The following is a 142014-nucleotide window of genomic DNA, read 5'->3' on the forward strand; positions in this document are numbered from 1 at the left end:
GCACCAATTAAAGGTATTGGTTTTCTAATCCATATTTAGATTTTGTTTAGAAATTGATAAAAGTTTATGCTTCAATCTTATCTCTTGAAATTCAATGATCACTGATGAGTTCGAAGTGTCGACATGAATTGCAACAAGTTTCTTAAGCCTCACAATGTCTTTAGAAGAAGAAGTTATTTTTGTATTGTAATATCTTAGGTGGAGTGTAATTTATAATGGATGGTGTGCAATTAGTCGATGCAAGAGATAAAATGCTCTCTCCGAAAGTATAGAGAGAGAGAGAAGAGAAAGAAATTTTACCTTCCAACTTCGCCCCTCGTCATTTTTAAAAATTTCAAAGAAAATATAATATTGGCACGTTAACTTTTGCTATGTACACCCCAAGTAAAGCAGTATACATGCTTTCAAAAACCCTAATAAGAGGTTTGAGACGAAAGAGCCGAACTTGCGTAGGAGACCTGAGGTATTTTCCTCTCTCTCTCATTCTTCTGGGGTTTTTTTTTCCTCCAAGAAACCCTCTTCATCCCCCCATCTCTTCTTCTTCTTCTTCTTTATCCAAAAACCTATATATTTAACACACTGTTTTTTCTGCAACAGTGGGAGGGTGATAATATTCTTCTTCAAGAAGAAAATCCTTCTGAAAAGCCACCTTGTATACAATTATGTAGAAAAGGCTTGAATATATTGAGAGTAGACACATAAAATCCGTCCATTAGACCAAAAACAAAAGGATTGGTGCAACTGATTTTAAGTAAGTTTCATCTGAAGACAAGAACAGAAAACCCTAATCCCTTGTAATCGAAACGGTGATAATCTAGCAATGAAGGGAGGGAGGAGAGGAGGAGAGAGTTCAGTAATTCCAGAATCAGTAATCGAGGCAACAAAGAGAAGCTTAGCGAACATGGAGGAGTTGAGAGTTCACTTGCTCGACTTCTTGGCTATGGCTGAACCAGAAGTTCTCGCCCAAATGCCACCTTTACATCGCGCCCAAGTGCTTTTTATTATCTCTAAGGCTGCCTCCACTCTTGTTGCATGTAAATTCTTTCTCCTTGTTACCGTTTTATTCTTAGTGTTCTTGATTGTTGGTTTGATTTTGATTATCATTACCATTTTAACTTGAATTTTCGCTTAACAGTGCGGTTGAGATGTAGTGGAGTTCACCCCGATAACCATCCTGTTAAAACAGAGATTGTAAGAGGTTTTTTTTAATGCCAATTTATGGTTGATATATTAAAATTTTGATTTTCATTATTTGGGTCATTTTATTTTGAGGTTTTAGATAATGGGTTTTTCTGTAATCACCTGTAAAGAAAATAATTTGATAGTTTTTGTAAATCTTTTTTAGGATAGATTAAACTTGTACCAAGAGAAACTAGAAAGGAATGTGGCTTTGAGCAAAGGTATTCTCTCTATCTTTATATTTGATTTATCTATTTAAAACATTTGATTTTGATGCTTTAGATTGTGGGGGTCCATTAGCGGCATTTCAACTCATTTTGTGACATTTTCTTGGAATAAAAATTTGTATTTGTTTGTGCAGCACCATTGCGACCTTCTACTATGTTGAATTATCGGGCAGCAACCCGTTTTATCGAGCATTCCCTGCCTGATCTTACTACGGGTACATGACCCGTTTCTTTATTTGAGAATGACATGGCTAAACTTTCTGTTTTAGCTTTTTTTATAGAAGAATTCTGTAATTTTGCAGCTCAGAAGCAAAGTATGAGGGATATAAGTAGAGGGGAGTCGAGGAGTAGGTTTCCCGACAATAGGAGTTCCCACAAGAAGAGGAAATATCCATCTTCCGAGAAAAAATCTGTTCAATCTGCTGCCCAAGAATTCCTTGAAAAAGCAACCCGAGAGCTTCTTGGTGCTAACAAGGGTGATTTGAAGGGGCCTCTACGGATTGAGACCTCAGATGAGGAGGACATGACGGTGGGATGATTCTAGTTTTGGTTATTCAGGTAAAATTGAACATTGTTACTCAATCATAGAAATGGCTAATATTTAATATTGAATCTTTCATTAAAGTTTTCCACTCTTATGTAATATGAACTAGAACTTTTTATCTTATCTTGTCAACTATCCCACCTAAATGGACTACTAAAGATTTGAAAACTATCTATGGGGACCAAATACTTGATCTTTCACTTGCATGAAGTTTGAGAATATTGATAAATCGGCTGGATTGTCAGTGTGAGAGCAATTCTTGACTGAAGTGTTTTGGATTTGAATTCTCAATGAGTGCTTGCAAATATTTGAAGCAAATATAGAATTCAATTGTTAATTGAGTTGTTTAACAAGATTTCGTAGTTAAAGGAAATGCTAGATGAATGGAGTAAGATGTATCTTTTTATTAGAACTAAAGAGATGACAAATTGTACTTATTAGAGAAATATGAAGAATGTTCATGTGTCTTATGGACTTTGAGAGAACATATGATACAGTTCCTAGATAATTAAATTGTTGGGGGTATTGGAAAAAAGAAATCCCATATGGAAATATTGAAATAATCTAGGACATTTATGATGGTTCTATGACTAATGTGAAAACAAATTGTAAGGAGACAAATGTGTTCCTATTCACAATTGGTTTACATTTTGGGTCAATGCTTAGTCCAAATATATTTTCTCCAGTTATAAAAGGTGTAATTGCTCTTATTCGAGAGTTACTCCCTTGATACATGTTATTTATAAATGACCTATTTCTTGTTGATTAGACTTGATAAGGACTCAACTCTAAATTAGAACTTTGGAGTCTAATGACTTTAAAATAGGTAAGACCAAAACAAAGTGTATGTAGTGTAATTTTTGTTGGGATTAACTAAGAGAGGAAGGTCCAACAAGAATTGTTGGCCTTGGAACACTCCAAATCGACCATTTTCATTATTATGGTTCTACTATCTAGAAGGATGGAGTGATTGGTAAGGATCTGGATGGTTAAAATGAGGGTTTCTTTTAGAGTGTTATGTGACTGATACACTCAATCAAAATATAAGGAAAATATTATACGACGACAACAAGATCAACTACCCTTCATGGAGTTGAATATTGAGTAAGCGAAAAACATGTTTATGAATTTAACATTGTAGGGATGAGAATGTGGAGATGGATGAGTGGGAAGACTAAAAATGATATAATTATTACTTATAAATGAACATTTTCTTGAAAATTTACAATAGTTGATAAACGATCGATAGCAACCTTAATTCAGAAGAGCATGTAATTTGAAGGTTCTAAAAGAGCAAGCGGATGACTGAAAACGAAGTGTGTTGAGGTAGTGAGAGTAGATATGGGAACTTTTTTTATTAACAAAAAACATAACATTAGATAGAATTGAATGACGCAGGACTATGAAACTAATTAAGATGTTGGTCATGAGTTATGAGATTATGATGGAATTACCGAGAACAAGAAATATTATAAAATACTAGATTCTACCATAGAAAATGACAAAACTGTAATAAATAACTAACAAATAATTCTGAAGAGTAGGAAAGATCTACTTCCAATTTTTAATGACCTTCAAAAAAAGGAACATGCCTCTTGGATTAAATTTGGTGGGTATTGGAAAAAATGAGTCGTGGGTAGATGTATTAATAATATTAAAGGCATGTATGTTGGAAGAATAATTAATGTATGAATAGTTGGTTGTGAGACAAATGAGTTTCTAATTGTGGTGGTTTCACACTATTGATTGACCTAAGTCCTTACCTTTTTGCAGTTATTATGGATGAATTATCTACTCATTCAAGAAGTGGTCTGGGTGTATGGTAAATTATTGGCTGGTGAAACCAGAGACTAAATTCAAAACTAGATAATAGAAAGATAACTTAGAAACCAAGGTTTTAAGATACATAGGGAAAAAATATGATATATGTAGTGTGGCTTTAGGAAGGGCATATATAACAATGAGATGCTAGTTAAGATTGTAATGCGGGAAGCAAATCAAGCAAATAGTCATGAGCTCCTATGCCAATTTTGTAATTATTTGAATTTCTACTTGTTTAGGTCTAAATTTATTTTTATCACTTTTATTTTTGTTAGGGTTAGTTTTGAATTAGTTAGACGTATTGCATTCTAGTTTTTTTGTCTGTTATTTTAGGAGTCCTATATGAGTCTAAGTATTATCCTTGCCACTTTTCTTTAGGCCTTATTTTGAGGGGTTAAAATTTGTTGTATTAAGTTAATTTTTTGTATCATTTGAATAGTTATTCAGTTACCTATCCAAAGAGCACAAAATTTTGTGATTTCAATACATTTTGAGAAATTATGACCGAAATACTAATATTGTATCAGTTTACACGGGATTTGCATAACAAGGTTAAAAAGGTCAAAGTTTTAAGTCATGATAGGATTAGGGTTTGAGTTACTATGTGGGGGCCTATATATACAATTATTATAATTGATTTCACAAATTTATGGTATATATAAGCTCTTTTCTTGGTGTTTTCTTCAGATTTGTATTACGGTGTGAGACCATTGTTGGTGTGAAACCAAGTTACCATATATGAGCATAGCCAAGATGAGGGTGTTGCAATGGATAACTTGAGGAGATGTGAGTGAAAACCCTAGGAGAGGTAAAATGAAGGAATGTCGATTTAGATGGTGTGTTTTTGTACAATACAGAAAAATGATGACAACAATGATAAGCAGCGCCAAGTTGAATGCATAAATAGACAAAGGGAAAGCTGAAAAACAACGTTTGTTGGGATTATAAAGAAAGATAGAAACACATTCCTAGACTCAACATATAGATATAGGTTGAGGTGAATGCCATGGGAAGATTCATGTTGGCAACCTCAATATTTTGGATGAGGTGTAGATGATATATGATTTGTTATAGTGTAAATATTAAATGTTTTGAATGGTTGCCTATCATGAGATGATACGCAAGTTTTGTAGTTCAGTTGTAAATATATAGTCAATAGGAAAATGAAAATGCGTTGATTTATGTCTTGCAAGTGTCCAGTGATAGATATGAGATCTATGAAGGGCCGTTTTAGGTTGATCCTAGACATATATTGAAGACACTAACCTTTTGATAGTACATGTGAAATTGTGTGGAGGTATGATCTAAAGAATTTACGTCGACCTTCTAGGTATAAATAAATATTTGAGTTGTATGTTGGTGAGAGATACCCTCATATTTGCTGTTGGGAATTGAAAAAAAAAGGTTATGGAGTGAAGAAAAAATTCTCCAACTTATAATGTATTTGAATTCTAATTAAACAACTCATACGCTTGGGGAGGGGATTTGATCCCATCTTTCTTTCCAAAAGAGAAAAAGAGCTTCTTCAAGATCATACAAGTTCTATGTTTCTTGATCAGATGGTTGTTGAAGGCTGTGTGAATGTAAAGCTCACTACTTTTCAATCTGTGCGGATGCCAAACACATTCAATTGAAAACATGAATGATATTACAGTTTTGAGGCTAAATGATGAGGCCCTTAATCAAGGAGGAATGAACAACATGGCATTTAGATGGCTCATCATGGCATCACTAAGACATTATGGCTGTCATTGGCTGGATGCTTTTGATGTATGATTGCATCCTACTTATGAGTAAGGTGGTGAGTTCAGGATATTCTAGCTTTAGTAAACTTTGTTTTTCACACACTTCATACTAGAAGGGACTATTTATTGTATCATCAAGGACAGTAAAGGTGCAAAAAACCATTGTTACCCCCTCTAAAACACAAAAATACTTGATTTGGTGACTAGATAACACAATTTTCATTGCTTGAATAAGAAAAAAAAGATATTGAGCATTCCTTCCCACGCCCATTAGCTATGAATTTGAATAGGACAGGTTTAAAAAGTGGATTGCTGAAGGACCTTAGATGATGTTGATGGCTTTGAGTTCAAACTATGCAAAAGAAATATTGATCTGTTGAGAAACCACTATAACAATTTCATTAGAGGAATGCCAGTGCAAATAGATATGCGAGGCATCTCTACTAGGCATTCTATTGTGGAGAGTCCTTTTGCCTATTCAAGAGGTTTTCACTCCTATCGTACTAGCAGAAACCGCTCTCCACAAATTCAGCTATAGTAAGATGTGTTACAATTGCCATCATTTTTTTACCGCCAATAGGTATAGAGAGAGAAATCCACTCTCTTCATTTGCCTCTCGCACTTTCTCTCTCCAGAAAATTTTGAAGTAGAGAGCCAGAGCCCGAGTGTGTTGGAGCTCTTTCGGAGGGCTCTGGCTCTGTATAACGGTAGTTGGGAGAGGATACAGAGCATGAGCCACCAAGTGCATTGGAGTTGCTCTTAGATAGGCTTTATTCACAAAATGAATACAGAGTAAAAGACAGCCCTTCAAGGTATTTTGATTGGTGATGGTATCTCATCCTCCTAAATGGCTGAGATAGGGAGTTCCACAAAAAAATAAGAGTTACGTCAACACAAACCTTGATATATTGATTTTGGGAGAGCAACAATTGCATTGTGCATTTGGGAATGGTCGGTGTCACACTCTTGATATTGTTTAATTTGCCCCGCATTGGGAAGCAATTTCATTTGTCATTCTTAAAGATTGGTGGACTTTTTATCCTACACCTGCTGAAAATGTTGAAACTGTCACCTGTGGGTGACCTATATGCCTAAAACCCGAGCATGAAGAATGACTGATAGTAAGAGAGGATTTTGAAGATTTAACTTATTGGTCTGAATAGTAGCAGAATTGTTTCATAATTCTATGGAGAACCCCAACATTGTTTTAGATAGGCTGGAGGAATTTAAGGCAGTCATTAGGGAACAAAAGACGAGATATTGGAAGACTGGACCAAGATGCTTTAATTGGGGTAGTTCTTAAACCTTCCGTTTACAAAATGAAGGCTAGGGGGACAGATGATTGCCCTGATGGGTTCCTCCAACGGGTTTTGATTTCTATTGGATTAGCTTTTTTTGAGAATAGCTAGAGATGTGCAGAGAGCACTCATGACAAGGGCAGCTCATAAGCCTTGGAAGGAGAAATCTGGCAGGATTTTCCTTAAATAATACCGTACAATGAGGTTGTAAGAGCAAATCCAATGCACTCTGGTTCGGGCTCTGTATCCTCTCCCAACTGCTATTTTACAGAGCTAGAGCCCTTCGAAAGCACTTCAATGCACTCGCGCTGGGGATCTCTACTTTGAAATATTTTGTAGAGAGAGAAAGTGGGAGAGGCAAAATAAGAGAGTGAATTTCTCTCTCTCTACCTATGGCGGTAGAAAATGATGGAAGTTGTGAAACATTTCTCTATAGCTGAATTTGTAGAGAGTTATTTTGGCTAGTACGGTTGGAATGAAGACCCTTGAATAAGCAAAATGACTTCATAATAAAATGGCCTACCAGATATGTCTATTTGCGTTGGAGTTGCTGTAAGATTTATCCATATCCAAGTTGACTGCCATACCATCCTATAAACTTGTTAATCTTTTTAGCAGGGTTAGCAAAGGTGTGTTGTATCATAATTCATAATAATGTAGAATGCCCATGTCTCACACTTGAATGAGAATGATGGGGTTCGACTTGTGTATTATAATATGTTGCTATTTGGTGGGAATCCCGATCCTGTGTAGTGATCTTGTAACCCTAGTTGTATCAACTCAGGTGATCCAAACAATATAGATGGAATGTATTAATGGACCAATGCTAGTGACAGGGTCCTAAGAATGCAATTTTGCCGGTTAGAGAGATCTGGCCACTTCTTTATTTAATTTATTTTTTCTGGTACCTGTATTATACTTGTAAGACTACTGTCAGATCCCTTTATTCTGTATATCCAAAAAACATAATTTATTGTGGTTGGTGCCTTACTGATATGGTATCGTAGAATGAAGAACACAACCCGTCAGATGGTCATCTCTTCCAGATACAAGCTCCTCTCTTGTGCTCTCTTTTTTAGAGGCTATTGGCACCCCAAATTTTACTTATTACACCCCAATTTTTAATTTTTTTTTATCACCTCCCAATTACAGATTAAGACACACAATTCAAACATTACAAAGATTTGGCTCAAGTTAGTAATCAGCATTACAAAACAATATGGCTTTCATTTAAACAATTTCAGCCCTTACTCGCTAGGTAGGTTAGTTCATGCTGCATCACATGGGTTTCAAGAATAATAGGATGGAAAACACTAGGCCCGCAGAACTAGTCTTTGCTTTTTAGGCGAGGAGTTGGTGGGGGTCATTGTTCTTGATTCGTTCTGTGTTTTTGACTTAATCTTGTGTCCATCTTTTGTGGCAGGAACACAAGAACTATGCATGCAGAAGATTGTTCTGAATGTTCTTCAAGCAAGAGGTGTACTTCCTCTCAGTTTTCTTCTGTTCATTTAAACATTTCCGACTATGACATAAGGTGTGCAAGCATGATTGGATTGGAGCGACATTGTTAGCCATTAAACAACTTAAACAGTGATTTTTGTTCAGGGCTACTGGAACACCTTTTCTCTTAGGTGATTCTAGCCAAACTTTGCTTGACGAAACCATATCAGTTATTGTCAAAAGTCTGTAATTTTACGTTCCAGTTTCTTAAAAAGCTCAGTGTGTTATTTTGGCTTGAAATTATCGTCTTGGTGAGGATCATATTTACATTTATATATTTGAGAATTTGTTTAACGAACTTGGTAGTCACGCAGTCTAGACTTGCAGAGTACCAGATTCTTCCAACTTCAGTGATGTATAATGATCGTTGGCCAAATTAAAAGAAATCCAAGATTTCAAAAATTCTCCATCAATTAAAGTAAATTTCGTCTAAAAGACATTCAATTTTCTTCTCTCTTTGAAGTTGACATTTGAAGAAGCGAGAGTTCAATGGTTTTCTAGGATAATTTCTTTTATTAAACAAAAGTTGTTTCCAAAAAAAAAAATCCCGACACTATCCCCAAATGCTTTTAGGGGTTGTATGATGTGATTGTTGGGAATTTCTTTTCAAGGGAATATGAATTCCTTGGAAAAATGTTCATGATAAAATGAGTTTTATTATTTGATTGCACCAAGGGAAAATATTAAAAAGAGTCGATTTTTGCATAATTTTAAAACTCGTCAAGTACTCGGCCAAGACAACTCGAAATTGCACTGAGTCATGTTAGAGTCTTGATTGAGCTACTCAGCTATTTTATGGACAACAAATTATTTGATGAGTTAACTGTGAATTTTTTATTTTACTCAAATTTTAATTTAATAATTTAAGTTTTTGGAGGGTATCTTGAATAATGTTTACCCATTTCAAGGGGACATATTACTAAACTTCTTATGATATTATTATGTAGTGGAAAAGTATTTTTACCAAAGTGTGGGATGGGGAATTTTTTTTCCCTAAGGAATTGAATTCCAAAAATTATGTAAATTTTTTTTTTCTTAAAATTACATTTTTCGAAGAAAACTATGTTTTGAGTTTTGACCCATCCAATCTCGATGAATATCATACAGATCCTGAGTCCGACTAGTTTTACCAAGTTAGTAAAGATTTCACCCTCTCTAAGGGTCCTCGGCTCATGAAATGGAGATTTACCTTATGATATTAATTAGGGGTGGCAATGGGTCGGGTTGTGGTAAGGGTATAATGAAAATTTGCCGAAACCTAAATTCATCTCATTTAATAATTGTGTCAAATATTTAAATCTAAACTCAACTAATTTATAAATTATAAATAGATATCCCTGACTTATATATATATATATATATAATTTTTTTTTTTTTACTTTCATTGAAAAAAAAAAATTCCATTTCCACTCTCAAAAATAAAATTTCACTACTAAAAATAAAGTCACACACGACCATAAGCCAATATTTATTTACATAATCTAAGTTTTAATACTAAAAATAGATAATTTAAAAAAATCTTAAATAATTATTGATATACTTAAAGTTTAATGGGAGAATAACTTAACGGGTCAAAACGGATTAAATGGGTTGACACCCCACACTTGAATTTGACCTATTTTATAGTCGTGTTAGATAAATTGACACTATTACAACTTAACCCCTCTAATTTCGTATACTTTACGGGTGGTGTTAAGATTGCCACCCACAAAAAATGACCCATCATGTCGCGAAGCTCTTACTAAAAGTGGGAGTAGCAATAAAATCCCACTAAAATAATACTTGATATGGTATGATAATCTCCACGTGTGCATTTTCAGGATTATAACTTTCACTTCCAGCACTGAAACACGCAATCATCTGTCAATTAAAAGAAAATAATGGGTATTTTCGTAAATTTAGAAAAACAGAAGCGAAGTTCGTCTTTGTGACTTTCGACTTCGACTCTTTCGAGATGAAAATTGGAAGGCTTGAGACATTTTATCTTTCGAGGTTCGAACTATATCTTCTTCTCTCTCAAACTGCAAAAACATTCTCAGTTTCAATCTCTCATCAATGGCGTCTACATGTCCTTTATTAGCTCAGAGTCCTAATTCACAGCCATTGAGTTATCGAAAACACCCTAAATTCTCCACCATACCTTGCTGTAAGTTCTCCTCCATGAAAAATAGTTTTTTTTTTTTTTGTGGCTGTTTATTGTATTTTTTTAAAATTATTTATTGTGTTTTATTTTCTATTCGATAATTTTCTAAAATTTCAATATTAAATATATATATATATATTTCTATTAATTCCGCAAAATTTCCATGAAAAATGTATTATTTTTCACATTATTCAAAATATTTGATGATTTTCCAAAATTACATAGTTAGAGACCCTCACTGTTGGGAAAAATAGACATATAACTGTCAAAATTACATTTTTTTTTTTTTTTTTTTGTATTTTAGTTTTTAATTTTTTTAATTTTTTGATAAATATTACTTTTATCCAAACAATATAACTTTTTGTATTTTAGTTTTTAATAAAACCCATGGATTCATCTAAACAAGGTTCTACTGACGCCAGATCATGCTTTCGTGGGTATTTTGTTCTAGTTGTTGTTCCTGTTATTGATTCATAAAGACCTTTGAAGTAAAATTCTGAAAAAGATAGCATTTTGAATCAAAATGTATAAAATGCTTCCTTCCAATTTTTACTAAATTTATAAGATGATGCATAAAAAGAAAGTTGTAATAGAAATTAACAACCGATTTGTGAATTTTTCCATACCATATGTCAAAATGTGTGTTTTGATCATCAATGTCTGTTATTTGCAATTAAATGAATTAATTCCCTAGCCCATTGTCTCAAGTTGATTTAGGGGTGTCAATGGATAGTCGAAAATTCGAATTCGAATTCGAAAATTCGGATATTATCTGAAAATTTCGGATATCGGATTCGAATTCGGATATTTTTATATGTTCGAATCCTTATCGGATATGAATTCGGATATTAACATTTCGAATCCGATAATATCCAATTTGAAATAATATATAATATATATTACTTTATTTGATTATTTTTTATATAAATAATATAATATGTATTATTTTATTTTATTTATTATATAAATATTATATCATATAATAAGTTTTTTTTTATATTGAAAAATCAGTTGGACAAGGAAAAAATATATTTTTTTATATACAAATTATTTGAGTTCTAATCAGATATTATCCGATATCTAATAGGATAATCGGATTCGAATTTGGATGGAGTTTTAGAGCATCCGTCGGATTCAAATTTGAATTCGGATATCGGATAAAAATTTCGGATTCGGATATTGCTGTATCCAAACCGATAAGCATCCGTTGACAGCCCTAAGTTGATTGCACACTTTTGAATCTTATGTTACTAAAGAAAAGAAAAGGAAATGTTAATAGCTCTAGACTTCGTGATCCTATAGCAATGTACGGTGTTTACGTGTCACGATTTGGTTGGAGATTTAATGTATTCGGCTCCGTGCAATGAAGAAAACAGCTTGGTTAGGAGCCCGATGTGTTTTAAACTACAACAAAAAGTGCCATGTAGACACTGTTTCTATTCTATAGGAACAGGACACCTTACGTGATCTGGATTCTTATGAAAATTGAGTTACAATTATTTGATTTATGTGAGGATATCCACTTCTGGATTTTTTATGCATTATATCTTCTAAAAACTTGCTTTTGTGTGCTGCTTTCAGGTATTAAGCTAAACAAAAACACAAATGCATTTAGTGTACCGATTTTATCATGGCCTAGTAGGAGAATTGGGTGTGCTAAGAGATCTCTTCGTGTTTATAGTTTATTTGGAGGAGGAAATAAGGAAAATAATGATAAGACTGATGATGCACCATCCAAGGTGAGCTAAGCTAACCTTCTTCCAGTTTACGTATTCATTTTGTATAACACCAGGCCTAACTTTTAGATTTCTTTGTATACTAAATTATTTTTCTTTGCATATATGTGTTTCCTTGGTTTTTTGGTTTTCTCTTTTTGGACTCTGCTAGCTTCAAGTATGACCTTCTATCTGCATCCATAATAACTGCACAATCTGGTTGTTGGTTCGACCCGAAATTTCTCTTCTTGTTTCTCAAATGGATTTTTTGCAGACTTGAACAATTGGTAATAAATAAAAAAATCCCGATCCTCCATTGAGAATCATTGATACAGCCGATTCTCGTCATCATTTGTGTAGTTGTCTCATCGATCATGTCAATTGGGCAAACACCAGTGCTGCTATGAACATGATTTGTTTAGCCAACCCCAAATCAATTGGATAAGGCTTTTGACGACGTCTAAAAAACTCTGAATATTGTTATCCATCTCTTTCCCTGTCTTTTTGGCCGGCTGAAAAATAGGCAACACAGCTACATATGGACAACACCCTTTATTTTATCAGTTCATATGGACACCCCTTAAATCATCTTTTTTACATTGGATCAGTTTAAGCTGAGCCAACCCAAATTCCAATAGAGCTTTTCATCTCGGCTGAATTTTCCCATAAGCTTAACTGTTGGTGATGCAATATGTATTCTTGAAATATATGATATTTGATAACTAAGGATATGGAGATAATTTAATAGCTAGGGATCTGTTTTTTTTCTTCTTCTGTTAAATAATGAAGTAATCTGAAATTGTGCCCAAATTTGGTGTTTTTGCATTTTGATGCCACTCATAAGATTTTAGATTTTTGAAAAAAGTATTATCAAGCCCGTTTCATTTATTTACCATTTAATCCTGATACATACCGATTTTTGTGAACATTCAATTTTGTTGCACCTGTGTGTCATCTATGTCAGTAAATGAAATGGATGGTAATAACTTTTTTAGTTGGGTAATGTCATCCTTTGGATCCATAGCTTGGTTGGTTGACATATTACAATGCAACTCTAAGGTCATGGGTTCATGTCCAACAGCAGCCCCCACCCACCCACCCAAATATATATATATATATATAATTTTAAAAATAAATAAAATAAAAGAAATACTTGTGTTATTTGCTTGCAGGCTGGAGTTTTTGGAAATATGCAAAATCTATATGAAACCGTTAAGAAGGCACAAACAGTTGTCCAAGTGGAAGCAGTGCGTGTACAGAAAGAACTTGCTGTGTATGTATTATTTTTCATACCCTGTATTCTCTGATTTTACTTCTTTTTATGTGGACACAAGTGTCTTAGTTTGGTCTTTTTCAATTTCTTCTTGTTTTGCAGAGCAGAGTTTGATGGTTACTGTGAGGGTGAGCTGATTAAGGTATGGCTGTACTCATTTTGATCATGTTTTGAAATTGAGCTGAGCAAAGCCTAGTTAGGGACTCATCTTAGCTTGCTGTAGATCATCTGAGACCTGCAAAAACTTAACAAACTCATCTTTTCATTTACTTGATTCACTTATCTATTTCTCAAAACCATCATCTCCAACTATGGCATCCTCGAACTTATGCCGGTCAACATATGTTCACAAATCGGACATGGACCAATTCAAGGTTGGGTACAGGATCCTTTCCCTAAGCTAATTGATCTAATTCTAGTGACTTGACTAAAATACTATAAGAGTTTGAAAGGTCGAAGTCCTTGGTCTTTAGGGGTGAGACTTTGTATGTTGAAAGTTGCAAATTATCTTGCTTCCTGTCTCAGGGCATGTGCCAGATGTTATTATTTATATTCTTACCTGCCAAATTTATCATTTACAATTGCAATAAGGCAGGTATTTCATTAAAAGAACTGTATGGCAGTCATCAGTTGTGGGTTTTGTGTTTTTTGTCAATTTTGGCCTTCATATGTGCTTTCATTTGAAATCTTCTTATTGTTCTAAAAGGATTCCATTTCTAATGATATCGGTTGTAGTTGTAACTTTGTCAATTTTGGCCTCCATATGTGCTTTCATTTGAAATCTTCTTATTGTTCTAAAAGGATTCCCTCTGTAATAATGTCGATTGTAGGTAACCCTTTCTGGAAACCAGCAACCTATACGGACTGAGATCACTGAGGCTGCAATGGAATTAGGACCAGAAGTAAGTGCATTTAGTTTTATCAATCTGTTGAAATTTCTTTTTTCCAATTTCTATGGAACTTTTTTGTATTGGCCCACCTGAGAGTTCTGTGGCATTGCTTAAATGATAACTACTTAAGTGAACTTAAACTATAATCATCTATCAAGTTGTAATTATATATCATTTTACATAATTTTAATCTGTATCAGCCTATGCAGATATGTTCTTTCTACAATTGTATTCTCCTCATGAACTAAGATAATAAAAAAAGCCCTCAACATATAAATAAGCTGTAAGGACCTGTCATCTTATAGGGTTTGTGGGAATCAGTATGTATATGACATTTGCGTTTGTCTTTTTTTTACTTCTTTTGGGGAAACCTAGTGAATTGGATCCATATATAGATGCAAGCCTAGAAATGTCCTAATTGGGTTGAGGCTGAATAATTTTAGTCAAGTTTTGCTGACATTCTATATTGTTGCAGAAGCTATCGCTATTGGTCACAGAGGCATGCAAAGATGCACACCAAAAGAGTGTTCAAGTAAGAATCATCCCATCTTCTGAAGCAGACCATAACTCTTTTGCTTTCTAGCTGACCTTGGGTTTGTTTTGCTGTTGTATCTTCTCAGGCCATGAAGGAGAGAATGGGTAATCTTGCACAGAGCCTAGGAATGCCACAAAGCCTCAGCGAGGGACTAAAGTAATGATTGTAATCTATGAAGCTCATGAAGGAAACGAGTTTCAATTTTGTATGCTAATAGACTGAAGTTGTCATTTTACATTCTGACACACCAATTTTGATTTTAAGCATGTTTTAACAGATGAAATAGCTTTTGTTCTTCGTTTTGTTAAGTTTTTAATTTAGGAACACAAACTGCTTGCAGATCATAAGTTGCTGGTTTCACCCCCAACCTAAAAAAAAAAAAAACCCGTTTTCTTAAAATCCCCATTTGAACTCTATCAAAGAGTCTTTGATATCTTCTTCAATATAATTCATCTGGCTTTTTCCGAAGCTCTCTCTTACCGAATTATTCCTGAATCCCGACTTTGTCACTATGGTGGTGATAATGAAGAAAATGAGTGTAATTTTTTTGGAGATGCAATTATCTGTATGGAGTGTGTTAAGTGATGGAGTGCAATTGGTATTTGGTGATTTGTAATTGCTCGGCCTTATGGCTCTTATTTAAGCTCTCCTATGACATTGTAACAAGAGCTGATAATGTGTAGGTGAAAATGGTTTCAAGGGTAATGCCAAGCTTAGGTGTAACGGCCACATCATCTGTCACCTAGAGTTAGGTGTAAGCTCGCCCTGGAACTACCCGGGAGCACCCATGTAATATCATATAAGGCTCGTTATGAAGCCATGTCAGCCCTCGTACTAGGACATATCTGTTAGCTTAGGGTACATGTCAGCCCTGTGCCAGGGCACACTTGTTAGCTTAGTGGCATTTTCGTAATAAGGGAATATGACCGGCTTCCACTTTTGATGTTTCCTTCTGGAAACCTAAAAAAGGAAAAGTATACACCTTGTAGGAAGGGTGTCAGTGCTATCCCAATCCCCGACCTACACCCACGTTGTTGAAGCCCTTGAAGCCCAGCTCCGTGGAAGTCTTGCGTGTCATAGGATCATCTATTGCTTGTAACGCATCTATTGCTTTTGTAATGCGTTGCACCGTGTAATCAATATTATATCAACAAAGTTGCCTCCGGGTTTTGCTTAGTGTTGCCTCATTTACTTGTTTGCTAGTTACGTGTGTGTGGTGTACGATCATTTTACAGGCTTGCAAGTGGATTTGACCCCCTTGCGCCGTACGACCTCGTTTCGAAAGAATAGGGCCGTGACATTAGGGCCATGTCATTGTTACTTCCCCAAAGCGATACCGGCTTAACCCTCCCAACCGCAACACCTAGGAGCTCTTATTGTTTGGTTGGGTTCCTATCATTTGATATCAGAGCCAGCCCTTCGTCTAACTAAGACACTATAGTTAAAATTATAAAAAAAATAAAAAAGAGTGAAAGTTACCACAAAGTGGGCTGTTAATGAATTTTAGTCGTCTTCATGGTCCTGGTACCTCACAACCACTCCATGGCAACAACCAAGCTTCCTAATCGGCAATTTTTTGGCTCGCTTGTAGAGTGTAGTCATTGATTTTGTCTAGTTGGGGGAACTCTCTTATTCAAAATATGGGAAAAGTTCATCAATTGGATCGTAAAGTGTTCTCTATGTCCAATATCCTAAACGGAGATCTACGTTACTAAATTCATTCCTACTAGATCGAATTGTGAATCAGTATTATACGATCCAATTCATCATTCTGGGTTCATAGAATCAAGCGAACCCCATACTAACCAATACTAACCAATTTGTGAATTCAGTCATTCGAGGTTGTTGAATTCAATGTACCAAGTAGTGGAGATGCAATATGTATTTAAATTTCTTATTATTAAATCTCTGTATCTTTCTTCTTCTTAATGTGTTCCATATAAAAGAGAAATCAATCTATATGTATATATATATTTTCTTTTTCTATTCAACTCTCACAAAATATTTAAAATTATAATTGAAGTTACAACTTCGATGCTTAAATTATTATTTTTACTTTGACGAGTTGAACGTACCATCTATCTGTACGTGTACATCAGTTAAATATATCATACTACGTGGAATGACATAGAAATTTAAAGGTGTGACCTGGAGAGTAAATCCAGTCGGCCTTACCGTCTTAACTAACTCCTAGTGGTTTCCATGCTTAAATTATATGTACAAACAAGAGAATCAAAATAGTGAACCGGGAAACGGATTTTCGTTCTAGAGTGGCAAACCCAAAATCCAAATTCGACCCATAGCAAACGGACGATAAAGATCCAGATCCTATGTGTATCACCATAAGCTGGTGCCCCATTATGTACCCAATTCTTTTTTAAACCACTCAGACACTATAGTCCTTGGACACACCAATTTAATGGAGGAGAAAAAAAGTGCAGGGACCAAAAGAGACTACCTATCCATACCACATGTGGTCCCTAAGAATAAAGCTAAATACATACATGTCCCACCAACACCTCTACATAATGACCAAAATACCCATGTTCAACACTTTCATAATTCACATTTCCCATGGGGATATTTGACATATGGGTCCCCTCCACCTCCACCTCCCCCTCCCCCTCCCCCTCCCCCTTTTGTTTTCAAAATAATTACAAGAAAGATCTCATAAACTTTACTTAAAATCAAATAATAACATAATAAACATTACATAACTAAAACAATAAAAACAAGAGAAAACAAAAGAGAGGTAAAAAAGAGACACTTTTAACCCTCATGATTCTTCCAATCCCCACCTACCTCCTTATTCCATAACCCATGGACCCATCACTTGATTATTCACATTAACATAATCTGAGAATCTAGGTTCAAATTCCAGCTAAGCACTCTCGTGGTGGGACCCGATATCTCGTTTTGTCGGTGCAATAATCGTAGACCATATGATTTAATCTGACCCACCGATATTTTCTAGCCTGAGAAGCGTCAAGTTGTTGGTACGATGGTGTATCCCACCAATTGTTCGAATTGGAGCTGCAACCTGCCCGGGTTGGACCAACTGTACATCCTTCAATGTCGAAATCCTTATAGTAGGCAAAGAAAGGGGCCTTACTCCAATCAATCTTCTCCAATCCTCCACGTGTCGCCCAATTATCGGCTTCCCATAGTGTCGAGTATATTCCCATAGGTTGCGAGTTGGGATATGGTACACCCTTCGCCTCGTTGTTCTTGTACACTCTTATTGGGACATCATCTACTGAAAACCTGTATCAATAAGACTTTCAATAATAGAAGATATGATTCTGGACAAAATTAAATAGAAGAACAAGATTTACATTCCAAAGCTAAGGTATAGAGAAATTGATTTTCAAGATAAGTCAGGACGAAGTAAAATAGGATTAAAATGGCAGAAATTCCTCTAAAACTCAAGAGGAATACCATTTTAATGGAAAACCATTTTCGAATATTTTATCAATTTTCTTGGAAAATCCTAATTTTTTTTAAAATTTGTTACGACTACCCCATCCATAGCTTTTGATGAAATCTAATTCTTGGGCCCATTTATTGGAAAATTAATTTCTAAGTAATCATGCACACACCCTAACGTTATAACCAGTGGTCCACATAAAATAAATTATTTGATTGGTGGAGGTTTGGGGCCCACTAGGAAGTGGAACATTATTGGTGCTTAAAGTCTTAAATCGCTCTGGTGTAATCCACCAGCATTCTTGTGATCATGACAAGTCAAACCACTAAACGACAACGACACCACAAACACATTAAGAGGTGGACCACCTTTGACAGCCCATCAGGATTTTTGGCATTAGATCGGACGGTTAAGATTCTCCAATCAGTATGAATTTGTGATAGCTTTTTACTCAACAAGTACCCATCTGATTGGACGGTTCTGATTGAGTAATCTTGTGATGGATGATCTATTTGAGGTTAGAGTTCATTGAGCATCATTAGGTCTAGAAGATTACACCTTAATATGATCAAAGATCATTCTTCAAATAGACCAGTTTAATAAATTACATTTAAGTCATTTTTTTTAATAAATTATTTTATAATTATTTGATTTGACCGATCTGAATCAATTAATTCGGACAGATAGAATGTAGATATAGGTTTAATAAAAAAAAGAAAAATCAGATATGATTTAAATTAGTAGTTTCTGAGTCGGATTCGAATCCGAATAAAAAAAATCCGGATATGAATATGGGTAAAAACATATCCGGCCCAAACACGACCTGTTTTAAACCCTAACTATGCCTTGATGGCCTCCAACTTCCATCTTGTCTCCACATTTATTAAAAGCAACCTTTACTATATTCCAAAAGTACTCCCATCACCTCAATGTAAGATTAGTCATGGCCCATGGCCCATATTAATCCATTCCATGTTGGTTATGGTTTTCAATTTTGGGCCTACTCTCACTCATCATAATCAAAATCTTATCTCAAAGATTTGATATCCATTAAATGAATTTTTTCTTAACAATCTTGTCTTTTATTTTTTATTGGGTCTATAGTTGATTATTTCCCATGTTTGAAATGATTAGCCATATCATGCATTTTCACAAAATTTTGAAAAAAAAAAAAAAAAAAAACAGAACAATAATATGTGCAAAATTTTTTTTAGTGAAAATAAAAATTAAATAATGCTGAAGTGACCTCAAGATTGTATCTCATATTGCACATTTTGACGTGAAAGTGTGTAAGAATCATAGATGCTTTTCATCGAGAATTAAATTAAAAAATATTTGTGGTTCCTGCACACTTTCATGTTAGGATGTGCGATATGAGATACAATCTTGAGGTCACTCCAGCATGACTCATAAAAATTTAAACTAATTTTGTTAGTAACTTTCGCTTAAGCAATAGAAAATTAGATGACCACCATGAGTCGAAGCTTCCTTCTTGTGTGTCGGTATGAATTACAAAAGGAGGAACCGACATGACGCACCTTGCCATTGGCCTATTTAGTGGTCCAATGGTGTCTAGGTGCCCTAACTTTTTGTATTAAATGGAGACATGGGCGCGTTTTATTTCTTCAAATCAATCAATCAATCAATGATAGTGATGGAATATGACACTTGGTCACATGCAAAAGAATCATATTGGGCCATCTGATCATGAATAGTAAAGTTATGAATCAACCAATAGTAAATCTTTTAAGGGACAAAGACAGATTTTCCTTAGTAAATGATAGTCACAACTTTTCTTCACCCTTTCACTATCACCTTATCTCCAAGGTCATTTTTATTTTTTTTAAATTTTTACATAAAATAAAAATAATTTAAAATAAGAGAAAAATATTTTATCCACCAGCAACAAAAGAAATCATCTACTATGATAAATAGACGTGGCAAAATATACATCGTTTGTACGCATCTGACGTGGTAAGGGCACAGAACCTTGCCACACCAGTCATGTACAAACCACATATCGATTTATCATGAAAATATTTATAATTACACGGATTTATACCTAAGTCTTGGTAGGATAATAATTATCATTTTTTATTTTTTTATTTTCAAGGGGTCATGATCCAACCTTAAAAGAATCTAATGGGTCATAATAAGAATAGAGAGTGCTAACGTCCAATATTTTGATGGGACATCAACAACCTCGTGATCATATTTTTTCATAAGTTCCCTCAATTAATATATCTTTTTTATGTTAAAGCCAAAAAGAAAAGAAAAGAAAAAGTAAGGTTTAAAGTACTCTACCATAGTTAAGTATTTTTTTTTTTATATACAAAGATCTCATTATGCAATGATAATAAAATATTCACTATTTTAATACTAAAAAATAAAATGAAAAATATTTGAGGGACATTTAAAGATAAAGAGATATTATGTTGCCACTCCAACATTTGCTAAGAGCACACCAATTCATATGAAATCACACACATCTTGGGGTACTCTTAGTAAAAGTTGGTGTGGTAATAGAAGCTCTTTCTCCAATGAATTTTGATTGCTAGTGAAGTGATTTTGATTTGCTCCTCTCTCCAAGGAACTTTATCTGTGTGGCACTATAAATATGTGCCTGGCAATATCACTTTAATCGAAAAGACAAAAACATAGAAAAAAGTAATAAAAAAAAATTAAGGAAAGAGAAGAAAGACTCTCTGTGACTTACACAATGTGATGGCGAGTCCAAAGGATGGAATACGTGTGGAATTGGGCTGAAGGGTCAAACCATAGGTTCACTCTCTGCTCTCTGTCACCCTTCCCACCTGCGAATACATTAGTTTGAACTGTGTATGGCTGCCCTGTTCTGTTCCCCAAGAACTCGAAATCTAACTCATCTCTTGTCTCATTTGTATCCGAATTCATCTTTAAAAACACATTCAAAAAAATACCCACATAATCAAAATCATAAAAAATAAAAATCAAAAATAAATTTTTTAAAAAAAATTCTTAAAATACACACATAAAAGGCTGTTACTGTCCCAGCAGAGTCCCCTGGTATCAACTTGATTTTCATACTAACACGTCCAAACATGTATTTGTACTTTGAAGCAAACCCACATCCTTCAAAAAAAATTAAATATTAAAAAAAGAGACAAATGGTGTTAGTGTGTGTGTGTGTGTGAGAGAGAGAGAGAGAGAGAGATGGGTTTTTTTGGTACCAGAGGATTGATCAAGTAGGAGTTGAATTGAAGTTCCATTCCCCAACTGTTTGATGTGGGCTTCAGACCATGTGACATGGAAATCTTGTAAAAATGTTGCAGATTTAGCCATTGAAGGAGTGAAGAAGTATAGTTGAAGAGAAAGAGAGATGAAGAGAAGAAGAAGAAAGAGTGATTTAGCCATCTTTTGGCCTTAGAAGAAGAAGCCTTGATGAGGTGAAGCCATAAGAGGTCTTTTATTTATAGAAGTATAGCACGGATTATATTAAATGGTATTTTAGAGACACCACTCCAGATTTTTGTAAATATTTCAGATTCCCTCCTTACATTTTCAAATTAATAACATTTCTTTTGACTAAATTCTTATATGAAAGATTAACAAAAAATGACTAAAATAGCCCATTTTTACCCTCTTTCCAAAAGCTTCTCTCTCGCTTTTTTTACTACTTAAGGGAGTACGAATTTGCTGTAAAGAAATTTCTGTGTTAAGTTGATCAACTAATGGCATGACGCCACGTGTATTGAAAAAAAAAAAAAAAGATGGGGTGACGGATTGGTGGAGAGAATATTTCTGAACGATTATGAGTTTGGATTTTTAGTGGTTTTTAGATTTTAAGTGTTTTTTCAATACATGTGACAACATCCTATTGATTCATCAGTTTGTATTGTAAATTTTTTAACAATAAATTCGTATTCAACTTAGGGTGACAAGATCGCCTGTAGAAAGAACATAAAATTTTGACTTGAAAGATCTTACCAATTAAATCAAAGAGATGAAGGGCAAGGTTTTTTTTTTTTTTTTTTTTTTTCCGAAAAACAAAGGACTATCAAATAACTATGTATAATTTTTTTTACTTTAACAAGGTTGAAGAAGATAGAATTTTTGAAAAAAGAAAATCAAAGATTTTTTTTACAAGATATCGAAGATATAAGGGCCATATTTTCGTTTTGGTGTTGATTTTGCCAAAATGGGCATCTTCTATACGAATATTGAACTGAAATAACGTTATGCTTTTTCTATTTTTCTATTTTTTTTTTTTTTTTAAATTCTTACAAATGAACAAATCTCCAAAATAGGTATCTATTTAGTTGAATTTACCTTTACATCCCTAATTCGTGAGAAGTAGGGTTGTCTATGGATTAAGTTCGAAATGAATCGAGATCAACCAGGGTCCAATTGGTCGGAGGATCAAATCAAACCTAGAACATTGGATCAAAATTTTATCAGATCTTAACATTAGGTTCCAAATCTGGTATGATAACATTCGAATCGGGTCCATATCGAATAAAATCCAATGTAATATAGTGAATGTAAATAAACTTCATGCATTTAAATAAAATAAAATGTATATTTTCTCACATTTTATCAACTCAAGAACCAGTTGCATCATGACATGATTGATCCTAAATCTGTCCAATGGGCTATCAAATCGGATCCTTACTATAACACAATTACTCGATCCAAATCCAAAGTTATTGGATCAGAATAGATAGGATTTCAGGTATAATCAATCCATGACAACCATAAAAATAAGTTAATAATGAAAATATTGCAAATATCTTCACACAATGGGTATTCTTTTCGATAAAAATAAATAAAGGGTCTTGTTAACGTATGCCCCAAGGCACACGTTGAAGTGCAATAAATACACTTTGAAAATTGGATTTTGCAACGAAAATACTCTTAAAACAATTATATTTTACAAAAATACCCTGTGATTCCAATTTTCAAAGTGTATTTATTGCACTTTAACTAACAAAATCCATAAATAAATACCAAAAACATACATGATTCTTTACATAAATATTTAAAAACAAAGCTGAATAAGTAATTTTAGACTCACTCGTGACCGTTTTGGTACTTTTCCTTGTATATGAATATCAATCACATATTTAACACTTGATTTATGTTATGTAACTTACTATCGTACATCTTAAGTGTACCAGATCTTTTCTCGACCGTAGTGTACGATAGCAGTTATGATTGGTCGGTTCAATACCCTTTATGTATGGAAAAGAAGGCAGTCAGAGCCAAAGGACCACTCGAATCCAGCTCATTTTGAGCTAAAAAAGGGTCCACCCAACTGTTGTGGGTCCCACAAGTAAGAAGTGGTTCAGGTATTTCGCCACGTGGCATGAAAGAATAAGCAGGGCAGGGTACAATTAGATGTCTACATAGAAATGAGGGACGTACTGATATTAAAGGAATAAGCATCAGATGCGTTCCACGTGTTTCTTATTGATGATGGAGTACTCTACTGTGTGACTGATTTATTGGTAAAATAAATTAAAGCTTAAAATATCTCAAAAGTGGGTCCCATTCATAACTAGCGAGTGATGGTAGAAAACGTGAAAAGAGGCTCCCAGCTCAATTTATTGAAGATGGGTTCAATTGCATTAATTTAAGAAATTTGATTTTAAATTAATTAAAAATAAAAGAAAAAATAAGGGTGATTTTGACAAACCTTTCCATTTTCTAAACAAAATTAATGATTTAAATTTCCTCCGTTGTCAATCATATCGGTTAAAACTCTTTGATTTTCTCCAAAATCTATCGATCTTCAAGTTTTTAACATCTATGGTAAATAATTTTTTTTACTTATTCAATCTTGTCTTTGTGAGCAATAGTCCCACATTATCTGGGTATCATGACCTTGGACAATATATAAATCTGAGGCAATTCGTATTTTACAAGTTGATTTCATAACGATGAATAAGTACATGAGCTTTTATGTGATATCAGATAGCAGTCACAAGGATGTAAGAAACACGTTACTTATGACGAGGAGTGTAAAAGTGATAATCTTACATCGTCTAGGTATCATGACTTTGGACAATATATAAATCTGGGATAATCCTCACCTTACAAGTCAATTTTATGAAGATGAATTAGGTTAGTCCATGGACTTCTATAGATTTCAACAACTAGTAGAATATACTTAATTTTTATATTAAAAAATCCTCCTCTTCTAAACTAAAATGGCTTATCTTGTTATTGAAATTTTGAATATTAAACAAGATAAAATCTTAAAATGGAAAATGAATAATTTTGAGGGAATAATCAAAGGATTTTTAACTAAAAAGTTAAAAATGAGGGCATTTAGATAATTTTCTATTAGTCTTTCAAAGAGTATGTAAGTCAAGCCATCAGGGGAGTGTCATGAGTTTGAAAACACAGGGGTATCTCAAATATTAATCAAAACATGGAGGGGCTTGTTGCAAATCAGCTTAAATTCAAAGCTGGCGAGAGACGAGTCGGTGGATGTGGGCAATATACGACGAATTTCATTAAATGCATTTGTAAAGCTAAAGATGGGCCTTTTTCTAAGTCAGAAGAGATGAGTCTTGGAGTCGTGTTATTCTGTAACTCGTTTGCTTTGCTCTTAAAAAAGACTAAAAGTGTGGAGTCCGGATGCCTTGGATTTGTGCACTCGTGAACTTAGTTTTTTCTACATTTGACTATCATGGGAAACTCACCTTACAAAAGTTGAATAAAGCTTTAGGATTATGTGATCTTTGAATGCAAGTGTGCAAATATTCCATAATTTTATTGTTGAATTTGAATAGTATTTTAAAGATTAAATGGATGATAAATAAAGAAATAAATATATTATTACTCTTATGTAAGGTTTTTAAGTAGTTTGGATTCCTGAGAATTAGTTTAAGTGGATTAATGGTTTCATGGCATTTAAGTCATTTACATTAATCTCAAAGAAGAAGAGTCATTAGGTTGAAAATAAATCGATATCTCTAATATTGGTCAAAACGTGGGTTGGTACTATGGTTTTAAATCTCGTCCGATACATCTCAATAGCCGGTATCGTTCACCAACGAGACGGATAGATAAGTCAAATATATGAGATGAAATTTAAAACTAACCATGATTCATTTGTCTCATTGTTGAATGAGAAGACTCAAACTTATTGGAAAACTCATCCGAGATGAGATGGATGAGATGAGACATTAAAACGAATTTTAAAACCATGGTTGATACCCCTATTATTGACCAAAACAGGAGGGTGGAATATGGGTTTGCTCTTTTATGCGAATCCAGTACGAACTTGTTCTGTGAATCAATTTGGGATGGTGGAATGTATCCATAACTATATCTTTGAAATGTTTATCAAAAGGGTCATATACCCATTTTCGTATATATTCATGTTTTTTCCAAAATGGACATTAGTTTGAATTTTAACTTTATAGCTGATACCCTTCATACAAATGAACTTACTCCCCACCTTCCCCCACGCCAACAAAAAAATAAGTTACCTAATTAGTGAATTTACCTTTATATCAACCAGAAATAAACCCTAAATAAATGGTAATCTACTTCTGTGTTTTTCCCCAATAATAACTGTATAAAAACCATGATCATTTATTTAAAGTTCTCTGTTCTCATGGGATAAAAAATGTAAAATAAAAAATTTGTGTGAACAAAAATAACCCATTTTGATAAAAAGAAAAGGGTTGACTTAAGTTAATTGAAAAAAAAAAACACAAAAACACAAGATCTCGACCGAATAAACAAAAAATCCATTCATTGAAAATTATCCTCTAGATAAGTATTATCAGGATATGTATTGTTGAGATATGTATAAAATCTCAACCATTGGATTTTGTTTACACGGTCAAGATTTTATGTCATTTCTTAAGTCAACGGAGCCCCACCCAAAATAAAAATATCAATTATACATGATTTTGCCAATATACATGACTATTTTGGTACTCACCTCTCCCCTCAAGAAAAAAGAAGAAGAAGGAAATTTCGAGTTGGAAGACTTCCATTAGAGAAGTAAAAATGGTATAGTTCATTAATCTATTTTGGCATGAAAGATGAGTACAATATCAATGTAAATCAAAATGAAAATGTTCAAACATGTAAAATTAAAACTTAAAAAGAATAAACTAACTTTGATAACTTTCCCATGGTTTGTATGCGGATCACTTACCCATGTTTCTCTGATCTCTTCTGAATCCTCTTTCAAGTATTGAATCCCTCAATCAATTATGCTCCAAGTTGATCAATCCTTCAATAAATCTAGTGTTACAAGGTACTTTTTAAGTATTTTTCTCTCTCCTTTTAATGATCTCTTAAGATTTTGGTAATTCTTTGCCAGCCAAGAACGCTTGGAAAAGACTAAATGAGCGTCTAGGCTGGAAGAGTGGAACCTCATGGCCAGCTCCTCTCACCGTCGCGAATGTCAGCCCTTTGTAGACCTCTGTCCATCCTGCGACCTACAAATTCAAAATCGTTTTAATAGGAATAATCCCCTAACAATGTGTTCGTGTTAATCTAAGTTGAGAATTATATAGACCTGGCCGCCTGAGTACCAAGGATACCACGGAATCGTTGTGGTGAGATTGAGATGGTTGAGGGAGAATCGAGTGGCAGTAACAGGAACCACCGAATCCGTGTCACCACTGCACACAAGAGATTAATTATTAATGTCAAGAAGCCAAAATTATCATGTCTACATGTTTCTAAAATATTTGGCACATAGGGAATATATATAGACCCCTGTATAAGGTATTGCAATTTTTTTTACCAAATAGGTATTTGTTATTCTTGCATCTACCCAATTTGGTAAAATGTAAATGCTAGTACAATAGGTAATTTGTTTGGCTTAAAAAGGAATTCCATTACTAAACAGGAGATGTCCCCTATATGATATATGTTTTAGAAACGGGCATGACACTATCGGTAAAATACCCGTTAAAAATCATTTATTTTCTTAGAATAATGATGAGCATTTGAGATTAGAATGTGATCACTGATTTACCTGAAAACCCAGATTCTGAGGCCAGCCGCAATCAGCTCCTTGTATGTGGGTAAAATTGAAAACTGCGAATCCTTCCAGTTCTTAATGAGAACATCACTGCCATTTACAAAATATCATATAAAAAAAACAAAAAAACCATTAAACCTTCCATGCTTGTCACATGGTGTGTGTTGTTCTGTAAATATTTTGAATTCTGTTGCGCTACGAATTTTTTAACAGGTACGAAAAGGACAATTGTATAATATTTTCTTTAGGATTTTTTGTTTTTGGGCGGATTTCTGTTTTGGGGAGTTTTACATGTTTTGATAACACTTGGTTATATTAATAGAGATCTCTAGGTTTGTTAAATTTATGAAAAAATAGTGATTATTCTTGCTTTGTTCCATGGATGTAGGCACATTGCCAAATCACGTAAATCCATGTATTTTGTGCGATTGGGTTGTCTTTGCTATTTTGATTCTTTCACACATTGTGTGTGTTTGAGTGCAAAATATCATTTATAAACCATTAAACCTTCCATGCTTGTTACCTTATGTGTGCGTGCGTGTGTGTGAAAAAACATAAGACATAACTTAACCCATGAAATTAACCTTCCATGTTTGTTATATAGGGTGTGTTTATTTGCAAAATATGAGATACAAATTAATGAACCTTCCATGTTCAGCACTGTAAATTTGAAAAATTATCAAAATGGTATATTATTTATTTTAATTCCGAAATCGATAAATTACCATTTTTGAAATTAAAATACTTTATCAAAATGGAAAATTTTCAAATGAATAGTATTTTGATATATATATATATATATGGATGGCGTTATTACGACCCCCATTACGACTCACCGTTTGTCTTATATGGGCAAAAATGTTTGGAATGGACTGATTTTTTGTGAGGATGATCCCCTCATCACAGAAATCATCATCACAAAAAATCAGCCCATTCCAAATATTTTTACCCATATAAGACAAACGGTGTATTGCAATGGGGTCGTAGGAACCCCACCTATATATATATATTTATATATAAAAAGAAGCCTTTTTAACTTCTTCTACAAAATAATATACATATCCCTTGTTTAAGTAAACAAATAGAAATAGAGTTATATTGGAGTGACTTAAAGATTGACAATGATTCTCACTTTGCTGACTTAGAGGTGTGCTAAGAGCCATATATGTTTTACCCTTATATCTTGGTGAAAAACATCTATGGTTCCTTACGCACATCCACATCAACAAAGTGAGAATCGATGTCAATCTTGAGGTCACTTCAGCATAATTCATAGTATGATAATGTTTCTTTTCAAAATTTGGTTTATTTCAGCACTCTGCAACATTGTAGGAAATATTTAGGGTCGACGGAGATATGAAAACCCACAAATTTCATGGTTAAAACAAATGTGCATATTTAGGGTTTAAATCTGTAAGTTTGGTTATTGATTTGCAATATCTTAACTCTAACAAAGATGATGATTTTACTAGTTTTCAGGTCTTCATTGACAGCGGATATTTTCTACAATACCGCAGAGTGTTGAAATAAACTAAATCTTGGAAGTAAACATTATTGTACTAAAATAGTTATATTTCTGCCTGTTTGCTTAAACTAGCCAATGATATGTATATTGTTTTATAAAAAGATGTAAAAGGGCATTTTTGGTATTAAAATATTGATCATTTTAAGATTTACCATTTTAGTAAAATATTTTAATTTTGAAAATGGTAATTTATCGTTATCAAAATTAAAATGAATAGTATACTGTTTTGATAATTTTTCAATTTTTGGGGCATGTTTGGTAAATTACCCTATGTCATAGTGTGTGTGTGTATGTGTATGTGTGTGTGTGTGTGAATTCAAGAAGACAACAAAGAGAGAGAGACCTGCAAGCAGTCCATCTATATGGAATTCCAGTCAAATTGGCGCGCAATGCCTTCTGCACCTCAGGCTTGTTATAGTATTTCTCAGCATAATTCTCAGTACATGGATCATATCCATAAACACGTCGACGTAGAAGTGTGTTCTTAAGCCTGATCGATCGTGTACTCCTATTCGTCGATACACCCGTACATGTTGGCGTATAGATGCTGTATTGATCGATATCCCCAAACTCGTTATTCATCGCATAACTAACTGCACGGTTGCAAGATTCAGAGGTCTTTGAAGACCTGAAATCACAAAGGGAAAGGATCGATCGATAGGTTTTATCCGATATCATTGAGTGGCTCCACCAATATGTCACCGTCCCAATGCTGTCGTAGTAGTTATCCGTTACTGCATTCCCCACCTGTAATTAATTCCAAATTCTTCAATCCAATTTTTTTTTTTTTGCTAGGGTTTCATTTTATCAAAGAATTTTCAGTACAATTTCTTGTTTTTCGCCCCCTCAAAAGTGCTTTTGGCATTGAAATTAACTTATAAATCTTATTTTTAGAACTTACAATGAACCCTTTAAGGTTGATGAAGGGCTTTGAATAAGCTTTATTGTAATCATGGATTTTCTTCGCCAATTGAGGAACATAATGTCCTATAAAAAAACAAGAAAAAATCGAGTTTAATACATTTAGTAGGTCACATTAAGCTATCATATACATGTTAGATAAGTTTTGTGACCCAATTTACCTGCATAGCTCTCTCCAGAAATGTAGAAATCTCTATATTTGTATTGGGGAAACCTTGATATCCATCTTGTCATGAAAATTAGCGCGTCTTTGGCTACATAAAAATGGTAAATCGAATCAGTGAGGAACACTTTGACATTGGTGGTCAACCATTTTCTTCCTTCTGTTCTAGTGCATTTTAAGAGAAATAGAGGAACACGATTCATTTAACCAACCCCAAATTTTTTTGAATAAGTTTTTATTGTTATTGTCGTTGTTGAATTAAAGAGAAACCTGGTCATCTAGCCAAATCATCAATGTTTTACTTGAGAGTCGTGATTTTCTGACACCCCTCTGACATACGCCCTTGGACGTAACATGGACTAAAATCATGGATTTTTTTCTTCGGAATACACAACTACAAATCCCCATAAATATGTACAGTTGTGTATCCCAAGGAAAAAGATCTATGGTTCTTGCACATGCCACTTAAGGGGGTGTATGTTAGAGGGGGGTCGTGGGGGGGGAGGGGGGGGTTCAGAAAATCATTATTCTTTACTTAATAATGACATGAGCACAACATGGCACAATGCTTCAATCACCTCAAATTTTTTCTCTAGATCAAGTATTCAAAATAACTCTTTAATTGCATAATTTCATGGTTACCAACGTTCATAATTGTCGTAGGCAATTATTTGTTTAAAATTGTAATTTGAAACAATATAATTTAATTATAATACATTGTAACATTAAAATTAAACTAAATTTATATAGGAAAATGGAGAATTCTTTTGCATTTTACCCGTGCGTTTGTCCCCAGAATCTTTAAGATCGGAGCTTGTATTTGTATATGAGAAACCAACACCAGCTGGTGATTCGAGAAATAGAATATTTGCTTCTGGAAAAAAAAAATACAGAGAAAAGAAGATAAAATTGAGTTAACTTGAATTGGAATTTCAAAGAAGCTGTACATATAGAATCCTAAAACTAGGGGTCAACTTGGTCCGGTTCAAATCGAGAATCGAACCAAACTAATAGTTTTGGTTTGATTTGGAATAAGTTGTGGTTCGGTTCTGGGTTATGAAAATAGAGAACTGATCAATTTGGTTTGGTTCTCAGATCAAACTTGTATAGAACCGAACTGAACCGAGAATCGAACCCCTATGCAATAAATAAATATATATGTATATAATAATTATTATGAATTATTTTATGTGTTAGGACATAGATTAATGGTTTTTTATGGATAAACTAATGACTTTTTATAAATATATTAGTGATTATTGTATGAAATCTTATGTTTATTACATGTTTGTTTTTTCATTAAAAAATATTACTTATAATTTATAGAATATTGGCAATCCGGAAGCAAACCAACTTTAGTTCAATTTAGGTTGGTTTGATTCTAATGAAATTTGGTTTGGTTCTGATTCTTATTTAGTGGAACTGACCTATGTTGGTTTGGTTCCAATTTGACCCCAAACCGAACCAAATTGCACCCCTACCCAAAACTACTCAGAGGTGCACATAGAGGGTTAGAATTGAAGATGGCCCGGCCCATGAGTATTTATGGGCCTGTGCGTAATTTAAACAAAGCTAGACCAAGCCTATTTTGCAACCCAATTGGTGTACATGCTCATCCATTTGATTGACATACGAGTGTCCACAACCAATCGTACGGCTATGATCACTAGATTTGTATCTTTTTTAACTATGGCTCATCAAGAGTAGGTGTGTTCACAAGTGTCTAGAGATTGTTTCAAATGAAAATCACGGAAAGAGAATATAAAAAAAAAAGGTAAATTAAACTTTGACCCCTAACATTTTGATACTTGCAATTACCACCCCTTTTTGCTAACGGTGTTAAAATTCAGATGTTAGTTTACTATTTTACCCTTTTCTTTTTATTTTTTATTGCAAAAAAATAAATTTTAAAATAATAATTAAAAATGCCAGCATTAACTCTTACATATGAATCCATTTTTTCACAATGATATTTTTGTTTACCAAGAAGAAGAATATTTTTAAAAAGGGTAAAATGGTCTTTATAAAAATAAAAATCATTTTTTAACTGTTTGGTTGACGGAATTGTACATGGAAGGGGAGTAAATGAGCTCCTTAGAGAACAATAAGGGAGGTAAGTGCAATTATCAAAAAAGTTAAGGGGTCAACATAATTGATTACCTCTATTCCAAGAGTATTTGTTGAGATAAAGAGATGAACCAGTTTTGTTGATTAGAAAAGGCCCAATTTCCTCTGATGCTCCGTAAGCAATCGATGAACAACCTGGTCCTGCACCACCGATTTTCATTCTATAAAATATAATCAAATTCACATAATAAATGATGAATTATCTCTAAGGTCTCTGTAATAAACATCCATTATTTCTTGAGTTCGAATCCCGTCGTCTCATTATTGGGCTTTTGATCTCGTTTGTGGGCTTTACAATGCACTCTTCCTAGCCCACTGACAATGGGTTCATTTGGCCCATGTAATCCAATGGTTAGAGATCATCGATCAGTTTATAAGAGTGCAAGATCATTAAGGGTTGCCCAACATCCATGGATTAGGGGGGTCAATTGAGTTCAAGATTTGATCGACTAATCTACAATGGTTCATAAAACCAATAATAAAAAGTACTCAAATCCAATGGCTAGAGATTACCCATCAGTTTACTTGATTGTATTTCGTTGGAGCCTCTTTTATCTTCTATTTATCAAAAAGGAATCCCATAAGCTACCCTACAAGTTTCTTTTTTATTACTTTCCACTCTGGAGAGAATATTCTCTCTAATGTTATTAAGGTTTCAAATATTCACATGGGGTGTGTGTGTGTGTGAGTGTGTGTCAGATCACGGCCATACAAAATTTGACAGCTTCTATTGCCACACCAACTTTTTCTAAGAGCACCTTAAGATGTGTGTTACCAATTCTTTGTTAATATTTTATGAATAGGGGTGTTCTAAGTAAAAGTTGGAATGGCAATATAATCTCTCTAAATATTTAGCATAGAATATGTTGAATGGAGGGTATTTAAGTCTTTAAATGATAAAATTATTTAGAAGACCCACTTCAAGGGAGAATATGTACCAAAATCAATAGAATCAGGTGTAGATTGAGTTTTCTCATCTTCATATACGAATAAGGGTCTTGTTAACGTGTGTCCTAAGGGCAAATGTTAAGTTGCATTAAATACACCTTCAAAACTTATTTTACTATCTAAAATGGCCTTAAAAAATTTATTTCTGACCAAAACTATCCCGAAATGCTTATTTCTTAGGTGTTTTAATGCATTTAAATATTTACCCTAGGGGACACTTGCGTTAACGAAATCCCTAATAAATTAAGGGTCTTGTTAACGTATACCCTTAAGACACATATTAAAGTGCAATAAATACACTTTGAAAATTGGATTTTGTATTAAAAATATCCTTGAAAAAAATTATTTTTTACCAACATACCTTCGTATTCCAATTTCCAAAGTGTATTTATTACATTTTACGTGTGCCCTATGATAACAAAGCCCATTAATTAATTCATTTTTTATATTTTATTATTATATTTAGTTTATTCTATAATTAATAATGATATTATGATATTATCATGCATCATTCGGATACATTAACTACATTTAAAGTTCAATCGTTCTAAAATGACATACTACCTTCAACACTGTGCTGATATGGCAACGTGCAATAACCATAAACCATTTTTCTCGGTAGTTATTCATTTTCAATATCTACTATCAACTTAAAAAGATATTATTTTTTTAAAAAAAAAATTCTTTTAAATTTGAGTTTTTTCATGAAATATATATATGTGAATGTTGCTGGATTGATAATTTAATCATACATGATCCCAATAACTCATAATAAGATTTGAAATCTTACTAAGTTAGTCACGGTAACTTGATTCATAAAATTAGGTTTATTCAAGTAATTTTTAACTCTCGTAAAGAGAGTTTTTGTAAGAATTGTGATAATTTGACTATCGCACGTGATAAACTCAATCAACTACCCTGACATAACAAGCTCGGAATCATAGATATGTGCTCTTTGATATACAGAATTGCACTTCCCCCAAAAAAATGTATCCCAAGGGAATTGTATATATATCGACGAGGCACAGATCAACAATTTTCGAGCTTGTCACATCAAATAGTCGATTGAGATTGCCACGTTAGATAGTTTTGTTCTAAAATTGCAACGGAATCCAACTAACTTTTAACTGTAACTGTTTGAGTAAATTTTGTATTGGGAAGTAGAGTCGTAGATTAGAAGATAGATATGTATAGGTTTTCATAGGTTCAACTCTGGCCTGACTGGCCATCATTAAATGGATGAGTGCATGACCCAATTTTCCACGTGGCAAGCATGCAGGCATGTGGACCCACAACAAAAAAATCTATTTCATTCATTGTCTTTAGTATCCGGTATCTCGTTTCTGCTTGCATGTGGACCGAGTTGACTCGTATGAATTATTTGATCTCCCACAAATCAAAACATCTTGATCGTTTTAAATAAATAAATTTATATATGATAAATTATAACTTTTTTCTTATTAAAACGTCAGTTAATAAACGCTCAATCATAAAATCTTACTTACCAACAAAATAATTATTTGAAGACTAAGATAAATTGACTCAAAATTCACTCGTTTGATGTGGTGACATGTGCATAGAATCATGTATCTTTTTCATTGTGTATCCCGAAGAAAAAGATCTATAATTCTGTGCACATGCCCATTCAACCAAGTGAACTTCGAGTCAATTTATCGTAACTCTTATTTGAAATGTAAAAAAATATTGGGTTTTGTTAACATGTGCCCTAAATACACATTAAAAATAAGAATTTCAAAATCTTTTTGGAAGAAATTTTTTTAAAGGTATTTTATACAATTTATTATTATTTTTTTTTGAGATATATTTAATGCATCTTAACATGTGCCTTCGACATATTAACAACACCCAAAAATAATTATTTTATATCAAACATTCAAAACCTATTTGACTTGGCCGAATCTTCAAATACTCAAGCAATATTTTTAAAAGAGTCGTGGTGGAGTGACCTCAAGATTGTACCTCATATCTCAAGTGTGTAGGAATCATAGATGTGAATGAGTTTTAAAAGTTTTAAATTTATGGTTTCAGTGGATTTTTTTCATACTTAATTAATTTGAGCAAACTATTCTTTTTTTTTTTTCTCATCACCTCAGGATATTTTGCAGTCATTAGAGGAGGGGATAGAAATAATGGTGACACGTGGCCGTTGGTGTGGAGTCATCTAATATATTAAAATTACTAATATATAAAATATAATTTAATATTTAAAAATGAATTCAACAACACTGATTAGTTTTTAGTCAATTAAATATATCCAGCTTTTCCAATTTGCCCATAAGTCAAGTTAACTCTGCCAAAGTATGTTTATGAAAATGTGATCAATTTTTTAAAAATTTATGATTTCGACTCATTGTCTATTTTAATTATCAAAACATGAACGGTAAAATAATTCAGAAGGTTTAAAGTGACAATTCCTGTAAGATAGTCACTTTAAAACCTTTGAATTCGTTATTATTCATATTTTGATAATTAAAATAAACGGTAAGTCAGAATCGTAAATTCATCAAATTCAGCTCACTAAATGGCAATTCACCCTTTATTTTAACGTAATACCCTAAAATGTTTCTAAGATATTAGATTAACGATCAGATAATTTTTTATATAAATAATTATCTAATAATATGATTTCAAAAGGCCCTCAACCTTCCTACCAAACTACCCCATACCAAAACGAGACCTAAATAATTAGAGTTGTGGTGTCATCATTTCAAGTCTTGATTAGTCATGGTAAAATGTCAAGGGAGGCAAGTTTAACTCTTTTGTGTCAAAGTTGGTATGTAAGATTGTTTCATTAAGAAGGGAGTAAAAGTTAAAAAAAAATAAAATGAAAAATACATCTTTCTCTGGATGCGCATGGTTCCGTTATCAATGAAGAAACAGTGGACAGGTGGCTTTTAAGGTCAAAGTCATACGTCAAGGGAGGCAAGTCTAATTTGTTTGAGTCAAAAGGGGTATGTATTTAAGATGCTAATTAAGAGGGGAGTTAAAAGTAAAACAAAACATTTTCTTTCCGTTTCTCTGTTGAAGAGTTGGTGGATGTGTTTAAGGACGTATGGCTGTAAACTTCTTTATTCCTCTTTAGCTATATCTCGAGTCACCAACTTTGTATAACATGAAAGAAAGAAAGAAAAAAATGGAAAAAAAAAAAAAAAGAGAGGAGAAAGAGATGGAGAGAAAGAGAAAGGCATCTTTCTATGAAGACAAATCGTAAAGTTCAGGAAAATAGTCTGTAAAGTAATTTTACTTCATGTGATGTTTCTTCTGTCTATCCATTATTGACAAAATTCAGAAAAACTACAGACAACTTTTCTAACCTTTTTTCATAAAAGAAAAAAAAAAAAGAAGAAGGAAAAAAAGCCTAAAAGGAATCAGAAAGTGAAACATCACGAGGACCCAAGATTGTTTCTTGAGAGTTGCACAGCATCCAGGTTGTTTCCTGGAATGATGTTGATGTTAGCGTATGTTAGCATGGATGAATAGAGTTGAGCTAATGTGCGCTGATGAAGTTGGGGTGGTAAGGGTGTTGTTTATCTTCTTTGTCTCTTGCCCCCACAAATGACAAACCAGGTTTTGTCATTTTTGGAGAGTAGTTAGTACACGTGGCATTATGAGAGGTGGATTGGATGGGAACATGGATGAAGAAAGTGTTGGTTTGGGCATTTATTAAGAACTATAGATAGTTCTGCTCATCATTTTGGAATCAATACAATTCCCCAAAACACTAAACACATTTAAAAGAGAAATTATGGAGCAATAATTCAATGGTTCTTCTTCTTTGATGGGTCCATGCAATTGGGAGTCTTGCCTGGGGCACTCCTTTAGGCAGATGGAGCTCTTAATTAGCCGACATTGTCTCATTAACACCAACATTATCGACTTGTCTTGAAAGATTTTCAAGACAAGTCATCTCTATATTTTATTTACTGAAATTAATATTTAAGCAAATATTATATGAAAAATTAGGTAGAGAAGCTAAAACCCTTTTTATTTAACTATATTTTCTTCTTCTTCTTTTTTTTTTTTTCTTTTTTTTTTACTACTAAAGCTAATGTCCTTGATTCTTCAAGTTCAAATACTATTATAACCAGGGGCGGAGCCAGGATTTTGTATTCGTGGGGGCAAATTACAAATAAATTTTTTTTATGATTTTCTATGGGGGCAAAGCAGTAGAATGTTGAAATTTTGTGGGGGCAAATTACAAATAAAAAAAATTTCAAAACTTCTGTGGGGGCAAAGCAGTAGAATGTTAAAAAAAAATTAAAATTATTAATACCTCCCTATGGATTTTAGAAATTCTTGTGGGGGCAATTGCCCCCACTGTAAATCCGCCCCTGATTATAACTAACTTCCATGTTATGGGCTTTAGAACTCAAGTTCACAGAAGGGTAGAGATTCATTCTAAGTAGTATTTTTCTGAGGACTTACTATCAATTGTAAGTAAGTATGCTAGTGATGTTTGTGCGTTAGGTTGTAAATTCTTATTTCGTCTAGTACTCTAAAATAAAATAAATAAATAAAACAAAAGCCCAAGCCCAAGAAGTAGCAATGATAATAGAAATACAATAGTAAGATATAGGAACTAACCTCCATTGAGCCAAAGCACAAGAGGCTTCTTCTCAGGTTCAATGGTAGCTTCTGTCAACCAATAAAAGAGAGCACGTCCATGTCGTTCATTGACAGTAACATAGCCAGAGAACTGCGAGAATGACACATGTGGTTGTCTAGGGAGAGCGAAGATTCGATCAAGTTTTTGCTGATTGGGTGCATCACCATTGATACAAACCAAAGAGAAGAAGAAGATAAAGTAGAAGAAGAAGAAGGTTTTTCTTTGACTCTCCATTGCACCCTCTAGAAGGGTTCTCTCTCTCTCTCTCTCTCTGTCTTTCTAATTCTAGTGTGTTTGTGTGAGGTAGATTTTAATACCAGAGTGTGTGAAGAATAAGTATAGATAGCCAATAATAGGCATAGGAGGTGCTTTCAACTCTAATGTTGACACATTGAGGGTCGTTGGTCGTTGGGCAGCTATTATGTGGACCGAGAGAGAGAGAGAGAGAGAGAGAGAGAGAGACTACAACTCTAAAGGACATTAAAAACAAGATCAGAGATGGGTTAGCAACCCGAAAGGAGGTCCATAAATGCATCACAAGAGTCTACTTTCTAACTCTATTACTCACTCTGACCTTGTGGTCCAATGTATGGGACATGGATGGATGTGGTTGTGACTACCACAGCCAACGACCACATAAATTTTATTATTATTATTATTATTATTATTCCTTGAATGTGATATAAGACAAAGGGGTGGGCACTTGGCACAAACCAACACTCAAATCCCTATCAACATGAGGTTCGGTTTGTGTGATTATTTTAAATCCCAATTTGGTTAAGAGGTTAAGGGGTTGGTCAACTGTTTAATTCTCATTAGCCCCACATCTCATTTGTTTTCAAACTTAGTTATTGAAGCAGGTAAATCTTAGATCAACAATTTCTTCCATTAATTTACCTAAACACGTTGAATTAAAACCTCATGTACTTTCTCTTATCAAACCATCCATAGACATTAATACATGAATGTATCTATGTATATTTGTGCATGTATACATACTATGATTCCCTCAACCCTATACTCCAAGGGGTTGAGTAGCTTCCCAATTCTAGTCTTCTTTGTGTGCCCCATGGCACTCTTTTTTTGGGCCCATAAACTAATGAATGTATGGCCGACCTCTTTGTCTAGAGAGTTATGCTGGAGTGACCTCTAGATTGGACCTCATATCGCACATCTTGACATGAAAATGGAAAGGAACCGTAAATGTTTTTTTCATTTGTTTCTTGAGAAAAAGCATCTATGATTCCCATACATTTTCACGTCAGGATGTACAACATGAGTTCCTATGCATTATTCTTGTGCATAAAAGATCAGTTTAGTTGGTAATTATTTATTACAAGCTCTACCCACCCAAAGACCATGTTCATAAACCCATTCAAAAGCCCATGAATAAATTGTTAAAAATCATCAATAAGGTTGATTTTTCGTGTGTGTGTGTGTGTGTTTTTTTTTAGGTCCATCAAGAAGATGTACCAAACACTAGCGACTTATTGACTCAAGCTTGTGCCACGTGTTAGCAAAAGAATACATGAAGTTGGTTGGTAATTGAACTAAGAACATAGCAAGATCCCCATTCTAATATAAATATGGATGTATGTGTGCGTGTACGTCACGTTCTCTTTATTTCTTATGTGACGGATTTGCAGAGAGAAGAGAACATCATAATAAAGAGATCACAGATTCCAACACTCTTCAGTCCACAATCCACAATTCACGGTGTTTGAACTTTGAACAAGAATGGATGAATGATGAAAGTAATCTGCTTTTGGGATCACCAAAGCCATGTTGCTTAAGATAGCTCGGCAGTTAATGTTTTCGTTCTGATTTATTTTATGACCAGTGATCCAAAAGTAATGTCTCCATCCAGTTAGACAGTATGACTTTCTTGATTATGAATTTTAAATCATTTTAAGAATAATGTAAAAATAAATAAATAAAGATGTAAGCACATATAAAACATTAAAAATTATATATTTCGCTTATGATTGAATAGTGTCCATGGACTCTCATCGATTCCATTATGAAAAGAAAACTCTTTGTTACATATTACACCTTTTTACCAAATAAAGAAAAATACATACCTGATGAAATGTAGTTAGGATTTTATATAATGGTAGCTTAGGAAATTTTAGTTTGGAGCCCTTGAACCATCGGACTCCACAAATCATAGGTCCATAACAAATATGAATCGTGAAAAAATAGTTCATCGGTTCTTTAAGTCGTTGGAATTTGAAGTTAAAAGTGTTAGAAAACTTATCACATGAGTAGTTGACTTGCTAGTTACAACTAAGTTTCATAACAATGTTTTTTTTTTTTTTTTTTAATTCTTGTATATCATTGTGAAACAAAATTGGATAATTAAAGTGTAGTTCGAGGCTTTTTTGCATTGGTTTGAAGTCCAAAATGGGTTTGGGGGGTTTTTGACACTTGGGGAACCTTTCAACATAAGCTTTTAATGGGAGAAGCTTGAATTAAGCTCGTAATTAGTTGGCTAGCGAACTCATGGGATCTCCTAGGACTCAACATGACTCGCAACACTTGGATTATAATTAAGGATTCATTGCTAGAATTAGAACTAATAAAGAATTAGAACTATCTTATATAATTGATTTCTGTTTTTATATACGATTTCAACGAAAACAAGATGTGAGATGTCAAGCGTTTATCCCTCGTAAGAACATTTTTATTTATTTGAATTTTAGGGAACCGTGATAATTTGACTCATCAAGTGGCATACTCAATTGACTCATGACGAGTCCGGGAACTATAGATCTGCATGTCTCGGGAAACATGATTGCACTCTCCCATAAAAAAATGTATCTTAAGGCATACAAATCTACGGTTCCCAAACTTGTCCATGTCAAGGAGTTGATTAAGTATGCCACCTGGCGAGTCATATTATCAAGACTCTTATCAATATTTGTGTTGATGGCAGAATTATTAAAAATCAAAGTCGTTCTATCTAAGTAGTAAGGAGAGGTTCTTGCCAAGTATAAAAAAGCCTTGACACGAATCAACTCACCGAGTTTCGAGTCAATCTGATGAGTTTTAAAAGTATGATCCTAACCATCAAATTAACAAGTAAAAATAAATAAATAAGTGGGCCCTGGGAACAAAATTAATTCCTTTCTGATCTATTCGAGCTCCACATGTATGATGTAAGTAAATTGGATAGAAATAATACCATCTGTCAGTCTGACTGACCTAACTAATGCTTCTCTTCAATGCTCTCAGATCTACGCCATGATCTCCGTGATGTGCTTCTTCATATTCTCACTATTTTCAAATTTGTCTTGGATACCGACACGTACCATGTGCATGCAAGCGTGGACGTAGTGCATGCTTATTAAGGTTGCTAATGGATCAGATTGAATCGGATCCAAAATCCAATCAAATTCCTTCCAATAATTGATTATTGATTCGATCATGGTTTTAAAACTAGGTTTCATGTCTTGTCTCATCCATGCCAGATACTGAGTCATCTCATATGAGTTTTTCGATACGTTTGAGACGTCTCATTTCAAAATTTGAAAATTTGACATGGGGTATTAAATCTCGTTCGAAAAATGGACTTGTCCGTCCGTCTTGTTCATACCTGATATCGAGATAACTCGGGCGATACGTCTCGATCTCGAACGAGTTTTGAAACCATGGATCCGATAGGATTTGATCTGATAAATTATGAGAAGGTTATGTTACCTAATTTGTGGGTTCGCTTGATTCCAATTTGGGTTCACAGTTAACGGTTCGTCACTCAAAAATGAACCCGGTCCGTAGGGATAGAGAGAGAGATGAGGACATTTGAAAGTTGAGGTGATGAGTAGAGAAAAATGATGGATTGTTTGGTTCGTTGCATTTCCTTAACCAAGAGCAAACCATATCAGGAATTGGTTCATGTTGAATCCGCTACGAAAAGTACATAAATTATATTATATATTTTATTTAAATGTTTGAAGCTTAGTTAGCATTTCTATGTCAAATCATATTGGGTCTGATCCAGATTAGATCGGATTATTATTGAAATTGGATTTGGTTCTAATATTTAGACCCAATAAAAATCCAATCCGATCAGTTCAGGGTCTGATCTTTATTGGATTGGTATGATAACCCTGGTGATTGTCCACATCAACACTAGAGAACAACACTATTACTAAACAAGCTACTAAACCAATCTACACACTGCACAGTCATAACTGTATCTCTTGCTGTCATTAGTGTGTCATAGTTTATGACCACTTATATCCCAATGGCTAGGGCACCTAGCTTTGACTTCTTGACCATTCATACTATAGCTTTGACTGTGGATGCAGTACTTTTTGGGAATATTGGATCCAACACACTCATCCATCAATGTTTTGTCCAACTTCTTGGTGGACAAATACACTGAAAATTTCCTCGATTGATGAGTTTTAGTCTAGAATTGGAGCTCTCCCACATTTAAGACAACTCAATATAAATAAGATTGAGGATCCAATATGATGTCCCGTTCCTATAATAAAGATAAGGTGTCTACATGGCATGTTTTTGTTGGAGTTTGAAACACTTAGGACTCTTAATTACTAAGCCATGCAGCCTGATGAGTTTGAACTCCAACAAAAATGTGCCACATAGACACCTAACACTGTTATAGGAACGGAATACCATTCTGGATCACGAATCTATAAATAAAGGATAGCATCAACTATTTTTTTTATTCAGATAAAAATTAGATCATGTACCATGAAGGTTGTTACATTACTAATTAAAAAGAACGTGCACGTTGAACATTGAAGATTTACAAAAGAATACAAAGAAGACCCATAAAAAAAATCAACAATGAGCCTGATTTATGTGTAAGTCTAACAAGAGAAGAAAAATTAGTTGGTGGCACCTAATTTAGTTGGTAAAGTCTTTGGGTGATGATATCAAGACCTGTGAATTAAAATAGATTGTCATGGATTTTGGGTTTGTTTGGATCCATTGACAACTTTACACCAATGGGCTAGTGAGCCAAAGAATGTGCCACACATGGCATAATCGTGAGTGTGGGAAGAGGGTTGCAACTCAACGCCTCAATAGCCAGTACAGGATCCTCTCACTCTTCCTCAATGTCCCCATTCAAGAAATAGATCTAGCTTTTTATTTTATTTTAATTATTTATTTATTGTTTTTCATGTCTCAAGAAACATTATACTTTGAGTTCTAAAAAATGTAAATTTTGCTTCACGTGTTGCTTAGATATAAACAAAAGGTGGGTATGGCTCTTATGATAACTAGTCAAGAAAATTATAAATAAACACAAGGGGGTTTCCGGATTTGTTGGTCGGTTTTGTTCGATGATTAGGTTATAGTTTTGAACCATGGGCCATTGTAGTTCTTTGAACCAACAACAAGAAACAAATGGTACCTCTGGCTTTGAGTTTTTTCTAAGTTCGATAAGAACAAAATGTATACTCTTTCTAACGTGGACAACCTAGAAATGGCCTACTGACTACTTAATCTAGTAATTAAAACAGGTTTACTTTTGGAATCATGTTGGGTAATGAGTATTTGGGTAAAAATCCAATATCTAGGGTTTGCATTTAAAATTATTTTTTTTCTTTTTTTAATGTTGAAAAGAGATCCCATGAGTAAACTCTTTGAGTTTTAATTAGAGAAATGCTACATTGACTTCCTACAACATTTCCCCCCCAACTCTGTTGACATGGTGGTGAGCATAGAATCATAGATGTTTTCCCTTGAGAACGAGTGTTGTACACTCGAGGAAAATCAATGATTCTCTGTAAAAACAAGGCTGTAGGATGTCGGTGTGGCACGCTATTTTAATAAATATATGTCATATTGATTATATGGATCCTACTCTTTCGGGTGTGGACAGCCTAGATATGGCCTACTAACTGCTTAATCTAGTAATTAAAACAGGTTTAACTTTGGGGATCGTGTTAGATAAAGAATATTTGAGGAAAATCCAAAGTCTAGCGTTTTTGGTTTTAGGGTTTACAATATTTTGTTGTTGTTGTTGTTGAATATGGTTTGCATTTTTAATTAAATATGTAGTATTAGTTATATATTCTACTTTTTTGGGTGTGGACTGTGGACAGCTTAAATGTGACCTACTAACTACTTTAGCAATTAAAACAGGTTAACTGAGAACCCATGAGTGAGCTCTTACAATCATAGTTTTGAAACTCATGGAATCCACTGGAAACTTGACCAAATCGACTTGGCCCAAAACTCAATGGAACCAATGCATTGAGCAATTTGAAAAATTCATCAAGTCTAACTGATAAACTCGACCAAGTCAAATGAAAAATGTATCAAGTCAAGTTTAAAATTTGACCAAGTTATTACTCTTCAAAATAATATTTTTGTTGACAAAAATAAATATTGTTATCTAATATATAATACTAATATATTTTAAATATATATAAATTTGATTCAACTAGATGGACATTCGAGTCAAGTTTCAAAACTATGCTTAGAACTAAGTCACCAAGTTGACCCATTTAACACTAATTAAGATATCAGATTGCGAATATGTTGGCAGGAGAGGAAGTTCAAAATCATTGTGATTTCTTATATGCTAACTAGAAGATCATTTTGTAGAAATCACTCTTATAATACATCTCATTATTTGCTTAGCAAAAATAAATAAATAATTTCCTAAACTTCACTTTTTATCGAATATTCTCTCAATAACAAAGGACTTCGCTTTGGACAATTGTTGGTGTTTCCTAAAACAATTGAACTGTTGTATGTTTAGCAGTGTATATAAGTAATTTGTTTGATAGGGTTTATGTATCTTAGAACTTTGATTGTACCATTTTGTTGTTTTTCTCTTTTGATCCATAAGTCCCATGGTCCATCATCAACTTTAGCTATCTCAGTGTTATATAAGTTGTTTAAAAGTTGGGGGTCTGTGTCTACAAGTAGTAAGTTGGGGTTTAAGTGGTCCAGGGATCATAGTGGTTTGGTATGCGTGTATGGCCTTCCTTTAAGTAGTATCTTATGATGAAACATAAACAAGTTTGCATTTGAATTGAAATTCCTTTCTGCCGCAGCTTTTTGATTCACATTAAGGCTGTGTTTGGATTGAGAGAAATGGATAGAAGAGAAAATAAATGACTTTCTCTTCATTTCTCCTGTTTAGATTGTTAAGTGGGGAGAGAAGAGAAAAGAATTGGAGAGAAAAAATGAGGGTTTTCTTTTTCTCCCAAAGAGGAGGGAAATTGAGAGAAATCATTTTAAAATAGTTTATAATGCCAACTCTACCCTTAGATCTCTTTTAAGATATTTTAAAATTTTAAAGTTATCCCAAGTTTTCTTCTGTCAATTCAAACATGGTGAATAGAAATTGAATTTCTCTCCTCTTCTTTTCCCTTCTCTTCTCTTATCTAAAGCTATGTTTGGATTGAGAGAAGTGGAGATAAGAGAAACTCATTTAGCAAAAAGAAAAGAAGAAAAACTCAATCTCTCTCCACCATGTTTGGATTGAGAGAAGTAGAGAAAAGATAAACTCATTAAGAGAAGAGAATGGAAGATAGGATAAGAAAAACTCAATCTATCTTCACTATGTTTGGATTGATAGGAGAGAACTTGGGACAACTTTGGAATTTTAAAATTTCTTAAAAGTGATATAAGGGCGGAGTTAGAATTATAAAATATTTTTAAAGGATTTTTTTTCATTTCTCTCCTCTTTTCTTCATTTTTTGAGAGCAAGAACACTTACATTTTTTTCCCTCCTCTTCTCTTCAATTTTTTTCTCTTCTCTCCCCACTTAACAATCAAAACAAGAGAAATGGAAAGAAACTGATTTGTTTTATCTTCTCTTTTCTTCTCATCTCTACATTTCTTTTAGTCCAAGCACTTGGGAGAAGTGGAGAGAAGAGAAGAGAAACTCAATTTCTCTCCACCATATTTCCCCCTTTTCAAGCGGGACTTGCGGAGTTGTTTACCAAATGAAGATCTTTTGGATTGATCGTATTAAACTTACAATTATTCTATGACCAGGCTTGCCTTGCTTGGTTGGTCTAGTCTCACTTAAAGCTATGTTGCCCTTTCAGCTAGACTAAGAAGATCTCTGCTTTGATCTACCTTACTTGAAGGGTAGTGCCCATATATCTATCTGTGTTTGGTACCACTTAATTGGCTTGAACACGTGTACAACTTAGGGTAATGCGCAATTATTTCCCTTTACAGTGACTATCCATGTTCAAAGTCTTTGATCAAGTAAAAAAAAATGACATTTTTTGAAATTTTTTCATGCAGTCAACTTAGCAGCCAATATGGCCCAAACAAGTCTTACCATTTTTTTTTTAAATTCGGGAAAATAATTTTTTTTAAAATTTGGGAAAATAATTTTTTTTTAAATGTTTAAGATGATGGCTTTTAGGTCATTTTTCATTACCCCATTAGAGAGGACCATGGTCAAGGAGCATGTCAACAATTTAAAAATATGGGTTAGATCAAATATTCATCAAAATGTAGAGGGCTATGTACAAAAACCTTAAATGTTTTTTTGTAAAATAGGCCCACTTCCACCTCTGTGTAGCCTGTACTCACGGGTCAGGCTCAAACTGCTCGGTCCATTAAAGTGGTAGTTGGCCAGGCCCAGGTTATTTACGGTCTCATTAAGCTCCCCCTCTCTATCTGTCTCAGTCACTCAGATGATGGAAGTGAGGGAAACTTTAGTTACAAACCGTTCTCTCTCTCTCTCTCTCTCTCTCTCTCTTGTTGCAGACTCGAAAGCTCGCCATTAATGGCGGACCTCAAAAAATGCTCACTTCCTCAAAGGTCTTTATCTGCTACAAACCTTAGAGAATCAGTTTCTCGTCCTTCTGGATCCGGACGCCCTCTTTTCCAAGGAACTGACTTTCTAGGGCTACAAAAGCGTGGCCAAGGCCTTCGATCCTGGATTCGAGTCGATTCATCGGGAAATTCTCAGATTCTAGAGGTCGACAAGTTCACCATGATGCGTAGCTGCGACCTCCCAGCCCGAGACCATCGCCTCCTCGATCCCCTCTTCGTATACCCCTCCACAATCCTCGGTAGAGAGAAAGCAATTGTAGTAAATCTAGAGCAGATTCGATGCATAATCAAAGCAGATGAGGTCTTGTTGTTGAATTCTCTCAATAGTTATGTGTTGAAGTATGTGATGGAGTTGCAGAGACGATTGACTTCTTCTGGAGTTGGGGAGGTTTGGCACTCGGACGGTTCTGATTCGATGCGATGGAGAGGAAATAATAGGGGAGGTTTCGATAACATGTTTGGGAGCTCGTCGCCTGATTGTCTTCCATTTGAGTTTAGGGCACTTGAAGTGGCGTTGGAGACTGCTTGTACAATTCAGTTTGGGATCCCCCATGATCAAATCCTGATCTTGTAACCTTCCTTAATCCTACTCCCAAACTGAATCTCGGAGTTTAATAATACGCACGTTAAGGGATCGTGCGAATATATTAACTTGGTCTTCCTCGTCAACGGGGCAAACCGCTATCCATGTTCTGCCCTTTCTACTGGGTTGGACTGGATTATTGGCCTGCCCCGAGTGAGTACCACCTGCTCTTACCAGTTGCTGTTCTGCTCTTCAGCTCATGCGTTCGTCACGACACACGTGTAAGGTCTTGATGAAATACCCATTTTACCCTTTACAAGAACAAAAGTCGTCCACGTTTTCGTTAACATCTTAAGAAAATAAATTTAAGATAATAAATGAATGATTGAAAATAAGTAAAAGTTGGGGTGCCAATAGAAGTTCTCTTTTTTTCTTTTTTTTTTTTAGAGCTACAATTGGCACATTAACTTTTTACTTATTACACCCCATTTTCTTTAATTATTTATCATACCCTAATTAAATTAAAGATTTAAAAACACCATTCAAATATTACAAAAATTTAATTCAAGTTTTTATTTCAGCATAAGCCTTATAACTCTTTGAAACAATTTCAACAGTTGTTTACAATTAGGATTTTAAGCCCATATAAATCAAACCATTGTAATGTTTGAAGGGTGTGTTTTAATCTTTAATTGGAGTGTGATATATAATTTAAGAAATTGGGGTGTAATAAGTAAAAGTTGCAGTGCCAATAATAGTTATCTTTTAATATTCAACCATCAATCTGATAATGGTTTCATTACCATGTCAAAACATATAGTATGTTGTTTCTTCGACTTTTCAAGACCTATACTTATCACTTCTAGTAATGCCTATGCCACTTGACATAAATAAGGACAAGGATGATACCTTTAGGTGATCTTTTAAGAACCAACAAAACATCAACACAGCTATTTTGAAGTCCACTGTCTCTGATTATTCATGTCAAAATTTACTGTTCACTGAATTACATCTCAAAATGAATTTTGTTGACTCACGTGGAAATTGAAATATTTCAGTATATTTCTTGGAAATATGTACGAATTTATTATTATGCTCTTGTTTATCGATGTATGATATATACCATACAATGATACATCACGCCATCGCTATATTTGGCGTTACCAAAACATTAGGGTTTCTAGTCCTTGATGATAATTTCTCAAATCCCATGGTTAGAATAATTAATCAAGATGATTTGTTGTAGTGACTATTTCTTTTCTTTCTTTTTTTTGGGGTATAAGATTTTATTAAGACTAAAAAGGTGGGGAAGAGACTGAGGTGGGCTCTATATAAGCAAAGCAAGCAACAATGAAACAAAAGAAAAGAACAGAGTACACTCCAAAACTGAGCAACAAGCTGCTCAACCCCACAACTGAACTACTCATGACAAAATCTTCGAAAAATGCTCCTTCAAACTCTCTACTCTGCTTACTCCACAAGAAGAGAAGACCCAAAATCTCCAAGGTGACCTCATGAGGAGTCTTTTCCTCTCCCTGGAAAACCCTTACCAAATCCCATACACACCCCAAAAGGGAGGATTGCCCACAAGAACCTTTTCCTTTTGAAGAAAATATCATGGGTCCAGAATAAATGGAAGAAAGAGAAAACCGAATTGTTAGAAAGAACATCCCATGAGGAAATATTTGGTGTGATCAACACATGAGACTAAGTATTTATGAGCATATGAGATTAGGTGTCTAGTTTTCAAGGGCTTAATAAAATAGTTCAGAAAATTAAGGGGCTTCTAAAATGGAGTTGCACTTGTACCATCCTAGAAAATACCAAACGTGGAGTAGGAACATCATAAAGAAGAGTTGCGTCTTGAGCAAAACAAAAGAATTTGGTACAGTATACATCAAACGTGTAGAATCAACGAGTATGTACGCATTCCTGAACCTTCCTAATGGTCTTTGATCACCCGATTCCTAAACTTAGCACGACTAAAGATAAAATTTACAAGGTAAAGAAGTTTTAGAAAATAGATGCATGACTCTTAAAACCAAACTAGTAACACTGTCATAATTTTGCATCTTGTTTGTATTTGACCTTCACTCAAATTATCTTTTTCTGTTTTTTTTTTTTAAAAAAATAGGCAACTCAAATTATGTTTGAATTGCATCATCTTAGTCTTGATTGATAAGCTATGTAAGGTACCAAAATTAAGGCATTTTGGACTTTTTTCTTGACACAGAATACAAACTTGTGAAATGAGATTGAGATTACATCAATATGGGATCTAATAGAGCAGCTACATTTTGCCTAATTGCATTCCATAATTTCCTAAACCTTTCATTTCTATTACTACATTGATGATTTTCAATACACCAGCAAAATTCTTTGATTGTAACCTGAAGACCATGTGGAGTGGATGTTACATTTCCACGATAGTTTCACCTTGATAAGCATCTTTCTATTATTCCAGGGTTCCCTTAAATAGGAAAGGCACTGTTAATGATTAGGACCTGGTGGGAAAAGGTTAGAGCAACTCAGGGCATGGAAGAGAGAAGCTATGCCATTTTTGGGGTTAACGACGATGACCCGATGAATGTTTCATCGTATATTGATTATTACAGAAATGAAGCTGGAAAAGTATATGTGAGGCCCAAAGCACGACCACTTTTTTTGTTTGTTAATCTTCCCACTTCCAACAAAGCTCATTCAGGGAGCTGTACTGGTGTTTAGCTCTGGCAAGAAAGAAATTGCAAGATCAAATTGTTAAAAGATAATACGAAAAATCAAAACAATTCCACCTATGGTGGTTGGATGGGGAACCAATTATGTGATACATATTTTGCTAAATTTGCTTCCATGTGCTTTCTGGGCAAAGTTGAAAACTCTTTTTTATGTACCATGAATGTAATGAATCTGCACCACGAATAATCCAATGAACATCAGATCACATGTATCACTTTAAGAGCCTTACAGATTTTTTTATTTTTAATAGTAATTTACAATTTTAGTCTTTATGGTAAAATCACACTTTTACTATTGTTATGCGCATTTTATTCATGGTTCTCCTGCCCTTTACTACATCTCTCTCTTGGTGGCTCCCAAGTACTTAACTATTCTGAAAGATTGTATAGTTTGTTTGATTATCTACTCACTAATTAAAGCATTTTGCATGAGCAATTCCACTCTCTTAATTAGTGACTCAAGGACTATTTGAAATTCTCCTATGTTAATCAGGCAGAAGATTTAGAAAATGAAGCGTACCCTTTATTGGATGAGCTGACATCAAAGATCAGTACCTTAAATCTGGAACGTGTGCGTCAATTGAAGAGCAGACTTGTTGCCTTAACTCGGAGAGTTCAGAAGGTTTTCCATATTTCATCCTTCTCTTTTTTATTCTAATAGATGCCAACAAGCTTCTTAAATTCTTTTAAAACTTTGTGTGTAGGTTAGGGATGGGATAGAGCAGCTAATGGATGATGATGGAGATATGGCCGAAATGTATCTTACCGAAAAGAAAAGACGGATGGAGTCATCTTTCTATGGCGATCAATCTTTGGTGGGATACAGTTCAACTGGGGGTGCACTATCTATTTCTGCTCCAGTTTCTCCTGTTTCTTCACCTCCAGATGGTCGGAAGCTTAAGAAGTGCTTGAGCATTGCAAGGAGCAGGCATGAGAGCACTAATGAGAGCATTGAAGAGCTGGAGATGTTGCTCGAAGCATACTTTGTGGTCATTGATAGTACACTCAACAAGCTGACATCGGTATTAACTGCACTCTCTGAGTAACTTTTTCTCTTTTCTTTTCATTTTATCTTGGGGAAAAGGAATGATTTAGTTATTAGTCTCACACATTCTCTTTTCTTCTTTCCAGCTGAAGGAGTATGTTGATGACACAGAAGACTTCATCAACATTCAGCTGGTTTGTATCATTTTTTTTAAGGAGCACAGTTATACATCTTTTTTGACATTCCAGAGAAGTTGAGGAAACCCAAATGAGCCATCGAGTGGTGCACATGAAGGAAATCTCTACCAAGAGCATACCACTAGTACACCACACAAGTTGGTGAATGGGTACCCCACTCAAATGGGTTTTTCCTAGGAGATCTAACTTGGAACATTGACTTTATTGGGTGATTGCAACCATCTGAATTATTGGATTGTCAGTCTCTAAAAAGATGCTTATATAGGTGATTGTAGTTTCTCAATTGCCTGGTCAGATCTTCTAAAACCCTCACATCTGCATGTGTAGCCAACCTATCGATTCAGCAGATGTTCCTTGATACAGAGTACCTTGTATTTACGTCAACAAAATGTGTACCAAGGATTAAAAATGGACTTAGGAATGGGTTTGCTTCCTCTGGTCTCATGATAATGTTTTATTTTTATTTTTATGGTCCACTGGATAATGTTCGAAACCAGTTGATCCAATTTGCACTGCTCCTTACAATTGCAAACTTCGTCATTGCAATCTTTGAGGTGGTGGCAGGGGTTTTTGGGATGGACTTTCCAATACCACTATTTCATGAGCCAAGTGCATTCAAGTGGGTTCTTGTGATTGCAGGATTATGTGGCACCATTATATTTTGTTCATTTTTGTGGTACTTGAAGTACAGGAGGCTCATGCCATTGTAAGTGGATAGCAACTATGACCGGGAAAATTTATGACCATAAATTTTTTGGGATAAGGCTTTGAAGATGATGATGATGAATCATGGCAATGGGAAAGTATTTGTGATTCCCTCTGTAGATATATTCGACCGTTTTTCCTTTTTTTTTTTAATTTTTATATAATTGTGAATTTGCAAAATGGAAGAGAAGGAAAACTATCATTCAAAACCAGTTTATACGTACTACTTAGTTTTCATGGATATGTAACCAATTTGCTTTTTAATCAAGACAAACACTTATTTTAAAAAAATATTTATGATGCTAAAATCTCATTCAGTAAAGGTAAGGTGTCTGCATGGCATGTTTTTGTTGGAGTTTTAAACACCTAGGGCTCTTAACCAAGAAGTGCAGTTTGATGAGTTTGAACTCTAATAAAAATGTGCAAAGTAGACAGGGGCAGAGCAAGGATTTTCTTGTTGTGGGGGCAAAGTATGGTTAGTTGTATAGTTGAAGAACATGAAGATGGATGGTTTTAGAGAGAAATTCAGAGGTTTTTGGTTAAAAGTTGAAGAAAATGATATTTAGGTTATTTCCAATTAGTATATGAGGAGGTCTGGTCAAACGACAATGTCATCAACAAAAAATTGAAAGGGAGGGAGGGGGAGGGCAAAATTGGAGGGAGGTGAGGGGTGAGGGGTGTGGGGGCAAATGGGGAGAGAGGTGAGGGAGTGAGGACAAATGAGGCATGTAATTAATTGAAAATATAAGGGTGTCTCAAAGTTTTGTGGGGCAATTGCCCCCACCAACTCCTTACTAGCTCCGCCCCTGCACGTAAACACCTAACGTTGTTATAGGAACAAAACACCGTTCTAGATCACGAATCTATAAATAAAGGATAGCATCTACTGGTTAGAAATTAATAACCGATGAACTATTTTTCAATTTAGATAATTTGGTTATGTACAACAAAGGTTGATTACAATGCTAATTAGAAAGAAAGTACATGTTGAACATTGAAGATCTATAAATAAATAAAAAAAACAAAGAAGACCCATAAAAAATATCAACAATGAGACTGATTTATGTGTAAGTCTAGCAAGAGTAGAAAAACTAGTAGGTGCCGCCTAGTTTAGTTGGAAAATCTTTAGGTGATGATATCATAGACCTACGAACTGGTAAAGATTGACATGGCTCTTGGGTATGTTCGGATCCATTGACAACCTTACATTGATGAGCTAGTGAGCCAAAGAGCGTGCCACACATGGCATAATCTTGAGTGTGGGAAGAGGGTTGCAACTCAACTCCTCACAAGCTAAGCTAGTACAGGATCCTCTCACTCTTCATGTCGCCATTCAAGAAATAGATCTAGAGAAATTACGGGTGGTGAGAAATGCTACATTGACTTCCTACAACATTGCCCCCCGAACTGTTGACATGGTGGTGAGCATAGAACCATAGATGTTTTCCCTTGAGAACGAGTGTTGTACACTTGAGAAAAATCAATGATTCTCTGTACAAACAACGCTGTAGGATGTCGGTGTAGCACGCTATTTTAATAAAAATATGTAATATTGATTATACATATCCTACTCTTTTGGGTGTGGACAGCCTAGATATGGCCTACTAACTGCTTAATCTAGTAATTAAAACAGGTTTAACTTTGGGGACCGTGTTCGATAAAGAGTAATTGAGGAAAATTCAAATTCTAGGGTTTTGGTTTTGGGGTTACATTTTTTTTTTTAAATGTTGAATATGGTTTGCATTTTTCATTAAGATATGTAGTATTGGTTATATATTCTACTTTTTTGGGTGTGGGCTGTGGACAGCTTAAATGTGACCTACTAACTACTTTAGTAATTAAAACATGTTTAACTGAGAATCGTAGTTTTGAAACTCATGGAATCCACCCGAAACTTGACCAAATTGACTTGGTCCAAAACCCGATGGAACCAATGCATTGAGTCAATTTGAAAAATTCATCAAGTCTAACTGATAAACTTGGCCAAGTCAAATAAAAAATGTATCAAGTCAAGTAAGAAATTTGACCAAGTTATTTCTCTTCAAAATAATATTTTTGTTGACAAAAATAAATATTGTTATCCAATATATAATACTAAAAATATATTTTAAATATATATAAATTTGATTCGACTAGATGGAGATTCAAGTCGAGTTTCAAAACTATGCTTAAAACTAAGTCACCAAGTTGACCCATTTAACACTAATTAGGATATCTGATTGCGGATATGTTGGCAGGAGAGGAAGTTCAAAATCATTGTGATTTCTTATATGCTAGAAGATCATTTTGTAGAAATCACTCTTATAATAAATCTCATTATTTGCTTAGCAAAAATAAATAAATAACAGAAAAAATAGAATAATTATAAGATTTCCTTTCACCATTATAATAATTACGGGTTACATAATAACAGAAGCATCTCTTCCCCTATGAGTTAGATCATAGTTTTTTTTTCATATTTTTTCCTAAACTTCTCTGTTTTTTTTTTTTTTTTGTGTGTGACAATTGTTGGTGTTTCCTAAAACTATAGAACTAGTGTATGTTTAGCATTGTACATAAGTATTTTGTTCGATAGGGTTCATGCATCTTAGAACTTTGATTGTACCATTTTGTTGTTTTTCTCTTTTGATCCATAAGTCCCATGGTTCATCATCAACTTTAGCTCTCTAAGTGTTATATAAGTTGTTTAAAAGTTGGGGGTCTGTGTCTATAAGTAATAAGTAATAAGTTGGTGTTTTAAGTGGTCCAGGGATCACAGTGGTTTGGTATGTGTGTATGGACTTCCTTTTTAAATAGTATCTTATGATGAAACATAAACAAGTTTGCATTTGAATTGAAATTCCTTTCTTCCACTGCTTTTTGATTCACATTAAGGCCGTATTTGGATAGAGAGAAATGAAGAGAAGAGGAGAGAAAAAAAAAATGGGGGTTTTCTTTCTCTCCAAAAGAGGAGAGAAGATGAGAGAAATGAAAAGAAATCCTTTTAAAATATTTTATAATGCCAACCCTATCCCTAGATCTCTTTTAAGATATTTTGAAATTTCAAAGTTGTCCTAAGTTCTCTCCTGTCAATCTAAACATGGGGAATAGAAATTGAGTTTCTCTTCTCTTCTCTTACCTTCTCTTAATGAGTTTGTCTTCTCTCCAGTTCTCTCAATCCAAACACACCCTAAGAGGTAATTGACTCTTGCATGTCATGGTGAGATAAAGTTGGCTTATTAGCAATTGTCGCTGGCGTGCTTGCATGTTTTGATCTCATAGTTCTTGAGATATGTATAATCTAGAGTAATATTGCAAATGGAGAACAAGAGTCCCAACTAAGGCCTTGGACCTATGACGCGATTTAAATAGTTTATAGCTCGAAAACTTAGTTTAAGAACTCTTCCTTTCTCTCTCTCTCTCTCTCTCTCTCTCTCTCTCACACACACACACACACACACATATTCGCCTCTCCCTCTTTCTCATACTTCTTTGCATTTATGCAAGCTTCAACTAGGGTTTCAACAAGGATTTCGTGGGACAAGAAGTAATACCTTGGGAGCTTGCAAAATATATTAGCAATGATCATGAAAACATCAACTCCTAATCTAGGAGTTGTTAGAAAATCTTAGTAGTAAAAACAAAAAATCAAATGAAGTTTCATTCGACAAGTTAGTATCGAATTCTCCAACACAAATTCAGTAGGAATTTATCGAATCTACCTAAAAGGATTTAGTATGTTCTTACAATATTACAATCTCTAAGTTTTTATCAAGTCATTTCAAGTAGATTTAATAGCATTTTACCAAGTCTCAATGAAAATTTTCGATATCTTCCTAACAAATAAAAAGTCAGACTTTTTTTTTTTTTCAAGTAGGTATGGTGAGTAATTTCACCATTTATTAGAAAATAGAATTTAAGTGGGTGTGACAAGCAAAAAAGTAGGTGCAAATAGCTCCCCTCCTTTTCAAGTAGCTTTAGTAGGATCTTACTGAGTCTCAATGAAATTTTTTAGTAGCTTCCTACTAAACAAAAAGTTAGTATCTTTTTTAAGTGAGTATGATGAGTAATTTAACTATTAATTAAAAAATAAAATTTAAGTGGGTGAGACAAGTAAAAAGGTTGGAGGGTCAACCCAAGCTCAACCCGAGCTCAACTCAACACGACCATTGGGTTAGAGCTCATTAACCCAAACTCAACCCGAGATTGAGCTTCTAAAACCGGATTGAGCTCGGGTTAGCCCAAGTTAGGTAATTTTGGGCGCTTTGGAAGGGTTGGGCTCATTGAGCAATCTAATTTCATTTTAATCAACACATAAATTTTAAATTTTATTTTATATCTTAAAAAATAAATGCAATAAAAAAAAATAAAATTACTAGTAAATAAACTTACACACAACCTCCAAATCTATTAATTTTGATATTATAAAATTTTTCCTTAATTTTACAAATACATCTAAGAAGATTAAACTAATATTTTCTATTTAAAATAAATAAAAATATTTATATGTAAATATATAGCACCGGGTTTGGCTTGAGTCGGGTTGCCCGGAACCTCAACTCATTTTCCATATAACCCAACCCAGGCTCGCCCATCAATCGGGTTGTGTTAGGGTTAGTCCGCCCAAGTTGCAGCCCTGTGCACCCGCCTCGCACCGTACCCAAATGGATTTTTGTTTGGGCGGCTCCAATCTAGGCAATAAAATGCCTTAGGTCCAAGCAAGGATGCAAATTTGACCTTTGAGCCTGCGGTCCAGCCTGGTCTGGGTAAGTTCAGGTAGGCATGGGCCTTGCCTTTTGAAGTCTGGCCCAAATCAAGTTCAAATGGCCCAGCCTGAACAAAATTCCCCCACCCCATCTTGTTACCAAGAATTGATGTTTTTTTCTTTTCTTTTTTCGAAACCAATAGTCTTCAATCTCTTCAATCAAAATGGAAAATTATTTTCAAACTGCTTAACCTCAATCCATTGTTTTCAAGCTCGCCTTAATCACTTATAGAAAACCATGTGACATCCAAAAATGTGATTAGATGCCAAATGGATGTAGAACACAAAAATTTAAGAATTTTAAAAATAAAAATAAAAAAATGAGACAATATAAATTTTCACCATTGGATTTGTGCTCTAAATTTTGGTGACCATCCATGTTCAAAGCCTTTGATCGAGTAAAAAAGATGACATTTTTTTGAAATTTTGTCTTGTGGTCAACTTGACAGCCCATATGGCCCAAACAAAGTCTTACCTTTTTTATTTTAATGTTTAGGATGATGGCTTTTAGGTCATTTTTCATTAACCTATTAGAGAGGACCATGGTCAAGGAGCATGTCAGCAGTTTAAAAATATCGGTTAGTTCAAATATTCACTAAAATGTTTTTATAAAATAGGCCCACTCCCACGTCCGCTGTAGCCTGTAGTCACGGGTCAGGCTTAAATTGCCTAGTCCATTAAAGTGTGTGGTTGGCCCGGCCCATTTTATTTACGGTCTCGTTAAGCTTCCCCTCTCTGTCTAACTGTCTCAGATGATGAAGTGAGGAAAACTTATGAAGTGAGGAAAACTTTAGTTACAAACCGTTCTCTCTCTCTCTCTCTCTTGTGGCAGACTTGGAAGCTCGCCATTAATGGCGGACCTCAAAGAACGCTTACTTCCTCCAAGGCCTTTATCTTCTATAAACCTTAGAGAATCAGCTTCTCGTCCTTCTGGATCCGGACGCCCTCTTTTCCAAGCAACCGACTTTCTAGGGCTAAAAAAGCGTGGCCAAGGGCTTCGATCATGGATTCGAGTCGATTCATCTGGAAATTCTCAGATTCTAGAGGTCGATAAGTTCACCATGATGCGTCGATGCGACCTCCCAGCCCGAGACCTTCGCCTCCTCGATCCCCTCTTCGTATACCCCTCCACGATCCTCGGTAGAGAGAAAGCAATTGTAGTAAATCTAGAGCAGATTCGATGCATAATCAAAGCAGATGAGGTCTTGTTGTTGAATTCTCTCGATAGTTATGTGTTGAAGTATGTGGTGGAGTTGCAGAGACGATTGACATCTTCTGGAGTTGGGGAGGTTTGGCACTCGGACGGTTCTGATTCGATGCGATGGAGAGGAAGTAATAGGGGAGGTTTCGATAACATGTTTGGGAGCTCGTCGCCTGATTATCTGCCATTTGAGTTTAGGGCACTTGAAGTGGCGTTGGAGACTGCTTGTACATTTCTTGATACTCAGGTTCGAAAAGAAGAACACTTAATTCTAGGGTTCATTATTTTCTTTTGTAATTTCTTATTGATTTGATTTTATCTTAATTGAATTTATTCATGATTGATAATGATGCTTATGATAAAAATCAGAAATTGAAATTAGTCTATCATAATGCTAATGACAAAAATCGGAAATTGAAATTAGTTTATCATAATGCTTATGAGAAAAATCAGAAATTTTGCAATTTAAGAGAAAAACTTGCAAACTGAAACTTAGGGCAATAAGGGTAGTAGAATCTTTAATCCTTTTTAATAGAGAGATGCTATTGGCACCCCAACTTCTACTTATTACACCCCAATTAAAAATAAAGAAAATAGGGTGAATCTCTAAATGGTGCACTGTATATGCCGAAATTCCGGTTTGGGTACATTGTTCATTTTATTTCCCAAAACATGCACGTGGTACCCTATTCACTTTTTACGTGTCTACAAACTTGTGCGTTCGTCACTTTTAAACTTACGAGTTCATAGATTTTAAAAGTGAACAATGTATGGCATGCATGTTTTCGTAAATAAAGTGAACACTATATTGAAACCGTAATTAGAACTGTAGAAGCAAATTTGAGTTTTACCTCTAGTTACTCTGCTCTGTTGCTATGAAAAAGTACTCTTTGCTCCTCCGTGATGGCACGGGTGTGGTACCTGCAATCCGACGATCAAGTTATAGTTGTAGAAAGGATTAATAGATGTTCACTCGAATTGAGAGGGAGCCCGAAAAGATCTCCAGTTATGGGGGGTCATCCCTTCAATATATATCTTCTCCCTAGGATCAGGGTTTCCCCTTTATTCAAGATTTGATCATGGGGGATCCCAAATTGAATTGGAACCTTCCTTATCGTGCTCCAGGATTCTTGGGATTTCTCCTAGAATCTGGGAGTTTAATACGCGCGGTAAGGGATTGTGCGAATATCTTAACTTAGTCTTTCTCGCCAGCAGGGCAAACCTCTATCCATGTTCTGCCCTTCTACTGGGCTGGACTGGATTATTGGCCTGCTCCGAGTACCACCTGCTCTCAGCAGTTGCTATTCTGCTCTTCAGCTCATGCCTTCATCAGGACGTGTGTAGGGTCTTGATGAAATACCGATTTTACCCTTTATATAAGAACAAAAAGTCGTGCATGTTTTCGTAAATATCTCAAGAAAATTAATGAATGGTTGAGAATAAGTAAAAGTTGGGGTGCCAATAGAAGCTCTCTCTTTTTTTAGAGCTGCAATTGGCACCCTAACTTTTACTTATTACACCCCAATTTCTTTAATTATTTATCACACCCTAATTAAATTAAAGATTTACAAACACCATTCAAACATTGCAAAAGTTTGGTTCAAGTTTATATTTAAATATAAGCCTTATAACTCTTAGAAACAACTTCAACAGTTGTTTACAATTAGGATTAGACCCATGTAAAATCCTAAATCTAACTAATAGTAATAATCTAAAAAAATAATAGAGAGTTTCTGTTGGCACTCCATTTTTTACTTATTCTCAACCATTGACTTATTTTTTTATATATGTTAAGTGGGGTTTAATAAGTAAAAGTTGGGGTGCCAATAGCAGCTCTTTTTTTTTTTTGGCTAGATTTTGATTTTATGTGGGCTAATCATAATTGTAGAAAACTATTGAAATTGTTTGATCTAGTGTTAAATGTTTTGTAATGTTGAGATTATAATTTGAGCCAAACCATTGTAATGTTTGAAGAGTGTGTTTTAATCTTTAATTGGGGTGTGATATATAATTTAAGAAATGGGGTATAATAAGTAAAATTTGGTGTGCCAATAGCAGTTATCTTTTAATATTCAGCCATCAATCTGATAATGGTTCATTACCATGTCAAAACATATAGTATGTTGTTTCTTCGACTTTTCAAGACCTATACTTATCACTTCTAGTAATAACTTGACATAATTAAGGACAACGATGATACCTGTAGGTGATCTTTTAAGAAACGACAAACATCAACACAGTTATTTTTAAGTCCATTATCTCTGATTATTCATGTCAAAATTTACTGTTCACTGAATTACTTCGCAAAATGAATTTTGTTGACCCATGTGGAAATTGAAATATTTCAGTATATTTCTTGGAAATATGTACAAATTTATTATTATACTCTTGTTTATCGATGTATGATATATACCATACAATGGTACATCACGCAATCTGTGCGGCTATATTTGGCGTTACCTAAACATTAGGGTTTCTAGTCCTTGATGACAATTTCTCAAATCCCATGGTTAGAATAATTAATCAAGATGATTTGTTGGTGGGACTATTTCTTTTTTTTTTGGGATAAGTATAAGATTTTATTAAGACTAAAAAGGTGGGGAAGAGACTGAGGTGGGCCCTATATAAGCAAAGCAAGAAACAATGAAAGAAAAGAAAAGAAAACTCGAAAACTGAGCAACAAACTGCTCGACCCCCAACTGAGCTACTCATGACATAGAGCATCCCACTTAAAAACAAAGTCTTCGAAAAAGGCTCCTTCAAACTCTTTACTCTGCTTACCCCACAAGAGTAGAAGACCCAAAATCTCCAGGGTGACCTCATGAGGAGTCTTTTCCTCTCCCTAGAAGACCCTTACTCTCTTTCCAAATACCCCACACACCCCAAAAGGGAGGCTTGCCCACAAGAACCTTTTCCTTTTGGAGAAAATATTATGGGTCCATAAAAGGAAGAAAGAGAATCGAATTGTTAGAAAGAATATCCCATGAGGAAATATTTGGTGTGATCAACTCATGAAACAAGTATTTATGACCATAAGAGATGAGGTGTCTAGTTTTCAAGGGCTGAACAAAATAGTTCAGAAAATTAAGGGGCTTCTAAAATGGAGTTGCACTTGTACCATCCTAGAAAATACCAAACGAGTAGGACCATCGTAAAGAAGAGTCGCATCTTGAGCAAAACAAAAGAATTTGGTACAGTATACATCCAAAGTGTAGAATCAAAGAGTATGCACCCATTTCCTGAACCTTCCTAATGGTCTTAGATCACCCCATTCCTAAACTTAGCACGACTAAAGATAAAATTTACAAGATAAAAAAGTATTAGAAAATAGATGCATGGCTCTTAAAACCAAACTAGTAACACTGTCATAATTTTGCATCGTGTTTGTATTTGACCTTCACTCAAATTATGTTTTTCTGTTTTTTTTTTATTTTTTATTTTTTATTTTAATATTAGGCAACTCAAATTATGTTTGAATTGCGTCATCTTAGTCTTGTTGCGGGCAACTGATTGATAAGTTATATAAGGTACCAAAATTAAGGCATTTTGGACATTTTTTTGACACAGAATACAAACTTGTGAAATGAGATTGAGATTACATCAATATGGGATCTAATTGAGCAGCTACATTTTGCCTATTTGCATTCCATAGTTTGTCACTTAATGAAATATTAGATCCCTGCCCTGCGGAAATTATGGAGCTGGAAAACAATGGACATGTCCTTTTGATCCATTCCATAATTTCCTAAACCTTTCATTGCTATTACTACATTGATGATTTTCAATATACCAGCAAAATTCTTTGATTGTAACCTGTTACGTACATTGACAATTCTACACTGATAAAGTAGCCTACCCAAAGATTCAAGAAGGCATTGTGGTAATGGATTAGTCTTTTGAAGACCATGTGGAGTGGATGTTACATTTCTACGATAGTTTCACCTTGATAAGCATCTTTCTATTATTTCAGGGTTCCCTTAAATAGGAAAGGCACTGTTAATGATTAGGACCTGGTGGGAAAAGGTTAGAGCAACTCAGGGCATGGAAGAGAGAAGATATTCTCATGCCATTTTTGGGGTTAACGAGGATGACCAGATGAATGTTTCATCTTATATTGATTATTACAGAAAATGAAGCTGGATAAGTATATGTGAGGCCCAAAGCATGACCACTTTTTTTTTGGTTATCTTCCCACTTCCAACAAAGCTCATTCAGGGAGCTATACTGGTGTTTAGCTCTGGCAAGAAAGAAATTGCAAGATCAAATTGTTAAAAGATAACACGAAAAATCAATACAATTCCACCTATGGTGGTTGGATGGGGAACCAACTGTTTAGCTCTGGTTTTGATGATGATGATGGATCTCTGAGGGCTCTGACATGCATCAGAGTGAAGACATATAGTGGATTAGATGACTCTATAATGTGATACATATTTTGCTAAATTTGCTTCCATGTGCTTTTTGGGCAAAATTGAAAACTCTTTTTTATTTACCATGAATGTAAAGAATCTGCACCACGAATAATCCAATGAACATCAGATCACATGTATCACTTTAAGAGCCATACGGATTCTTTATTTTTAATAGTAATTTACAATTTTAGTCTTTATAGTAAAATCTCACTTTTGCTATTGTTATGGGCATTTTCTTCATGGTTCTCCTGCCCTTTACTACATCTCTCTCTTGGTGGCTCCCAAGTACTTAACTATTCTGAAAGATTGCATAGTTTGTTTGATTATCTACTCACTAATTAAAGCACTTTGCATGAGCAATGCCACTCTCTTAATTAGTGACTCAATGGCTATTTGAAATTCTCCTATGTTAATCAGGCAGCAGATTTAGAAATTGAAGCGTACCCTTTATTGGATGAGCTGACATCAAAGATCAGTACCTTAAATCTGGAACGTGTGCGTCGATTGAAGAGCAGACTTGTTGCCTTAACTCGGAGAGTTCAGAAGGTTTTCCACATTTCATCCTTCTCTCACTTATTCTAATAGATGCCAACAAGCTTCTTAAACTCTTTTAAGACTTTGTGTAGGTTAGGGATGAGATAGAGCAGCTAATGGATGATGATGGAGATATGGCCGAAATGTATCTTACCGAAAAGAAAAGACGGATGGAGTCATCTTTCTATGGCGATCAATCTTTGGTGGGATACGGTTCAACTGGGGGTGCACTATCTATTTCTGCTCCAGTTTCTCCTGTTTCTTCACCTCCAGATGGTCGGAAGCTTGAGAAGTGCTTGAGCATTGCAAGGAGCAGGCATGAGAGCATGAAGAGTACAGAGAGCACTAATGAGAACATTGAAGAGCTGGAGATGTTGCTCGAAGCATACTTTGTGGTCATTGATAGTACCCTCAACAAGCTGACATCGGTATTAACTGCACTCTCTGAGTAACCTCTTCTCTTTTCTTTTCATTTTATCTTGGGGAAAAGGAAAGATTTAGTTATTAGTCTCACACATTCTCTTTCCCTCTCTTTCCAGCTGAAGGAGTACATTGATGACACAGAAGACTTCATCAACATTCAGCTGGTTTGTATCATTTTTTAAGGAGCACAGTTATACATCTTTTTTGACATTCCAGAAAAGTTGAGGAAACCCAAATGAGCCATTGAGTGGTGCACACAAAGGAAATCTCTACCAAAAGCATACCAGTAGTACACGACACATGTTGGTGAATGGGCACTAGGATATCTAACTTGGAATATTGACTTGATTGGGTGATTGCAACCATCTGATATTATTGGATTGTTAGTCACTAAAAAGATGCTTATATAGGTGGTTATAGTTTCTCAATTGCCTGGTCAGATCTTCTAAAGCCCTCACATCTGCATGTGTAGCCAACTTGTCGATTCAGCAGATGTTCCCTGATATAGGGTACCTTGTATTTATGTCAACAAAATGTGTGCCAAGGATTAAAAATGGACTTAGGAAAGGGTTTGCTTCCTCTGGTCTCATGATAATGTTTTTTATTTTTATTTTTATGGTCCACAGGATAATGTTCGAAACCAGTTGATCCAATTTGAACTGCTCCTTACAACTGCAACCTTCGTCGTTGCAATCTTTGGCGTGGTGGCAGGGGTCTTTGGGATGAACTTTCCAATAACACTATTTAATGAGCCAAGTGCATTCAATTGGGTTCTTGTGATTGCAGGAACATGTGGCACCATTATATTTTGTTCGTTTTTGTGGTTCTTCAAGTACAGGAGGCTCATGCCATTGTAGATGGATAGCAACTATGACTGGGAAAATTTATGACCATAAATTTTTTGGGATAAGGCTTTGAAGAAGATGATGATGAATCACGGCAATGGGAAAGTATTTGTGATTCCCTCTGTAGATATATTCATCCTTTTTCCTTTTTTTTTTTATTTTTCAAATATATAATTGTGAATTTGCAAAATGGAAGAGAAGGAAAAACTATCATTCCAAACCATTTTTTTGTGCTTATTCAGATACTTTTGGTTATATAAGTACTTATTTTTCATGCATATGTAACCAATTTGCTTCTTAATTAACACGAACGCTTGTTTTTTTTTTATGCTAAAATCTCATTCAGTAAAATAGTTCAATTTCTATCTTGTTATGATGCTCGTGTCAATATAAAGACTGCGAGCTGGTACTACAAAGCCATATCCCAAATATTTGGTGTTAGTGAAACTATTGAGAGGTGGTTCATATCTTATGGGGGGACTTTTCAACTTGAATATTTCTTGTAATTGAGGTGAAACAGCCTCATTGAACATGTCTAAACCATCTCAGCTTATCTTTCCTTAGTTCATCATGTATTGGAGTTACTCTTACTTTTTATCGAATGCATTTGATTCTACATATAGTCTTGTACAGCTCAAGATTCATGTTTTGGGAAACCTTTATTGAGGCAAAATGGTGAAGGCTACTCGTTAACGAAGGATTAAATATCCAGTCCCCAATTTTGTTGTGGCCTTAAATACTTTCATATTTGGTGGAGAAGGATTGAATATCCAGTCTGGGAGTCTTTCCAACGTTGGGTGAGCAGTTATAGACTGCCTTTTGTTTGAAATACTTTACACAGCATAAAATTTGATGCCCTAAGTGTTCCTGTACAAACAACATGGGGAGTTTCATGAGATTTTTCCATTTCAACAGTAGTCTCCAATCACTATTTGTAGTAGACAAAACTTTGAAGCAGCCATCCCACTTCAAAATTTCGGTAGAATTCTTTCTTTGGATTATACATGGCATTTTCCAAGAAGTATCCTAAATATCAATGAAAAGGTTGGCTGTGAATTAAATACAAAAAGCCACATGTCTTTGTCACGAGGAGAGTTCTCCAAAATTTTGAAGCGGCCTCATGCACTCCATAACCATGCCAACAAGTGCTGCAGACTGTGCAATGAGAAAACATGGGACTAGAACTGAAACTGAAACTTTGAATAATAATTTGAATTCAAAACTTGTAGCACTATTTGGGCTTACCATTTGATGGTCATAGTTTTGGGATGCGGGTATGATATCCTACCCACATCTTATTTGGGCTTACCATGAAGCATCCTACAATAGTATCAAAATTTGGGACGGTGTGATCGAGAAATTGGAGAAAAAGTTGAGCACGTAGAAGGTCAATTATCTATCAAAAGGGGGGAAAGTTACTCTGATCAAGAGTACTTTATCTAGTATCCCGGTCTACTTTCTCTCTTTATTCACGCTTCCGACGTCCGTCGAAATTAGATTGGAAAGAGTCATGAAGAACTTTTTGTGGAATAATAAGAGTGGTAGAAGGAAGTATCATTTGGTAAGATGGAAGGTGATTTGCATGCCAAAAAGAAATGAGGGACTGGGAATAAAGGGCCTTAAACTAGCCAATAGAACGCTCTTAGAAAAATGGCTTTGGAGGTTTGATGAGGAAATGGGTAGTTTGTGAAAGAAGGTTATTACGGCTAAGTATGGGGAGAGGAGGTTAGGTTGGTACAGTGACGAGTCTAACGAATCGTATGGGTGTAGTGTTTGGAAAGGAATTCTGAAAGTTAGCAAGAATTTTGAGAAAAGGATTAGATTCAAAGCGGGTGTGGGGGACAAAATCAAATTTTGGGAAGATATTTGGTGCGGTACAGCGTCTTTGACAATTCAATTTCCGTCTTTGTATGCTCGTTCAATTAAGAAAAATCGTTCTATTCAACAGTGTTTGATTCGCAACGAGTTCAGTACCACCTGGAATTTGGGGTTTAGGAGAAACTTTAACGATTGGGAATTATCTGAGGTTACATCTTTCCTTGATTTCCTGCATACATTCCACCTCAACAAAAGCGAGCAAGATAGGTGGGAATGGATAAGGGCGAAGGATACGAGATTCTTTGTCAGGTCCTTTCATAAATGGCTCACTCCTTCTGCTAAGTGCACCATCTCGGGTCCCTTCATGTAGCTCAAGTTAATTCCCTCTAAAATCTCTTTTTTTATTTGACTGGTTTCCCTTGGAAGGATTCTTACGATGGATAACTTAATTGGTCGAGGTTGGATAAATCTCAATTGTTGTCATCTTTGCTTGAAAGAAAGTGAATCTATTGATCATATTTTAATTCATTGCACATTTACTTACAACATTTGGTTAACTTTCCTTGATTTTTTCCGTATCAATTGGGTCTTCGCACGTAAGTTCTCCTCGTTGTTAGAAGAATGGACTAACAACGCCTTTTAGGCCAGAAAACGTTACCTGTGGGTTATACTTCCCTCGGCTATGGTGTGGGAGATTTGGAACGAAAGAAATAATAGGGTGTTCAATAACAAGACTAGAAGTTCTCATGCAAGTTTCTTGGAGATTTTGGGCTTGCTATATCTTTGGCCTAAATAGAACATAGAGTTCGCGGGTGTTTCTTTTGATGACTTTGTATTTAGATGGAACTCCTTATGTAATTACTAATGTTGCTTGTTTCTTTTCTTTGCTTTCATTTCGAGGCTTTCTCGGCCTCCTTGTAATCCGTTTTTCTCCCTTTCAATATATTATACCTTTCAAAAAAAAATACATGCTGCACTTAATTCCGAAATAAAGCTGTACGCCTGTGCCGTGGGGAAAAATTCCATAATATCTGGTTTTGGAAATGAACCCTTTTATGAGAGGTAGCCACAGACTAATTTGTTAGTGTGGTAGTTTCAACCACACCACCCAACACTGCTTAAACATTGACAAAACGTGACGGATTTCCCATTTGAACTCGAAGTAAAATGATAAAAAGGATCAAGAACCAAAGTTACAGGCAAACAAATTAAGCCTACAATCGAATCATGATTCATTCATGAATAATATCAACTTTGCAAAAACTCTTACAAGTCTTTAGCATTTGCAAGAGCAACTGTATCGTACCTTAGCTCTATGGCAATTATGAAGGAAAAGAAAGAAAGAGAGCAACTCAAATTGGGATAGTCAAACCAATCCTTATGAAGAGACATATGTCCTGTTGTGTCATAGATATGGAAATCTACATAAAATAAAACTTTAAACCTTCCATTGAACCATTACTCTCCTTCCATAAAAGCTGTGAGAGTTCATTTAATAGAGGAAGTACTAGAAGAAAGCCTTTCACTCCTTGCTTTATCAGCTTTTTCCAAGTAATCTTGATGGGAATGTTGTTTTGATCCTTCAAAAAGGAAAGAAGACATTGTGAGAGGTAAGGTAGAAAAAAATATAAAACTGATAAATCCAGAAGAATAGAACAAAAACTAACATCAACACGGTTAGTAACAGTCCCAATACAAATCACTCCCTCTTATCTTATCGATGATCTATCTATATCCCTTCAAGAGTCTCAAAGTCAAAGATGATAACAACCACATGTACAAGATCAGAGATAAGAGTACAGGTAATTGGAGAAGTAAGGTGAACATATTACATGATATCACAGATCAGAATACAAAAAAAAATGACAAATCTGAGACCCCCATAGGAGAGATCTGTATTGGGCAGCAAATCAGGCAGAAGTACATGTTGTGTACACGCAGGAGCAAGACTAACCTTCAATCATGTCTATTTTGATTAGAATATTATTTTTGGTGCGATCCATAAAGGACTGGATCCTAAACCCATTCACTTACAGAGAATCTATGGGTAGGAGATTATTGGTACAACATCCAAACCAATGTTTTTAGAGGCGTGTGAGGCTTATGCCTCAAGATGAGACTCATTTAAAAACGCCCTGAGGCATAAGGTTGAAACCTTAAAGAAACTAAGGCTTAAGCCTCAACCATGAGGCACCTAAAAGGCATATGCCTCACCTTTTTTTTTTTCTTCTAATGCATTTCTTCCTCATTCTTCTTATTCTTTTCTTGTTAATTTACTTCTTTTTTATTATTTGAATAAGATTTATAAATTTCTTCTTTTTTATACTTCTATTTCTTTGCTACTGCTAGTATGCAACATAATTGAACACTTAGAAATGAATTCAAATACAAAATAATGGCGTATACCAAGAGAAACGTCGATCAAGCTGATTTATAAATAATTTTTCGTACTATGTAGTGTATTTTCGTTAAAAAATAATATTTAGTTGTATCTTTGTAATGAATATAAAATAATTAGTAATCATAGAGATTTTCAACTATTCTAGTACAAAATATTTCTATTTAGCTAAAATATAAAGTAATAATATTTTATATTAGTATTTATTGTTGTGGATTAAAACTTCGTAGACTTGAAATTTATAAATATGCAATAGATATCGTAATTTTGAGTTTTTAATATTATATTATTTGTTAAAAATATCATGCATGAGAGGCTTATGCTTTACGCCTTGAGGTGCTGGCTAGCTGAGCGCCTTGCCTCATACCTTAGTGTCTGAAAACATTGATCCAATCAACCTAATCAACGGGTATCTTATTTTTTCCATATAGAATCAATTTGTAGAGTGGCATTACTTTAACATAAGTTTTTCAATGAACTGCACAAGGTTACATGTGTCATGTATTTCCAATAGGTTGGGCCTATGTATGGGCACTCCATTGCCCATTTTTTTTAATAGGTAAACTAACTGAAGTTGAATTCAACCATGTTTGAACCTAGAATGTCGGAACAACACTCCAAATGTCTTACTAAATGGCATTATGGTGTGAGATGTGGAATAAGATCCTTTTTCGTAAACAAAATCAGATTCCTAACATCCAAAATGGCTGAATTCAATTCAATGTGAACATGTTGTTTCTTAATTGCCCAAAATTTATCTCCATCAAGCATAATGGGTGTTACTGTTGTTTTATAAAAATTTCATTTTTAATTTGATTAGGATACATTAATCACATAAAATTCTAAAACAAGCATCCACTTTATTACTCATTCAACTTTAATTCGATGGAAACAACAAAAATTGTCGCTTCGCGTTGTTTTCTCAACCATTTGGAGGATCTTTTTCATTCCTCCAAAACCCTAATAACTGAGAAGGTCTTAAACCCTAAACCCATATACCTAATTAGGGATGAAAAGGGTCCAAAACCCTAATAACTGATGAAGAAGAGAAAGAGTAGAGATACCTCGGGTCATGAGAATCCAAGGAACACTGAAGACAGCACCAATGATGACTATACCCATGAATACGTGTTTCTTCTCTCCACTGTATATAAAATGTTCCATTTTCGACCTGAATCCTCCTCCATTTCCACTGCTTTTGCTCTCCATCTCTCTCTCTCTCTCTCTCTCTGTGATATTTGCTTATTTGCATATTTGCAATGGTCGAGTGTGTGATCTAAGCTAGGGCTGTCAATGGATCGGGTCCGAATCGATTTGGTACCGATCCATTAAAATCGAATCGGATAAAACTTGATTTTATATATACAAAATCTGAATAAATTTTATATATCTTAGACAAATATATAATATAATTTATATACTTTCTAACATATTATCGAATCGGGATATGATTGATCTATGTTTGATTAATAAGATATCAGATCAAAATCTTATTAGATCGGATCTTTATTGAAATCCAAAACATCGATCTAGACCTGAAGTTATTAGATCAGATTTCGAGTCTAATTTGATCCATTAATAACCCTAGTGTGACCTAGGGGTAGCATCTGCATGTGCCATGGTGTATACATGTAAGTCGTACGTGCAATTATAATAGGTTGTTTGTGCTATTTGCGATACAGTTCATATTGGGTTCGTAAAATCAAACCAACCACGAACCCATCAAATTTTGATTGAGTTCGGCAAACCAAAGCATATTGATTCTCAAAAAAAATTTAATTACCAATTTATTTTATTTTTGTCATTGTTTGCATTTAAAATTTGGATTATTATATTAATTTGTTTTTATTTAACTTAGAATTTTTTAACATTTTAACCGTACTTATAACTTGTATACTTGAATTATATATTTGTACAAACGAATCAAATTGAACTAAGAAAATATTTATCTCTACCTATCCCTACGACTAGGTTCATTCTAGAGTGAAGAACCATGAACCCAAATTTTATTCGAGAAAACTAACAAACCAGGTAACTTATGTTTTGGGGGGGGGCACGGAGACAACTTATCATGATTGAGAATTAATAAATAATAATAAAAATTATGAGTAAGAATTTGTTTTACTACTCCACGTGTCATACTCAAAATGCTCTCATGACGTGGCATGTGGTAGAAGTATACAAAACTGCACATATTTTTTCCTTGGAATGTCTTGTATATTTTATTTTATTTTATTTTAATAAAGACAGACTTACATGTTCGATGTGTTGGAGGATCCTCAAAATCATGTTCACAATCCTGTAATCTCAAGCAACTTTTTGAAACCTCAAAGAGGAGAGTATCATTGGATAAAAATTTGTTAATAGTTGGCCACAAATCATTTTTATGGAAAAGTAGACATCTCTTTGTTTCGTTCCACTATTTTCTCTATTTAGTTTTTCTACATTCGTATGTTGAATCCCTTTTTCATCAGCATTTCTCTTTGATCTTCTAAACCAAGGTTTAAGATCTGGTTTTTGGGGCAATATTTTTGTTTTTAGAGAAATTAAAATGATTTAGACCAATGGCAATTTCAAATTCAATAAACGATGAGAGTTTGTAGGTTGTGTCTGATACCTAATATGAGTAATGGCTCCTCGAGGCCACCCATGAGGGTGTATCCTCACTTACCTGATTCGTGTGATGTGCAGGCATTGCACGTGCTTGGGGGAGGGACTCATATGCCTTTCTAGATCGAAATATTTTAAGATACATTCTTGAAATGTTTCATTTGGGTTTCGGCCAAAATTGTAACGCTCTGACACATGTGTATGAAGTCAAATCAATTACCATGCCCATCTTATTAATACATGTTGGATATTTGTGCAAATTGTGAGATTGATCCCTTTCAAGTCAAGTAAGGTTTCTACTTCTAATCAACAATGGAGGAAAATTTAAATGTTTTTTTGCCTTTCTGTGCAGTGAGTCTACCACTGTCGGTACCCTTGGGGCTGAGTTACATTTTCATTTTTGGGTGGTATGGATGCTACTGTCTTTGGATATACTCAGCAGATCTAACGGCCTATATTTCTTGGCACAAAACTTGGAAAAGTTTAGGGCCTCCGAAATTCCCCAAGTATCAATCAATTGTGAGAAAAAGAAACAAGTTTTCTTCGAACAACTTTTGATGAGGCCCAAGACTGAACTTCAAAAAGATATATTCTTTGATCTCCCAAGAGACCAGGTGCAACTTTACTTCAACCAGCATTCATGGTTTTAAAACTCATTCTGACGTCTTGTCTTGTGCATGAACGAGACCAAGTCATCTGGAACAAGTTTTCTAATGTGTTTGAGTTGTCTCATTCAATAATGAGACAGATGAACCATGATTTTAAATCTCATCTGATACGTTTGACTTGTCTATTCGTCTCGTTAGTGGACGATAACGAGACACATCGGACAAGATTTAAAACCATGCCAGATTTGTAACGATACTTCTGATTTTCTTTGAATCTTGAAGGCTTCTACTCCCAAGTAGATCTACAAAACTGAGAAAGAAATTGGACTTGGAAAGTGAAAATTAAATTCGAAGACTTCTGATTCTAGTAAAAGGCAGATTTAAAATGGAGAGGAAAACATTTTGAGCAAATAAAAAATTGAAAAATATATAATTTTATTCTTTTCTTTAATATTTATCAACTTTAGTTCTAGTAGATGTTCCTGCTTGAGTTCTCTTAAACACTTACAAGGGGGTCATTGAGAAAAAAAAATTGTATTTAAAAATTAAAAGTATGCTTTTGCATTTAAAAACATAAAAATAAGTTTAGAAAGTAGAATGAGTCAAGTCATTTAAAATGATTTAAATGATCATTAAAAGCACTAAAAGCACGTGTTTAAATATAAATAATAATTAATTAATACTAAAAGTATTAATTAGAATAGTAGATTCTCAATAATAAATTATATTTTATATTGTACAGAAACATTTAATTATTAAAATCCAATTTATTTAATAGGATTTTTAGTGTTTTAGACTTCTAACCTTCAAAAGTTAAGGATTTCGGGCCTCATCTCAATATGACTAACATTATCACCAAGAACAAATCTATTCTGATATTATTAACAACAACAAAGGTTTAAAGTGAAAGATATGGCTTCAGAAAATCATTATTCTATTCAAAATTATTGACATTCTTACTGACTCAAGCATCAGAGTAGATTGGAGGACCATCCAATCTAACAAACATTAGTCCCACATCAAACAAACATGAGAACAGAATTGGTCATATAAATAGGCATTTAAGGATTATCCAAAGCTACTAAATTTAATTCATTAAGTTCAAATATAGGAATATTAAACCATAAGTGCTAAATACTCAACATGCAATGTCAAGAAGAAGAAAGATATGTCTAAGAAAGTGAAAAAGATCATCCCCATACCACCAAGTTCTAAATACTCAAACATGTCATGTCAACAAGAAGACAGATGTATCTAAGAAAGCGAAAAGCATTGGGTTCAAATATAGGAATAATAAAGCACACCAAGTTCTAAATCCTTAACAATGTAAGTTGAGAAGAAGATGAAAAATATGTCTTAAGAAAGTGAAAAGCATCGGTGACCCCTAGTTTTTTGGATTTTTGAGGATGCAGAAATAGCACTCCCTGCTCTGGATATGCCCAACTTGAACTGGAAGAGGCAGGGCACGGAAGCAGTGACGGTGAAAGTAGTGTCCACAAGGCCTTCGATGACACGGGGCAGTATCATATATCATGTTACAGTGACAGTAAAGGCAATACACCTTCAGATCTGCAAATAAATTGTGAAAGGTGATATTCGCTAAAGAAAAATAAATAAACTACAAAGTAAAAAAAAAAAGAGTAGGGGATAGATACTAATGGCTTGAGGATCTTCTGCAGATGATAAGTGGAGAGGACCATCATCCTTATGTTTCCTTTGCGGTATTAGATCACGCCCAATGTCAGGGCTAAGGAGATCACGAGCAGTGTGTTCTTTTTCATGTCCATGGAATAAAAATTGAGTAAATTCTTCGGGACTCAGGATGCCGTCAATGTTTTCGATAAGTTTTGGTTCATCACAAGCTTCAACAGTCTTTCCTGTAGATACAATGAACAAAACCATGACTATCATAACCAAGAAGCTTCAATATTGAACTCTCGAAGAAGGAAAAAAAGTATGGATTTTTTCAATTTTTTAATTACTCATATAAGCAAAACACGTATCATTTCTCTACAACAACAACAACGCCTTATACCAAAGAATGGGGCCTCACTAAACGAATCTTGTTCCTCAATTCCAGTGTGTCCAAAGCCAGTTAAAAAGATATACGTACAATAAATGTTTTAAAAACTAAGCACAAGCTAATATTGAGTATGTATTATATTAAGATTTGATTATTAAAGTCATAAAATAAAGTTGGAATATAATAAATTTTACCGTCTTTTGGAAATGATCCACTAAGACCCAATAGTTTACAAAGTGACCGATCTTATAATAAAATTTGATTGGACCCAGTTTGACCACCGGTACTGTCTGGTTTTATACAGAACTGGTACAAGGCATTCACAAATGAGTATGGTGGATGATGGTGGTTCAAGTATATCAAAAATGACATCGAAGGAATACCTGTAAGCGACTGCTGACTACTGCCATCAATCTCTCTTGGGCCGATGACTTGATCGGCAGTCAGTGCTGAGTGGTTATTATTGAATGAGCTTGAAGCCACCCGTTGTCTGCGAGTGTATGTATAGAGATTGTTCTGTCCAAAGTCTGGATCATCCATTCTGAGTAAAAATAAAATAAAAAATTTGCGATGATCATACCAATTGGCCTCGAAGAGAATGTATTTGATGTCATGCCAATCTGAACTTAAACAGGGTTTAACTTTTAAACTAGGAATTTGTTTGAAAAATATGGAGAGAAAGAGACCTAATTTACGTCTCCTCAAAAATATATATTTATAGGGTTGGGCTCCATGGACTCAAGAAATGACACAAGATCGTAATCGTGTAAACACAAAATCTTTTCTTGAAAATTATTCTTGAGATGAGTATCATCAGGATGTGTATTGTTGAAATAGGTATAATATCTCAACCATTAGATTTTGTGTTTACACAGTCAAGATCTTATGGCATTTTTTGAGTCATAATATACATGATCCTAGGATAGCTCGAGAAGAGGTAGCCAACTAGAACCACTTTTTTGTTTTACAATTTATATATTTGCATTTTAGGGTTATTTTATATTATTTTTTACTTTCAATTTTAGGCAGTTTAATAAATTTATCTTTACAAGTATTTTCCAATCTTTCTTTAGGGGTTTCTCTCAACAATCTAAGCCATTCACCCTCATGATATTGGTGGTTATAATTCCTTTACTGTTTAAGCTGCTTCTATCTTGTCTTTTCTTTTTTCTTTTGTGAAGTTGTGGTTGAGTTTTGCAATTTACCCTAAAATTAACAAGAGTTTCTACTACACCTCTTTCATCTATTTAGTGATTTTTCAACATCAGAGTTTCCTCAATTGGATTGAACTTGTCCATTCCACCCACTTCAAAACTATTTTGCAAACTAGTCCAATCATTTGACAGAACTCAACAAAAGCCATAGAGGAGAAGATTTATGAAGTCATTTTAAATAAATAAAAAATCTTAAAATAATAAATTAATAGAAGATTTTCTACAATAAGAAATAATAAACCTCAAGAACATAGTATAGAGAAAGATCCTTACCGAGCCTAGGGATTTCACCGCTCAAAAATGTTGAAGAGACGAGATGTGATACTCTCACACACACACAAGGGGAGAGGGGGTATTAGTATAAAGCGGAGGTATCAATGGTAGAGCTTTCTTTCCTTTCCAGAAGGGCTTTCATGAGCCAATAGCCACGTTTGCGCTAGCTATTAGTTTAACATTTATTTAAGGTAATTTCAAATGATTATACCGAAAAAAGAGAAATATATGATGTTTATCAGGTTGATGGTCCTCAATGAGCCCTAGCTTGCATGTTCAAAATTCAAATCATTTACATTTATAGATGCTCTTTTTTAATCAACTCAAACATAAAATCATGGTCTAAAATTTATAATTTTCAAGTTAAAATCCTTATTTGATGTGCTTTTTTAGTAACTAATATGGAAGGTTGTGTTCAATATAAACGATGCTAATATTGGCACCAATCAATTTTTTTCCTAAATAATAGAAATAATAAATTAAGATGTTGAAGTATTATTATAAAAAAAAAATTGGAAAAAATAATTCTTTCCTAAAACTTAAATAAAGAATATATGGAGAATGCTAATGTCCAAGACCTCATGGGGATGTTAGCTTTCTCCAACACATTTTTTCCAATAATACACCTACCCATTTTTGTCTTTTAGTGAAAGATAAGGGTATATTAATCTTTTTACATAATAAATGCTTATTTATATAATAAATTCTTGTCTTTTACATAATAAATGCTACGAGCATTTAGCATTTAGATTTAAATGTCTTATTTATAATGAATGCTTTGGCAATCAATGCAAACAAACATTAATAAAAGACCAACATACCCCTATCTTTTTTATTAAAAAACAAAATGTACAAGGTATTATTGGAAAAAAAATATGTTGGAAAATGCTAACGTCCCCAGGAGGTCATAGACGTTAGAATTCCTTTATATATCCCACCGAACTACAATTTTGTGGGGCCTACTTTATTGCCTTTACTCTTCACCCCCTTTAACTTTACTATATTTCCTCTTTTACCCCTTTAATTCACTTTATTGTTTTTAATCTTTTACTCTTTAACCTCAAAAAATTTTAATAATCCCCCTCCAACTTTATTTTATTTTCTCTTTTACCCCCTTAACCTCAAAAGAGGATACCCTACTTGGGGTTAAGGGGTAAAAGACGAAGGATAGTAAAGTAAGAGGGGGTATTATTGAAAAAAGATGGAGGGGGAGGAGAAGAAAGACAATAAAGTTGAAAGGGTTAAGAGGAATGGGGTAGAGTGTAATCCCCACTCCAAACCTGTAGCTGGAGGGTACATTTATTTATTTTGAAAAAAATAACTAATAGGTATAGGGTGAGTGGTTAGCAAATGAAGTTGGGTTCAAGGGGGTTTGAACCTATAATATGGGAACAACACTCCACATGTCTTACACCAACTTAGTTGGAGGGGACTTTTATCCCCCATAACTATAGTTAGCATGAGACCCACCATTGTGTTGTATCATATATATGTATATCTACATATTTAGAGGGAGATTTTTTTTTTTTTTTGCTTATCGTGGGTATGCCCACCATTTGAGTGAGACTAATCCCATGGTCACACGCACCGCCCCTTCAAAAAGTCCTACATGCAACTAGTTGAGAAGACATATATACATACATACATACATACATACATACATACATACATACATACATATAACTAGGTTGACTGGCTGAGTTTCTAATCTGACTCAATAAATCCAACTTCTGTGACTTCGTATACCAAGTAACACCAAAATTCTATCAAGTCAAGTCAACTCCACTGGACAAATTGACTCACCAAGTTTTAGAACTATGATTTTAACATCAAAGAGCATCGCCAAAAAACAAAAAAGAATATGCTTGATTCAAGGTAGTTCAATCACCAAGACAAGTTCAAGATGGTTTATTTCGTAAATCACGAAGGATTATCTTAACCTTTCTCATTGATCTTTGAATTAAAATACAAAAAAAATTAAAATTAAATTATGAAGCAATTCTCTAACTAACAGATCAAAATTCATTACAATCCAAATATAAATCAAATCATTAATCTTAATCCCAAATTGATCAACTAGCTTTAATGCTTTGTAGTCCTAACCTATAATGTTAGTATACACTTAACCACCAATATTAAGGTACTTACCATTCTTCCCTCAGGAAAACGACCTTGTCCTCAAGGTTGAATCCATCAGGATCCTAAATTGTATTGATAGCAAACACATCCATGTTAATACTTGTTATGTACGCCAATGTCTATTGAATTTGACGATGATGCTTTAGAAATTAGATTTGTCAAGCTCTATTCTACAAAAGCAGGTGAACTAAATGATAAAAATCAATCTGCTCCTAACGGTACTACATGAGATATTAGAAGCAAGCAAAGGTGAATCGGTATCTTCTCCATTGAATGCCTGCTACAATCAGTGATGATTCGCACAAAAATGAAGACCCTTGAGAACTAATATTGGACTAGGAAAGGTGGGGAAGTAAAGTCCATATTCATGGATCACTCTTTCTTGGAATTTTTTGAAAATGATCAGTTTGTCAACAAACTTCTCACACTCGACAAAAAACATGAAATCAATTTCTTCTTGTGATGTAAAACATCTTGCATTGAAATTCCTTGAAAAGGAAGGTAGATAAAAGAACATTCATTCGTCTATGACTGAGTCAACCCAGTCTAGCCATAGCATGGGCCAAATTCCTACCCAGCAGCACCTTTCTTATGTGCTTAATTTGAAGTCCAACTGATTGAATTTTATCAATTAAGATTTCTAATACGTGTCTAATTATATTTTAGTGTCCAAATGGTGCTAGGAAAGTAGTAATAGTATTTTATTTAAAGTATGTCTAGTTCACCTTATTCAATTGGAAAAGATTTTTTTTTTTTTTTTTGTTATTTTTATATTAGGATTATAATTCTTTTTCCTTATTGAACAAGGTGGATTTCTCTATAAAAAGAGATCTCCTAGAGAATTGTAATTAATTCAAGCATTAATAAAAATAACTACTTTGCTCTAAAATTTTATTATTTTCTCTTCCACTTGTGGAATTGATAGAGGTTTTCGTCTTCCTTGAGCAATCGAGGGTTTTATTCGCTTCCGCTTCGTATCTTGTTTTTCAAAAATTTCTCCCACATTAATTGATGCTCTTATTGTTACGCGGTTCTTCTTACCTTGGATCTTCAATGTGTTTGGTGATGTTGACATTTATCTCTTATTTGTTTGAAACTGATTATAATAATTGATAAAATAGTAACTATTCAATGTTAGATTTAGACCATTCCATCTAAGGTAATAGTATAAAGACTAATGAGGAGTAAATTCTATCATAGGATCATCTCTAGTGATATTTTTAAGGATGAACTCCTTAACAAGACAACAACAATCCCTCAAATCATCACTGTAGTGTTTTGATAAAACTTCTTGTTTTTCATCTCCATCGTGTAAGAACGTGAAGAATGGTGATTACTTTGCTCGGTACCAATCATAACATTCTCGGAGGATGGTTGAAAAAGTGAGGGGCAAAAAAAAGGAAGAAGATGGTTATTTCTGTTTAACACCGCCATGAAATATGCAAAAAAAAAAGTTAATTTCTCCAAAACCCTGAAAATTTCAAGAAACATTCAAAACAAAGAAGAGCATGGTAATAGATGAACACCGTGAATTAAACAAACCACACGGATTTATCTAAAATGCAGAAACTAATAGAAACCAATCAAGCATGAACATCAAAGTGAAGTTCATAACCATGAAATATAAAATCACGATTTCTCTAAATCTCTGAAAATTTCAAGAAACGTAATATATGAACACCTGTGAATTAAACAAACCACAAATGTTAATCTAAGATTCTCAAAATTAACGAAACCAATGAAACATGAACATCTAACAGAAGTCGTCCACCATGATATACAAAACATATTAATTTGTCTAAACCCCTGAAAGTTTCAAGAAACATGTCAAAAAAAGAACACATCAACAGATAAACACCATGAACTAAACAAAGCTTGTCTAAAATGCAGAAAATAAACGAAACCAATCAAACATGAACATCGTAGCAAAGTCCCAAGAAAAACAGAAAGAGCACAAAGAATTACTTAATTCAATCGAGTCCATGAGATGGCACTTCATCGACCATCAACTCTTCTTTCAGTTCTTTGGAGGCCTGAGATATCAAGAAACTCTTCATTGATCACAAAACCCAATTCCCACAATTTCTCATTCCCTTCTCCATCTTTCAAAACCTTTCCCCACAAATTAATTTATTCGATTTCAGTTTGCAATTCCATTGCTTTGTGACCTCTTCTCTCAACATGGATAACTTTCAAACTTTCAATTCGACTTCCAAAATATCCAAACAAACTCCTGTTAGCTTCAGTTTCACCATTGTTGGGATTTGAATAAAGCTTTACCCTTTAGGCTCCGGAAAAATCGCAGAACGAAGAATTCTGCAATCTTGGGGGGTAGAAGAGGAAATATTGGTGGCCTTCAAGGTGATTTTGTGCAATTTTGGATGAAATACAGAGCTATTTCTTGACATCAAATGCTTTGATATAGAAAACAGGGAGCTTTATTTAAAACAGAGAATTTAAATTTTCTTGCTTGAAACCACTCAAGATTATGGTTTCAAACTAGGACAAAATCTAGTAGACTCGAGTGAGTCAGAAAGAAATCGGAAACCCCGACCGAGTTCGCAGAACCTGTAATTTTTCATGAAGTATTTGGGATTAAAACCCTCAAAAGTGCTAGTTTTCATGAAATATTTGGAATTAAATCCCCAAAAATTTTCTCCTCCTTTGCTTGTATATCTCGTACATCAAGAGATAACTAAGATACTTGAAATCAAACAGTTAGAGAAGAAAATCAGTCTTACAAACCCTGCATCCATCCATTGATGAGGATCAAAGTCGAAGAATAAATGATCTCTGCGGATTTCAGAAAACATGAGCTTAGGGTTTGGGAGTGGTGAAGATGCAGGTTCGGCTTCACAGGAGGCAGACGACAACGTCATCATCGAGATGGTCTTTGAGGGAGACCTTGGGGATGAGGAGGTTAACGGTGTTAGATTTAACGGCGGAGGCAACTGGTTCATAAGGAGGAGAGACAAGGAATCGTTCATGGCGACAAGCGAGTGGGTACTGGTTTGGCCTGTGCGGATGTTGACGGTCGCTAGTGAAGCTGTGAAGCTTTGTTCATGTTCACCATTTCGATTTTCGAAAGAGGATTTCTAGTTCCACACCAAATTTTACTTATGACACACAAATTCATGAATTGTAAAAGCTACGCACTGTTTGCACTTTGCACCCACTTTCATGCTCATTGCACCAACTTTCCTCTATTAGTTGCTAAAACATGATCGATCGCTATGTGTTGAACAGGTCGGTGGATGGACTGAAGAGTATCTCGGTCTCACATTTGTATCAATAAGGGGAGGAGGCCATATGGTTTCTCTTGTCAAACCCAAACTTGCTCTTGTGCTTGTAAAGTCCTTCCTATTAGGAAGCTCAATGCCATCCTTATCGGGTTCCGCGATTCTTGATTTTTTTTTCTTCCTTTAGTAATTCAAAGTAACTATGTTATGGAGCGAGCTTTGCATATGAAATCTTGAATCCAACAATACTAATTTTTTCATGAAGTATTTGTGCTTCGGAAAAGTCGCGGAACAAAGAATTCTGCAATCTTGAGGGGAAGGGAAGAAAATTTTGGTGGGTTTGAATGTGATTTTGTGAGTTTTGGAAGTAATGTATATCAATTTCTTAACATCAAATGGTTTGATATAGAAAACATGGAACTTTATTTGAAACAGAACATTTAAATTTTCTTGCTCGATGCCACTTGAAATTTTGGTATTACTTACAATATCTTTCAAAAATTAATTTACTAAATCAAATTTTCCCCGTCATTTATCCACGAAAAATGATATTGAGTTATTGACTTTCTGTCACAATAATAACTTTATCTTATATTTTGCGAAGAGTAAACTTAACATCACCAAATTTTTGAAGGACATTACTGAATTTATATAATAAAACACAATGGTAGGTCTCACTTCAATTACAATTGTAGGGGTATAGACATCCTACTCCATTTATAGTAGAGTGGAATCCACACTACTCCACTTTATTATCTCAAATGTATTGGAAAACTCATCTAAGATGACTCAGTATCTGACATGGATAAAACGCAAAACTAAGTTTTAAAATCATGGTTGCAGCTTTCACTATAATATCCTTCATTTTGGACAATTGGGTGGTCTTTTCTCTTATGTCGTTCCTTCCACATTTGAACTTGGGATTTTGTGATTTTGATACCAAGTGATACAAATTCAATCAATATACCACAAATACCTAGGTATTAATGGTTCAAAAAGTTGAACTCATTTATGGGATCATAACAAATTGTATATCTTGAATTATAAAGCAATAAGCTTTCAAGGGAAAAAATTAGAGGAGTTTTTTATGGAACCAAGGTCTCCGAACCTCTTAGAGCATTTGAATAAGAATAATGATTTTTTGACACTCCCCTTTGACTTACAACCCTAACATGGCATGTGTTAGAACCATAGATCTTTTTCCTCGGGATACACAACTATGCATATTTATGGGGATGTGTAGTTGTATATCTTGAAGAAAAAGATCTATAATTCTAGCTCATGCCACGTCAAGGCGAGTATGGAGGCATATGTCAAAAGGCGCATAAAAAAATCACGACTCTTTAACTTATCCTCGAGGCACATGCAATCCCCTCCCCCTCATGTACTAAGAAATTTATGGGATAAATCTTAGAGAATGGCCCATAAGGGGTGGATTCAAACTCAAGACCACCACTTTTGGAGGTGCGATCTTGGCCATCCCATTAACACTTAAACGGTTAATTGAAGGAGTTTTTTGTTTGGTCACACATCGATACTTGGTAGGAAATTGCAAAAACTCATACGAAAGTAGAAAATGATCAACAATGCCAATGATGGAATGTCATCAGAACTTGCGATGTGTATTTCATGTCTATTTAATATGATTTGGTATGATGTTCAAATTCTCAGTTGATGTATTATAAGTAAAACTAGGCGAGCCAATATAAACACCTAGATAGTAAAATAAGTTTTATTCCAAATGTAAATGTTAAATCTTAATGACTACAAACCACCGTTCATATATAAGTGAATGGTATTCTTAGATACCTCTTTAAGGAGACCCACAAAATAAAATTGGAAAATTACTAGTTTCCAAATGCACCCAAACTTTGGGGCAGTAAAAAAAAGGGTATGGGTATCACATCAAACATTGGTACCCATTTTCAAACACAGACAGAAAATAGAAAGGATATTTTAGAATTAGACCCCAGAATTTTGGTAAATTCTTGAGATATCCCCTAAAGTTTTCAAACCGATGTCATACCTCTTGACTGTCATACTATTGGAGGAACTTATAAAATGACTGAAATACCTATCTTCAATTTCCTTGAGAAAATCCATAAGCTCTTGTGAATTATTCATGATCAATTTCTTTACTGAACTAAACCAAAAAATAAAAAAATCATGGTGAAAAGAGTAAAAAGCACATGATTTGTAATTTTGACCAATTTATTCATTTCATAAGATATCTTTAGGTTGTTATTCTTAATCGACCTGACCTTATAAAGTTTACGTAAATGATGTATACAGTTGAATTATTTTAAGTGTTGAATCCAAATAGACCCAAACCTGTCTCGTATCGTTTATTTTGTTGTTTTTGGTTGATTTTTTATTTTAAGAACTTTCGAATGTATATTCTGAATCGTATTTGAATTAATCTCACCTCAAAAAAAAATCGTACAACAAATTTCTAATTATGGTCTCATCGAGGTAAAATGAAGATTTTACAGTAGATAATTTTGCCAATAAATTAAGAGTTGAAAATGAAGTAATTTTTTTGAAGTGAAACATTTAAGTAAAAGAATCAAGGATCACCAACCAAGCAAAAAAAAATTCATAAACATTGAAGAGATTGAAAATAATAAAAATTCAATAACTTTTTTGGCAAGAGTTTGAAGATAGGCGTATTTCGAAGACTCACACAGTCAAGGGGCATCTCAAATATTCACCAAAACCCAGAGGGTATCTTCAAATTATACCCAAATTGATGTCCACCATGTGCTTGCTGCGTATAATTTCTTGGTAAATTGCTTTGAGATTCAACACAAGCATTTAAAAAAGAAAATGGAGAAGAAGAGATGGGCTTTTCTTCTTCATCTGTTCTTCCATCTTGTTAGGATTCAAAGTGGAAGTAATAGTAGTTTTAGTTCTAAATCAAACCCAAGTGATCAACAAGAGCAAGACAAGATTGTTGAGTTTCTACCAGGGCAAGACTTCAATGTGAACTTTGCCCATTATTCTGGTTATATTAAAGTCAATGAGGAAGCTGGAAGGACACTCTTCTATTGGTTCATTGAAGCTGTTGAGGATCCTTCTTCAAAGCCTCTTCTTCTTTGGACCCAAGGAGGTCACTCTAACTCTCACTCTCACTCTCATATAATCTTTTCTATGTTACTACGAATCTCTAATGGATATAATCGTCAGAATTTAAATTTTCGTGGAATGATTTTGCTTCCATGGTTGATTTTATCTCTTTTTATATCATATTTCTTTTGTTCTTTACATCTAGATTTTAAGGGTAGTATTTATTCAATATTCAACACTTATTACTCTAGTTATAGATGAAGTAACTGCTTTTATATTCATGAGTATGCACCTTGGAGTATATTATTTGTGGATGATGTAGTTACTAGAGAGGAAATCAACATGAAACTAGAATTGTGAATAGAGATGTTAGTCCAAGGGCTTAAGGAAAGGAAGAGTATGTGTGGAGTGTAAATTTAGCACTTATACTTGGGAGAAGCAATACCCAATTAAAATTGAGAGCCTAAAAATATCTCAAAACAACCAATTTTGTTATCTCTGGACTATTAGGCACAAGGATGGAGAGATTGTGCAAGATGTTGACCATAGAATTAGAACTAGATGGTTAAAGTGGAGGTGCCGCTTCTTGAGTACTATGTGACAAATATATACCAATCCAATGTTGTGGTTTGTAGAGCCTGATAATACTGGTCAATAAGGAGGTATTGTAAATCAAGCCACGCATTCACGTTGATCGAGCTAATATTATGTAAAACCCTAGTTAGGTTTCTTGGGGCATTTATATTTCTTATTTTTGGTCAAAGGTTGTAATTTGTTGATGCAACTTTTCTCTTCATAGTAGAATTGATGTGATCCATGGACGTACCTCTATCTTGAGGGAACCACGTAAAATCTTTGTATTTCTTTGTGTGATTGCATCTTGTCTTGTGTTTGTTTTTTGATTCATATTCTTGGTTTGATTCCACCTGTTTTCTTAACATCAAATTAAAAGAGAAAATTTATGAGATGATAGTAAGGTACACTATGCTTTATGGAGTTGATTGTTGGATAAACAAGAAGCATCATGTTAATAAATTGGGCATAACTGAGATGAGAAGGTTGAGATGGTTGAGTGGAAAGACTAAGAAAGATAAAATTAGAAACAAATGCATTCCCGGAAATGTAGGAGTAGCTCCAATAGGAGATAAACTAAGAGAAAGTCGATTGAGATGGTTTAGACATATTCAACAAAATTTGGTTACAGATCCAATTAAAAGAAACCTTCAAGTTAAAGATCCTGCGAAGGAACATGGATGGAGGCAACAAAAGCAGATGTGAACTCAGTCTCAATAACAAAAGACTTGGCTTTGGAAAGAGTGGAATAGTGGAATGAAGGAACAAGATTCGTTTAGCCGATCCCAAATCTTTGGTCTCTAGCTTCCCAGAAGAAAAAGAGTTCTCTTATGGAGTGGTTACATTAGCAATTCCTCATCGATACAAGTACCATGCTACCAATTCTAGCACTTTGTTGCATTTGATAGTTTACTCGTATCAATGAAGTTTATCGATGTAAATTATTTCTTCTCTTGGGTTTGTTATGCTTCTAATCCAAGACCTGCTTCTTTAGGACTTGGTTGTTCCTCCATTGGTTTTGGTGAAGCCGAAGAAATAGGCCCTTTTCATATTAACGCAGATGGGAAAACCCTTTATCGGAATCACTACTCTTGGAATGAAGTTAAAAATTTCTCTCCTTTTTTTAAGAGTTGTGTTTGTTAAGCATATAAACCTCCCTTCTCTTTTTCTTCGTTTTTTCAATTGAGTTTCTTTAGTTTCCATTTCGAAGTTGAACATTGTTAACACGATATTTTATATCATTTGCAGTGGCCAACATTATATTTGTTGATTCCCCAGTTGGTACTGGTTTTTCTTATTCAAACAATCCCTCTGATTTGGAGACAAATGGTGATAAGAGGACTGGTATGACTTTGGCTTCTTTTGTATCAATTTTTTTTTTGAATTTTATACAATTATTTACTTATTTATTTCTAGCTCATCCTTTCATTTGCAGCCGAAGACTCGTTAGAGTTTCTACTGAAATGGTTCGATCGATTTCCTCAATATAAAGGAAGGGACTTCTATCTGGTCGGAGAAAGCTATGCAGGTAGAGAAATGATTTATTAGTCAATTGAGGTAGTTGAAGTAGAAGCATGGAGAAATAAATAAAATCTTAGTCGTCAACTGAATTTCAATTATAATCTTACTTATCTAAAATAATAAAATTTCCAAAATTAGTAAAAAAATCTAAAATTTAAACACACAAATGGGATCAGGATCAGGTGACTCGTGGATAAACACATGATCCCAGACCGTTAACACATGAATACAATGATTGAGTTTTATCATTAGAATATGTATTAGTGGGATAGGTAAATCCCGAACGCTTTTTATGTTTTAACGGTTGGGATCATGTGTTTTTCCATGAGTCACCCAAGCTTGACCGGCCGACCACACACAAATGATTTTAAAATAAGGGACTCTTAGTTGAACCAAACACTCCAAATTCTAAAATGGCTAAAAAAAATAGCAATAAAATTTACCATAGATAGTAAGCTTTGACCATAAACCGAATTTTGACTTTTCGGCATCTTTTCGATTGGGGCTCCTTTGTAGCCTTTGTCGTTAACTTTCCAACTGTATATTATAATAGTGATTATGATATTCGGTCACAAAGTTCTTGTCACACCCCAAAACCTATCACTGATCCCCATGAATTCGTTATAGATCCTGAGCGTGAGATATTAAAATCCCCATATATAAATTAGATACATATAAGTAAATTAGAAACGGTTTTCAATTCTAATCATAATAATAGCGGAAACAATTTTATTTTCTCTTTCAGCTTGGTTTCGTTTGATTTGGGTACAAAATTACTATAATTATTAAATGTTGTATAATGAACCATTGAGATCTATGTTCTAGGACACTATATTCCTCAGCTAGCCCAAGCCATTGTGAGGTATCACAAGACAACAGAAGAAAGATCGATTAATCTTAAGGGGTATATGGTATGGAGTTCTTCCCTTGAAATATTAGGAAACTATAGAATGTGAATCACAAAAAAAGATTAAATAACTAACAAAGATTTGTAATTGGCAATGCAGTTGGGAAATCCTCTTATCGATGACTTCTATGATCACTTGGGGGGTTTCGAATTTTTGTGGACTACTGGCTTGATTTCTGATCAAACCTATAAGCTTCTGAACCTTTATTGTGATCATGTTTCCTATGTACATAGCTCAGATGAGTGTAGTAAAATTTCAGATGTAGCGAGCTCTGAACTTGGAAACATTGATGTCTATAGCATCTTCACACCCTCATGCACTAGCGATGTCAGCTATTCAAATAGCCGCTCGAAAGGACTGTTTGTAAGTAAAATCATCTTCAACACTGTGCTTCATATAGTAACAAGTCTTATTCTCATTTTCTTACTTGCTTGATATTTTTCACCACGACCATGACGCTATAGATTTCATCTCAAGTTAGCCACCAAAAAAATTGAGAATTTATGTTGTCAAATCAACATTTTTTATAACTTGTCAATTAATGAGATTTATATATAACACACCAACAAGGTTATAGGCCAAAAAAAATAAAAAAGGTGATGGGGGAAGAGCTCGAAGAACTTTTCTCCCTCAATTGCTCTCTTACTTTCATAACCATGCCCTTTAGAGCTCAAAGAACTTTTCTCAATTGAGTAGAAACCCAAATCAAAGAGCATCTTTGGAGAAGAACAAATGGAAAGGAGGTGCAAAAAGGTCCTTTGCACCCGCAGACACCATATTTAGTTGAGTCATTCTAGAGTGACCTCAAGATTTAACCTCACATTGCACACCTGACGTGAAAGTGTATAGGAACCATTTTTCACTCAAATCTTGATGAATAACATCTATTGTTCCTATTCACTTTCACGTCAGAGTGTGCAATGTGAGGTTCAATCTTTTGGTCACTTAAGCATTATTCTGTTTAGTTTCATTGTTTTGTGTGATTAAAAAAAGTTGGTGTGAAAATTTAAGCTCTCAAAAAGAATTAAAAGAAGAAGAAGAAGAAAGAGAGTGTGGTACATTTTTACACTTTGTGTGCGCTCGCTTATATGTTTCTTTAAAAGAAAGAAATTTTCCAAGGGTAATTTCATAATTTTGCTGATATTATGTAAAACTCTAGTTAGGGTTTTCCGGGGTATATATATTTTTATTTTCTGTGAAAGGGTGTAATCTGTAAGTGCGAATTTTCTCTTCGTAGTGGAATCGGTATGATCCAAGGACATATCTCAATCTTAAGGGAACCATGTAAAAATCTTTGTGTTTTGTGTGTGATTGCATCTTGCTTTATTTTTTTTATTTATTGTTCTTGGATCGATTTCTCGTTAACTGTATATATAATATAAGAATTATTTAAATGAATAATAAATGAAATGTGTGTAATTTGACAGAAGGTTGAACACATCAGTGAGAAGTATGATCCATGTGCCAGGAAACATTCAATAATGTACTTCAATTTGCCCGAGGTTCAAAAGGCGTTGCACGTTAATCCAGAAGTTGCACCATCGAAATGGGAAATTTGTAGGTATATATAACTAAATATATAAGAATGATTATTTTCTAACATACACCCCCTGATGTAGCATGTGCCAGAACCATAGATCTTTTTCCCCGGGATACACAACTGCACATACTTATGGAGATGTGTAGTTGTGTATCCCTAGGAAAAGGATCTGTGGTTCTAGCCCACACCATGTCAAGGAGAGTATGGGAGCATATGTCGGAGGGGCCGTCAGAAAATCACGACTCAATATATAATTCTCTGCAAATTGAAAAAAAAAAAAAAATAGACAACACTGATCTTATAGTAATATATTGGATAACATCATTTGTTATTCTTTGTTGACAGCTAAACTTGTAATGTTGTTCTGTTTTTTTCAGTGAAGTTGGCCTTAAAACATGGAAAGACACTTCGCCAGTGCTAGACATTTATCGTGAGCTTATAAATTTAGGGCTTCGTATTTGGGTGTTCAGGTATGTCTCAATCTCTCAAATGTGTAAGTATAGATCATGGTTTTAAATCTCGTCTGAGTTGTCTTGGTATCGTCCACCAACAAGACGAGTTGACAAGTCATCTCAAAGACATGGTTTGTTCTAATTCTAAGGCTTCTTTTTTTAAATCTCGTTCGAGACAAGACATCAAAACGAGTTTTAAAACCATGGTATAGATTCCAAGATCTGATGTTGTATGCAAGGAACAATCAAGAAACATAAGATTTATGTGGTTTGACTCCACTTCTACTTTGACCGTGCTTACCCAAAATAGTAAAACATACCCAAATTCGATTAAAACTCTTACTGAACTTATAATACTTATAATGACTATAAAACAATTTTGAACTCAAAATACCCCAAATATACTAAAACATAAATGACCTAAAAATAGAATAGAGGTACCAATCCCAACTTTTACTTATTACACCCCGATTAAAAATAAAGAAAATGAATGGTTGAGAATAAGTAAAAGTTGGGATGCCAATAGAAGCTCTCTCTCTCTTTTTCTTTTTGCTAGATTTCTATTTTTTTGGGTTTGGGTTTTTATATGAGCCTGATCATAATGGTATACAACTACAGAAATTGTTTGATCGTGTTATAATGTTGAGATTATAATTTCAGCCAAACTTTTGTAATGTTTGAAGAATATGTTTTAATATTTAATTAGGGTGTGATAAATAATTTAAGAAAATGGGGTGTAATAAGTAAAAGTTGTGGTGCCAGTAACAGCTCTCATATAAAAAGTTCAACCCAAAAAATGCATTGTGACCCATAAGATGCTCTCTCTCTCTCTCTCACACACACACGTTTATAGCTATATAAGCTTTCTAAATTGGTCTACTACATAAGCTTCATCATCATTCAAACTTGGAACGATTAAGTGCCCAATATTTCAAAAATGTTTAATTATAAATATTAAAAAAAATTGATTTATAATGTCATTTTCAGCGGTTTTGAAGCAATACTAACAATCCTCGTGTCCTTCAATAGTGGCGATACAGATACCGCAATCCCTATTACATCCACTCGGTACAGCATAAATGCACTCAAGCTTCCAGTTGCATCTCCTTGGCGTGCTTGGTACAACGAAGGACAGGTATGTTATATATATCTTCCCAATTGCTTTTCTTTCACGGGGCATTTCTTGAAAATAGTTCAAAGCATGATCGATCGATCGTTGTGTTAAACCACAGGTCGGAGGATGGACCGAAGAGTACATGGTCTCACATTTGTATCAATAAGGGGAGCTGGTCATATGGTTCCTCTGACCAAACCCAAACAAGCCCTTGCTCTCATTAAGTCCTTCCTCTCAGGAAGCTCAATGCCATCCTTATCAGAGTTCCGCCATTCTTGATTTTTTTTTTTTCTTTTTCTTACTCTAGTAATTGAAGCAACTATGTATGGGATGGACTTTGCAGAGATTTGAGCTCGAACCCCAACCATAACTATGTGCTCTAATAAATGTACTCTGGGTTGACACCGGAGTTGGAAGTCAGGATCATCTCAATACATAGTCTCGATTTTTATCCTGACCTGACCTAGGCGATTTATGGTGAAAAATACATTCATCTCAGTTATTTCACAAGAATCAAAAGACGACAAGGGGTCAATTGAATTTCACGGGGAAAAAAAATGTACGATAAAAGTTCAAAGCAGCTCACACGAAATCCAAATATTACAATTAAAGATGACACGCATTTTTCATTCTAACAGATAAGAGGATCAATGTAATGTGAGAGCAACTCTGTTCCTTAACCGCAAGTGAAGCGATCTGCCCCAACTCAATAATGTTCAAAGCAGCTCACACGAAATCCAAATATTACAATTAAATGTGTCTCTTTGATTAGTTTTGAAGCGATTCTAACAATCCTTGTGGTCTTCATTACCCTTTGATGTTGATAGCAGCGATACAGATACTGTAATCCCAATACATCCACTCGATATAGTATACATGCTCTCTACCTTCCAATTACATCTTGGCGTGCTTGGTACGACGAGGGACAGGTATGCATCATCCCAATTGCTTTTCTTTCAAGGAACATATCTTGAAGAAAGTTCATAATCGAACTCCTAGAAAACTAATCAAATGCATGAGTTGCCTTGAACAAATGTTCAAAGAAGACTTTCTTAGTTACACTAGAAAGTTCGATTAACAAGAAAACTATGATCAAGATTTGTACGCTCGTCAACATTACAAATATATGCTTAGTTATGCCAAGAGTGTTAGATTTATTGTAATTTAAGATTGATCACCATTGTTTGCTAAAGATGATCCATCGCTATTTGTTGACCAGGTCGGTGGATGGACTGAAGAGTATACTGGTCTCACATTTGTGTCAATAAGGGAGGAGGCCATATGGTTTCTCTTGTCATACCCAAACTTGCTTTTGTGCTCGTAAAGTCCTTCCTATTAGGAAGCTCAATGCCGTCCTTGTCGGGGTTCTGTGATTCTTGAATTTTTTTTTTCTTCCTTTAGTAATTCAAAGTAACTACGTTATGGAGCGAGCTTTGCATATTCGATCTTGAATCCAACAATACTATTCTTTCCATGAAGTATTTGTGCTTCGGAAAAGTTGCGGAATGAAGAATTCTGCAATCTTGAGGGGAAGGGGAGAAAATTTTGGTGGGTATGAATGTGATTTTGTGAGTTTTGGAAGCAATGTAGATCAATTTCTTAACATTAAATGGTTTGATATAGAAAACTTTATTTGAAACAGAGCATTTAAATTTTCCTGCTCAACGCCACTTGAAATTTTGATATTACTAAAAATATCTTTCAAAAATTAAATTTTCAAATGTATATTCTGAATCTTATTTGAATTAATCTCGCCTCGAAAAAAAAAAATTCATACAACAAATCTCTAATTACGGTCTCATTGAGGAAAAATGAAGATTTTACGGTAGATAATTTTGCCAATAAATTAAGAGTTGAAAATGAAGTAATTTTTTTGAAGTGAAACGTTTAAGTAAAAGAATCAAGGATCACCAACCAAGCAAAAAAAACAATCATAAACATTGAAGAGATTGAAAATAATAAAAATTCAAGAACTTTTTTGGCAAGAGTTTGAAGATAGGGGTATTTCAGTCAATTTATATTAGTCTTTGTAGAAGACTCACACAGTCAAGGGGCATCTCAAATATTCACCAAACCCCACTCAGAGCGTATCTTCAAATTATGCCCAATAGACAACAATAGAAAAACTCCAACACTCTATCAACCACCATGTGCTTGCTGCATATAATTACTTGATAAATTGCTTTAAGAGTCAACACAAGCATTAAAAAAAAATGGAGAAGAAGAGATGGGTTTTTCTTCTTCATCTGTTCTTCCATCTTGTTAGGATTCAAAGTGGAAGTAATAGTAGTTTTAGTTCTAAATCAAACCCAATTGATCAACAAGAGCAAGACAAGATTGTTGAGTATCTACCAGGGCAAGACTTCAATGTGAACTTTGCCCATTATTCTGGTTATATTAAAGTCAATGAAGAAGCTGGAAGGACACTCTTCTATTGGTTCATTGAAGCTGTTGAGGATCCTTCTTCAAAGCCTCTTCTTCTTTGGACCCAAGGAGGTCACTCTCACTCTCATATAATCTTTTCTATGTTACTAAGAATCTCTAATGGATATAATAGTCAGAATTTAGATTTTTATTGGAATGATTTTGCTTCCATGGTTGATTTTATCTCTTTTTATATCATATTTCTGACGTAGAGGAAGCTTATGAAGAAGTAGGCACCAGCTGCTTCTTGGACCACAGAATTAGAACTAGATGGTTAAAGTGGAGGTGCCGCTTCTTGAGTACTATGTGACAAATATATACCAATCAAATGTTGTGGTTTGTAGAGCCTAATAATACTGGTCAACAAGGAGGTATTGTAAATCAAGCCACGCATTCACGTTAATCGAGCTAATATTATGTAAAACCCTAATTAGGTTTCCTGGGGTATTTATATTTCTCATTTTTGGTGAAAGGTTGTAATTTGTTGATGCAACTTTTCTCTTCATAGTGAAATCGATGTGATCCGTGGACGTACCTCAATCTTGAGGGAACCACGTAAAATCTTTGTGTTTCTTTGTGTGATTACATCTTGTCTTGTGTTTGTTTTTTGATTCGTATTCTTGGTTTGATTCCACCTGTTTTTTTAACATCAAATTAAAAAGGAAAAGTTATGAGATGATAGTAAGGTACACTACGCTTTATGGAGTTGATTGTTGGGCAGTCAAGAAGTATCATGTTAATAAATTGGGCATTACAGAGATAAGGAGGTTGAGATGGTTGAATGGAAAGACTAAGAAAAATAAAATTAGAAACAAATGCATTTCAGAAAATGTCAGAGCAGCTCCAATAGGAAATAAACTAAGAGAAATTCGATTGAGATGGTTTAGACATATTCAACAAAATTTGGTTACATATCCAATTAAAAGAAACCTTCAAGTTAAAGATCCTGTGAAGGAACATGGATGGAAGCAACAAAAGCAGATGTGAACTCTCTCACAAGAACAAAAGACTTGGCTTTGGAAAGAGTGGAATAGTAGAATGAAGGACAAGATTCGTTTAACCGACCCCAAATCTTTGGTCTCCAACTTCCCTGAAGAAAAAGAGTTCTCTTGTGGAGTGGTTACAATAGCAATTCATCATCGATACAAGTACCATGCTACCAATTCTAGCACTTTGTTACATTTGATAGTTAACTCGTATCAATGAAGTTTATCAATGTAAATTATTTCTTCTCTTGGGTTTGTTATGCTTCTAATCCAAGACCTACTTCTTTAGGACCTGGTTGTTCCTCCATTGGTTTTGGCGAAGCCGAAGAAATAGGCCCTTTTCATATTAACTCAGATGGGAAAACCCTTTATTTGAATCCTTACTCTTGGAATCAAGGTGAAAATCATATAAACCTCCCTTCTTTTTTTCTTCGTTTTTTTCGATTGAGTTTCTTTAGTTTCCATTTTGAAGTCGAAGATTGTTAACACGATATTTTATATCATTTGCAGTGGCCAACATTATATTTGTTGATTCCCCGGTTGGTACTGGTTTTTCTTATTCAAACAATCCCTCTGATTTGGAGACAAATGGTGATAAGAGGACTGGTATGACTTTGGCTTCTTTTGCATCAATTATTTATTTTATTTTATACAATTATTTACTTATTTATTTCTAGTTCATCCTTTCATTTGCAGCCGAAGACTCGTTAGTGTTTCTACTGAAATGGTTTGATCGATTTCCTCAATATAAAGGAAGGGACTTCTATCTCGTCGGAGAAAGCTATGCAGGTAGAGAAATGATTTATTAGTCAATTGAGGTAGTTGAAGTTGAAGCATGGAGAAATAAATAAAATCTTAGTCTTCAACTGAATTTCAATTATAATCTTACTTGCCCAAAATAATAAAATTTCCAAAATTAGTAAAAAAATCTAAAATTTAAACCACAAATGGGATCAGAATCAGGTGACTCGTGGATAAACACATGATCCCAGACCATTAAACATGAATACAACGATTGAGTTTTATCGTTAGAATATGCATTATTGGGATAGGTAAATCCCAAACGCTTTTTATGTTTTAACGGTTGGGATCATTTGTTTTTCCATGAGTCACCCAATCTTGACCGGCCGAACCCACACAAATGATTTTAAAAGAAGGGACTCTTAGTTGAACCAGACACTCCAAAATCTAAAATAGCTATAAAATTTACTATAAATAGTTAGCTTCAACAATAACATGAATTTTGACTTTTCGACATCTTTTCAATTGGCTCCTTTGCAGCTTTGTTGTTAACTTTCCAACTGTATATTATAATAGTGATTATGATATTCGGTCCCAAAGTTCTTGTCACACCCCAAAACCTATCATTGATCCCCATGAATTCGTTATAGATCCCGAGCGTGAGATATTAAAATCCCCATATAGAAATTTGATACATATAAGTAAATTAAAAACAGGTTTCATTCTAGTCATAATAATAGCGGAAACAATTTTATTTGCTCTTTCAGCTTGGTTTCTTTTGATTTGGGTACAAAATTACTATAATTATTAAATGTTGTATAATGAACCATTGAGATCTATGTTCTAGGACACTATATTCCTCAGCTAGCCCAAGCCATTGTGAGGTATCACAAGACGACACGAGAAAGATTGATTAATCTTAAGGGGTATATGGTATGGAGTTCTTCCCTTGAAATATTAGGAAACAATAGAATGTGAATCACAAAAAAAGATTAAACAACTAACAAAGATTTGTAATTTGCAATGCAGTTGGGAAATCCTCTTACCGATGACTTCTATGATCACTTGGGGGGTTACGAATTTTTGTGGACTACTGGCTTGATTTCTGATCAAACCTATAAACTTCTGAACCTTTATTGTGATCATGTTTCCTATGTACATAGCTCAGATGAGTGTAGTAAAATTTCAGATGTAGCGAGCTCTGAACTTGGAAACATTGATATATATAGCATCTTCACACCCTCATGCACTAGCAATGTCAGCTATTCGAATATCCGCTCGAAAGGACTGTTTGTAAGTAAAATCATCTTCAACATTGTGCTTCATATAGTAACAAGTCTTATTCTCATTTAAACCCATTGCTTACTTGCTTGATATTTTACACCACGACCATGACTATAGATTTCATCTCAAGTTAGCCACCAAAAAAATAGAGAATTTATGTTGCCAAATCAACTTTTTTTATAACTTGTCGATTAATGAGATTTATATATAACACACCAACAAGGTAATAGGCCAAAAAAAATAAAAAAAAAAAGACGATGGGGGAAGAGCTCGAAGAACTTTTCTCCCTCAATCGCTCTTACTTTCATAACCATGCCCTTTAGAGCTCGAAGAACTTTTCTCAATTGAGTAGAAACCCAAATCAAAGAGCATCTTGGGAGAAGAACAAATGGAAAGGAGGTGCAAAAAGGTCCTTTGCACCCCAGACACCATATTTAGTTGAGTCGTACTAGAGTGACCTCAAGATTGAACCTCACATCGCACACCTGACGTGAAAGTGTATAGGAAACATTTTTCACTCAAATCTCGATGAATAGCAGCTATTGTTCCTATTCACTTTCACGTTAGGGTGTGCGTGTGATAAAAAAAAAGCTCGTGTGAAAATTTAAGCTCTTAAAAAAATAATAATAATAATAATAAAAGGAGAAGAAGAAAGAAAGTGTGGTTCATTTTTACAGTTTGTGTGCGTGCGCATATATGTTTCTGTAAAAAATAGAAATTTTCCAAGGGTATTTTCGTAAATTCACTGATATTATGTAAAACCCTAGTTAGGTTTTTCCAGGGGATATATAGATATATATTTTTATTTTCTGTGAAAGGTTGTAATCTATAATTGCGAATTTTCTCTTCATAGTGGAATCGGTATTATCCATGGACATATCTCAATCTTAAGGGAACAATGTAAAAATCTCGATGTTTTGTGTGTGATTGCATCTTGCTTTATTTTCTTTCTTTATTGTTCTTGGCTTGATTTCTCGTTAACTGTATATATAATATAAGAATTATTTAAATGAATAATAAATGAAATGTGTGTGTAAGTTGACAGAAGGTTGAACACATCAGTGAGAAGTATGATCCATGTGCCCGGAAGCATTCAATAATGTACTTCAATTTGCCCGAGGTTCAAAAGGCGTTGCACGTTAATCCCGAAGTTGCACCATCAAAATGGGAAATTTGTAGGTATATATAACTAAATTTTTCTAACATACACCCCCTGACGTAGCATGTGCTAGAGCCATAGATCTTTCTCCCCAGGATACACAACTGCACATATTATGGAGATGTGTAGTTGTGTATCCCGAGGAAAAGGATCTGCGGTTCTAGCCCATGCCATGTCAAGGAGCGTATGGGGGGCATCAGAAAATCACAACTCAATATATAATTCTCTGCAAATTGAAAAAAAAAAAAAAAAAAGACAACATTGATCTTATAGTAATATATTGGATAACATCATTTGTTACTCTTTCTAGACAGCTAAACTGGTAATGTTGTTCTGTTTTTTTCAGTGAAGTTAGCTTTAAAACATGGAAAGACACTTCGACAGTGCTAGACATTTATCGTGAGCTTATAAATTTAGGGCTTCGTATTTGGGTGTTCAGGTATGCCTCAAATCTCTCAAATGTGTAAGTATAGATCATGGTTTTAAATCTCGTCCGAGTTGTCTTGGTATCGTCCACCAACAAGACGAGTTGACAAGTCGTCTCAAAGACACGGTTTGTTCTAATTCTAAGGCTTCTTTTTTTAAATCTCGTCCAAGGCAATGCAAATAAATCAGATATCTCGTCCGAGACGAGACATCCAAAAGAGTTTTAAAACCATGGTATAGATTCCAAGATCCAATGATGTATGCAAGGAACAATCAAGAAACATAAGATTTATGTGGTTTGAAACATAAGATTTATGTGGTTTGATTCCACTTCTACTTTGACCCTGCTTACCCAAAATAGTAAAACATACCCAAATTAGATTAAAACTCTTACTGAACGTATAATACTTATAATGACTATAAAACAATTTTGAACTCAAAATACCCCAAATACAGTTAAATATAAATGACCTAAAAATAGAATAGAGGTGCCAACCCCAACTTTTACTTATTACACTCCAATTAAAAATAAAGAAAACGAATGGTTGAGAATAAGTAAAAGTTGGGATGCCAATAGAAACTCTCTCTCTCTCTCTCTCTCTCTCTTTCTTTTTGCTAAATTTCTATTTTTTTTGGGTTTGGGTTTTTATAGAGCCTGATCATAATGGTAAACAACTACAGAAATTGTTTGAACGAGTGTTATAATGTTGAGATTATAATTTCAGCCAAACCTTTGTAATGTTTGAAGTATGTATTTTAATATTTAATTTGGGTGTGATAAATAATTTAAGAAATTGGGGTCTAATAAGTAAAATTTGGGGTGCTAGTAACAGCTCTCAAATAAAAAGTGCAACCCAAAAAATGCATTGTGACCCCTAAAATGGTCTCTCTCTCTCAACTATTCTCCCATTTATAGTGATAGTTATAAGCTTTCATCATTCAAACTTGGAACAATTAAGGTGCCCAATATTTTAAAAGTGTTTAATTATAAATATTTAAAAAAATTGATTTATAATGACACTTTCAGCAGTTTTGAAGCAATGCTAACAATCCTTGTGCCCTTTAATAGTGGAGATACAGATACCGTAATCCCAATTACATCCACTCGGTACAGTATAGATGCACTCAAGCTTCCAATTGCATCTCCTTGGCGTGCTTGGTACGACGAAGGACAGGTAAGTTATATATATCATCCCAATTGCTTTTCTTTCACAGAGCATTTCTTGAAAATAGTTCAAAGCACATGATCGATCAACCGCTGTGTTAAACGACAGGTCGGAGGATGGACTGAAGAGTACGATGGTCTCACATTTGTATCAATAAGGGGAGCTGGTCATATGGTTCCTCTGACCAAACCCAAACAAGCCCTTGTTCTCATTAAGTCCTTCCTCTCAGGAAGCTCGATGCCATCCTTATCAGAGTTCCACCATTCTTGAATTTTGTTTTTTTTCTTTCTTACTCTAGTAATTGAAGCAACAATGTTATGGGATGGGCTTTGCAGTTTCGATCTCGAACCCCAACCATAACTATGTGCTCTAATAAATGTACTCTGGGTTGACACCTGAGTTGGAATTCAGGATCGATCATCTCAATACATATTCTTGATTTTTATCCTGACCTGACCTAGGCAATTTATGGTGAAAAATGCATTCATCTCAGTTATTTCACAAGAATCCAAAGACAACAAGACGACAAGGGGTCCATTGAATTTCACGGGGAAAAAATGTATGATAAAAGTTCAAAGCAGCTCACACGAAATCCAAATATTACAATTAAAGATAATACGCATTTCTCATTCTAGCAGATAAGAGATCAAAGGTAATATGAGCAACTCTGTTCCTTAACCGCAAGTGAAGTGATCTGCCCCTACTCAATAATGTTCTCTTCCTGGATTCAGTGGTTGAGACAGATTTCTGAATATCGGGTTCTATGGTATCTCGTCTTTTTTTTTTTTTTTTATACTTTCAGTTCTCTAGGTCGCAATGATAACAAGATAAGCACAAATCTTATATAGCAAAACTTCATGATTGAACATTATGAGTTGTGTTGAGATCTCTCTACAGCTTTCCCTCCATGATCTGGAGCCTGCTTTGTACTCTCGCATGCCATTTTGGATGATTCACTCTCAACATGGTAATCACTATCACCAAAAATCAGTAAAAAGGCTAACATTACTATATATAAAAAAATTAAATAAATATAATCGTTGACCCGTTAAGATGACCAATCTACTAAAAAAATTATCAAATCCAAAAAATAAAACATGGGATATACAGTGAAAGAGAGATTTTAAACTCTAAAACAAAAATTAAATAAATAACCGAGTCCAGAGAATCAAAATGTCATTTAACAAAGAAGGATCATATTTAAAGCTTTGTTTAGTTCTATCTTGAGCATATCACTGGGCAGAATTACCCAGGGCTCAAAGAGCGAAACCCATGTCATTTTTCTTTCTTTCTTAACTATCGCTTCAATAAACACCCACTCATATGACCTCGGAAAAATATACAACTCAATAAAATTACCTGTTCGTAGCACAGCTCCCACTTAACACACATTGTCACAAAGTTGCTCGCCTTGAGAGGGTAAAAAGGACGGAAGACGAGAAAAAAAAACAAAAAAAGAAAAAGAAAAATAGCATTTTCGGTTTTTTTCCACCTTACAAAAGAAGTTCAGGGAGAATTACCCCATCACATATTTCAACTCAAGAGAGTATGCTCTTGCAAGCTTGAATGTCGGCTCCTTGTGCACTCAAGACACCTTCACCTGAAGGGCTTTGGCCAATGCTTTTCATTGCAGCGTCAAAGGTGGCCCTCTGAAACATGGAATCTTTGATGTTCTTCAAAACCTCCTTCATCATGTTGAAGTTCAGACATCCGGACAAGACCAGCTTCCCCATAACTTCACCAAAATTGTTAGGTGCTCTCGGTAAGTCGATGGCAATGTCATCCAAGATCAACCCATACCGAAGACATCCCGTCCCAATGTCCTTAGCAGTCAAAACCTTCTTGTTGAACAAGAAATCTAGGAGCTTCACTAGTGGTTCAATCAAGGGTGGGCTCACATCCAGTCCAAGAGTGATAGCTTCCTTGACAACCTCGGGGTGGTATTCGGGTGCTTTCAGCTCCTCCACACATTGTAATGCCTCATCCAGAATGAGGATGTTGAAGTATTCCTTGAGAAGAGAAACCGTCTTCCTACGGAGATCCACCAGGTTCAATTTTGTCGTGGGAGCTGACCTATTCTCGGGAACGGAAAGCGTGGATGATGTTACCGGGACAATGGGTTTTGCAGGTACAGGGCTTTGTGCAATGGGATCTATTACACCTTGAATTAAACTGGAAGGACGACCCGAAGGGGCACCACCGCTACCCTTCAACAATGCACTAGTCTTGCCAATTATCATGCCGCCGCTACCTTGAGGTAACATCCTTGAGTTGAGGGCTGACGATTTGCTGACCAAAGGAGACTGAACGCGTGCAGCGGACTGTGTTACCACATCACCCCCCTTTGGCATCGAACGGTTACGAGGGACCTCCCAATTGTCGTTGCCGATCCCAGGCATCCCGGGCATCTTCCGGGTTCCGGGCATTCCGGGCATCATTCCACCTGAGCCAGGTCGGGTTATGGGGAAACCTCCAGGACCCATACCCCCTAGAGCACCCTGTACACCACGGCCACCAATTCTCATGTTTGCAGTCGCACCAGGACGTAACCCAAGATTCTTCTCTGCTTCTGAATGGATTTCGGTGATGGTCTTGGCTTTAACCTGCAAAATCAAGGAACAAAATATAAGATGAACAGAATCATCGGGTCAAAATCTGAAAAGGGTACACAAGATATTGAATTTTTTACCTCTTCACGCCTGGGAACCCAATTGTTAGCCCGAAGATCAAGAACATCACGGACCATGAACTTCAGCCGTAGTGCCAATTGAGGGTGAGTTGTCAACTCCTTCAGTCGGTTAAAGTAACCATCATTGAAACGCCGAGATTTGGGGCTCTCGTCCAACTGCTTACCAATGGTAATGAAGAATTGACATATCGCTTCAACATTCTCTTCATCTGGACATGTCTTACCATCATGTCCCAACAGTTCCTGTTTCACATAATCAGCAGATATCAGGAATTTTCTGCAAGAGTCTCAAGATATCAGTAAAAAAATAGAACTTAAATACAAACCTGAACAATATGATGGACAATTTTTTCGGGCACCATCTTCTGCTTCAAAAGTTCCCCAATAAGACGAATATTCCCAAGAGTGCGTAGTTTCACCATTCTCTCTTTATCTCTACGTTCCAATTCTTGCTCAGGGGCACTCAACTGCCTAATTTCCGCTCTCAGATTTTCAGCGCCTTCGAACGCCTCTTGGCAATTATTCAAAAGGATTCGCTTGAATGTGATTTCTTTCCCACCAGGTTCATCAGAAGGGAATGGTGGGAGCTTTTCACTCAGATCAGAACATAAAATAGCATACATGGGGCAAAATGTGGGCTCCAGCACAGCCTTCTCAAATATCAATGAGATAACACCCTGCATTGCAAACACACATTCCTGAATTTCACTGGCAAAAAAAGGAAAAATAAAAGATATACACACAAAAAGTGAAACCTATGTGAGTGATGGAAACCTTTAAGATATCTGGTGTCGTGATCCCGGAATCGATCAGTTGGCCCTTGAGAAGATCAAACTTCTCGGGGGTCAGCTTGTTCAGTATACTGCAAAAAATGGGAAATAACTTTTTATCACCACACAAACCACAGAGATAACATGGGCAGCTAAAAACTTGTCCAGCAGTTATTGGAATTTTTTTCTTTTTTTCCCCTACTTTTGCACTATTTTGAGACTTCGGGTCTAGAATTACATATTGGAGATAAAAGACCTAGAATTGCACTTACAGGTCCCCATTTAAGAAAGAAAATAGTAAGGCATGCATAAGAAATTGATCCAAATCTCAGAATAACAAAAAAAATTATTCATAGTCCATTACCCTTTCACTGTCTTCAAGACCTGTTCTTTTTCAGAAAGATTCCCCCTTCGAGCTGACCATGGAACCTCAGCCTTGACGAGAACAGGAGCAGGTCCTACCTGATACAAATAAGAATAAACAGCTAGTTAAAACTAATGCAAAATGGCATCCATGCATGCAGAAACATACATAAACAAGGGGAAAAAATAACAACTCAACCATGCAGATAGAGCTGTGAAAGTCCAGCCCTGAAGTTGGATTCAAAGAAGATTAGTAAGTGTAAACATGAATAAGATAAAAAGGTATACACTTGACTCAAGAAGTTTGACCGCATGGAGATTTATGCTGTTAAGCCCTGAAGAGTTGGATCTTTCCACTCTTAGAGATGTACATGAACCTTTAGCTCAAATCCCTTTAGGGTAAGAATTCAATGCTCCAGGGCTCAACACACAGCACTCTCCATGTAGTTGTGCTTTAGTGACCCTAAAATAAAATAACAGGTCACTTTAAAGAAGTTCTACATTAAAGATCAAATTGACAAGTTGAAAGTTAAATAGTATAGTGATTTAGCATAAGTCTATACAAGCACCACAACACAAGGATGAACTTTGAGCCGTGATTTGCATACGTGAATCCTTTCTCAAGTCCTAATACAAATATCAGGAGTGCCTACTTAACAAAAATATATATTAGTGACACGCATCACTGCATCACAAAGGCTTGGGCTGCTACTATCTCACAGGTTTAAATGGAATTTAAAACTCAAGTCTTTGGATGATAAACTGTGGGCCAATAAAAACCACATCAAGCGAAAGCACCAAGGTCTATAGAGGTGCACAAGGGAATAATTGGTAATTGCTCACTGAGAACTCCAAACACTAAACTACAAGAATTTAATGACATCAATACACAGGAAAGTTAATTAAAAAAATTAAAAATAAAAACATTGATTTACAAGAAAGCAAATTTACACTGACATGAAAAAAAGTTATACAAAGATTGATAAGAACAATGTCACAAGAACCCATTACCGCTTGAGGCCTTAAGAATAGTGTGTTCACTTGTTCTCTTGAATCCAATTTGCTATCTTGAATTGTTTCCCAGGATCTCTCCTCTCCAGGCGTAGGCAACTGAGCCGATCGTCCACGCCAGTCACGGTTGTCTGGCTCAGTATATCGACCTTGGGATTGAGGTTGCACCTACAGACCAGAAAAAAAAAAAAAGCATTAGAGACAATTGCTATCACAAACTACAAGTAAGAAAACACAGCCATTGTCATTATTAATAGTGCCTTATCCAAACCATTCAAGGGTTAGGGACATGTGTGAACCCTGCATGCACACCCACTCACATAAACAAACATACATACTACCACAGATTAACAATCACTCAACAGAACTTTATCCCAACCATTTGGGGTTGGCTACATGAATCCTGATCCAGCAGTATTACCATTCAACTGTATCTAAATCCATATTCTAAACCATTAACACAGCTGCATATACTATTGTCACCTATACCTTATGCCAAAATTGATGGTGAAAAGCCCCTGAAATTTATTGACACAAGCAAAAGAAATTGTAAAACGTGCAAGGAGCTCCCACATAATACCTCATTAACTTGTCAAAGAAATATACCAAAACCATCTCACTAAATGATAAATCCAAATTAATAATCTCTTGTATCAAAGAGACATTGAGAACCTCACAATCAATTAGAAGAACCTTACATTGGCATCTCCATGACCCCAGTTCTGATCTTCACCAAAGAATTCGGCGTCAACTTCTTGTTTGAGCCTCAGTATATCCTCGGGGACAATAACGACCTATGAGATAAAATAACAATACAACCAGACAAAACCCTAAGATGTGAGAAATCATTACAGAATTACATCATCTAATAATTTCAGTCCAAAACTGGTAAAATTTAAATTAACAGACAATATAAATAGAAAAAGAAAGATGCAGTCAGTGTTTTAAAAAAACAGAAAACAACATCTGAAAGTGGTCTCTTAAACAAAATTATGAAGATTCACTTGGGTTCAAAAGGAATTGATACATGTCTAGCAAGTCGCAATTACTCAAAAGAAGAAAAAAATCCAGCTTTATTTTCCAATATGGAAGTATTCAAGAAAAGTTAAGGGACAACACAATGGAACAATCATAGTAGCAAAATGCAAGGGAGCATAAACCTGAAATAGTGAAATATAAATAAATAAATAAAATAAAATAAAAGGTTCAATATCATGGCTTTCTCTTGCCATTTCTTGCATATCCCTTGTTTCCAAAAGTTTGCTGATGTAACTTTCCACTTACAATGAAAAATCTAACAAACAAAAATATCTTGTCTGATGAATAATCAGTGATCATTTTGACCAAACTTAACAATATGCATGAGCATCAAGTCCATGGAATAGAATAGTTACCTCCCTAAGCTGTAACAGTTGGTCTCGGGAGTACCGAACACGCTCACGACCCTCAAACCAGGACCCACCAGTCTGTAACAGAAGAGCAATGGAAGAGTCAAAATATTACCATAAATCTTGTATTTTGACTACATGCTATGCATGTGACATAAGATGAGCAAAGAAGGAGGGGGGGGGGGGGGGGATTTCATTTAAACAAAGGATTAACCAGATGAATATGATAAACCTGTTATAACTCAAAACTAAACCAGAGAAGGGAGATTGCAAATTAAATATACATAAAACATAATCAATCCACTGCCATCCAATATGTATAAAACATGGTTAATCTGCAAATGAGGTGCCTGGCTAACAGAAATAAGTATAATTTAGTTAATATTAATTAAGAAAAGGTAAAAGATAAATAGGAAACATATAAGAACTGTGTGAAAGGTCGAGATGATCTCCCTTTCACACTTTTTTATGATTGGTAAAGGATTGATGGTTAGCAAGGCAAAGTTTGGGTTCAAGGAGGTTTGAACTCCACAAGTCTTACCAACCTAGCTAAACCACCTAATCCTATATTTTGTTTCTAATTTATCTCCTTCATATTCGCTACTTCTTTAAAGTATGGCTCAAGATTGACTCAAACCTCTATCTTCCAAATTTATGGGGATCTCCTCTTCTTATCACTCACAAGGCTCTCCTCAAGGATCAATCTCCTTTTAATATCAGCTCTGCCAAAGACCTCTCCATTCCAAATTTTGATATTTTCTTTGACAGCCTTAAATCTTGCAGCTAAAAACCATGCTCATTCTGCCAACAAATGAGAATAAATTCCACCACTCCCCTCCTTTTCTATGAAGTACGGCTAAGATGACCATATGTTCTCAAAGACATGAGGGAAACAAGCATCTTTAATGAAAATACTTGCTTTACCTATCAATTTTTTATTTAAATATATATATATATATATGCATCTCAATCTGTTACTACAATATACAATAGAGATGAGGCTGGTGCCGGAAGAGCTATTTGAGACACATTTTCAGACTATGTCTAAAAATAAGACATTTGAAAACTGATATTCCCAGGATCCACTATTTAGAAATTGGATTAGAATGGGATTTTCCTGATTATTGCTCCATGTATATAACTATCCCAAGTGGGAGATCCATATGGGAACTCCTATATAAAAAATTCCCTGAACATCAAGATAAAACACACAGACATCTTGAGATCGAGTTCATCACAAAGTTGGTCCTTGAATTCCTATCCATAGGCCCATAAACCCTATATGTAGCTAGGAAAATTGATCCCCTATACATTTGCATCAAATGGAAACTATTGATGTTCAATACTTCCATCAATAATCATCTCTAGTTGTGTCTCCATGTATGTGAGTCCTTTATGAGCAATGTAATACTCACCCAATGCCCACCTAAAGTCCCACAAAACCACTATCTGTCCATATTTACAGCAGGTACACATATCAAGTGTCCCACCAAGAATTAGGACATTATCCTTCATAAATTTCTATCTTATTTTGATCTTATATTTGTACCAGAAATGGAAAGAAATATTTTTTCCAGCTTTTCCATGCACCAAAAAGAGAACAAATAACCACAAAAAAATATTTTTTAGTGCAGAAACTCCCATCCAAGATGCATCTTCTTCTTCATTCTTAATCAAATTTTTGAATCACCATCCAATCTTACAATCCAAAAACTATAGAGCATAACACATCGATCCAAACCAAAAATTAATCAGAATCTGAAGAGATATTAGTCTAGAACTCAAGATAGCTAAAATACAGTAATAATAATCAGGGAGTTAAATCTACTAAATCAGTAGTAAAAAATTCAATATATACAGATAATCCTTAAGATCACTGATGCATCAAATAACAACAACGACAGCCTTGATCAAAAGCATTTCAAACAAAATCAGAAAAAATCGATAAAAAAATCAAGAACAAAACATAAAGATCCAACCTTTAGTAACCTCAGTTCAAGTCAAAAAGTAAATCAACAACCAAATAAGATTAAACACGTAATAAAACCCTAGATCCGTTCAAGAAAGCTAAAAGTTTTTATTTTTTCGAACCTTGAGAGACGAAGCTGAAGCAACACCACCATGAACACGGATCTGTAGATCTGAAGAAGATGAAGAGATCGAAGAACCACCGAAAGCAGATTCGAATCGAGGGCCAAGGATTCTACTACCTCGGTTTCCTCCACCACCAGGCCTTAAGCTCAACACCGTCTGATCTGCCTGCATAACTCGATTTCTCTCTCTATCAAGTGAATCTCAGCCGTCCGATCTTTGACCAATAGGAAGATAAACTCGACTTCTCGATGAAGAGATGCCGAACCAGACAGGATAGAAAGGGAATTTCAAGTAAAGAGAAGGATAGAAGAAGAAAGAGAGGGAGAGAGATGAGAAGAAGAGGAGAGGGGCGGCCTCTCTTTGCTTCTCTCTTCGCTGCTGCAAAGAGAAGAAAAAAAAGAAAGAAGAGAGAGGGTCGAGTGAGAGAAAAAACCCTTTTATGCTAATATTTAATATTATTTAATTTCTATTTTTGCGTTATATATTAGTTTTTAGCAAGTTGTTGCGTTTATGTAGAACTTGTAATAGTAGATAAAATTACGTCATTACCCTGATTCGTACATCTATTAGATCTCTTAATTGCTGAGTTGACGTATTTACCCCTTGAACTAATGATATTTTGCAAAGAAACCGATTAGCCTTACTAAAATAGTGAGTTACGAATCTCGATGTCTTGTTGGCGGTTTTTTTCTTCACCATCTTAGTGAGGAAAGGGTTTCTCTTTGCAAAAGTTGCAATTCGTTGACTAACCAAATCATCTCCACCGTTTAGTGGGAATATTATTTTTATTATTAGCAATTGTTTAGCACCCAACTCTATGGGTGTCAATGGGTCGGTTCGGTTCAATTCCTAAGAAAATTAGAATCATAATCATTATATTTTTTTGATTTCGATTCTTGTCAATTTTGGATTCGATTCTAAAATAAGTCAAATCAGAACCATAAAAAATCATGGGTACTTGTCGGTTCCAATTCATAAGAATTGAATAATAAAAAAAATATTTTAAAATCATTTAAAAAATCTTTCTAAAAAATAATATATCATCTACAAAGTATCAACCTAATAATAATTTATTTCACTAAAAATATGATTTAATGAATTTTTTTTTCACAAATGATAATTCATCTTCTCTACAATAGTAAATTTTAAGAAGAAATGACCCATTTTATGCTCTAATATTTAGTTTATATGAAAAATTGAAGAACTTTATATAATATATATTAATTTTAAAATATACAAAAATTTAAAATCGTGTATAATATAAAAAATAAATGATAAATTAAATAGGTTCCAAGTACCCGCGGGTACCCATCAAATAGAATCTAATGGTTCCGGTTCTTTTCGGTTCGATTTCATATTAGACCCAGCTTTGATCGGTTCCAATAAAAATGAAATTAGAATTAGGATTTTCGATATTAATTTATGGTAAATGAGTGTATATATATATATATATTGTGTAAAAGACTAGTAAAAAGACAAAATGAGGAAGAGTATTATTGGAAAAAATGTTGAATACTGCTAACGTCCATATATATATATATATATATATTATCAACACTAAACTAGGTAGAAGTATCGAGAGTAACTCGAAAATTTTGCTAAGTTATATGTGTTATCTTATATATTATTATTTTTTAAAGTATGATATTTTAAATATTAAAAAACTTTATGTTAACGATATTAATATTTTTCTTGCCCAAGTGACAAGTGAGTCATGTACTTGACTCTACCAAGATTAAAAACATTGTTTAGTATAAGATGACCACAATAAAAACATTGATGATGTCCACAAGCATGTTATACTATTTATGGTTTCAATCATCTAAAATATTTTAACAAACGATTAGATAAAAAATATATATTAAATTCATTAAACCCTATGGTAATACTATGACCAATTTGCATGTTTTAATTTTTATTTTTAAATACATGTTTAGTTTATTTGCGAGATAATAAAGCCCTTAGTACGTAGGGACACCATTAATGGAGATGAAAATTTTAATGATGTATTCAATAAATAAAATATAATAGAAATGGAAGTACATAAGAACCATTGGGACTCCAATCATGAAATGTCACATTCTTTTAATGGTATGGCATGTCTTGAACACTATTAATGGAGTACTTCAGGGATTTTACAATAAAAATTTTAAAAAATTGATCGTGTCTCATTCGTTTTAAAAATTAGTTCGATATCACAAGCTTCTAGCATATATTTTGTGCATCATTATAACTTCAAATAACTATCTCTAACAATTATAATAATTATCATTTTAAATGTTTTTGATGTATTGTTGACACTACATTCAATTGATCATAAAACAAGGAGATTTCAATCATTTATGTCAATCAGTAGATAGAACCGTCCTTTTACTTAACAAGTTGAAAATATGAGTATTCTGATCATTTATAAATAAATGGAATTATGGCGTCCATGACAATGTATATTATGTGAATAATTTGAAACGTAATTTGAGAGAGTTTGGTCGAATTTATGAGAGAAATGCAAGATTGACAAAAGACTTATTTAGTTTTCGAGGTACCATTTAGGTACTCTAAAACAATAAATGAATTATGAATAGGAAAATGATGGACTATCTACATTGGATATTGTGCTAAAGTGGTAATGCATAGAAAATCATTGATTTTTAAACTTGTATCTCAAGAAAATAAATCTATGCTTATCAGTACACTTCCATGTCAGCACAATATTAAACATAGTGTCCAATGCTTATCAGTACAATTATGCTTATGAATTTATGTCTAGTTAAGCTACACTTTGATATTAAAAAAAAATATATTCTAAATTATCTTTATTTATTTTCATAATAGGATAAATTAAATTTCTACAACTAAGAATTGTTATTAATGAATACTTTCATTATGAAAATTATATTGTCTTATGCTGATTTTTTCCATTATACTTTTAGTTAGTCAAAAAATTCATGATTTAGTTGGCTCATCGTTTTGTAAAAAAAAAAAGACATTGATTTTAAATGATCCTGACTTGATTTTGATTGAACTGATAATTTTATAAAGAGTCGTGATTTTCTGACGCCCCCCTCTAACACACATCCCCTGACGTGGCATGAGCTAAAATCATAGATTCACCGGGATACAAAATTGTAAATCCCCATAAATATGTGTAGTTGTGTATCCTGAGGAAAAAACTATGATTCTAACCATGGCACGTAGGTGTGTGTGTGTCAGAAAAGCATTATTCTTTTATAAATTTTCTTATTAGGAAAGAAAATTTTGGGCCCGACTCTCACAACCTCACATCGGTCGTGGCCCAATCAATTATTCATGTGTAACCAAATATCATTAATCAATACACTCAAAGATTTTTCTATAACTTTTTCCAACATACAAACAATCTTTTAATGATGTGAAAAAGTTAGTCGTATATTTTTAAATGATCGAAACCGGACATGTTTATCCCAACTTTTTCTATAATTTATTCGAATTAAAAGTGACCAAAACACTTTTTAGTAATGTTACCAAACACATCCTTAGTAGTTCCTAGTTTAGACATTGCAAGTAGAAAGAAAAGGGGAAGTGAGTACAAGAATGAATACCCAAGAAGGACAAGGGTATTTAAAGTCATTATATGAAATTATTAAATCACATTCAATAAAAGTTGAGGGGTATAATCGTACTTTACTTCAATAAAAATACATTTATATTTGAATAGATAGAGAGAGAAAGAGAGAGATTCCAATAATGGTGTTTTCTAGTTCGCCACTTAGCCCTATTTCCCACCGGCTACTGTGGGACCCATAATACTACGTTTTGAAGTTAGGTACACCGTGCCCAGGCTTCTACGAGTATCGAACCAAGAAAACGACACTTCGAAACGTACACGTGTCCATCGATTGGTTCGCCACCTTCAACAACGGTTACCGCTCCGAGTGGTAAATTTAGAGCACGTGTGCCTAAATTAGCTGCCTCAAAATTTATAATTTGCGCTTGTTGGTAGAATTTCTAATCACACCTCATTCTTACCTCACGCGTGGTAAATAATCCCTCAACAACCCATTTATTTTTTAATGATTTAGAGACACCACCCTACATTTCTGAGAATATTTGGGATGCCCCATGAATTTTCAAATTGTAGATATGGAAAAAAAATTTGTTTTCGTATAAAAAGTCAATTCAAGATTTCATTGACCAATCATATGAGTCCATATGTATTGAATGCATAATCAATATACAAAAATACCCTTGTTACACTTCATGTAATTGATCATTCGGGACTCTATGAAATATTCGATTGACTTCTTTGTGAGCAAAATGTCTCTCGTCAATTTACACCCTTGACCTTGTTCTTCTCTATCAGAGTAATGCTGAATGATATAAAGGTCCTCACCTTCAACATCTATGTTATTATTTTTCTCCCAAAATTCATCATTTACTCGTAAAGTTTTTATATTTATTTATTTAATTTTATCTTTAAGTTATAATTTTCAAATTCATCTTTTAATCCTTTACAGAAAATCATTGATTTTTTTATGAAGTATTGATCTCTCAACCTTGGTTCAAAACTCATTGACCCACCTTCACACTAACCACTAACCATCTTTGCTTGTCACTAAAATTAAAAATATATATAATTTTTTTTATTGATAAACTTGTTTTTTAACGAGTTCAGTAACTCAATATTGGTAGGATCATTTTTATGTTTAAAAAAAAAAAAAAAAAAGGTAAGGGAACCTCCCACAGTTTTAGATTTTTAATATACAAATGACACATTCTTGATGGTGATGGTCATTTTTTTGTACAATACGGTTGTACACTATAATATTTACAAAGAATTGTATCTTAGCCGAGAGTAATTTGTATTTTAAAAATAAGTAAAAATTATTCCTTTACAATTTGTTACCTATGCTAGCAAAGAAAAGATTGTAACTAAGGCCTAGTTGATATCTCGTGAAAGACAAAGAAAATGTAAAACTTTGCATTTCATATTTTTCACTACTTTTTACGATTGCAGTGCTTGGTAGAATCATTATTTTGTCATCGTAAAACTTTGCAGTTGCTTGGTTGGGCATTGATCGCAAAAAATCATAATAAAATTTAAACATATTCAATAATCTAATACCCAAGTAAGTTCATTTTCAATAAAATGTCGTTCAACTTCTATAGAAGAATCTAAGTTCATAGTATTGAATTATATCAAATTGAATTATATTAGCTGTAATCTTGAAGATCAAAGCAACAAAATTTAAAAAGAAATGTAGCAATGAAAAATTATAGATGACAACATAATACATTGACCTTTAAGTCGGTCATCCATACATTCCAACCAAGAAAAAAAAACAAGATAAGATCAAGAAATTGATATTTGATTTTTCTAGTTCTTCTAGAGACATTTTTCTCTTCTTCTGAAAAATGGGTTTAAAAAAAAAAAAAAATCAAATTGACAATAAATCTATAGAAAAAACAACTTAAAAATTGAATCAAATTGCGTGAAACTCATTTTTACGGTTCATGGAGAATATGAAATCAATTTAAGGTTCACAAAAAAGCTCCATACCCATACCAATTTAAGGGTTCACATAGAATATGAAATCGTCCATGTTTAGGGTTCACAAAAAACCCATCAAACTTGCCTTCGATTGGCCATTTCAGCCTTATGGAGACGATCCTTAACGGAGATGATTTATTTAAAAAATGAGATTAGAAAAGAATTTTAATTATAGATGATGAGATTTTGAAATCCTACATTTGGAAATCAATCGTAGTGGAAAGCCATGGACATAGAGCTCCATGAGAGATAGTGAGAGGGAGATATTAGGAAGAAGAGATGTACCTAAAGTTCCAATGAAGAGAGAAGCAAAATGAGAGAATCCTTCGAGTCGGTCTTCTCTCGTGCGAGAGAGAGAAGAGAGAAGAAAGTTTGATCGTAAAACATTTCAGTGATTTTTGGGGTTGTAAAACTGTAAAAAAAAAAAAAAAAATTGGTTTTACTATGGAATCCACTTAAAAAGTGTTAACTAGACTCAAAGGATTCACAAATACACGTAAAATTTTACCTTTCCATTGTTTTACAAAGCTTTCTTATGCTACCAAGCAGGGCCTAAGTTGAAAAGGCAATGTTCAAAAGGTGTTGCTCTAACTTTAGGGGAGAATATGTAATAATACTTTGGATTGCGCATGGCCAATAAAATAAAGAGAATATCTAAAGTGGTAGTCACAAACACATCACCCGTGACGGACTCATAGTGACAAAAATCTACAACTATTTAAAAAATAAAAATAAAAACATGATTAGTCCCCTTTTTTTTCCTTCAAAAAATTATGAATTATTTTTATTTTTATATTTTTAAGTATCATTTTTTTCATTTAATGTACAAAATATATTTTTATACTTAAAATAATTATTCTTTACTTTTTAAATTATCAGATGTTTTCCCAACTTATGCCTACTTTTTTTCAAAGCTTTTTCTTGCTGAATTATTCTCAAACCACAACTTTGTCACCAGGGGGTGGTTATTTGTACACATTGAAATGACTCATTTCACCCACTTTCTTGTGATACTCACCTTAACTTTAAAACAACTATTTACACACACCTATTAAATATGCTTTAACCTAAATTACTTATTTCAACCACCTAAATGTATTAAAAATTTTTTCTTCTTTTTCTTCTTTCTCTTCTTCTTTATCTAATTTATTATTCTTCGCATATAGAAAGGTTTTAATAAGGGTTTTAAGATTTGATTTTACTTATTTTTCTTATTCTAAACATTTTCAATTGAGTTGAAGTTGTTTACAAGAGAAAGTTATGTTTATTAGATACCTACCAAATCGATTTTGTAATGTTCAATAGAAAATCTTGTTTGGTAGGTACTTACTGATTCTGTTTAGTAATATTATGTATCGAATTTACTAAACTAAGTTTGATCTGAACCTACTTAACATAACTATCAAAAATCTTCGAATTCTCTGATTAAAAATTGTTATTTCAAGGTTTTAATAGCAGTTTTCCATTTTCCTTTATAATTAGATACGAAAAAAAAAAAAAACAAAAGAAATTTCAAAGAAAATAAAATGACTTGAAGAAAAAAATAAATCTTAAAACCTAATCACCGTTGATTCAATCTCTCACAAAACTCAAAAGAAGAAGAAAAAAAAGAGGAGGAAGGAAGAAGAAGAAGAAAGTGAGTTTTGGGTTTTTGTTCGATAAGTGATGATGGGTGCAATAAGCTAAAACGAAAGGGTTAAAGCCATGATGTTTTTTTTTATATATACAGAAGTCACTAAAATGGGTGCATTGAACCATTTTTGTGTGTGGAAATAGCTGCCCCTTTGTCACTATGGATGGATCTCACTCCAAATTAGCTATATTTTTTTAATCTCTAAACGGTTTGAAAGATATTTAAATCTGACGGTTGTAAGAATGGCATGTATCAATATCAATGTGATCAAGACAGGTTAGATGTATTTGTGATGAACACGTCAAGTTACCTCCACTAGTTCGTTCTTTCTATTTTAGGTTTGCTACTTTATGAATCGAATCTACACCGTTGACAATAATCATTAATACAGATACTAGTACTTATATCAGCTTCTACGAAATCGGTGAAAAAGCCAAAAGCTAGCGTATGGGATCCTTTTAGCAGAGAGGTGTATACTATGCTCCCGTGAGTTCCAACACCCCATCTTTTTTTTTCCATGCCACTTGGCATCTTCTAAATGGAGGACTGGTCAATAATGTTTCCATATTGATCAAGATCGATAGCTCTAATACTTTTTTGCATAATAAAATAGAGTTAATTAACTTGATTTAAATTTTATAAGATTTCTAATATGATTTATTAAACTCTTATATGATACTCTCTAACAAATTCATGTCCATTTTGATAAGAGTTGTGATAATCTGACTACCCCACGTGGCATACTCAATCGACTACTTGATGTGACAAGTTTGGGAATCGTAAATCTGCAGCCGTATATCCCTAGGAGCACAGATGTATGATTGCCGAACTTGTCACGTCAGGATATTCGATTGAGTTTCTCACGTGGGGTAGTTAGATTATCACGATTCTTTAGATTATGGATCAAACAAGACCCAAAATCCGATCCAATAACTTTAGGTTCAGATTGATGTTTTGGATTCTGATAAAGATTCGATCCAATAAGATTTTAATCTGATATCTTATTGAATTGGATCAACCATATCCCAATCCGTTAATATATATGTTAGAGAGTACATAAATTATACTATATATTTGTTGAGATACATAAAATTTACTATATATAATCGGGTTTGGCCTGATCCAGACCCGATTCAATTGTTAATAGACAAAATATGGATCTTAATGCTGAAATTCGATAAAAACTCAATTTGATAAGGATGTGATAAGAATCAAATCCAACCCTTATGGATATGTATGGGTCGAACCCAATCCAATTCAGACTCGAACCTGATCCATTGACAACCCTAGTTATAGGGTAAGTGTAACATGTTGTTAGACAAAAATGGCCCGTGTTTGGAATCATGGTTAAAATTTTGAATCATCTCCAAATGTATCGGCCAAAACCAAAATGAAAACATTAGTCAAGAAATATTAATTTTATTGGGGGATCTTTTTAGCTCATTCTTCTTTCACCTAAAAAATAAAGAGGTCATCTCATTTTACTCTACAACTTTCTTGTTTATGTCCTTTTTATTTTTTCTCTCCCTCAACTTACTTAGTCATTAGAGTGTCCTTGGTAGCCACCAATAGCTTCATCGACCAAGAATATCATTAAGCCCCAGTGGTCTTACTAGCACAATGAGGAAAAAAGGCCTTACTAAGTCTCATCCATCATAAAAGACATAAAAATTCATAAGACAAGTCTTCGAGATTCATAAAAAATCTCAAAGTCATATTTTATACATCTCGAGGTCTTTTTGACAGTGGATGACGTTTAGTAAGGTCTTTTTCTTCACTATCTTAGTAAGAGTCAATGCATTACCCTTCTATATACCCATTAGCTCTCAATTGCCAATATGGGTAATAGAGTCTGAAAATTTCAAGAACCCATCCCTCACCATTTTTTGGGTATAGACATTTTCGATACTAAAAAAAGGTACTCCCACTTGGTTACACATCATTTTTTGAGGGAAAAAATTGAGGTAGTTATATTGAAAAAAAGTTAATTTTAGAAAGTTTTAAATTTGAATTGAATTAAAAAATTATTAAACACTTTAAGGGTAGACGATTGGAGTGCATATCAAGCGGATACCCATAATTGTTACCCACAATACCTAAAAGACTTATTTATGGGTATTGGTAGAGGGTGCGTGCGTTTGAGATGCTCAATATCATTTGCTAGAGTAAAGCAAAGAATAGGTAGGCCTCATCAAAGAAGGAAACATAAGGAGTATATGATTGTAAAAGTCGCCATAGTAACCATGTGATATATACATTGTAATGCTTGCTTTGTACCTATAATGTAAATATATATATAAAAAAAAATTTGTACCTATGATGCTTGTTTGCCTTCTCATAAATCACTACGAACTTTTTCTTGGTTAGTTATCCCGATTAATTGATGTAAAAAGATTTTCATCCAACATTTTCCCTTAAGAATTCTTGCAAAATTTTGTCAAATTAAAGATAACCAAAACCCGAGGGGGTTGGCTCAATGGCAATTTCTAATCCAATAAGTGGTGAGAGTCTGTAGGTTGTGTGTTCGATAGTAATGACTCTTTGAGACCATCCTTGAGGGCGTAGCCTCACTTACCTGGTGCGTGTGTTGCATGTGCCCATCGGAGGATCCCACTAGTCGAATGTAAGTTTGGATACTCTCATTAACCAAACAAAAAAAAAAAATAGTAAAGGAAATAATTTTTTTTTGCACCCCTAACTTTCACTTAAGTAAAACACTACATTTTTTTTTGTCAAATCTTACAATGAAAAAGAAAAAAAAATAATTTATTTTATAATGTTAGATCAAATAATTGCGGAGAATTTAGTTCAACCGACCCCAAATTTATGTTATAGGCTTTGATGACATGACACCCGTCTTTCAAGGTTCAATTATAACAATTACTTTCACTTGTCTAAGATTTCTCCCCAATTTTTTTTTTTTTTTTATAGAATTTGTCCACCATTGCATCATAAGTTTCTTGACCTAGAGTGACCTCTCTCACTCATGGCCTCCTTACAATTGGAAGAATTGGACACTTCATCAATGTTTGTTTCAGTCATGAACGATTAAAGATAACTCAGGCAAGTCATCTTGATCTTGAACAATTTTTAATTTATTTTTTAAATATATGAACCAAAAAGTACAGATGAGGAAATTGAAGAAAGTAAATCGTGATTTTAACATCTCATAAGAAGATTCGGGTGAGTCATCTTACTTTTAGACGATTTTTAAAACCATGCTCTAGTATTGAAATATGATTTTGGGTCCTCCATACCCTCTTTTCGTGCCTTAATTGAAGCAATTCGTCAAGTCCATTTGGAAATTCGATCGTGTCAACTTAAAAATATTCATCAAGTCTGGTTAGAAATTCAATCTATTTAATAAAGCAGGATCTTTCCCTCCACCCCATTTATTAGAATGTATCACCTTTTAACTTTAGAAGTTTTTATTGCCACAACAACTTTTGCTAATGCCACCTCAATTCATATGTAAATCACTAAAGAATTAACACACATCTGGGGTTGGCATTAGCAAAAATTGGTGTGGCAATAGAAACTCTCTAATTTTATTGCATTTTTTTGTCCACCCCCTTTTAAGAATGCCCCCCTTATAGTTGAGTTAAAAAGTAATGAAAATTAATATAAATTTGAAGAATAATGATTTTTTGACGCTCCCATCATAAATTCGTAGATCATTTGCCTTGGGATAGGCATAATCATAAATATTTTTCTTGTGTATGTAGGTAAATGATCTAGAATTCTATGATGGGGGCATCATGTTATCACGACTCAAATCCAAATTTAAATTATTAAAAATATTTAATAAATTTGATATATTAATTAGAAATATATTTTTTAAAAGAGTTCAGCAATAAAAAACAAGAATAATTACATTTTAACTTAGGAAATGAAAAACTCATTGAGTAGATCGATAAGAGAATCATTGGTCCTCCCACGTGTCCATTGGAAATGAGTCCAAGTAGCTAGCAGAACTAACGCACGGGAGCACAGGATCAGTATTCTTTTATAATTGGATAAACCTACCGTATAACACAGCTCTACGGTCTCATCTATCGTACGCCTTGTTTGCATTATCCGGACCTGAACCGTCAGACGACCTACCGGAGGTTGTGTTTGGTTTCTTAACCTGCGCACCTGTCCATGGCTGAGATTTCCAGTAGTTTTCTTTTAAAACCACTCTTATCTCGAAGAATAACACCACTGTTGGAATCAGAACTATGCGGAGTTCGTCTCAGTAACCCTAATTTTCACAAATTCAATTCTTGCAGCTTCGGTTCCTCCATTTCATTAACTTCGATTACTGCTCGATTCAGCGGATACAGTTCGAGTCCTGGCGGTTCAAGGAGGTCGAGTGAGACTCGGAAGACCGAGTTCAAAGTTGATCCTGCTCTCGATATTTCGAGTATCAGGTATTGTTTAATCTAGAATTGAATACAGTTGTACGTTTGAAATTCTACTTAGTTTCGATTTAGTTGAAAATTACGAGATATTTGAGTACTGGATCGAGAATTTTGGGTTGAAAACTTGGAATTAAGTCTTTGTTCTTTTGTTGATTTTAATTTGTTCAGCTTCTGTGAGGCTTATTGAATATTGATTCACAACAGAGTATGGTTAGTTTTTCTTTCTTCGTTTTCGAGTTGTTTTGGTAAAATTGAGATTTAGATAATGTTTGGATTTGTGCTCCCCCCACCCAAAAAAACAAAAAATTGTTTTTTTGAAATTAAAAGCTATTTTATGCATCAAAAGATCTTTTTTTTCCCCTTCTTTACCACAAGAATGGAAATCCAAGCAGGTCGTTAGTTTTCTTGGAAAATTGATTTTGTTAACTTATGCAGGTTGGTGTGGTATCTAAAGGTGAGGCCATTCAAATGGCAGAAGACGCTGAACTTGATCTGGTATGTCTTCTTTAATGAATTTATGAGTTTGTAAGTCAAAAGATTCAATTTGAATGTAATGAACTTGCTTACATAGTGGATGTTGGTTACAATTTATTTCAATTATTTCTTTTGAGTACTTATTCTGATTTACTTTCATGGTAGAGCATGGTTTTAAAACTCGTTTTGACGTCTCGTCTTGTCATGAATGTGACCTTCTGAGTCGTCTCAAATGAGTTTTCCGATACGTTCGAGTTATCTCGTTCAACAATGAGACAAATGAACGGTGGTTTTAAATCTCGTCTGATACGTTTGACTTGTCTATCCGTTTCATTGGTGGGCGATACCGAGACGTATCGGACGAGTTGTCTCAGTCTCGGACGAGATTTAAAATCATGTGGTAGAGTGTGCTTGTAAGAAATTTCGGAATTGTTTGGGTAAATCTAGTCGAGGTTCTCTTGTGATGGCATGCATGGGTGGGGAAATTGTGTTTGCCAAATGTGTGGTAGATAAAGCTTGGAAACTAGTGTTGGTTGGCTCTTGTGTTTAGTTTCTTTATCTTCTTTGCATGGGGTAGCCATTAATTGGGTTTGTAGAGGTTACGCAAGTTATGCTACGGATTCCTTTTCTTAAAAAATTAATATTCTATTAATTTAATTTTGACCATGATTAAGAGAGAATGGGTTTGTTTTTTAAATATCGATAAACAAAATTCTATAAAGAAGCAAACCTCAAAGAAGATAAATCTTAGTTTATTTAATAGTGCCATATCTTCTCATTGAATCATTGGTTCCCATCTTGTTTTTGGGTATTTTTGAGAATCGGTTGGTCAACACAAGACCATGGGTTGTCAAATCAGGCAATTGTGGTACAAAGAGTCTAGCGAGTGTCACTCATAATAGCATTCCACATCCTTGGAAGATTTTCAGTGCTAGAAATACTGAGAAATTCCTTTCATTGCCTAATATTCAGAAACTATTTAGCAAATAATTGGAGTTCTAAAAGAATAGATACACACCAAAGTACTACTTGTAAGTGTTTTTCTTGACAGTTAGATATTTTTCATTGTTTAAATTATATATTTACACCTTTATTTTACCAATTATTTTAGTTGTTATTGTATTTGTCGAGTCTTAATGTATCACGTTTAAAAATCTTTCATTATTGAATGCTGTAGAATATACCTTGTGTTTATCTATAACTTAAGGTACTTGTTATTTTACAATAAGAACACAAAATATTACGCTTTGTTGGCAATTTTAATCTTTAAGGATGGGGACTTGTGAGAATTGGATCAAACAATTTGATATTTTGGAATAATTCTCATTTCTAATATTTGACTACACCTTATTCTGCAGGTCATATTATCTCCAGATGCAGACAGGGGCGGAGCCAGGATTTTCTTTTAGTGGGGGCAAACTTATAGTTAATTGGAGGGGTAGGGGGGCAAAAATTGGAGGAAGATGAGGGAGTGGGGCCAACAGGGTCAAACGGGGCATGTCAATAGTTCAAAATGTAGGGGTATCTCAAGTATAAGCATAAATTCAAGGGTATCTAAAATGCCCAAAAAAGTTGAGTGGGGACAATTACCCCCAATGTCTCCTTACTAATGGATTACAAGTATGAAATTTCTTTATCTGCTAAATATTATGACTTCTTGTTTTACAAACATTTGATGTCTAGTTTTCCTACTCTTACAGCATATATAAATATGAACAGCAAAAGAAGAAGAGAGAACAACAGAAGAAAAGTGCTGGTGAATGTCTTTTCCCTTGATATTGCCCTTGTTCAAGTGTAAAATTTTGTTCAAGATAAAATTAGAGAGCTTCTATTGCCATACCAACTTTTTCTAACGCCACCCCAATTCATATGTAAATCACCACATTAGCACACATCTTGGGGGTGGTGTTAGCAAAAAAGTTAGCGTGGCAATAGAAGCTCTCTAAAATTACCCTAACTTATATGTGCTCTTGATTGTGCAGCCTGTCATATGGATATGAAGGAACTCAAAATGGGGTATTGTTCTGACCGCATTTAATTTCTGATATTGTTCTGTATTCTGTACTATTTTCCTTGATTTCCTAACTTGTCATCCGCCTGTTCAGTTTGACTCGATATTTAACCCCTAATAGTTGCCATACATTATATTTTTCAAAGAGCCTAAGAACATCCTTTAATTGTCACTAATACATAAAATAGTTAACTTTGCGATTCATGGATTTCTTTTTTGATTGGTAAGCTGGGGTTAAAGGGACCCCACCTTCATTATTAAATTAACTCCGAGAATAATTACAAGTTACATCATCAAGTAGAATTCTCCAAAGCTCTTGAGGAATTGAATCAAATTCCTCTATTACAAAAAACTCATCCATAGATTTTATTTTATTTGGACTAATTTTTTTAGATCAATCTCCTTTGCTCTTGGAAATTTGTGTAACATGGGTGTACGTTGGGAAGGTATCATAGGGCACAAAAATGTATTTCCAGTAAGATTTCATTTCAACCGTAGGTTTGTGATAGTGAGGCATTTTTTGAAATTAGATACCACTGTCACTGTAGACTTTCTACCATAGAAATGTTTACATAAACCCACTGCATCTAGATGAAACTGAATCCATCAAATGAAGAAACCGTGGAGATATTGAAACATCATTATGGACAAAGTAAAAAATAACGAAGCACTTGAAGTAAGGAAAGTTGAGACAATTAAACTTATGGTGGTATCAGTATCATGGTCTCAAAACTCGGTTTGACATCTTGTCCATGGATGTGACCGAGTTGTCATGGACGAGTCAAGTCGTCTCAGACGAGACAATCCATTTAACTCGGTTTACATTGATCGATTTATATGTATTTAAATTGAAATAATTATAATTTTTATATTAAAATAAGATATATTAGAAAATGTTTAGTGATAAAATCATGTTTTATTTATCTAATAAATATTTAAATTCTAAACAATTTAATTATTTTAATCAAAATCTACAAAATCCTGGTTGACTCGGTCAAGTTTTATGACTTGGCAGAGATTTTTGAACTATCGGCCGACACATCTCGTTTATCTCGCGAGATGATGTGAATGTTGAGACACTGTAAATCCGTATTGTTACTGAAAGAGACCAAGACGACTTGGGCAAGTCATCTCAGTCTCGGACGAGATTTAAAACCACGACCAGGATGTCATTCGCCTAAGGTCATCTGTTAGCTCTTACGTATCTTAATGATTTCTTTGCTAGGTTCAATATTGATTCTCATGATTATACTGTGCTGTTAAAAGCTGCCCAGAAATTTCTAAAAGATGGGGACAAGGTTGCTAGAAACTCCCATACCAAATGCCATAATTTCATATCTGGTTGACCTTTGCTATTGTGGTTACTAGATTTGAGCTCTTGAAGTCAATTTCTGCAGGTGAAGGTAATTGTGAACTTGAAGGGTTGTGAAAAAGAGTTCAGAAATATTGCTATTGAGCTCCTCAAGTGTTTGCTATTGAGCTCCTCAATCGGTTGTTTTTTTTCGCAGCTTGCGATTGAGGAGAGCCAAAAACTTTAGAGAAAGGAACATTTTCATTGTTTTGGTTCCAAATAAAGCAGTTCTACAAAAAGCTCATGACCAGACAAAGAAAAGGGAAAATCCAGCTGTAACCGAAGTCTCGGTTGGTGTTTGAAACAGATTTTATACTTTCATGACAATGGTTTAAAGATCAGATGGAGTTGGTAATCTTCATTTTAAGTGATCTGTGTACAGTCTTCTTGTATTACAATTCTTCTCTTGACCTCAATGTATTATTTTATCATAATAACATAAGAAGCGATCTCCATTTGAACAATAATCTGAGAATTTGAAATCTACTGTGTACTTTGTACATCCAAAAATTGTTTCGGCAACATTACTTTCACATATTTTGCTTCCAGTTCTTTATTTTTTTAGGAATCTCAATCGCAGAAGCCATAAAATTCGTCGGGAAATTTTTGGATTATAAAATTTAATCTCTTCTAAAGCTCTGAATTCTGCTGATGGGTTTTTCGGTTGCACCAAAGTACGCACAGATACCCACAAATAAATTCTTCTCCATCACCAGTATTTTCAATACAAGACCCATCGGCATTCCATTTTAGCTGAGGTACCATGCAGATCGGTGGGTCATCTCAGAAATCGAATCGGAATTCCTAACGCGATCTTGATGCCTAAATAGTGAGGTTAGGGTTTAATTATAGCTGTAGGTAGGATGGCATGAACAAGAACCACCAACTTACTCACCTAACAATCTTTGTTCCTTTGTTTCCAAGTCCTTGCAGCCCAAGCATCACCTTCTATGTCCATTTGAGACTTGCATGGTACATTATCTTTAATATGCAGTCCATGTTTATTTTATGACCAAAATGCCCTCACTCTTCAATTGCTTGATAGATTCTTTACAATTTAGGTGGTGTTTGCTAATGCATTTAGCAACCATTTCTCGAGTTTTTGGCTCTCAAAAGCTTGGGGTTTAAATAATGAGATATTTAGGAATACGTGACCAACTTTTGACGAAATTGCAATTTTGGCTCACTGTTCATTTAATTACCAAAACGTGAATGGTAACGATATCGGAGGTTTTAAGGTGACAATCTTGCAAGTATCAAGTGACTATCTCGCAGGTTTCACTACTTTTATTGAGATTATCACTACCTTTTTTGGGGAGGGGGGGTTTCGCACGTTCACATTTTGGGAATTAAAATGAACAGTCAGCCAGAATCGTAATTTTGTCAAAGTTGGCTCATGAAATGGTAATTTAATTGCTTCCTATCAAATGCAAAAGCTGAAAATGGACATGAGCTTAAAAGTAATGGGATTTTTACAATGATAATACCCTAAAAATATTAAATCAATGGCCAAAAATGGTCAAAACTTTTAGTATTATTACCAAATTGTCCATACATTTGTTTCCCAAAAAGTACCTTCTAACAAGAACTAGGTGAAGGGTAATTCTGTCCATCTATTGTGAATGCATATGGTATGTCCAGGGTGGTCGTTAGATGGAGGCAGCCCAAGAGATTTCATTGTAGTTGAAAGTGACATAGCTTAACTTCGAGGCAATAGTGACCCTACAACCAACACTACCCCATCTTTGTAGACACATTAGGTGAGATTGAGTGCTTACATCCATGAATAAAAACAACCACCCAAGAAGGCTTAATGCATTCTTTCCACACCTCTTTCTCAAGAACAGATAATGGAAGCGAGTGCGGGATTGGTCGCTGGATCGCACAATAGGAATGAACTTGTTGTCATCCATGGCCATGAAGAGGTAACAAAATACAACCCATAGTGTTACAAGAAAATATTTGTATCGGTAATGATGGAACACTAATGTTTTCATTTTGTTACATTGCAGCCGAAGCCGTTGAAGTCGTTGAGTGGTCAGGTTTGTGAGATATGTGGCGATGAGGTTGGGGTGACAACAGAGGGTGACTTGTTTGTGGCTTGTAACGAATGCGGGTTTCCAGTGTGTCGGCCATGTTATGAGTATGAGAGGCGAGAAGGGAGCCAATTGTGCCCCCAGTGCAAGACCCGGTACAAGCGTCTCAAAGGTAATATAAGCCAATTATTATCAAATTGGTTGGACCCTTGGTTCAATTTGGTTGGATCAATGTAGGTTTGGGTTAGGATCTATAGTCATAAACATAGGTATTACTAAGATTTGTATTATAGTATATTTCATTTGTGAGATTATATTATCTCTCAAAGTCCAAAATCTTATCTTAGAAAAGATAATATATTAAGGTTCAATAATATGTGTTGAGTTCATTTGATATTAAAATTAAAATCATATAGGACTTGTCTAGAACGATTAATTGGACGCTTACGATCAGTTGGACGTTGCATGGATTTCTTAATTTTCTTTTGCTGATCATAATTTTTTAAAATCAAAATGAAGGGTGTCCAAGAGTCGAGGGAGATGAAGATGAAGAAGATGTGGATGATATTGAGCACGAATTCAACATCGACGAAGATGAACAAAACAAGCAGAAACATCTCACGGATGCGCTGCTTCATGGGAAGATGAGCTATGGAAGAGGTCCCGAAGATGACGAAAACGCTCAATTTCCATCCATTATGAGTGCAAGATCTCGACCGGTAATGAAGTTCTCCTCTGAACAATGGTTGATCTTAAAAATTAAAATAGAATCATTTTCAAAACTAAACCAACTATTGTACCTTGAAGTGGCTTATTTAAATTTGAAAACATTTCTTGGAACAAGTAGGGTTGTCAATGGTTCGGTTTGGAACCAATTTGATTTGGACGGTCCATTCTAAAATTCAAATCCAATAATCCGGATCAAACTCAATTTGAAATACAAAATCTAAATAAACTTATTATTATGGGTTTTGTTAACATGTGCCCTAAGGGCACACATTAAAATGCATTAAATACACTTTGTGAACAAGCACCTGGGCTTATTTTTGGTCAAATAAAAAAAATTGAGGGTAATTATCAGATTCCCTTTTTTATATATTTTCTCACATTTTACCAGATTGGGTCCCCATCCGATCGAGACAGTTGATCTAGAACCGATCCAATAACCTATTGGATTGGATCCTTATTGCAATCTAAATCCTTGATCAAGATCCAACAAATGGATCATATTTTGGGTATATCCGTTTCATTGACAAACCTGGGAACTGGGCCTGTACAATAGGGAATTGGATTGGCAACGATCCAATAAGGCATTTATTTAATCCGATCCGATCTGTCATTTTCAAGTTCAGATCTTATCTGAAAAATCAATATTTTCGAATCAGACCTAATCCAACCCGATTTGATTTAATAATAGTATATATAAAATATAATATACATCATCTGTCCATATAAAATATCAAATATAAATATACATCATTTATATATCTCAAACATAATTGATCCAAAACCGATCCAACAAGATATCGGATCGATACCTTTTGGATCAAGAACCCAAATCTTTGATTTGAATCCTAATTATCGGATCAAATCTTTGGGTCTGATCTGATCCATTGGCAGCCCATAGTTAGAACTTAGAATTCCCAAGTCTGCAAATTGAATGTTTTGCATGAATGCATGCAGGTAAGCGGTGAATTCCCAATTTCTGGTCAAAATCATGGAGAGCAAATCTTATCCTCCACCCTCCATAAACGGGTCCATCCATATCCGGTGTCCGAGCCTGGTAAATATTTTTCATTCTTACTAGTATGTTCTTTGGGTGTAAAATCTGTTCAAACCCAAACCCAAGCAATCGGATTCGGGTCTGTTTATATATACCTGATTGAAAATCAGGTTTGGTTCAATTTATTTTTTGATCTTTATATTAAATGGGTCGCATCTGATTATACTAGTACCCGAATAAGATACACCTCTTATAAACAATGTAAGATCTCTAGGGGTGCAACTTGGATGGGTTGGATTGGATTGCGGGTCCAACACTCCAACCCAAACCAAGGTATATTGTAATTATTTATTTATTTTTTGGATTTATTGATGCAGGTAGTGCAAGATGGGATGAAAAGAAAGAGGGAGGGTGGAAAGATCGAATGGATGATTGGAAAACCAAACAAGGAAATCTTGGACCCGACCCTGATGACCCGATGGACCCTGACATGTCAATGTATGCTGTTCCCCATACTTCATTCTCATAGATTTCAACACATGGACCTCATGGGCCAGGACCATCATAAAACCCAATGAAAGAGTGCCTCTTGTCCTTTTGGGCTCACTTGAAATTTACAAAAAATGTTGTTTTAAACCCAGGCCCAGTACGGCATTTACATCCCTTGTGGTGAATTTACCGAGGTAGCCCAATGGCCCCCGCCCTACACACCATACCAAGGTTTAAAATCTAGTCTCAAATGTAATGTCTAGATCAAGAGAAATAATTAGATTTTCTCGACCTAGACATTCGAAAATAGTTCTAAAAACATTCAATGTTTTGAGGTCAATTTTTCGTTCCAATCAGAATGAATCGATCGAAACATCTTGAGATAGTATGAAATTTTGCTTGTGATGATAATTGTGTAAGAAATTGAATCCAGGTTGGATGAAGCAAGGCAACCACTATCAAGAAAAGTACCCATAGCCTCGAGCAAGATCAACCCTTATCGAATGATCATCGTGATTCGACTCGTAGTCCTTGGATTCTTTCTACGGTATAGAATCTTGAATCCGGTGCATGATGCCATTGGCCTCTGGCTCACCTCTATTGTTTGTGAGATATGGTTCGCCTTCTCGTGGATCCTTGATCAGTTCCCTAAATGGCTTCCCATCGATCGTGAGACCTATCTTGATCGACTTTCTCTCAGGTGAAGTAGCCAATGTTACCATACTAGTAGATTACTTGATCAAACAAATTGAATCGGGGTTCAAATTATATTTCCACACCAACCTTTTGTTTTCGAACACTCCATTCTTTCTCCTCTTAGTCATGATTTCTCTATACCTAGAACCAAGGAGAGAGAGGTAAAAGGCCAATTGGTGTGTCCAAAACCTTTTTTGATGTGTCTAGTAATAACTTCACAAGGTATGGAGCTAGCCAGGCAAGCTTCTAGTATTTAATTTTCAAACATGTGAGATCAAGATGTAATAGCTACTTGTCTCAAAATCACAGCTTTTATAACCAAAATCTTAATTAAATTAGGCCCTTTTTATCAATAAATACAAGACTATATACTACACAAGATCATAAAATCACATTTTAATCACCATAGCAACTATAAATTTAATTTAATTATTTGTTGTCGTTGTTGGTTTTTTTTTTTTTTCGGGATTCAGATACGAGAGGGAAGGTGAGCCATCGATGCTTGCTCCGGTGGATGTATTTGTTAGCACAGTCGACCCGTTGAAGGAACCTCCTCTAGTGACATCTAACACTGTGCTTTCGATCTTAGCCATGGACTATCCGGTCGATAAAATCTCATGCTATGTCTCTGATGATGGTGCGTCCATGCTCACATTTGAATCACTTTCCGAAACAGCAGAATTCGCTCGTAAATGGGTGCCTTTTTGTAAGAAGTTTTCAATTGAACCTCGAGCACCTGAGATGTACTTCTCTCTCAAGATGGATTATCTCAAGGACAAAGTCCAACCGACTTTCGTTAAGGAGCGTAGAGCCATGAAGGTTGACAATTAACATATGGTGCACTTAATGTGCAATGCCATCAATTTCATTTCAAATTTTAAAATTCAAAATTATGTCGTCATCATCATCATCGAAACCTTATCCCAAAAATTTGTTAAAATATTGACTTTGATTTGCTATTGTTTTTGGTAGAGAGAGTACGAAGAATTTAAGGTTCGGATCAATGCATTAGTTGCCAAAGCTACGAAAGTTCCTCCGGGAGGATGGATAATGCAAGATGGAACACCATGGCCCGGAAATAATACAAGAGATCATCCAGGTATGATCCAAGTATTTCTTGGTCATAGTGGAGGCCATGATACCGAAGGAAACGAGCTCCCTCGCCTTGTTTACGTCTCTCGTGAGAAGAGGCCTGGATTTCACCATCACAAGAAAGCTGGTGCCATGAATGCCTTGGTAAAGAGCTCAAAAAATTATCTTAGTTCTAATTTATTTCATTTGAATTCATCATCGTTGTCGAATCCTTATTCCAAAATTTTTGCGTTGACTAACTTGCACCATTGGTAAAATTCCCAGAGAATGAAATGGGTCAGATTTTATCCAAAATCTGAATTTAGCAGGTTTGGGTCCTTGGAGTAGATTCGAATAAAAAAATGGGACGAATATGGTTTGAAGTCCCAGGATTCGAGTTAGATTTGGGTCGGATTGGATCCATCCATATATCCGTCTAGATCCAAATGATATATTGCTTTGGAAATTATATTTTTAGGTTTTTCAAAATGCATTTTCTACTACTTTAATATAACATAAATTCTTATAAATGATTATAATGGTAAAATAGAATAATACAGTAAATAACAAACAAGTATAGAAAAAAAAATGTTGAACTATCAAGAAGTATCCAACCCAAATCAAGCAATTTGGTCGGGTCAGATCCGGATTGGTTTATCTAGTAGGATTGAGAGACATATTCAGATCCAGAGAAATAAATTCGGATCTGAATATGGATATACTAAGATCTGAGCTGAATCCAACCCATTTTAAGCCCTACATTTCCATCAATTTGCATCTCTCGGGCAAGTTACAATATAATTTTCATGGCAACAATTGTTACAATGAGAACACTTACATGTATCGATCATACATTTTCAGGTTCGCGTGTCTGCTGTGCTTACAAATGCTCCATTCATGCTGAACTTGGATTGTGATCACTACCTTAACAATAGCAAGGCCGCCCGAGAGGCAATGTGTTTCTTGATGGACCCTCAGATTGGAAGGAAGGTTTGTTATGTTCAATTCCCTCAGAGGTTCGATGGCATTGACAGACACGATCGATATGCCAACAGAAACACCGTCTTCTTTGACGTAAGTCCCACCCACCCATCACCCAACCTTTGAAGTTTGAAGTTCATATTAAGGAAATAATTACATTATGTTCATTGGGTTTTGCAGATTAACATGAAAGGTCTAGATGGAATTCAAGGTCCCGTATATGTCGGTACTGGATGTGTCTTTAGACGACAAGCTTTGTATGGTTATGAACCTCCAAAGGGACCTAAACGTCCAAAGATGGTAAGCTGTGATTGTTGCCCATGTTTTGGGCATCGTAAAAAGCTTCGAAAATATACTACAAATGACACAAACAAAGGTGTGGATGGAGCTGGCGCTACCCTACAAGGTCCTCTTAAGATTCTCTCTTAATGAAGTCTTGTTTACTAATTTCTTCTCCTTCGTCTTCTTCAACTAATTAGTAAACTTTCATTTTCTTGAATTAGGAGTGGATGAAGATAAGGAGCTATTGATGTCTCACATGAATTTCGAGAAAAGATTCGGACAATCGGCTGCATTTGTGACTTCAACTCTAATGGAGGAAGGTGGTGTCCCTCCCTCCTCAAGTCCTGCAGCTCTTCTCAAAGAAGCCATTCACGTAATTAGTTGTGGTTATGAAGATAAAACCGAATGGGGAACTGAGGTAATAACTACAACTAGAAAACCGTTCATTTTGTTTAGAGTAAAAAAATATAGAAAATGAGAATCATTCATGGGTTTTATGTAAAACAATGAAGCAGTAAAGAGAACAAAAATCACACACGAAAACACAAGAATTTATGTGATTCATCAATGTGTGGTCCACAAATTAGATCAAGAACAATTACGATTTTCTTTCCTTGGTTTTATAGCCCTAGAGATCTCTATTTATAAAACTGGGAGTTGTTAAACACGTCTATCTCCCCAAAATAGAAAAAAATAAGAAAATATTACATGATTCCCTTTTTAGTGTAGATACGAATAATGAAGTTGGTCACTTGGTTTGATTAATTTCATTGGCTTTTGAATGTGCAGTTGGGTTGGATTTATGGGTCGATCACAGAAGACATTTTAACTGGTTTCAAGATGCATTGCCGAGGTTGGAGATCCATTTATTGTATGCCCAAGAGGCCTGCATTCAAGGGATCGGCACCCATCAATCTGTCGGATCGTCTGAACCAAGTTCTCCGATGGGCTCTTGGCTCGGTTGAGATCTTCTTTAGTCGTCACAGCCCTGTTTTGTATGGCTACAAGGGTGGACACCTCAAGTGGCTCGAGCGTTTAGCTTACATCAACACCACTGTTTACCCTTTCACCTCCTTAGCTCTCCTTGCCTATTGTACACTCCCCGCCATTTGCTTGCTCACCGGAAAATTCATCATGCCCACGGTAACATAATTTCCTCATCGTTTCAATTCATATAGTATATACATATTAGTATGGTTTATGACATTAGAGCTCTTTAACATATAATGCATTTTATCTTCTTCAACTCACGTTACAGATAAGCACGTTTGCGAGTCTCTTCTTTATAGCGTTGTTCATCTCAATCTTCGCAACGGGCATTTTGGAACTTAGATGGAGTGGAGTGAGTATCGAGGAATGGTGGAGGAATGAACAATTTTGGGTCATTGGAGGTGTGTCGGCCCATCTCTTTGCAGTTGTTCAAGGCCTTCTCAAGGTCTTGGCTGGAATTGACACCAACTTCACCGTAACATCCAAGGCCTCCGATGATGAGGATTTCGGAGAGCTATATACCTTCAAATGGACAACCCTCTTGATCCCTCCCACCACTCTCTTAATCATCAACATCGTTGGAGTAGTGGCTGGGATATCTGATGCAATTAATAATGGGTACCAATCATGGGGTCCACTCTTCGGGAAGCTATTCTTCGCCTTTTGGGTGATTGTTCATCTCTACCCATTCCTCAAGGGTCTCATGGGACGACAAAACCGGACCCCCACCATTGTGGTTATTTGGTCCGTGCTTTTGGCTTCAATCTTCTCATTGCTTTGGGTTCGAATTGATCCATTTATCATGAAAACTAAGGGCCCTGATGTTAAAAAGTGTGGCATCAATTGTTGATAGTTTCTGTTTACATTTGTATTTTTCGGGTGTCTATTTTGATCTTTTACATCTTATTATATTCCATCTATAATGTATTTGTAACAAAATGGAGTGGCAGAAGGAAAGAATGAATATGAAGTGAAAAGTTTTGATTAGTATAAAGTGTTGTATTTAATTTTCTACTTGGAGTGAAAAGTTGATGCTTGTGATACCCGGAACATTGATTGGGAAATTTATGGTTTAAGCATTTGTACCTTATCATGGTAAGTAAAGTTTATGACTTTGATTCAATACCTCCCTTCACCTACTTACTCATTACAAGAAAGAAAAAAAAAGGGTTTTAACTTGCCCTTTAGTGTATAAAAGAAAGTGTAATGATTTTTTTACGCTCCCTTTTGACACACGCCCCCTATGCCTCCCATCATAGAACCGTAGATCATTTGCCTCAGGATACATATAACAATAAATCCTTTTCTTGTGTATCCCAAAGCACATGATCTATTGTTCTATGATGGGGGCGTGTGTCAGAGGGGGGCGCCATATAATATTAGGATTCTAAAAGAATTGCTAAGTTTAATTTCATATTGGACACTCATTGCCTTGTTTTTCTCCTTATAAGCTCTTGGGCTTCTTCACTCATTGTCAATTGATTTTGAGTTGGACCCCAAAATTATCATGGTATCAGAACGGATCTTTCTCTCCTCTATGTCATTTAATTCATATCTACACATGCTTTGGTTCAGTCCAACCGACGTACGGGAACGTGTTGAGTTTAGTCTCACATCAGACACTCATTGCCTTGTCTCTCTCTCTCTCTCCCCTTATAAGCTCATGTTCTTCTCCACTTATTGCCAATTGATTTTGAGTTGGACCACCAAATTTATCAAGAAACAACATTGTTGTCGTTGTCATCATCATTAGTTTTTATTTTATTTTTTATTGGTATTTATTAGAATTTATTCGTTAGGAGGGGTTGATATGACTAATCCATTACAATGAAGTAGAAAGCAAACAATAAACACTAACCTATTGTCCGAAAAAGAAATTTTGCAAAACCAATCCCATCTACCCAACAAATCCTCAAAATCGACTCCCAAATGTTGTATATATGGCACAATGGATGAAGACATGGTCTACCAATTCATTATGAGATTTCTAAGTTTGGTTGAAGGAAGTTGTTCCTCCATTCAACTAACCCCATTATCAGCATCAGAAAACTTACATGGAAATTGAAATAATACTCCTCATTTCAATTCTATCTACAAAATTCAATAGAAAATTATCATAGGGAACATAAGATGGAGCATAGGACATAAATAAAATAATATTCAATTCCTAGGTCTAGATAACTTTTTGGCCCTTGGGTTAAAGAAGAGTTGCCTAAAATCATACATAGTCACAAAATTCTCTGAATTTTTCAAAAAATTCATAAAATTCTGTGAATTAGGGGTAGCTGATTAAATCAACAAATTGGCGAGTTAATCGAGGACCCCTCACTTAGTTCTGGAATATAGTAACATTTTACCCTTCACTTTCAAACTTTTATTTTTTTAGTATTCGAATATCAAGAACTTCGTAAGGTTTCAAAGAGATTGAAAATGATAGGTTTGGTAAGAAATCCAAGAACATATTTTGTATAATCTCCAAAATTTTGCTGAATGTCTTAACGAAACTTTCCCAAAGTCGAATTAACCGATTTGAACCCCACTGAATAATTATTGAATCCAACTTTGTTACTATGCCTAAAATCTAATTGGGATATAATTGTAATTTTCTATTTATCAATCAATAGGGATTTAATTTGCATTAATTACACCTGCAAATTGAATTTTGTACTAAAAATGCCCTAAAAAAATTAGTTTTTTAGTTAAATACCCTCATATGGTTATTCCCAAAGTGTAATTAATTCACTTTAACATGTGCACTAAGGGCACACGTTAACAAGACCCTTAATTTTATTAGTGATCATGTAATTTCATGTAGTATTTGGAATTAAAACCAACAATTCGTAGTATGGTTCATTCTGGGTTTGTGAAATTCAATAAAGGTCGCGCTAAAAGATTAGCAAATCCAATCACTGTGATCACTTGAATTGATTCATTTGGTTTGGTGAACTTTAATATATCATTCCACAATGAAAATATGAAGATATAATGTATTTGGTAGCGAAATTTGATTACATCTCTTCATCTTCCTATGTATAATAGAGAAGCAACCAAAGTGACTTCCCATTAAATCTTTTCGCTCTCGAAGACATATCTTCGGTTTCTTTATAAATCAAATGAAAATTTACTTTCTTGCATTCTTATGAATTATGAATACTTGATGATTTCTAATTTCTTTGTTAATATAATTGTAACACTTGCAGCTTGGTTGATCATATATAACTGAAGTACCAAACTAGCAAACTGAAAATCAATTTTTTTTCCTACTCTACTAATTGGATTCATTCTAAAATGGTGAACCACAGACACAAATCGAGCAAATCAACAAACCAGGTAACATATGCCAGTAGCATGATTTTAAATATTGTCCAAAACCAAGGATACCCGTCCAATTCATCTTGGAATCTTCCACCAACGAGACAGATTGACAAGTGATTTCAAACCCGATTTGTTTGTCAAATAAGGTGGAGGGCACTCATTGTTGAATGAGACGACTCAATCTCGTTCATAGACAATATAAGACTTCAAAACAAGATTAGAAGCACATTTTTGCCACACTTTTCCAAATTTTTTCTTCCCTAAATTGCTTTTTTTTTTTTAGTACATATGATGGTACAATACAGAAGGGCCTCTTTAACTTGGGAAAATTACTATATAAAAAAAAGTAAAATATTTTAATATTTACCAAAAATAATCTTTTTTCTTTTCAAAAAATATCAAAAATGAATTAAGTCACTGGACAGTCCAACATTTTAGTAACTCGGTAGACTGTCCAGCGTTTTAATGTGTTAAAATAAATTATTTTACCAAAAATGCCTTCCAAATGTTTAAAACATTGGACTGTCCAATGAGTTACTAAAATGCTACTTTCCAGCGACTTAATTCATTTTTGATTTGATAATTTAAAAAAATATAATTTATTTTTTGTAAATATTAAAATATTTAACCCCCATTTGGTAATTTTCCCTTTGAACTTTTTAATACAAGGCATATGTTTTTTTTTTAATCTAATAATTCACCTCCTTTATTAAAGGAGGATCATATTAATATGATGATCTTTTTAAATGTTGACAATGGTTATCGAGTGGTACTGTTCTGCTTTTGTTTTCTTGAGCCCTTCTTTCTATGTATGAAAAAAGTTATAAATTCGCTTTCATGATTACCAAAACTTTACAGCCATTTTTAGTTGGACAAATTTCTCAAGGCAAGATATGAGCAGCAATTTGCAGAGGGACGACAAAGCACCAATTACCTGCAAATGTTTCTTTTACACTGATTTACAGATTTTTTTGCATGAATGCGAAGTTGGGCCTTGGAGTAATGCATATATGTGAATCGATCTTTAACTAATGAAAGAAGCTGAATGAATTTTTTTTCCGTATCAGATTTGAAACCATTAACAATCAAATGAACATGGAGATAAGATAGAGAGGTTTCATAGAATTCAGGGATTAAAAAAAAATAGATAGTAACGGAGACGGTGAAGTTATCAGGTTTGAGAGTTGTAGCAGAAGGAGATCACAGCGTAGGGGAATTCGTTGAGGGACAGGTCTTGGATGAATACGGTGAAGAGGAGGAAGCCTCGCTAAGAGATGGTAGAGGTGAGAGAGAGAGAGAGAGAGAGAGAGAGAGAGAGAGAGAGAGACCAAAGTTGGAGAGCTTCGTAATCCTCTCGGTATCAGTCATTGACGGGCGGAGGAGTTGCAGATGAAGAAGAATACGACTGTGCAATTGTCACTAATGATATTAGACAATAATTTGTAATTCGGAGTCTAATTTTTAGTTTTCAATCATTTGTGAATGATAAGTGTATAAAATGCATACAGTGGGGAATGACAAGCAGGTCCAACTAATATACAAAATTAACCAAATCTTAGAAAAGTTTAGTAATATAATGCGTTCTTTTTTCTTTGAATTTTTTTTGCATATTAGTACAACTTATTAGCTAACGATGACCCGAGCATGTTTAAAACCTAAAACTCTACAAACTTGTTCTCAGATGCGTGTTTTGAGCAAACAACAATGAAACCAAAGCTGCCAAAACACAAAAGACACATGCACACATACTTTGCACCTATGGCCTTTGCTTCCTTTTTCCACTCTTTTTCTTCTTTTGCATTTTCTTCTCATGTGAGTGATACAAAAAAAAAATTACATGGGAAAAAGATAGAGCCAAAAATATATATATAATATAAAATGAAATGAAAAGCAGAAGTAAAAAAAATTGCCCCCAACATGGTTAAATAAAAAAATTTACACTCACTGGAGCAGAGCATCTGAAGGCTCACACGGGTATTTCAATTGCAGAGATTGGATGCTTTCCGTTTCTTAAAGTTTGTTTCAGTTGTATGAGATGGGTTCTAAGGCTGTTTTCCTCTATCTGCTTTACACAAACAACAATCAGGTTAATTAAACTCGTGTGAAAAAAAAAATGTAAAATATGAAACAACAAACAAATTTGTCATGAGATTGCTATATAAGTCGATTGAGACTCAATGTCAGATACTGTATTGATATCGCAATACAATAGGTAGGTACAGATATGAAACTGATGAACAAATGAATAGGAAAAATAATTAGGTCATGGTCCACACTAGGCTGGGTCAATCCAAAAAATTCGGTACAATTAGTGGAATAAGTTCTATCATTTAGACATTAATGATGCTTTCTTTGAATATCACTACAATTAGGAATACTGCCCTAATGCCTGATCCATGATGGCTGCGAATTGCATCCATATTTTGTAGGTTTGTGTGCACATACAATTGTCCAAGCATGGGTCCTTGTTTTTACCTGCATTGCGGCTGTTGAAGCTAATAGATCTCCACACTCATCAAGTAAGGCTCTCTCTTGTGCTGTTACAACAGCAAGTTCAGACACCGGACAATTTATACCTTCCACCTGTTATACATAAAAGATTGAATCCAACGATCAACATCCAGAGTATTACATGTAAAGACTATCAATCTTAAAAATAAAAAAAAAGGTAACTTGCAAAGACATGCTTTTTGGAAATATTGGGATCGTACAATCAATGAATGACAAAAAAATGTAAATCACAACATCAATCCTTAATATCCAAGCTAAAGTTGGAAAAATACACTGGTGAACAAGCTTAAAATATAATCAGAGATGGACAAATGTTTCTATCAATAATTGCTACATGAGAGTTGAGATAAAAAAAACATGTACTCATCAGCAAAAGAAGAAAAGGTGCCAGGTATCTCACCCTCGATAGTAAAGAACATATGGAGGAACCAGTTGCCTGCATCACATCAACAGCTGAACAAATGGCATTCTTCAACGTGTGGATATCTACCTGTAAAAGTATAGATCTAATAAAGGTGCCAACTATTTCTTGATATACGATTCACATTCAATGATTTTATAAAAAAAGATTCATACCCTTGCCCCTGCAGTAACTGGAAGACGGAGAGTGCAAGCCTCCAAAGCTTCAGTAGCTTCAGATAAGGAACTCGAATGCTCTCTTTCAAGTAAAGCCCAATCATCAAGGTAGGCCATCTGAATCACAATTGTTACATGCAAGTCTTTAGAATATGACATAGTTGAGCAGCTAAGCAATTAAAACCAGTAATAAGACACAAGGACGGATTAAAAATTAAAACCTGATACCCCATACTACTTGTAAATTGGATTATAAAAAATTTGGAAATTCCAAAGACCACAATTTTTAGGTCAGATATACTTTCATGTGAGTTCAGGGATTCCATTAAGTATTTGGTGGGGATGAATCTTCATACTTGACAACTTAAGCCATACATACCTCTTCTACACCATGGTGGCTCAGTCAAATTTGTTATAAATGTCGGATTTATTTGGTAATACAATGAAAATAGATCTCCAATGTGCATATAGAGGTAAATTCAATAGCCAACATGGTTTAGGTGGTGGACGTTTTTATGTACCGAAGGGTCATATGCCTTAGCCAGTTAAAGTTATTAAGGGGGCACATCCTTAATATGTTATGCCATACAGGCCTCTTCTCTCCATCATGGTGGCTCAGTAAAAAGGTATATAAAATGTTGGATCGATTTCATGCAACACTGTACATTAAATATTTTTTATGGGTGAAAAATAATTTTATTAAATATGTTCAAAATAGATGGAGGCCAAAAAAGCCGCCACTAACAACAAACAATACTAACATCACTTACCCTGCCTTTTTACCTAAAGATTCTCATCCAACACAATCTTTAAACAAAATACTCTTGAATGTTGAACCCCAACTATTCAAAAAACCCAAGATGCTAATGATAACCTCTTGTATAAAATTCTTCTTCCCTTGAAAAAACATGGGTGTTCCTCTCCCTCAACAAACAACAAACGGAGCTCGCTCCAATAAAATCATTTTCTCTACCCAAGAACACTCTAGAAGACCAAAATTTTTTAACAATGACAGAACGGAGGGTGGGAAGTATCCATACTGATTGAAAAGAAATATGAAATGCTCCAAACCCTCGAAGCAAAGCTACAATGGATTAATAGGTGGTTGACTCTGTTGAAAAGACACATGGGTTAGTGATCTATTGTTAAAATTTTGTTTGATTCCATTGTCCAAATTCAGTAGCCAACATGTTTTAGGCCATGAAAGTTTTTATATACCAGGGCGTTCTGCCATAGCAAGTTAAGTTATCAAGGGCACTTCCTTATCTGTACTCTATATTTTGTTTGCCCTTTTTAAGCATTCTGATCTAACATATAGAAAAAGAAACCAATAGATTCAAGAATATTACAAAGGAGATCAAACAATAACTAGGCCATCAAAAGTTCCAAATAAAAAGAAATTACGGTGTATTGGTCCCCCCAAAGACAAGGAATGTTTTTGTTGACATCAGAACTACAACTGTGAAGTTTTTTTTCAAAAAAAAAACCCCTTACTTGTTCATTCAACACCGAGTTCAACTTCAGCTCCTCCCTCAATTGTCGGAGGTTGATCCTTTTCATGGTGACAGAATCCCACAATTCAGAAGTAGTGTCCCACACATTGAACAGATTTTTCTGCTACATCAAATCAGGCTTTGAAACATTTAGCGTGCAGTAAAACAAAATATTTTCGAACTGTCAGCTGGTTCCAAATACTTGAACACTACAAATAGTAAATGATAAACTATACACAACACGGGAATTACATAACAAGATATCCCAATTTGACTTCAAGTGACATTTAAATAAACAAAATATGTATTAACAACACTACCACAAACTGTAATTAATTTGTGAATCGAGTCTATGAACATTTATGTTTTTTTTATCTCAAGAATTTGAGGCAGTTAAAAAAAAAGGAAGTAACTTGATTATGTAACAACCAAAAAGATCACTTCCATTATTTAGGTACAGTTACACATAAAGAAAGAGAAATTGGTGAAGATGTGACCCACATGATTAGTGTTGGGTAGATAAAGTGGACGAGCTTGTGGAGTGTTTTGCGATTTAAGTTCACTGATAAAAATAAACCAGCCATGCTTTATGGAGCTGAATGTTAGGCTGTCAAGAAAAGTGATCATAGAATAAACGTAGCAAAGACGAGGTTGTTGAGATGCATGAGTGGTAAGACGATGAAAACCAAAATCATAAATGAGTATAGTTGAGGAAATTTAGAAATCCTACAAGAGATAAAATAAGAGTCGTTTGAGCAATCATTTTATGTTTTGCAACAACTAGAATGGTAGAATTTCCTTCAGTACCAAACAAATGAATAACCCTTACCTCTGCTGTTATTTTTTGGATGGATAATGCAGTTTCTGCTTGGGCATTAGCATAACGCCATTGCAAGTATCTATTGTAGAGTAACCGCAACTGATGAGCATCTTCTATGTGGTTCGCACCCTTCTTTCCTTTTCTAACATCAGCAATAAAGCTGAGAACAGAAGACGAACTGCTAGATCGATTTGATAATGAGCTTATAGAGGGAAAAGGATTGGACTGCCTTGTCCCGGATGGACTAAGCATACCTCTAGAGGGAGTGACCTTGCTTGGTGATGGAGTTCGAGGTGACCCAGGAACAGGCAAAGACTGAGATCTACTTACACGGAAAATTGATGAAGCTCTTTCAGATGATTGCAATGAAGAATTATGAACTGCATACATCTCATTCTCCACTCTCCTACTTCCATTTGATGATCCTCGGCTTGATATCTCGCTTTGAGATTTTTGTAGGTTTCTACCCATACCATCGGGTGTGCGCGGTCTCCTTAACGGAGAAGCACCTCGCCCCGAAAGTGGTAAAGAAGCCAACTTTCCGGCCTTCTCTGTAAGATCCATGCTCCGGGTTAGTGAACTGGCGGACAACTTCCCACCCGTTCTACTGGGCCAAACCACCCGGGCATGTGAATTATCCATTGGTTTAGCATTCTCTGAATGATCAGAAGCATTCCTTCCTCTAAGAGGAGTCCTCTTTCTCTCTGGTGTTGATTTTCGTTGAACAATAGGTGTTTCTGAAGGCTTCAATACATGATCGGACGAAGAATGGGTAACTGGTTTTTCTTTTTTACTAATGGGAAGGGAGAAAGTGTCGGATTGGAAAGAAACAGAGAGACTGCGCATTGTCGAGGGCCACAAACCCTCTGATGTCGACCACCTGATAACCGTCTAGAAAGGGTTTGCATCTCTGCAGATGTATATTGAACGGGTGTTGAGGGCCTTGGTGGAGAAGGTGGCGTAGAGGGACGTCTTCTCTCGGCTGATTGTGATCGTTTAGGGAATGAAGGAGAGGGTGTTGTAGGTACCGATCGTGTGACATTCGGAGATGGGCACCGTCTAGGGACAGAAGGGGAGGTGATGGCAGCCTTGTACCTCGATGGAACTTCTCTTGTCGGCCTAGGCTTGCGACCTACTACATTGTTCTTCTCGGACGGAACCAACGGCGGTCTCACGGTCTCCTCTTCTGCCCCCTTTCGTGGTGCTTGCTTTGCTTCACACACATCCATTCACACCATCCAAATCAGACCACATTGAGAGAGTTCTTCATATAATTTCACCCACATGAAAGGCATTCATGTATCCCATTTAAGGGATTCGCAACAAATCTGTCCCAAAAAGAAAAACAATTAAAAGAAGAAAATTGTAAAGAGAAAAACAGAAAATCACCCATTTTTACAGACACCAAGGTCTGTTATACACTGAATTTAAGCAACAAAACCCAACATTGCATATAGTATCTCCATTTAATCATTAAGAGCTCAAATCCAAGCAGATCAGGGTATGGAAAAGAACCTAGTGAATTGGGACACACAACCAAGGATAACATCCAGTGACTTGGGTTATAGAAATGACCAGAGAGAGCCACACTGTGTGTTAAACAGTCATCCTTGGCGAGTGAGAATTTGAGAAAGAGAGAGAGGCCATGGTGCAGGGGTGGGATAAAAGATTTTTTTTTGCCCCCTGTTGTCCTTCTCACAGGGTGAAAATGGGTGCAAGCCCTCCGGCCTACATTTTCTCTCCTTTTTTCAGGAAATAGAATTGAGTGAAAGTGAAATCTCTGTATCTCTTCTCTGTAACAATTAGGAATAATAAATAAAATCTAATAACAAACTAATTTTCATATTGGGATTTTGAACTCGAGGAAAGAAGAAGATGAATCAAATTTGGTTTTTTTTTTTTTAATATTAAGAGATAAAATTTTGGGATTTTTTAAAAGTTTAAAATTTTGGAATTTTGGTTCACAGATTCTATAATTTCTAGGGTTTGAGAATGGAGATGAAGAGGTCCACGTGCAAAGGAGATCATTGTCCATCCCCATGAAATCTACGCAGTAAAATAATCTCTGTTAAATTGTTCTTCCCCCGAAAGAACAATTTTAATAATTTTCTACGTTTTGACCATGTCGATTTCTTTTTAAAGGAGCGAAATCCATAAAAAAAAAAAAAAAAGAGCAATTAAGATAGATTAACCGAAAAGATCGTATTTCGATGAATAAACCTATCGGTTGCTGTGTATTTTATTAGATAGTTTTGATCAAACACAGATTTCAAGTAAATCATCTTTAAAGAAAGAAAACAAAAACAGAGATATTTCAAAGTTCAAAGACCGATCCATCATAGAAAACTCCAAATAAAGTCCAATCCGATCTGATCCAATCCAATCAAACTCACCTCACAACTTCCGCACCAAATCAAGCCTCTTCGATCCCGAAACACAAACTATATCGAATCTGAAATTCTGAATCCCTTCCGTCTCAATTTTCTCCAAGATCAATCGACCAAACTCTAATAATCTCCAACAATAATCTTTCTCTCTAGAACTCTTCAATCGCTAACAAAACCTAAAACCCTAGGTTTCGTCCGTACACGATACACAAACAAAACAAGATTTTCCGACAAGAAAAGCTCAAATTCAGTAACCAGAATCAGAAATCGAATTAAATAGATCACCAAAAACCGATCAGATCGTCGGAAATACATCGAGACGCCATGTTTTCCGACGAAAGAGAGAAAGAATAAAAACAAATTTCAGTTAGGAAAAAGCGTTGGAAGGAGTCGGTATAAGCGACGTTGTTTTCGCGCCATTTAGACGTAATAAGAGCTTTATTAAGGAGAAATTATTATATTAATTAATTTTTAAAGATAAAACATTCTTATCTATTTAAAATTACAATATTACCCTTTAAACTCTTCTCTCTTTTTTCTAGAAAATTATTTTTAAAGAAATGAGCTTTTTTTGAGAAATCATTTTTGCGGCAACCATATGCAACCTTTATAAATATAATTTAATTGTTGGTAACTTTGTATAGATGTAGATCATTTCGATAATAGTGCCCACGATAAACTATAATTAGATTCACTTATAGAGTACTATTCTTGTCTTTCTTCTTATATGTGTCGAACAAACATGTAATTATCGTATAGTTGACAATAATTACAAGATTAACTTTTAAGTGATGATATTATCATGAATTGATACTATAGATTTTTTTCTTCTTAAGATACACAATTGTACATCCCCATAAAAATATGTAATTATGTATCCCGATGAAAAATCTATGATTTTAATATATGTCACGTCAAGGAGTGTATGTCAAAGGGGAGGAGGGGGCGTCAGAAAATAATTTTTCTTAAGAAAAAAATCAAAGTTCTTTGTATAATTATATATTGCAATCAAATACTAATAATTATTTTCACATAAAATGATAAAATAATACTCAGAGGGGGGAAAGGTCTGAAAATAATTATTCTAAAGGAAAAAAATCAAAGTTTTTCGTATAATTATATATTACAATCAAATACTAATAAGCTTTCTCACATAAAATGATAAAATAATACCCTGGGGGTGGGGGTTGAAAATAATTATTCTTGTGAAAAAAATCGAAGTTTTTCATATAATTATATATTGCAATCAAATACTACTAAGCATTCTCACATAAAATGATAAAATAATATCCTTATTTTTTACAATAAAAAAAAATAAAGAAAATGATTTTCATCTCATTTAGTTCACAAATGATATCAAGATGACATGGATAGGTTATCTCGAAAAAGATAATTTTTATTTTTTTACATTTCTTGAAATCACTAAGAAGAAGAGAAGATGTAAGGATGATCTCGAACACGGCATCTTGTATCGTTCACACAAGTCATCCAGTTGTTAAGTTGGTTTAAAGTCCATGAATGTTGATACCACAAATAAGTTCAAAACCCTCATTC

The 142014-nt window shown here is 34.6% G+C and overlaps 13 protein-coding genes, 1 non-coding gene and 1 pseudogene across 23 annotated transcripts; 8 read left to right on the forward strand and 7 right to left on the reverse strand.

Annotated features, from left to right (window-relative positions):
* The first annotated feature begins 314 nt into the window (after positions 1-314).
* Positions 315-8612, forward strand: LOC147392743 (Sas10/Utp3/C1D family). Of its 2 annotated transcripts, XM_086456120.1 has the most exons (7): positions 315-463; positions 598-1034; positions 1136-1191; positions 1346-1400; positions 1541-1621; positions 1709-1964; positions 8238-8612. In XM_086456120.1, the coding sequence occupies exons 2-6, from the start codon at positions 821-823 to the stop codon at positions 1942-1944; spliced, it is 642 nt and encodes a 213-aa protein (XP_086312246.1). In that variant the 5' UTR covers positions 315-463; positions 598-820; the 3' UTR covers positions 1945-1964; positions 8238-8612. The 2 variants fall into 2 exon arrangements, with proteins under 2 accessions (XP_086312246.1, XP_086312245.1); XM_086456119.1 differs by lacking the exon at positions 315-463 and having other exon boundaries at positions 480-1034.
* Positions 8613-10251: 1639 nt separating this feature from the next.
* On the forward strand, positions 10252-15153 carry LOC147392744 (nucleoid-associated protein At2g24020, chloroplastic-like). The gene is made up of 7 exons (XM_086456884.1): positions 10252-10460; positions 12039-12196; positions 13345-13445; positions 13548-13587; positions 14276-14347; positions 14811-14867; positions 14956-15153. The coding sequence occupies exons 1-7, from the start codon at positions 10370-10372 to the stop codon at positions 15028-15030; spliced, it is 594 nt and encodes a 197-aa protein (XP_086313010.1). The 5' UTR covers positions 10252-10369; the 3' UTR covers positions 15031-15153.
* A 2385-nt stretch (positions 15154-17538) lies between these two features.
* Positions 17539-21730, reverse strand: LOC147392745 (putative xyloglucan endotransglucosylase/hydrolase protein 6). The gene is made up of 4 exons (XM_086455041.1): positions 21507-21730; positions 21308-21408; positions 21014-21210; positions 17539-18134 (listed from the first exon to the last, which is right to left on the reverse strand). The coding sequence occupies exons 1-4, from the start codon at positions 21688-21690 to the stop codon at positions 17741-17743; spliced, it is 876 nt and encodes a 291-aa protein (XP_086311167.1). The 5' UTR covers positions 21691-21730; the 3' UTR covers positions 17539-17740.
* A 4560-nt stretch (positions 21731-26290) lies between these two features.
* Positions 26291-38021, reverse strand: LOC147392746 (serine carboxypeptidase 24-like). 2 transcript variants are annotated; one of them, XM_086455040.1, is made up of 9 exons: positions 37582-38021; positions 32101-32169; positions 30680-30775; positions 29900-29992; positions 29719-29804; positions 29161-29564; positions 27287-27382; positions 26822-26927; positions 26291-26741 (listed from the first exon to the last, which is right to left on the reverse strand). In XM_086455040.1, exons 1-9 carry the CDS (start codon positions 37835-37837, stop codon positions 26598-26600), a joined length of 1350 nt encoding a protein of 449 aa, XP_086311166.1. In that variant the 5' UTR covers positions 37838-38021; the 3' UTR covers positions 26291-26597. The 2 variants fall into 2 exon arrangements, with proteins under 2 accessions (XP_086311166.1, XP_086311165.1); XM_086455039.1 differs by having other exon boundaries at positions 32062-32169; positions 37582-38020.
* An 8112-nt stretch (positions 38022-46133) lies between these two features.
* On the forward strand, positions 46134-51656 carry LOC147392747 (magnesium transporter MRS2-1-like). Its single transcript, XM_086456776.1, has 5 exons — positions 46134-46922; positions 50115-50270; positions 50353-50670; positions 50780-50823; positions 51306-51656. Exons 1-5 carry the CDS (start codon positions 46341-46343, stop codon positions 51538-51540), a joined length of 1335 nt encoding a protein of 444 aa, XP_086312902.1. The 5' UTR covers positions 46134-46340; the 3' UTR covers positions 51541-51656.
* A 5402-nt stretch (positions 51657-57058) lies between these two features.
* On the forward strand, positions 57059-63974 carry LOC147392748 (magnesium transporter MRS2-1-like). The gene is made up of 5 exons (XM_086455803.1): positions 57059-57727; positions 62310-62438; positions 62519-62854; positions 62966-63013; positions 63476-63974. Exons 1-5 carry the CDS (start codon positions 57131-57133, stop codon positions 63704-63706), a joined length of 1341 nt encoding a protein of 446 aa, XP_086311929.1. The 5' UTR covers positions 57059-57130; the 3' UTR covers positions 63707-63974.
* Positions 63975-66720: 2746 nt separating this feature from the next.
* On the reverse strand, positions 66721-69165 carry LOC147392749 (uncharacterized). The gene is made up of 2 exons (XM_086455806.1): positions 68975-69165; positions 66721-67092 (listed from the first exon to the last, which is right to left on the reverse strand). Exons 1-2 carry the CDS (start codon positions 69117-69119, stop codon positions 67001-67003), a joined length of 237 nt encoding a protein of 78 aa, XP_086311932.1. The 5' UTR covers positions 69120-69165; the 3' UTR covers positions 66721-67000.
* A 3132-nt stretch (positions 69166-72297) lies between these two features.
* Positions 72298-79957, reverse strand: LOC147392750 (uncharacterized). 3 transcript variants are annotated; one of them, XM_086455972.1, is made up of 5 exons: positions 78743-79957; positions 76787-76839; positions 73535-73692; positions 72784-73005; positions 72298-72697 (listed from the first exon to the last, which is right to left on the reverse strand). In XM_086455972.1, the coding sequence occupies exons 3-5, from the start codon at positions 73689-73691 to the stop codon at positions 72513-72515; spliced, it is 564 nt and encodes a 187-aa protein (XP_086312098.1). In that variant the 5' UTR covers position 73692; positions 76787-76839; positions 78743-79957; the 3' UTR covers positions 72298-72512. The 3 variants fall into 3 exon arrangements, with proteins under 3 accessions (XP_086312098.1, XP_086312097.1, XP_086312096.1); XM_086455971.1 differs by lacking the exon at positions 76787-76839 and having other exon boundaries at positions 78743-79954; XM_086455970.1 differs by lacking the exons at positions 76787-76839; positions 78743-79957 and adding an exon at positions 74639-76743.
* Positions 79958-82681: 2724 nt separating this feature from the next.
* Positions 82682-89644, forward strand: LOC147392751 (serine carboxypeptidase II-2-like; annotated as a pseudogene). Its single transcript, XR_015182145.1, has 10 exons — positions 82682-83125; positions 84650-84784; positions 84904-84999; positions 85091-85183; positions 86002-86087; positions 86184-86447; positions 87512-87645; positions 88002-88094; positions 89106-89211; positions 89309-89644. The product of XR_015182145.1 is annotated as a serine carboxypeptidase II-2-like (transcript).
* A 1663-nt stretch (positions 89645-91307) lies between these two features.
* On the forward strand, positions 91308-98354 carry LOC147392752 (serine carboxypeptidase II-2-like). 2 transcript variants are annotated; one of them, XM_086455963.1, is made up of 10 exons: positions 91308-91686; positions 92890-92997; positions 93111-93206; positions 93297-93389; positions 94189-94274; positions 94371-94634; positions 95671-95804; positions 96131-96223; positions 97280-97385; positions 97485-98354. In XM_086455963.1, the coding sequence occupies exons 1-10, from the start codon at positions 91404-91406 to the stop codon at positions 97644-97646; spliced, it is 1425 nt and encodes a 474-aa protein (XP_086312089.1). In that variant the 5' UTR covers positions 91308-91403; the 3' UTR covers positions 97647-98354. The 2 variants fall into 2 exon arrangements, with proteins under 2 accessions (XP_086312089.1, XP_086312090.1); XM_086455964.1 differs by lacking the exon at positions 91308-91686 and adding an exon at positions 91712-91985.
* A 181-nt stretch (positions 98355-98535) lies between these two features.
* Positions 98536-106104, reverse strand: LOC147392753 (eukaryotic translation initiation factor-like). The gene is made up of 9 exons (XM_086455962.1): positions 105689-106104; positions 103604-103675; positions 102908-103003; positions 102210-102377; positions 101200-101297; positions 100840-100927; positions 100392-100742; positions 100066-100308; positions 98536-99979 (listed from the first exon to the last, which is right to left on the reverse strand). Exons 1-9 carry the CDS (start codon positions 105860-105862, stop codon positions 98915-98917), a joined length of 2355 nt encoding a protein of 784 aa, XP_086312088.1. The 5' UTR covers positions 105863-106104; the 3' UTR covers positions 98536-98914.
* LOC147392754 (small nucleolar RNA snoR103) lies at positions 104974-105080 on the reverse strand. The gene has a single exon (XR_015182473.1). It is a non-coding gene; the product is annotated as a small nucleolar RNA snoR103 (small nucleolar RNA).
* A 10781-nt stretch (positions 106105-116885) lies between the features above and the next one.
* LOC147392755 (translation initiation factor IF3-4, chloroplastic-like) lies at positions 116886-121590 on the forward strand. Its single transcript, XM_086455960.1, is given in 10 exon segments — positions 116886-117293; positions 117423-117464; positions 117690-117749; positions 119087-119109; positions 119319-119348; positions 119429-119484; positions 119711-119744; positions 120965-121037; positions 121137-121265; positions 121267-121590. Coding segments are annotated over 9 exon segments (534 nt in total). The 5' UTR covers positions 116886-117293; positions 117423-117461; the 3' UTR covers positions 121393-121590.
* A 1267-nt stretch (positions 121591-122857) lies between these two features.
* Positions 122858-130372, forward strand: IRX3 (Cellulose synthase family protein). Its single transcript, XM_086457041.1, has 13 exons — positions 122858-123015; positions 123103-123298; positions 123646-123845; positions 124810-124909; positions 125227-125347; positions 125772-126038; positions 126508-126853; positions 127007-127270; positions 127967-128179; positions 128267-128492; positions 128590-128786; positions 129158-129511; positions 129627-130372. The coding sequence occupies exons 1-13, from the start codon at positions 122941-122943 to the stop codon at positions 130206-130208; spliced, it is 3141 nt and encodes a 1046-aa protein (XP_086313167.1). The 5' UTR covers positions 122858-122940; the 3' UTR covers positions 130209-130372.
* A 3670-nt stretch (positions 130373-134042) lies between these two features.
* On the reverse strand, positions 134043-140883 carry LOC147392757 (AUGMIN subunit 8-like). Of its 4 annotated transcripts, none has more exons than XM_086457043.1 (7): positions 140467-140883; positions 138083-139401; positions 137255-137377; positions 135761-135877; positions 135585-135674; positions 135149-135256; positions 134043-134738 (listed from the first exon to the last, which is right to left on the reverse strand). In XM_086457043.1, exons 2-7 carry the CDS (start codon positions 138917-138919, stop codon positions 134640-134642), a joined length of 1374 nt encoding a protein of 457 aa, XP_086313169.1. In that variant the 5' UTR covers positions 138920-139401; positions 140467-140883; the 3' UTR covers positions 134043-134639. The 4 variants fall into 4 exon arrangements, with proteins under 4 accessions (XP_086313169.1, XP_086313171.1, XP_086313170.1 ...); XM_086457045.1 differs by having other exon boundaries at positions 134048-134738; positions 137255-137374; positions 140467-140882; XM_086457044.1 differs by having other exon boundaries at positions 134049-134735; positions 140467-140881.
* Positions 140884-142014: the final 1131 nt, after the last annotated feature.

Source organism: Akebia trifoliata, chromosome 10 (assembly GCF_017979445.1).
Source record: "Akebia trifoliata isolate Shusen 1 chromosome 10, ASM1797944v1, whole genome shotgun sequence".
Classification (NCBI taxonomy): Eukaryota; Viridiplantae; Streptophyta; class Magnoliopsida; order Ranunculales; family Lardizabalaceae; genus Akebia; species Akebia trifoliata.

Excerpts from the sequence above, each read along its gene's own strand:
- LOC147392743 (XM_086456120.1), top strand. The coding sequence starts at position 821 with ATGAAGGGAGGGAGGAGAGGAGGAGAGAGTTCAGTAATTCCAGAATCA. Across the intron at positions 1,035-1,135 it reads TGCCTCCACTCTTGTTGCAT|TGCGGTTGAGATGTAGTGGA; the intron begins GTAAATTCTTTC and ends TTCGCTTAACAG. Across the intron at positions 1,401-1,540 it reads GAATGTGGCTTTGAGCAAAG|CACCATTGCGACCTTCTACT; the intron begins GTATTCTCTCTA and ends TTGTTTGTGCAG.
- LOC147392744 (XM_086456884.1), top strand. The coding sequence starts at position 10,370 with ATGGCGTCTACATGTCCTTTATTAGCTCAGAGTCCTAATTCACAGCCA. Across the intron at positions 14,348-14,810 it reads CAATGGAATTAGGACCAGAA|AAGCTATCGCTATTGGTCAC; the intron begins GTAAGTGCATTT and ends ATATTGTTGCAG. Across the intron at positions 14,868-14,955 it reads CACACCAAAAGAGTGTTCAA|GCCATGAAGGAGAGAATGGG; the intron begins GTAAGAATCATC and ends GTATCTTCTCAG.
- LOC147392745 (XM_086455041.1), bottom strand. The coding sequence starts at position 21,690 with ATGGCTAAATCACTCTTTCTTCTTCTTCTCTTCATCTCTCTTTCTCTT. Across the intron at positions 21,409-21,506 it reads CCTACTTGATCAATCCTCTG|GATGTGGGTTTGCTTCAAAG; the intron begins GTACCAAAAAAA and ends TTTTTTTTGAAG. Across the intron at positions 18,135-21,013 it reads TGGACTCGCCATCACATTGT|GTTTTCAGTAGATGATGTCC; the intron begins GTAAGTCACAGA and ends TTATTGATACAG.
- LOC147392746 (XM_086455039.1), bottom strand. The coding sequence starts at position 37,837 with ATGGAGAGTCAAAGAAAAACCTTCTTCTTCTTCTACTTTATCTTCTTC. Across the intron at positions 26,928-27,286 it reads CTCAGAATCTGGGTTTTCAG|TGGTGACACGGATTCGGTGG; the intron begins GTAAATCAGTGA and ends TCTTGTGTGCAG. Across the intron at positions 26,742-26,821 it reads CTTGGTACTCAGGCGGCCAG|GTCGCAGGATGGACAGAGGT; the intron begins GTCTATATAATT and ends TTGAATTTGTAG.
- LOC147392747 (XM_086456776.1), top strand. The coding sequence starts at position 46,341 with ATGGCGGACCTCAAAAAATGCTCACTTCCTCAAAGGTCTTTATCTGCT. Across the intron at positions 46,923-50,114 it reads CGTTGGAGACTGCTTGTACA|TATTTGAAATTCTCCTATGT; the intron begins ATTCAGTTTGGG and ends TGACTCAAGGAC. Across the intron at positions 50,671-50,779 it reads CACTCAACAAGCTGACATCG|CTGAAGGAGTATGTTGATGA; the intron begins GTATTAACTGCA and ends TCTTCTTTCCAG.
- LOC147392748 (XM_086455803.1), top strand. The coding sequence starts at position 57,131 with ATGGCGGACCTCAAAGAACGCTTACTTCCTCCAAGGCCTTTATCTTCT. Across the intron at positions 62,439-62,518 it reads TAACTCGGAGAGTTCAGAAG|GTTAGGGATGAGATAGAGCA; the intron begins GTTTTCCACATT and ends GACTTTGTGTAG. Across the intron at positions 63,014-63,475 it reads ACTTCATCAACATTCAGCTG|GATAATGTTCGAAACCAGTT; the intron begins GTTTGTATCATT and ends TATGGTCCACAG.
- LOC147392749 (XM_086455806.1), bottom strand. The coding sequence starts at position 69,119 with ATGGAGAGCAAAAGCAGTGGAAATGGAGGAGGATTCAGGTCGAAAATG. Across the intron at positions 67,093-68,974 it reads TTGGATTCTCATGACCCGAG|GATCAAAACAACATTCCCAT; the intron begins GTATCTCTACTC and ends TCCTTTTTGAAG.
- LOC147392750 (XM_086455972.1), bottom strand. The coding sequence starts at position 73,691 with ATGGATGATCCAGACTTTGGACAGAACAATCTCTATACATACACTCGC. Across the intron at positions 73,006-73,534 it reads TAGTCAGCAGTCGCTTACAG|GAAAGACTGTTGAAGCTTGT; the intron begins GTATTCCTTCGA and ends TTGTATCTACAG. Across the intron at positions 72,698-72,783 it reads AGAAGATCCTCAAGCCATTA|ATCTGAAGGTGTATTGCCTT; the intron begins GTATCTATCCCC and ends ATTTATTTGCAG.
- LOC147392752 (XM_086455963.1), top strand. The coding sequence starts at position 91,404 with ATGGAGAAGAAGAGATGGGTTTTTCTTCTTCATCTGTTCTTCCATCTT. Across the intron at positions 91,687-92,889 it reads TCTTCTTTGGACCCAAGGAG|GACCTGGTTGTTCCTCCATT; the intron begins GTCACTCTCACT and ends CTACTTCTTTAG. Across the intron at positions 94,635-95,670 it reads TCCGCTCGAAAGGACTGTTT|AAGGTTGAACACATCAGTGA; the intron begins GTAAGTAAAATC and ends GTAAGTTGACAG.
- LOC147392753 (XM_086455962.1), bottom strand. The coding sequence starts at position 105,862 with ATGCAGGCAGATCAGACGGTGTTGAGCTTAAGGCCTGGTGGTGGAGGA. Across the intron at positions 103,676-105,688 it reads CTTCAGCTTCGTCTCTCAAG|ACTGGTGGGTCCTGGTTTGA; the intron begins GTTCGAAAAAAT and ends CTTCTGTTACAG. Across the intron at positions 103,004-103,603 it reads AACTGTTACAGCTTAGGGAG|GTCGTTATTGTCCCCGAGGA; the intron begins GTAACTATTCTA and ends TTTATCTCATAG.
- IRX3 (XM_086457041.1), top strand. The coding sequence starts at position 122,941 with ATGGAAGCGAGTGCGGGATTGGTCGCTGGATCGCACAATAGGAATGAA. Across the intron at positions 123,299-123,645 it reads CCGGTACAAGCGTCTCAAAG|GGTGTCCAAGAGTCGAGGGA; the intron begins GTAATATAAGCC and ends ATCAAAATGAAG. Across the intron at positions 123,846-124,809 it reads TGAGTGCAAGATCTCGACCG|GTAAGCGGTGAATTCCCAAT; the intron begins GTAATGAAGTTC and ends GAATGCATGCAG.
- LOC147392757 (XM_086457043.1), bottom strand. The coding sequence starts at position 138,919 with ATGCGCAGTCTCTCTGTTTCTTTCCAATCCGACACTTTCTCCCTTCCC. Across the intron at positions 135,257-135,584 it reads TATGTTCTTTACTATCGAGG|GTGGAAGGTATAAATTGTCC; the intron begins GTGAGATACCTG and ends TATGTATAACAG. Across the intron at positions 134,739-135,148 it reads CTTCAACAGCCGCAATGCAG|CAGATAGAGGAAAACAGCCT; the intron begins GTAAAAACAAGG and ends GTTTGTGTAAAG.